Below are 139,085 nucleotides of genomic sequence, written 5' to 3'. Positions count from 1 at the left end.
GGGAGGGGTCAGAGGGCTCATGCAGAGCCCCCCACACAGCATGGGGCAGTGTGGGGCAGCAGGGATTGCCCCCTGCCCAGCAGCACCCAGTGAGTTGGGGCTTTTTTTTCCCATGTGCCGGGAGCTGGGGCAGGTGGAGCAGCCATTGCCAGGGCTGGGAGAGCAGGCAGGGGGATTCAGAGATTCGGCAGGAGCCGAATCTCCAAATCAGATTCAGCCAAATCGATTTGGGACAATGATTCGAATCACTGAATTGAATCACTCTCTGTTGAATCCGAAGCAAATACTAGCCACTTCGCACAGGCCTAGTGATCCATACCCACAGCTGTAGCTGGGCTACTACCACAGCCACCCCAGCCTATTCACTTTTCACTTAAGTGTTTATGATCTATCAAAATGGTAACTCCCCATTGCAGCAAGGATGGAGTTTGACTATAAGAGCTAGGCATTTTTTCTAACTGGATAAAACCCTACACATCAGGCAGTGGTGACTGGGAGATATGTCCTGTTGGGTTGTTCTCAGACACTCCCTCTGTTCTCACAATGAAATGTTACAATACAATGCTTAGTTTGCAACATGGAGTTCCAAGGACCTGAGCAGCTTTTGAAACTCCTGGAAATCTGTCTTTTCCCCACAAGAGTGGAAAGAGGTGTCTCCTTTTGCAAGAGTTGTTTCAGGCCTGTTCTCAGAGTTTGATTGCATTCTAAGGTCCTGGGGTCTTTTCAAATTGCCCTGATCATCTCTACCTGGAAAATGTGATGTGTTGACCTTCCAAACAGCAATCTATTGCAGTAGTGTAAGTCACTGTGAGTGCTTAAGGTGATATTTTTTTACAATCCTTCAATCCCATCTGCTGCTCCACATCTGACATAACCAACGTCTAAATGCTGATTCCAACCTTCGTTCTTATTCTGCATATGAACTGGCCATTAACACCTCTGAGGTTCCTTAATGGCTGGGTAAGTCCTGCAATGAGGATTTACTGGAGGACTGGTGTTTTGTTAGACACTAACCCAAATATTTCCTCCCAGTTCAGTTTAAGTTCTTGTAACAAGCCTGATCTTTGACAAAGTAACTACTTGGGTGGATAGGGAAATGGTGTGAATATAGTGTATCCAGACTTCAGTATGACTTTTGACAAAGTCCCATATGACAATCTCATAAATTGGAGAAATGTGGGCTAGATAAAACTACAAAAAGGTAGATAGATAACTGGTTTGACAGTTGCAAGCAAAGGGCCTTGTCAAAACAGCAAGAAATTTCAAGCAGAGTGCCACAGGGGTCTGTTCTGGGCCTGGTGCTGTTCAATGTGTTTCTTAACAATTTAGGTGCTGGCATAAAAAGCTTCTTGAGCAAGTTTGTTAACATGAAACTGGGAAGGAGTGTGAACATGGAGGATGTGAGCACAATTCAAAGGATCTTGGCAGACTGGAAAGCTGGGCTGGAGCTAACAGGATGAAGATCAATGTGGACAAATGCAAGGTGCTACACTTCAGGAGGAAAAATAAAAAACTAGAGGTGCACCGATACATCGGTCCAATATCAGATCAGTACTGGTATAAAGAAAACTGGCTGTATAGGTTATCTGCCTGATGCAGCCGATAATTTGGCTGATAAACACCCAAGCTGTGCAAAGCTACAGCGCAGCGCTCAGGCAGTAAGGAGCAGAGCCACCAGTGTGGACAGCTGCCTCCAGCTGGTAAGTCTGGTGTGGTGGAAGGGAAGGGGCATGGATGGGGGCAGACCAACACTCCCCATGGTGAGGAAGGGGGCAGCGGCAGGTGCTGCTCAGGTGGATGGGGGAGGGCATAGCCACAACTCATAGAGAGGAGGCAGCTCCCACCACTGCTTGCACCCCAGGAGGTTGGGGGGGGCGGGCGTGTGCCCCCCGGATCCACACGGGGTGGGGCAGGGCAGGGCAGGCTGCAACTGGGGCTGTGTGGGGCTCTTCTCAGTGGGGGCTGGGCTTGGAGCTCATCTCAGTGGGGGGGGCAGAGCTGTGGCTCATGGGGGAGGCAGCTCCCAGCACTGCTTGCACCCCAGGAGGGCACAAGGGGCGTGTACCCCCCATATCTGCATGGAGCGGGGCTCTTCTTGGAGAGGGCACCAGAGGCACTGGGAGGATGCTGCATCCATCCCAAATTTCATTGCTGCCACCAGCTGCCCAGCACAGCCCTGGCCCTTCCTGATGCGTGTGTGGAGGCGGGGCATTGAGCTGGGGATGCACCAGGCAGCTGGTGGCAGCAGCACTGGCAGCAGAGCAGCAGCAAAATTTGGGATGGATGCACCATCCTCCCAGTGCCTTTGGTGCCCTCTCCAGGAAGAGGCCTGCGCAGCCCCAGCTGCAGCCTGCCCCGCCCCATGCAGATCTGGGGGGCACATGCCCCCCTGTGCCCTCCTGGGGTGCAAGTAGTGTTGGGAGCTGCCTCCCTCACACACCCCCATGAGCCACAGCTCTGCCCCCCCACCCCGCCTGAGCAGCGCCTGCCCCTGCCCCCTCCCTCACCATGGGGGGCATTGATCTGCCCCACCATGTCCTTTCCCTCCCCCCTCCCCTTCCACCACACCTGACTTACCAGCTGGAGGCAGCTGTATTGGAAATCAGATTGGTATCGGCCAATATGCCTCCTTACATATCAACTATCGGTATCGGCCCCAAAAATCTCTATTGGTGCACCTTTATAAAAAACACAAATACAAAATGAGTGACACCTGGCTGGATGACAGCACCATGAAAAGTGACATGAGAGTCTTGGTAGACCACAGACACAATAGGAGTCTGCAGTATGATGCAGCTGTACAAGAGGCAAATGTAGTTTTGGGCTGTGTCAATAGAAGCATTAGGTACAAGACACAGGAGATGATGGCACTCCTCAACTCAGCAATGGTTAGGCCTCACTTGGAATACTGGTTGCACTGGTGGGTTCTACATTTTAAAAAGGATGTGGAGAAGTTAGAGAGGGTCCAGAGGTGGGCAACAAAGATGATAAAGGGCTTGGAAAGCAAGTCATACGAGGAGAGGCTGAAGGAGCTAGACATACTCAGCTTGAGGAAAAGGCACTTAAGAGGGGACATGGTAGCAGTCTTCAAATACTTGAAGGGCTGCCATAAAGTAGAGGGAAAGCAACTTGTCTCTCCTCCTGAAGAGAAGATGATGTGGAGCAATGACTCGAAGTTGTAGCAAAGTAATTTAGATGGGATCAGAAAAACATCTTGACTGAGAATAGTGGTGCAGTGTAATACAAGACTGCCTAGGGAAGCTGTGGACTGTCCATCACTGGAGGTGTTCAGAAAGGTGGACAGCCACTGGTTGGGGATGATCTAGACTAGCAGTTCCCAACCTGTGGTAGGCGTACCACCAGTGGTACACAGATGACCTGAAAGTGGTATGTGGAAGGCTGGGGGGAGGGACTGTACACACCCAGAGCCCAGCAGCAGCCTGCTACACACAGCCAGGAACACAGCACCATGTGTGCAGCAGCACCCAGCAGGTAAATGTGTTAGGGGAAAGAGGGGGCAGATCAAGGCCCTCATGGTGAGGGAGGTAGAGAAGCAGAGGCAGGGGCTGGAGTGAATGGGGCTCCAGGGTGGGTGGTGGGATGGTCAGAGCCCAGGTGGTTCATCCAAGGGTGTGGAGTGGGGCTCCCTGCCATTGCATGCATCCCAGGGAGGCACGTGAGGCATGTGCCCCTTGGATCTGTGCGTGGGGCAGAGGTGGGCTGCCACTCTGTGCTGGGCTCTGCACCATACTGCTTGTTGCTGCTGCAGCTGCCCCACTACCGCCACCTCACACAATGGGCTACTGGTGCCTCGAGTCTGGGGGGGCACTAGCAGCCAATTGCAGAGCAGGAAAGGGAGGGGTCCCCCAGCATCTGATCGGCAAAACCAGAAGTGCTGCCGGTACATCTCTTGGCATCTCCACTCCCCAGCCAGTGAGGGCCAATCTCAGGGGGGCATGTGCCCCCACTACACATCACCTGTGCCAGGATCCCATTCACCCCCACCCCTGCTCTTGCTCCACTTCTTCCCTCACTGTGAAGGCCTTGATCTGCCCCTCTCCTCACCCCTCCACAGGCTTACCTGCTGGGTGCTGTGCGCGCTTGCGTGCGTGCGTGTGTGTGACTCTCAACTCACAGCCCCCCCAGCCCTGCTGCTGTCTCTCACTCCTGACCCCCAATACCCTGCATCCTGCCAGAGCAAGCAGGGTTCCCCTGCTCCTGAGGCTCCAAACCCCACACACACACCTGCAGCCCCCATTCCTTCATAAATTACACACACAATCCCCACCCCCCAACCATACAAAGTACCTGTTTAATATTGAGTTTTTCTGTGCATCATTTTGCATTTTAGCTGTGATTAAAATTGTAATTAATTGCAACTAAGTTTTTTAATTGCACAATTAATCACAATCAATTTTTTAAATTCAGGTCAACTTTACACACCTGTAGGCAAATCTAGGGGGCACATGCCAAAGCCATGGGAGCCCCCCATGCCCCTGGACAAGCTGCCTGGGTTCCAACCATCCCACAACCAGCCCTGGGGGCCCCAGCTTCTGCCCTACCCCCTCCCTCACCATGGGGGCCTTGATCTGTCCCCCCACCCCTTCGCTTACCTGCTAGGCAGTGTCTGTGTAGTAGCACAGTAACAGTATCTTTTAAGCTTAAGTTTTACTCAGCCCCCCCCAAATAATATTTTCTTCCACCTATGAGGATACACATAAATATGCCAGCACTTGCACCCCTATGTGTAGAATCATCTGCAATGGAAAGGTGGCTGACTTCAACTTCTCTGAAGAGAAAGCACACTGAAACAAAGGGGACCTCTGAGGAATTAAGAGAGTTGGACCTTGAAGAAGCTGCTGAATTACCAGAAAGTAGTACAGCTCACATTGTTGGATTAAGTAAGAAGGCCACTGGCATTTTTAAAAGATGCCTGGCTGCTGCAACACTTGGTAAGCACAAGATTACCCAGGTATGATCCCAGCTATTTGTAATTTGGATTTACCTGGAGTGCTGAAGAAAGTGAACCAATACCTCAGTGCATGATTTGCTATGAACTCCTGTCAAACCATTGCATGAAACCTTCACTTATTCAGTGGCATCTTCATACAAAGCATAACTCTTTTAAAGACAAACCTCTTGATTTTTTTAAAAAGAAAACTCAGCCAGGTCCGAGACAGTAAAAAAAAACAATCACCACTCTACGTGGTGTTAATGTAAGGGCTTTGGAAGCATCATATAAAGTAAGTTTAAGGTGAGACTCTCATGCTTCCTGCTGCAAAAGACATCGTTTAATCTATTTTTGGAGAGACATTTGCAAAACAGCTGGATGATGTTCCTATGTCAAACAACACAGTATCAAGAAGAGTTGAAGATATGACTTATCAAGTGAAAGAAAAACTAATTGAAAGCCTCAAGAAAAGTAAGTACTGGTCATTGCAATCAGATGAAAGTACAGATATGGCTAATTTTGCTCAACTTCTTGCATATGTAAGGTTTGAAGCAGATATGGCAATTAAGGACGATTTTTTGTTTTGTGAAGCTCTGTCAAGTCGTACAACAGCAGAACAGATTTTCAAGAAACTGGATAACTTCATAACCGATAATGGATTACAGTGGCAAAATTGTATTGGTGTATGCACTGATGAGGCATGAGCCATGACTGGCAAGTCAGGAGGTGTTCTGTCAAAAGTAAGAGAAGTTGCACTGGCTGCCAAATTCATGCACTGCAGTATACAACGTGAGGCTCTAGCAGCCAAGACAATACCTGCCAATCTTAAGGTCATTTTAGATCAGGCAGTAAAGGTGGCCAACTTTGTCAAAGCAAGGCCACTCAATTCACAATTGTTTCCTCTTCTATGCAATGAAATGGGGAATGAGCATGAAAACCTTCTCCATACCAAAGTGAGATGGCTCTCTCATGGAAAGGTGTTGACCCATCTGTTTGAACTCCATTCTGAGTTGCAGATTTTTTTCAGTGACTTTAATTTTGAGTTTTCTGACCTTTTTATGGATGAGGTGTGGTTGGCAAGGCTTGCCTATTTGGCAGACATATTTACATGTCTTAATGAACTGAATGCTAGTCTACAAGGCCTGAAAACAAACCCCTTTAACGTTTATGTCAAAACAAGAGCATTTGTTAAAAAACTTCAGTTTATTATTCTAGAACTAGAGAATTGTAATTGTCAAGCAGTTCCAACATTAGATGGTTTTCTCACTAAAAATGAACTCAAACGTCACCCTGACCTGATCGCTGACATTAAAGAGCACTGCCTTGGTCCGATGTCAAATTTCAGCGACTATTCCTCTGAAGATGTAACAAAAGAAAACTGGATCAGAAACCCATTTTCACTTGAAGAAAACTGTTTGCCCAACTTCTCAGATGAGGAAAGGGAGCAGCTAATAGAAGTTTCATGTGACGGTGAGCTTCAGCTAGAGTTCAGAAGAATGCATCTTGATGACTTTTGGCTCAGGAGAAGAGAGGATTATTCCCCAAATTTCAAACAGGGCATTGACATTTTTTTTATTCCCTTCTGCACAACATATCTGTGTGAAATTGGATTTTCTGCTATGATTGCCATTAAAAGCAAATGCAGGACAAAGCTAAATGTAGAACCAGACCTCAGACAAATTAATCAAGATTTCACCAAACATCCAAATACTGTGCTCTGTCAAGCAAGCTCACCCCTCCCACTAAAGACACCCCCAAAAGCATCTCTGGACAGGTAAATTCAGTCTTTTTTCCAATTTCCAATTGTTTTATATGGCTACCATAACTGATAAAACAATGTTTTATCATTACTAAAGGTTTTGATGTTGTTTTAATACATAGTCTGTTACCTGAGTATATGAAAAAATTGCTGGTGGTACGTAAGGCTGTATCGTTTTAAATTGGTGGTACACTATCTGTCAGAGTTTGGGAACTGCTGATCTAGATTGATCAGATTGCTATGGACTGTGGGGGTTTTGCCTTCCTCTGTAGTGTGGGGTGCGGCTGTCTACCCAGAATCTCTTGAGCAGGTATTGATGACATTTTATAGAAGCTCAGAACCACTGAGCAGGACACTGGCTGCTGTGGTTCCCCTGCTTTACCTGTGGCAGGTTAGGATGTTAGGTCTATGCTGTAGCAGGGTTGATGGTAGTTTTATGTAGGTTTGGATTATGCTTATATGCGATGGTTTGGATAGGGATGATCCTGCCTCAGGCAGGGGGCTGGATTAGATTACCTCTGGAGGTCCCTTCCAGGCCTACTTCTCTATGACTAGAACTAACAAATGTTGCCTTTGTCCCCAGATCATTAGGCATGGCAGATTCTTTCTTTTGCCTTTCAGATTTTACAGGGAGAACCACAGAAACAGCCCCCCTGGACAGGTTCTCCAGAGCAGAGTAACTCTCATAGTCACTAGTAGACTCAATCCTGTTCTGAACTCTGGAGATTATAGTTATTGATCACAACAGCTAAATCCCCTTTATCTAGTCTCATCCTTACTGGTTTAAATCTACCATTACTGTATAACGTCATAGTTTTCCCCCACTTTAAAATCTAAGTAACATATAGATGTTCACTACATCTTCCTCTCCCAGCAGGTAAAATGCCATTTTGGGATCTACCATCCTGACCTTGAAGATGCCATTGGATGTACTTTCTAGCTGTATCCTACCTTGAGACATTTATGACACTGGCACAGTTTAAATTTACAAACTAGTGCAAATTACCCTCTTGCCAGGAGAAATACCACACTGATCCAAAGCCTGAGCCTACTGCTCCTATCAACTGTCTCTTGAGTCAGTGTATCCCTGTATTCAAGTGCATACCTCATACTTCTTTTTTTCACTGCTGCCTCCATAGTTGTTGCTAATACTACCACCCTGGACCAGGTTATGTTCCTTTCTTCCCACAACAATCTTTGAATTTTCTCATTAATGATACCACAAAACAATCATTTGTGAAGCTCATTCCCAAATAAACAGTATTTAACTAGTCTTTTTAGCTCAACCTCATACATAGCTACTATTTCACCATACTTCCAGATCCTACAATGAAACTTTAAGTATGAAGGAAAACTGATTTCTATTTGTTCTTATATTGCAAATGATATTATACATAATAATAGCCCAGTGCTTCTGCAGATCACTGTTTGCATCTAATTCTTCAATTTACTGTTGTTTAAATGCACTACAAAGTGTTGGGGGAGGGAAGCAGATATGACTCCATTCCAGGATACTCCTGGATAACACAGGTAATGCTTAGATGGTACATGTCACTTCACCATATTCTGCATTTTCTGGGTCCCTAAATTGCTAGGCTGTGTTTTGACCTTATAAAGTACAATGCAATGCTAAATCGCCCAGAAGTTATGGATGTTTTTAATCTTTGTGTACCTCTGTTCCCCTTCTGTAAAAATGAAGATAATGATACCTCCTCTCAGAAATTCTGGAAAAGTACTTTGTTGTGCTTCAACTGTTCCAATATCCACCCCACATTTGCTGCAGGCCTCAGTGCACTGTCAACACCAATGTCCTGGGCAACACTAGAAAACAGAGGACTCAAAAGTCAGGCTGTACTTACCAGTCAGCCATTCTAAGCCAATATCCCAATAGCAGTATGGCCATCTGGCAACCAGCAAGGCTGACTGGTAAGTTGTGTGTCAAAATGGCTTTGCTAAAGGAGAGGTAGTCTGAAGTCAAGTAGAAGGCAGGTGGATTTTCATCTTATAGACCAACTAAATCTAAGATGCATGAGCTTTTGTAAGCAACAGCTTGCTTCATCAGATGCTGTGAAGGGACTAAAGAACCCCAGGTAGGCACCTCCCAGCACTTATATCTCTGAGTGACTATAGCACTGCTAGAGTAAAAACAGAGGTTGCAAAATGAAGTGGATCCAACCTATTGGGTGAAACACAGGTCTACTATTGGCCTGTGTCAGGTATGGGCCCTGGGAGAAAATGGCATATTTGCCCCATATCTTGTTGCCAGGACCCAGGTACTAGCTGACTTGTGCCTTACACAGGGGTATATGTTGGTGTGAGGCCTGGCATGGGGTAGTGCAGGACCCAGGGAATCCCAGCATCCCATGTCTCCATATTGGGATCTGCAATGCCTTGTGCCTCTGCATATTGACCTAGGTCCTGGCATGGAGGGACAGGGTGGAAAGGGACCTGGGGAATTTCTAGTGCTCCGTGCCTCCTCACTGTGACCTACACCAGGTCCCACACTTTCCCATGCTTCATGTAAAAGCACAGGTCAGTGCAGGTCCTGGCATGGGGTGTCGGGAATTCCCTGCGTCCCATGCCACCCTGCGCCTCCTTGCTAGGACTGTGCCAACCCATTTCTCTGCGTGACGCATGAATAGGCATGGGATATGGTGCAGGTCCCAGCCCGGAGGTATTGGAGCCATGCCAGTCCCAGCCTGGAGGTATGAGGCCACACCAGTCCCAGTGTGGAGGTACAGGGCCACACATGTCCTGGTGTAGAAGCACAGGGCCGAGCAGGTCCTGGCACAGAGGTATGGGTAGCAGGGATTCCCTAGGTCCCATCCCTCCACACTGGGACACATGCAGGCTTTCCTTGCTTGTGAAGATGCAACCCTAGAAATCCCAGCCAGGGTGGGTCTCTATAAGTGGAAAAATCCAGGTAGGTGCTTCTGGTGCTTGAGAGGCCAGATCTTGTGCATAAATTCCTGGGGTGCACAGGATTGGGACCCTCAAGTTCCTAGAGCACCAGCCCATGGTGACTGGAGAATGTGGGCAGTTCTGGACTGCCTGCATTCTCCCATCATAGAGCTATATAATGCTGCAATAAAGCAGCATTATTGGTGTGACAAAGGGTAGGGACATCTACTTGCATACAATATCCGGCAACACCTGCTGCTGCCCTTAGACTTCAGTATTTCCCCTAGCCCCACTCTTCTGAACTGGGTGCTTAGTGCTCCTCCCAGATACCCATGTAGGCCAGACATGCCATTCTCTTAGAAGAAGGAGCTTGGGACTTGTGAAGCAAAGCAGAGCTATTTAAACCAATGTATAAATCCTCAGCTGCTTGCAAACATTAACAAAAAATGGTGCTTTACTTTAAACTCCTCACAGCCCTGTGCCAAGCCCAAGACATGCCCAGTGGAGGCAGTGCATTAGTTGGACCTGGCCTGCTTGATGTCTGTATAGCTTGGGCACTTTAGTGAGGCTTTTTTGGCGTTTTTAACTAATAGCCGATTGACTCAGCTTTAGATAAAAGCACCAAAAAGCCACACTGAAGTGTCCAATCTATACAGATGCTGCAAAGCTGGGTCAAAATAATGCGCTGTTCATTGGTGACACATAGGGGGTGCACATGGGTGCATGTGCACCCCCTGAGACTGGTTGCTGGTGCCGGTGCCTGTAGGCAGTTGCTGCTCGCCATCCCCACACCGCCGGCAGTGTCTGCAGGCGGTCGCTGATCACTGCTGGCTGCCACTGCCGGTGGTCACTGACTGCTGGTCAGCGCTTACCACCCACCCTCCCCCTGCCAACACCACTGCAGCCGCCTGCAGGCGGTCCCTGCTCACCACCCCGCACCCTGCCCTCGCTGCCGGCAGCATCTACGGACCGTCACTGATCACTGCTGGCAGCCACCGCCAGTGGCGTCTGTGGGTGGTTGCCGACTGCTGGTCGGCCGCTCATCACCCGCGCGCCCTGCCAACACCACTGCGGCCACCGCCTGCAGGCAGTCGTTGTGCCCCCCAGCCTCAGGAGGCACAAGGCATTCATGGTGCTGCTGCTTCCAGTAAAGTGCTTTTTTTGTTTGTTTTTTTTAACATCTGCAATTAACCAGGGTGGCTGACAGTTGGCCAGCACCATAGCATGATAACAAGTTTCGAAGAGTTTAAGGCCAGAAGGGACAAATAGGGCTTGTGTATATTGTAGGCCATTAAGTTTCACCCAAAATAAGAGGCACCATAAACTCCAAGATGTCTGCAAAGGCAGGAAGCTAGTTAGATGAAGTATAGGTGAAAATGCCTGAGTGCCCTGGAGATCTGACCTGGAGGAAACACTTCTGAGGCCCCAAATCTGTCAATCAAGATGATTTTGGCCCTGTGAACACAACACACCAACCAGGCACCTGACAGGTTCTCTTTACCATGTCAGAAGTATCGGCCCCAAAAATACAAACCTGTCCTGTACCCCATACCCAGCCATATCCAATCTCTAATACTCCAGAGAAAGGCATGCCTTCCTCCTGATCAGAGGCCAACTCATGTATTGCAAGGAAGGGAGCAGGTGGGCAGGCATTCCTGCTCATCTCTTCAAGCAACTGGTTGTAGTCTCAAAGCAAAACTAGAAAGACCCAGATCTCCCTACCTCCCCTCAGTTAAAGAATTTCTCCCAATTTTACCGTAATTTTATGTCATCCTCTAGACTACTGATAAAAATACTGGATGGTGTTGGACAAGAACTTATCCCATGTGGGGCTCCACTAAAAACTGCTCTTCTATTGATAGTGTCCATTCCAGATTTCAGGGAGCTAGTGTTTAATCCAATTAGTGATCGCTGTTGATTCAAATCAATGCACATTTTGAATGTATCAGAATGTCCTGCAATATTAGGAGAAAGCAAAAGTATAAAATAACAATATTTTTAATCCTGTCAAAAGCATTGTTTGATCAGACCTATCTTCAGTGTAATCAAGTTAAATGATATTCATTATATTTGTATGCTGTAGCTCTTTGTTCAGACTCCTGAATTAATCACAACATTTTTTTACCTGGGATTGATATCAAGCTGACTCAACTTCTTGCATCATCTCTTTTTAAAATACCAAAACATTTGTAGTCCTTTGGAATTTCCCCAGTTTTCTCCAGATATTTTAAACATTGGCACAAGTGGTTCAGGGAGTGCCTCAGTTTTGAGACTCCAGGGTATATGTTTATCCAGCCTTGTTGATCTAAAAATATTTTGATGTTGCAGATGTCTGTTTTGCTACAGATGATACATTTTCTGTCCAGAGATGACTTCATACGGTATTGCATGCGGCTTTTTGCTTCATTCCAAATACAGAACAGAAAAAGGTATTGAACACATCTGCTTCTACCTTAGTCTAATTTACAATTTTACTGTCTATCTAGATCAGAGCTGCTCAACCTCTGGCCCTTAGGCCAGATCCAGCCCACAGAGCCATGTGATCCAGTCCAGAAATTTAGCAGTGGAGAAGCAGGGGTAATTAATATTGCCACCACTCCCCCACTACCACATCAAGCCCCAAGCTCCTGGATTGTCCCTGGCCAGGCCAGCTCCACGTAAAATGATTGGGACCTGTTCCCTCATCACTGGATTAAGTCAGAACCTAAGCCTGCTATGCAGAAATGGCCAGCCCAGAGCCCAACACAGCTGTAGGGGGATCAGCCCTGGTTGGGTTGCTCCTATCTGACTGGCCTGGGTGAGCAGGATCTGCCCCATTTCCCTACTGTGTGCACAGACCTTGCCCCCCTGCCAAACTCACTGCCTGGCCCTGGTGCCCTCATTCTGGGCACAGAGATTCCTGCAGGGTTGGAGGGCAGTCTCCCTGTCCTGGGATTTCATCACTCAGGAGACCCTGCACTGGGTATCATGCAGGCACCTGCTATCACCCTCCTGGATTCCACAAATGCTCAGAGCTGGTGAGCAGGCAGTACCAAGCTCCACTAGACTCCTCGCACCTCTGGGAAGCATGCATACCAGGCATCAGTGTGCTCTGCACAGAGCAGCAAGTGAATCACTGTCACTGCTGTCACAACAGCCTAGCCAGGGCTGATCCCACATGACTGCATTGGGTCCTGCCAGGTGGTTGGAACAGGCTCCAACTTGGCCACCACTGCACACCCAATTGGACCCATGGGCTGGATCCAGCCCATGGATCTATCTGACCTGCAAGCTGAAAAGGTTGGGCATCACTGAGCTACATCAATGGAATGCTACCTGACCTTGGATTTTCCTTGATTGTAAATGGTTTTATGAAATGTCTTAGTTTTTAACTCTATTAACAACTAATATTCCATTGATTCCTTTGGCCTCCATTTGCCATTCTAATAGAAGAAAGGATTAGTCTGTCTGTCTGTCTGTAACACTTCTGGCCAATTATGTGTGCAGTGCCAAGAGGGTGGGTGGTGATTGGCTGGGCAGCTGGGGTTGTGCAGGTGCAAGTTTGTGCCACTGCCAGGGAAGTTTGGCAGCTGGGAACATGCCCCAGCACCCAAGCCACGGGGCTTCCCCCGCCTCCCCGCCTGAGAGCAAAGGGGGGGACCACAGTGTCAGTGGTACCCCCCTGCCACCTCCCAGAACAGCCAGCAGGGAGGGGGAGGCGGCAGACAGGGAGGGAAGGAGGGGATTGGGGAGGCAGGTGGACATGGGCCAGGCAGACCTGAAACAGCAGGGGGGAGTGGGGTTGGACCCTAAGCAGTAGGGGGAGGGGGCAAGCTGGGCTGGGGCCAGACCCAAAGTGGTGTTGGGGGAGTAAGCGGGGTCAGACCTAAAGTGGGGAGGGAGGCAGGGAGCAGGGTCAAACCCAAAGTGGGGGGTGGGGGGGAGGGAGCAGGGCCAGACCCGAAGCAGTGGAGGGGAGGAGGGTCAGATTTGAAGCAGTGGGGAGGGAGGGGGGTTGGATCTGAAGCAGCGTGGAGAGGGGATGGGGCTGGACCTGAAGCAGGGGCAGAAGGGGGGAGCAGGGTCAGATCCAGAGCAGTGGGAGGGGGTGGAGGTAGAGTGGGGCCGAACGAGGAGCGGCAGTGGGGTAGGGGTGGACCAGGGGAGTGGCAAGGGGAGTATGGAGCGGGGCCTGACAGAGGGCTCTGTCCCCTCCCCCTCCAAATCATTCTTGACAGACAACTTGCTAGTCATTTATATATTTTAACTTGAAACTTCTATTCATTGCCATGTACTGGTCCCATATTTCCTTTTAATTGGGATGGCTTCTTGCCCAGGATATTTATTGGGTTTCTGGCAGGAGATCTTTGCATGTTTACCAGTTTTTACTTATGCTCCCCATGGTAAACGTATGCTCCCAGTCAGTTTTGTGAAACATTATTTTGGCAAGTTGGCCCTTTAAGATTCCTGAAGTGCATATTACAGTTTTGTACCATGTTCTATTTACAAAAGATACATATAACCAAATCAAAAGTGAATATCATCCATGGTACCTAGGTAATCACTAATTTAATCAGAGTTATAATTTTAAAATTGTACTAATAGTTAGCATCAGGCAAAAGTACCAGTTCATAAACTGGGGCATCAGTCAGGGCACTCTGGTACAGTAGGAAGAAACCACATATTCACCATAGAACAAAACCTGACAGAAGGTGAAATCCATATCTTTACAGATTTCACACACAATATTGTCAAACAGCTCAACTGGGCCAGATGACAGCATTGACTCCAGCTGAAAAAACAAGCTGTTAAGGGAGCACCAGCATCAATGTGGTGGTGTGTGAAAAACCTTAAGTTCCCTATTGGGTCCTCCCAGTACAGTAGGGAACCCACCCAGTAGGGAACTGAAGGTTTATCACAGTGAGATTCTTTGTAGACAGGCTGAGACAGGTTGGCAGAAAACTGCTGAGGCTGAGAGCACATTGAGGAGAGGTGGGTTGGGCCAGATCCCAGAACAATGAGCATGGCTAGCACCACTCTCTGCCTTTGCCATAATAGATCAACAGGAACTGGACACCTTGAGGATCTGGCCAAACTGTATGTGATGTTGAAGAGGACTCTATAGCGCACAAACAGCACCTGGATTTTTTACTGCTTTGTATCTGTGTGTCCAAGATGTTCACACAAGTGTCATGTATGACACTTTCCATGAACATGACCCACTGTATATCTTCCCTTTGTTCACAGCTATGTCCTGAATCCTCTGTTCCAGATAGTCTCTAGATTGCTACATGCACTCTGATTGGGTCCTTTGATCATGCGCCATGGAAAGGAAGCACAAACATTCACTAATGTGTTGTTTTTAATCATGTAGCAACATGAATGGTTGCTGCTTATCCTTCATGCCTCCCCAAACACCGAGACCCTAACAGGCTGAAGCAAAGCAGGACCCAGAACTGAAAATATCTTCTGAAGAAGCCATCAGGTTATTGTGGCCTCTATCCTGTCCTCCTGATACAGGGGCTAACAAATAACAGGCTAGGAAAGTAACTGAATAGAGGGAATATTTACCTTCACCTGATGCATACCACCTAGAAAGCTGTTTGCAAGCACTTTCTCTCCTGGCTCTGCTCAACACAACTATTTTTTTTTACAGACTTTGAAAGATAAATTGTGCATCTGCATATTGTGCTACATGGTCTCATACATGCTAGGAGAGGTGACGCCTATGCAAACATTAGAAGGAATCTGAGCATATACCAGTGGCAGACGTAAGATTCCATACATACTGCAAGTACCACAGGGGCCCTATATACAGAAATCTGGGTCAGCTGCTGCATAAAGGGAATGGTCTTGTGGGCACGCCTGGTCTGACTATTGTGGTCAGTCACGGCCAATCGCTGTACCCGCAAGGCTTTGCCCTTTATGTGGCACTGCTGCACCTACCAGGAGTGCCCGTATTCCCACATCCTGCCTGACAGGGCCTCATCAATGTGGGTGTTTGAGCACCTGGCCTGCTTGAACTCTCTCTGGACCTCTGTGTTGCCCCAGAGTGCCATGAGGTCACCAATCTCTTCCAGGCTCCAGTTGGGGCCCCAGGTGGATGACACGGGCATGCACATGTGGGCAGGGCTGGGCCTGGACAGGGAGGATGTGGATGACATGGTGTGTCCAGGGCCAGTTCTCTGAGCCCCCATGCAACTGTCCCTGTGTTGCTGGACCAGGGCAGCTGCCAGCAGTGCCCAGGGCCAGCACAGGGGCATGGCAAGGGACTGGGACCTGCATAGCAGAGGCTATACCCCACAGCACCTGCAGGCACAGGGCAGGCTGCTGGAGGTGAGCAGCAGGGAGCTGGTACTGGCCCTGCTGCCACAAGCAGCCTGCAGGCAGCCCGGGGAAGCTAACAGGGTTGGCACAGGGTTGCAGCAGCCTGCAGCCCTATTCAGCATGCACCTGGCCTGACAGGTGTGCCCTGGCCAGCAGTGGCCAAGCAGCAGCTCAGACTTGCAGGCAAGAAAGGCAGAGGCAGCCTGTGGCCTGTCCAGGGGAGCGCACAGCCTGTGTGACATAGGGCCTGCTGTGCTCTTATGCAGTGTGCCCCAAGGCACAAAATGGCTGCAGGCTTTTACAGCCTGCAGCTAGGGGCTGCCACAGAGGTAGCCCAGCCCTGGCAGGGCAGACCCAGCACTAAACTTAGTGCTGGGTCGCATTTACGTGTGTGTTACTGCACATTAACTAATCACACCTAAATTTGATACCTGCAAATGCAGGTATCAAATTTAGTCACAATTAGCTATTTTTACTGTGCAGTAAGGGCACACACATGTAGATGCGTGTCCGTACTGTGCAATAAACTAAGCCAATGTGCAGTAACGTGTCTCGGGTAGATGCACTCAGTAGGTTTTAATTCCTGGTGCTGCAGCAGTGCCACTGATTCTTTTGCAGGCTTCCAGCTTCTGATAAATAATTTCTTCCTTGTTTCTTTTTCTTTATGTATTTCTCCTTTGGACTCCATTTTGGACCTTCTAATTCCCCATTTACTTAGTGCCTGCCATAATACACACACCCTGACTATCATCTTCAGTAGGATACCATACATTACTTTTGAAGGATTTCTGTTTGGCTTAGGTCATCTTTTAATCTTTGTCTGCCCATTTCCTTTTTTCAGTATGGTAGCATCCATGCCACCCACCGCTTTCAGGCTTTAAATCTGTTTATTTTCAGCTCTAGGAGCATTTTGACTGGTCATCTTATTTTATTGAAATCTCCTTTTGTCAAGATTACCCCAGGCCATCACTTTTTGGCACTCCACTTGCCCCTTGAATGTTGAACTTAATCATACAATACATTGTCTGATAGCTTTTTTTACGTGGTCAAGAAATAGTTGTTCAAAGTAGTGATCTCTTGAATTATCAAGAAAGTGCCTCTCCAAACTTTCTCCTTTAATGCAGTTTGTGTGTTGTCAAATGGACCATTATTTTGCAGCCTGCTTGCTCTCCCTCAGCACTGTGTACTCCAAGACTGCCCCTTCTTGATTTGGAGGGCAGCCAACATTCCTCAGGCTTGAGATTGTAACATATTTGGCTTGGAAGCTCTCTTCTGTTGAAAGGTTGACTATTCTAAGTCATTTAAAAACCAGATTTATTGGATTGCTTTATAATCTGATGTGCTGCTGCATGACAGCATAAAGCAGGATTACAGCCTTCAAAACTAGAGTCATTTAAACAACAGGTTCCTTGGGTACAGCTTTTGGAAGAAAACAAGACCAGTACTTCTTAAAGTTGACACATTCAAAGAGTCTTTTTATGTATATCTGCAACTCAAGCCATGGTACTGATTGCACCCCAGCTGACCAGTCACTAGATAATGTTTCTAGTTTGTGCATGACATCCACTGATCCCGTGCATGAAGCAATGCTGAAAAGGAGATGTGTCTAGAAAGGTGTCACAAATTCTGATCTGCCAAACACATTACAATAAAGTTACTGTAACAACCATGAAGCAACTGTCAAGGTTTTGGCATCATGCTCGCTTCTGCCTGAAAAAGAGCAGAGATGAACACAAAGAAGTCTTTCAAGATGGCCAAATACATTTCAGTGGTGGACCATGCAAGACAGAATTCATAATTTCATAGTTGTTAGGGTTGGAAGGGACCTAAGCAGATCATCAAGTCCAACCCCCTGCCATGGGCAGGAAAGGATGCTGGGGTCAAATGACCCCAGCTAGGTGATTGTCTAGCCTCCTTTCAAAGACCCCCAGGGTAGGAGCAAGCACCACTTCCCTTGGAAGTTTGTTCCAACTCCTAGCCACCCTGACTGTGAAGTAGTGCCTCCTGATATCTAGCCTGAATCTATTCTCAGTCAACTTATGGCCGTTGTTCCTCATTACTCCCGGTAGTGCTCGAGGGAACAGGGACTCTTCCATTGCTTGCTAGTCCCCCTTGGCAAGTTTATAGATGGCCACCAGATCCCCTCTCCACCTCCTTTTGTCCAGGCTGAATAGTTTCAGGTCCCATAGCCTCTCCTCATAGGGCCTGTCCTGCTGCCCCCTGATCATGCTAGTGGCCCTCCTCTGGACCCTCTCAATGCTGTCCACATCTCTCCTGAAGTGCGGCGCCCAGAACTGGACGCAGTACTCCAACTGAAGCCTGACCAATGTCACATAGAGGGGGAGGATCACCTCCTTGGACCTGCTTGAGATGCATCTGTGGATGCATGACAAGGTGCGGTTAGCCTTCCTGACCGCTTCCTCACATTGGCGGCCCACGTTCATCTTGGAATCAATAGTGACTCCAAGATCCTTCTTTGTCTCTGTGCTGACGAGAAGGGAGCTCCCCAGCCTGTAGGTATTTTGCTGGTTCTTCCTCCCCAGGTGCAACACCGTGCACTTGCCCATATTGAAACCCATCCTATTCTCATCCACCCACCCCTGTAACCTGTCCAGATCTAGTTGTAACCTGTCCTTCTCTTCTAGCATGCTCACTTCTCCCCACATCTTAGTGTCATCTGCAAACTTGAACAAGGTGCTTTTCACCCCATTGTCCAAGTCGCCAATGAAGATGTTGAACAGTGCGGGCCCGAGGACCGAGCCCTGGGGGACCCCACTGCACACATCCCTCTAGGTCGAAAATGACCTGTCCACCACCACTCTCTGGGTGTGGCCCTCCAGTCAATTTGCGACCCATCTGACTGTGTAGGCGTTGGCACCACAGTCACCTAATTTTTTAATGAGAATGGGGTGAGAGACAGTGTTGAAGGCCTTCCTAAAGTCCAGAAAGACTATGTCCACCGCAACACCTGCATCCAAGGCTTTTGTGACCTGGTTGTAGAAGGCCACCAGGTTGGTCTGACAGGACCTGCCTCTAATAAACCCATGTTAATTGCCCCTAAGCATAATCTCCCCTGCTGGTCCCTCACAGATGTACTCCTGGATAATTTTCTCAAAGACCTTCCCCAGGACTGAGGTAAGACTAACAGGCCTATAGTTTCCTGGGTCCTCCTTCCTCCCCTTTTTTGAAAATGGGGACCACATTGGCCCTTTTCCAATCCTCTGGCACCTCCCCAGAGCACCACGAGTGCTCATAAAGCTGTGCCAGGGGTCCCACAACGACCTCGCCAGTTCCCTCAGCACTCTGGGGTGGAGATTGTCAGGACCTGCTGATTTGAACACATCTAGTCCCTCCAGAAGTTCCCTGACTATGCCCTCACTGACCCTGGGCCTGGCTGCGCCTCCCCTGGGTCCATCCGGGATCCCAGTAGGGGGGAATGTCCCTGTCCCTGCTCAGAAAAATGGAAGCAAAGAATCTGTTAAAGATCTGCTACCACCAGATTACCAAGCATGTCTTATAGAGGCCCCACATTACTTGGTACCTTCTTTTTATCCCCTATGTATTTAAAAAAGGACTTCTTGTTATCTTTGATCCAGGTTGCTAGTTCCAGTTTCATCTCTGCCTTAGCCTTCCTAACAGTCCCCCTACAATATTGAGCAATGGAGGTATAATCCTCCCTAGTGATGGCCCCTCCCTTCCATTGGGTGAACGCCTCCTTTTTGGCTTTGAAACATTCCTGGATGCTTTTGGTGAGCCATGGGGGCTTTTGAGCACTCTTGCCCCCTTTGATCTGCATGAGGATTGTCACCCTTTGGGCTTGGAGGATCATCTTCTTAAGGAACGACCACTCTTCTTGGACTCCCAACTCTCCTCCCCAATTCTGCAGGGACCTGGCACCCAGACAGAGGCAGACTCTTCTGTAGCTCCTGCAATGTAACTGTGGATGCACCAAGGAAAATCAGCATAAATCAAAACTTAAGAGTCCAAGGTACACATGAAGAGAAAGGATGGTGGAAAGGTTGAAGGTCAGAGCAAGAAGCAAGCCACCATGCCATCCCTGTTTAAAGGGACCACAGAAAGCAGCTTGGCAAGGCAAGGGGGCATTTTCCTTCATGGAAGTATTTGCAGTGGCAAACATCCTGCTGGAGAAACTTGATCACCCGAAGTTAAGGCACTACCTGAACCAAAATGTCTCAATGCTGGCAGTTTTCTGTGTGCCAACAAGCTTCACCAGGACTATTTCCCTGCAGCGATTGCTTCACATGTAGTCTACGAAGGCTGTTTTGGCAGAATGTCATTCCTTTTCCATTGTGGCTGATGAAGCCACTGACCCTCAGGATAACTACATGCTGCACATCTTGCTTGTACCAAGTAACTGGACCAAGCAGGACCTGCCTGTTTTAAACTAGAGGCAATCCACCTCACCTCTGTTAATTTTTCCACTGTGCCCCAAGCAATTGTGAAGGTTGTCAGCTATGGTGTAGAATTTAACAAGATCTCAGTATTCCTGTCTGACAATGCCATGTACATAGATTTATAGATGTTAGTGTCGGAAGGGATCTCAGTAGGTCATCAAGTCCGACCTTCTGCCCTGGGCAGGAAAGAGCACTGGGGTCAGATGACCCCAGCTAGGTGCTTGTCCAGTCTCGTCTTGAAGACCCCAAGGTAGGGGAGAAAACTGCCTCCCTTGGAAGCCCATTCTTGACTCTGGCAACTCTTACTGTGAAGTTCTTTCAACCTAAATCTGCTCTGCATCAATTTGTGGCCATTGTTCCTAGTTACTCCAGGGGCTGCCCTAGTAAATAGAGTATCTCCTATTCCCTGCTGCCCTCCCCTGATGAAGCCACAAGATCACCTCCAGCCTTCTCTTGCGAAGGCAGAAGAGATCTAGGTCCCTCAGTCTCTTCTCGTAGGGCCTTGCCTGCAGGCCTCTGATCATATGACTGGCCCTCCTCTGAACCCTCTCAAAATTCTCCGCATCCCTCTTGAAGTGCGGCGCCCAAAACTGGACACACTACTCCAACTACAGCCTGACCAGCGCCACATAGAAAGGAAGTATTACCTCCCTGGACCTGTTCGTCATGCATCTAAGGCATGATAAAGTGATCGCTTCATCACATTGACGACTCATGTTCATCTTGGAGTCAACTACGGCTCTAAGATCCCTTTCTGCTGCTGTGCTGTGAGAAGGTCATCCCCCAGCCTGTAAGTGTGTTCGTGGTTCTTTTTGCCCACGTGCAGCACTTTGCACTTGTCTTTGTTGAACTACATCCTCGTTCATTCTGCCCATTTTTTCAACCTGTCCAGATCTGCCTGGATCCATTCCCTACCCTCTGGTGTGTTAACTTTGCCCCATAATTTGGTATCATCTGCAAACTTGGACAGGGTGCTCTCCACGTCCTTGTCCAAGTCACTGATGAAGACATTGAATAGCACCAGTCCGAGGACTAAGCCTTGTGGGACTCCACTGCCCTTATCTTTCCAGGTCAATATCGACCCGTCCACCATCACTCTCTGGGTGAGACCCCTAAGCCAATTTGCCACCCACCTGACCATGTAATTATCTATATCACAGCCTTTCAGTTTATTTAGAAGAACAGAATGAGATACTGTATTGAAGGCCTTCTTAAAGTCTAGGTATAGACTGGTCATAAAAAGAAACAAGGTTAGTCAGGCAGGATCTACCTGAAATGAATCTGTGCTGATTTCCTTTCAGCATTATTTCTCCTGCTGCGCTCCCACAAATGTGATCCTTAATGATTTTTTCCAGAGTTTTCCCAAGGATAGAGGTGACCCTAACTGGCCTATAGTTTCCCATGCAAGGCTTTGTCTGTTGTGCTCCAAGGAATGCTGCCCAACACTGTTCATGTCACCTGCAATGTGCACATTCTGTCCCTAGTAAGTGACATCTGGCACGTGCAGTTTCCTAAGGTGGATAACTTGATGTCTTCTTTCAAGAAAGCCCTCAAATACTGTCCAGGTGGTCAGGTTCAGTACAGGGAGTCCTTTGCCCAGTCAAAGAGGGAACTTGCATGGCACTGTGTCACTGCCATTAGTCTGTACTCACATGGTGGAATTCCTGGTTCAACATGGTCCGTTACAATGGCAAGGTGTGGAAATCACACCCAGCACACAGTGCATGCTTAAATTCGTGATCTCTTAGGGTGAAGTGACATTTAAGATCAAGTAACATTTATGGATGACAAATGCCAGCCAGTTCGTGAAGCTCCTGACCTGGTTTGAAGGCCAGCAGGCTGTGATCTACTATGCACACAAGGTAATGGATTTAATAAACTGGGTCAAAGACAGGGCATTGCAAGAACTGTCAAACCAGCGCAGAAGGTACCTATTCCAGGCAGTAGTGGTAAAGCTGAACCATTACTCCATATATGACCCATCACTGACACCACAGTTCAGAAAGCCAGCTTCCTTAGTGCTGTTCGCATTTTGGACCCCAACCAGGTGTCTTTGCTGAATTGTGACCCTCAGCTACTGAAAGAAATCCCAGGATGAGGGAAAGAGCGTGACAATGAACTTGCTGCTTACATGAACTTCATCAGAGTGCCAGATGCCTGTGTCCGTGCCTGTGTTCTGGGACTCTGTCTGTGACCGGTTTCCTCATCTTTAGCCCTGGAAAGACATTGCCTCACCATTCCAACAAACTCAGTGGATGCTGAGTGTCATGTTTCCATGTATAGACAAGTGTTCACCCCACAGAAGCAGGGAATGTCTCTAGCCGCTGTAGCTGGGTGCACCATACATGCATTTAATACATAGCATGAACTGCCTGCCTTAAGGTTAGCACTCAATTTCAGTAAACTCCTTTTTATAATGTTGTTTAATAAAGTGTATATAGTTGGTATTAATTACAAATTCATGTTGTGTACAATACAGCTTTATTTTCATAAGATATTTCAGTTTAGAGTTTGATTAAGTATATATAGTTGGTATTAATAAAATGTATAATTGTTATTGGTATTTATAAAGGCTGCTTGCAGATGTTAAAAAACCAAAACAAAACAAAATGGCGCTTTACTTTAAACTCCATGTGCCCCTGTGATAAGCCCAGCACATGCCCAAAAGAGGCAGCCTGGGACCTTGCAAAAAAGCTTGACCTTTCTTTTTTTTTTTTTGCATTACATTGCATTGCAAATGCCCAGACAGGTGCTGCCAGCCTGCCCACCCACTGGAGTACCCATGTGTTTTGGAGGCGCTGTACAAGGAGCTGCCTCCTCTCCTGGTTGTGTCGTCAAACCTGTGAAAGCCATTAACCACATCCTAGACTGCTTGCTAACACATCAGTTAAGGCTGGCAGTTGGGGCGGGTTACAAGCTGGTGCTGAGAGCGGGGCGGGGGGAAGTGGCACCTTGCCTGCCCTGTGGCTGGTGCCCTGTGCTGCAGCTGCTTGCAGCCCGCGTGGGGCTGCCTGTGCCTGCTCAGGACAGCCCCATGTGGGCTGCGAGTGGCTGCAGCAGGGAGCACAGGCCATGGGGTGGGTGAGAGGCCACCTTTCCCCCCTGCTCAGCACCAGCTCCTTCCTTACTGGTGAGAAGGGGGCATAGATTCATAGATGTTAGGGTCAGAAGGGACCTCAATAGATCATCAAGTTCGATCCCTTGCATAGGCAGGAAAGTGTGCTGGGTTCAGATGACCCCAGCCAGCTGCCTATCTAACCTCCTCTTGAAGAACCCCAGGGTAGGGGAGAGCACTACCTCCCTAGGGAGCTCATTCCAGATTTTGGCCACTCTAACTGTGAAGAAGTTCTTCCTAATGTCCAATCTAAATCTGCTCTCTGCTAGCTTGTGGCCATTGTTTCTGGTAACCCCCAGGGGTGCCTTGGTGAGTAGAGCCTCACCAATTCCCTCCTGTGCCCCCATGATGAATTTATAGGCAGTCACAAGGTCACCTCTCAACCTTCTCTTGTGGAGGCTGAAGAGGTCCAGGTGCCCTAGTCTCTCCTTGTAGCGCTTGGCCTGCAAGCCCTTAACCATATGAGTGGCCCTTCTCTGGACCCTCTCCAGGTTATCCGCATCCCTCTTGAAGTGTGGGGCCCAAAACTGGACGCAGCATCCCAACTGTGGTCTGACCAGTGCCCGATAGAGGGGAAGTATCACCTCCTTGGTTCTGCTTGTCATGCATCTGCTGATGCACGATAAAATGCAGTTAGCTTTGCTGATGACTTCATCACACTGACGACTCATGTTCATCTTGGAGTCCACTAGGGCTCCAAGATCCCTTTCCGCTTCTGTGCTGCCAAGCAGATCATTTCCTAGGCTGTAGGTGTGCTGGACATTTTTCCTCCCTAGGTGCAGCACTTTGCATTTCTCCTTGTTAAATTGCATTCTATTGTTTTCTGCCCATTTGTCCAACCTGTCCAGGTCTGCCTGTAGTTGTTCCCTGCCCTCCAGTGTGTCCACTTCTCCCCAGTTTTGTATCATCCGCAAACTTGGACTGAGTACACTTCACTCCCTTGTCCAAGTCACTGATGAAGACATTGAAGAGTATCGGTCCAAGGACCGAGCCCTGCGGGACCCCACTGCCCACGCCCTTCCGGGTCAATACTGACCCATCCATGATCACTCTGGGTTCTGCTGAGCTCTCACATATATGAGCCTTAATAATCTTTTCAAAGACTTTGCCAAGGATGGAGGTGAGACTGACTGTTGCTTGGATCCTCCTTCCTCCCCTTCTTGAAAATATGGACCACATTGGCCCTTTTCCAGTCCTCCTGGACCTGGCCCATGTGCCACGAGTGCTCAAATATTCTTGCCAGTGGCTGTGCAATGACATCAGCCAGTGCCTTCAGTACCCTCGGATGGAGCTCATCTGGGCCTGCCGACTTAGTGCAGAGTCACTTGGAAGGACTGAATGCATTTATCTCAGGGTCAACGCTTGGTAGTCTGGGGCCCTGCTGTTGTCTCTCTACGATCCCATTGTGAGACTTGTCTTGCCCCTCACTTAGGAACACTGAGGCAAAGAACTCATTGAGGAGTTTAGCCTTGTCCCCCGTCTGTCACCAATTGCTTTTGCCCATTCAGTAGTGGTCCTATACCGCCCTGGGCCTTCCTTTTACTCCCTATATATCTGAAAAACAATTTTTTGTTATCCTTAACTTGGGATGCCATCCTCAGCTCCATGGTAGCTTTGGCCTTTCTAACTGCCTCTCTATAACTGTGAGCTGAGGAGGCATACTCCTCTTTAGTAATTTCTCCCTGTTTCCACTCCTTATATGCCCCCCTTTTTTGCCCTTAGGCTGCTCTGGATTTCTCTGGTTAGCCAAGGAAGCCTCTTGGCCCCTTTCCCCCCGCATCCGGATCATCTCCCTCTGTGCCTGAAGGATCGCTTCCTTAAGGCACAGCCACCCTTCCTGGGCTCCCATCTTGTCAAATCTCTTACTCTGCAGTGCATCATTGACTAAACGCCTGAGCTCGCTGAAGTCAGCCTTCCTAAAATCTAGCACTTCCACCCTACTAGTTACCTTTCCTACTCTACGCCTTATGGTGAATTCTACTATTTGGTGAATAATAGAATTGGGTCGGGGCCGTGCGCTGCCCCTGCCTGTACCGTGGGGCTGGGGGGCACTGGGAGTGAGCAGGTGTGGGAGCAGGGCCTGCACGGGTGTCCCAGGGCCAGCGCCAGCAGAGCCCAGAGCAGGGCAGCAGGAGTACAGGATCCCAGCTGGCAGGGGCTCTATGGAGCTGGGCCAGCTCCCTGCTCTCCCTGCTGGTGCAGCCCAGCCCAGCTGCACAGACCCCTGCCAGCCTGTGCCCCGCTCTGGGCCCCACCGGTGCTGGCCCTGGGACATTGGTCCCAAGACATTGGGACATTGGTCCCAAGATGGTGACCAGGGGGCAGGGCACCTGTCAAGGGGTGGGGCTACCCATGCGACCCTCGACAGCTTGCCACAACTTGGTAAGCGGCCCTCCACCCGAAATAATTGCCCGCCGCTGCCTGGGCACTGAGCTCAGACCACGAAATTAGAAGGCAGCTGCCCCGAATATGGTAGGTCCTTATTTATCAGTACTTACACAGTCAGAACATTTCAAAATAGGTGCTTTATCTCCAGTCCATTGCAATAAAGGGTATGGGAGAGGGTGAGAACATTAACAAATTCTCATTGCAACAGTGTGGCCAAAATGAAAGAATTTAAATAGTTCTTGAGACCTAGGCTCTATTTTGGCTTTGATACCGGTGTGCCAAATAACTTTGGGAACATCACCCTGCTTCTCCATTTAAAACAGGGAAGATTTTTACCACTTTTGTGAAGTTGTAATTAAAAAAAAAGTGTCATTGCCTACACATAGAACTATATAGTGCTCACATGCAAAGCCATACAACTTCAGCTGCCTAAATAGCATTTAACTCTCACAAAAACCACTTCTCACTTGTTAAAATAACTAGGACATTACATGACAATAACCTCCATTAACACAATTCAGGTTGTCCTATGGTATTCTGTCCCCTTTGAAACATCAAAATTCAGTAGTACTCAAATGCTGGAAATCAAGAAATGAAGAGTTGAGGTAAAAGTACTTGCCAAAACAACATTAATCGTGCCCTTCTTGAGCAATGACTCCAATACAGCAATAACACACATACTTGCACTGCCTTTGTAGATGGTGCACATCACTTGGGAAATAAGGCATGTAACTGCATCATAGTGCTGCCTTCTCTTTTTCAGAGAAAACATATTCTTAGGTTATTAAATACAGTAACACCCAACAAAATAAATACAGCTGGAGTGCACACACATAATTCCAGTGTTTAGTATAAGCTTCAAGGACAAACATAAGATTGCATTGGTGCATACCTATCTGGATTGCCTCGTTTTCAAGGGTTTAAGTGTCACTGAATTCACCAGTCTATAGTAATGTTGTAGTAGATATAACTGTTGAGGGAATATGCAAGAAGCAAGGTATCTGAATCAGCTTACAGAGGGGAGAGATGTTGCATAAGATTTTGGGTGCAAAATGCCCTTCCCTCAGGTCTGGAAAAGACGTAGGTATGGCTTCAGCTAAATACCAACTAGAGCAATTGCTTGTGGTTAATCCTGTGGCAGAATACCATCTCTGTCTCTCGCCAAACTCTGCTACCTGACAATTTGGTTACCATGATCACTGCAGAGGGTAGACATCCCATGGGCTCCAGGTAACCCTGAGTTGTAACCTGAGCTGGATACATTCCTGAGGAAGAGGGGAAACCTGCTCTCTCTGCCTACGTGACTGGCCTCACACGCCTGGGTAGGGGCTTAAACTCCCTATTGTTCTAAGCAATGCCAACCTGACTGGGAGGGGGCTAAAGATCCTGCCAGTCTACCTGACAACCAGTGATGCATTTCAAATTGGTTGCTGGCAGCCAACAGTTGCTGGCCTTCATTGGATCAAGTAAATGAGGTCATAAGGTCTATATAAGTTAAGGACTGCCCAGGAGGACGAGCAGTAGCCATGATGAAAACTCAGAGAGAAGCTGGACCATCTGAAACTTGCTGTCTCTCTTGAAACTCATGATCAGTGAACTGCCTGCCTCCAGAGGGAATCTGCACCTGCCTCTGGATGATACTTGTAAGTAAGCTACCTGAGATCTAACTAGATATATAGCTTGCAGTAACTCAGATGGGTAATCAAAGGCTGCCATGCCACTTTGCTCTAAGGGATTTATCTTGATATTGCTCTACCCTGTACACTATTCCAAACCTACTTCTTGTAACCAATTAAGTTCTCCTTTGTATTTAGCATGGGAGACTTATTGGGAGAGGGGCTAGATTATGCCTTGGGGTCCCCTTGGTTCAGCCGACTAAAGGAGATCCTTCAGACTGAGGGAAGCACCCAAAGTTCTTGCAGTGGGTTAAGCACTCTCAAGGGCTAATAGGCCTGTGTTTCCCAGAGGGCACAGGTCTAGGATCAGTCCAGACTCTGGGTGGTGGCAGCATTACCCCCAGGCTAGCAGGTGTGCTCCAAGAAGGGGGTCAGCCGGACGTGAGGCACCCCCAGGGAGGCACTTGGAGCCTGGAAGGCAGTTGGGCACAGTGAGGTGGGTGGCTCAGCACAGGAGCACCCCCTACTGGCCCACCACAAATCCCATGCTGTCAATGACAGCGATTGCTTAAAAAGCACGTAGAAAACCTGTGGAACAGAAAGAAAATTAACAGAAGTAGTGACAGATCAATTAAAGGACAGTTTATTGTTCCAACTGTCCTACTAGAGTGGGACAGTTGGAACACACAAACCTTATGTAAATAAGCCCATTCAAAAGGAAAAAGGGCCATTATAACCTGTGTATCAGAGAGGTTGAGAGAGGGAGATTTAAGATTCATGGAGGCAGCCTTTGTGTTAGGTACACTTCAGTGAATCCGTATAGATTTAACTGCATTTTTTTTCCACACAGAATTATTGAATACTTCATATACAACACTACTCCCCCACCTCAACTTAGTGGAGGCATCCACACGTGTGCTTTACTGTGGAGTTGCCTAATTAGCTCTGCACTAAAGTGTCACCATCTATGTGTGCAGTGCTATTAGGCCAGATTAATTAACTCCATTGCAATGCATGTGTAGAGGGTGATTAGGGCTGGCTGGGGCATGAGTGTGCTACAGTGAGGGGCTGCTTGCCAGCTAGCCCCACACTGTAGCACCTTTGCACCCCAGCCAGCCCTTTCACAGCATGTTGAGCTGGGGCAGAGCGGCTCCGGGCTGGCAGGCTGTGCTGCCCCAGCTCAGCGTGCTGTGGTCCTGGGTGTAAACGCTGAATCCAAGAGCAATAAATGATGGCACAAGCTGTGCTGGTGTTTATTCAGGTGCATTGTATGTGTAGATGCACCCATTTTATCTCAACATAGCATTTATTGAGAAGTAGTGAACAGTATTAGTTTGAAGTCAGGCAAAAGGCAGAGCATGGCAGTACCTTAGAGTCTAGTTCAGAAAGACTTGAGCAACAACCTATGAAGAGTATCTGACAAAGTAAGCTGTCACCTATCAAAGTGTATGCATCTTCCCACTCATTAGTCTCTAATGAGTGGGAAGATGGCACCCATCCCTGTCTTCTGCATAGCATTTATTATTTCACCATACCTCCATAACGCCTATTATAGGGTGTTTACCTGGTAGTATATGGACCATCTGTAGCCCCCAAGGAGTCTCTAAAAGAAGTCTTAGAACAAATCAATGAATTAAATATTCATTAGCAGGGATCTGGGTTTTCCGTTTCCCGTGGAAAAACAGAGTAAACTGCAGATTTTACCTTTTACCAGAGGCAAACGTGGATTTCTCATTTTACAAGGGAAATGCATACAGATTTGGGGGGCATGGGTCCCCCCTACCCCCTGGGAGTGTGTGTGGTGGTGGGGAGCTGCCCCACCCAAGCCCACAGCAGGCAGGAGCGGGGGAAAGGGGCTGTGGACCTGGGTCAGTAGCCCTGGCAGCTGAGGGTCCACTCCAGCAGGTCTAGGAGAGCAGGGGCTGTGGGTGGGGAGGAGGGGCACCAGCAAGTCTGGGGGGGTGGGGGGGGGAGTGAGAGGCACAAGCAAGGCCAGGGGGCTGTGGGTGGGGAATAAGGGGCACCAGTAGGGCTGTAGGGGGGTATGGGGGGGGGGGCCTTTAATTTTAATGACAGATTTTGGAATTTTTATTAGAGAATTTGCTATTTTTTAGTGGAGAATTAGGTATTTTTTATCAGGGAAAACCAGGATCCCTGGTCATTAGTCACCAAGAGTGGATGGCATTGATAGAATCATAGAGAAATAGGGCTGGAAGGGACTTCTAGATGTCATGTAGTTTAGTGGTTCTCAACTGTTTGTTATTTTTACCAGGACCTATTTGTAAACACTGATGGCCAGCCCTGAGCCAGTAAATAGTTTAAGTAGAAAACAGCTCCCTGGCCCTGCTGGTGCCCCTTACTTCCAACCCACAGCTCCCCACCCCTGTTGATGCTCATTTCTGATCTGCTGCCCCGTGCCCCCAGCCCTCCAGTGTAGGGCATGGGGGAGGCAGGGACACGTGCCCCTGCAGATTTGTCCATTCACAGTGGGCACAGAGCTGCAGCCTGGTTGAACCAGCACAGGCAGGGGCCACCTCCATGGCCCAGCAGGCAGGACTCAACACAGGAGGGCAGCAAGGCTCATTGCTGCTGCCATCACTGGAACCCCCATGCCAGCCATGCTGCCAGCAGTGTGAGGAATAATGGTGGGGAGGGGGATGCTGCACTGCCCTCACCTTCTCCTGCCACCAGCCACTTGGATGCTGGGCTGCCACTCCCCTCAGGCCACAGCTCTACCCTAAAGAGGAGAGAGGAGGTGGGGTGGGCTGGAGGTCCTGTGCCCTCCTGCTCCCTGACACGTCATCTATGCCCCCCCCAAAGACTTACCTGTGCGGAGTTGCTCTCCACGCTGCCTGGCTGCCACATGCATATGTACGTGAGCACATGCATGTAGCACCCCCTCCCTGACTGACCTTTCACTCCCCACAGTCCCAAGCAGCCCCTTGCAGGGTAGAGCTCTGCAGCCTGCAAGGGTAGCCTCCAGTTTTTCACATTTTTCTGCCTTAAAGGAGAATCCATTTTTAAAGTTTGTTCATGACCCTTTCATATATTCTTGTGACCCACTTCTGGGTAACAATCCACAGGTTGAGAAATGCTGATCTAGTCCAACTCCCTGCCTGAAGCAGAATCATCTCTATCCAAAACATCCTATACAACCCATAATCTAAAGTCTACATAAGCCTATCATCAACCCTGACACAACACAGACCTAACAACCTAGCCTGCCACAGGTAAAGCAAAGGGGAACCACAGCAGCCAATGCTCTGCTTCTATGAAATGTCAATATCTGCTCAAGAGATTCTGGGTACAGAGAAAGGCAAAACCTCCCACAGCCCATACCAATCTAGCCATCGCATAATATTCCCTCAAGACCCCAAGTATGGTGATTGGCCTGATCCTGAGTGGAAGGACAAAACCCCCTAAGCCAGGAACCTCCAGCTTTGGTCTCAGCAGGAGTGTTCAACCCCCCCCAGTCGAAGTCCCCAGCCTTGGCTGTAGCTAACACCCAATGCCAAATGCAGCAGAATCATAGAGAAATAAGGCAGGAAGGGACCACAAGAGATCATCTACTCCAACTGGAAAGAAGGTGGGGGGGAAGGGGGAGGGGCACAGGGAGGAAGAAGGGCAGGGGCAACCAGCAAAGTGCAGAAGGGAAATATCCATAGTAGAACATAGGCATAGTTATACCTAGATCATCCCAAACCCGTGACTGGTCCAACCTCTTTTTGAACACCTCCAGTGATGGAAAATCCACAACTTCCCTAGCCAGTCTATTTCACTCCCTCCCTATTCTTCCAGTGATGATGTTTTTTTGATCTAATCTAAACTTACTTTGTTGCAACTTCTAGCCATTGCTTCACATCTTCTCTTCAGGAGGAGAGAAAAAGATGCTTCCCTCTACTTTACGGCAGTCCTTCAAGTATTTGAAGACTGCTATCACGTCCCCCCCTTAAGCACTTTTCCTCAAGCTGATTATGCCTAGTAGCGCTGTGTAAAACACCATTGTTTCATTTTGACATCCGTTTTGCTGTTTCAAAGGGACAGTGTTTCATTTCGTTGAGTTTTGAAGCACTGTTCCATTTCGTTTCATCAAAACTATTTCACTGTTTTGTCGCATTTCGACATTTCGCCCATAGGCTATAATGGAGAATCATGACAATGCCTAAAACTTTGTCATTCCTTGCCTGATTTGGATGAAAATTGCAGAGATGGTAGCCCCTTCTGTGGGCATGAAGCCTGCCATGTTTCAAGGAGATAGGTGCAAAGGTTTCTGGGAAACTGCACCTCAAACTGTTCAAAGCAAAACTCATACTTGCTGGCAGCGGCAGCCTCCTGTCATTCAATACGCAGATCCAGCGGCCTGCACCCCCGGGAGGGCTGCATGGCTCTGCTGGACTCCTCCCAGGGGTGCGAGGCCCTGGACCTGTACGCCGGATGACAGGAAGCTGCTGTTGCTGCCTGGGACCCAGCACCAGGGAAATCTGATGCTGTCGCTGGCCCCAGGCAGCAGCAGCAGCAGCCTCCTGTCATCTGGTGCACAGGTCCAAGGCCCCGCACCCCAGCAGGAGTCCGGCAGCACTGGGAGGGCAAGTTGAGCTCCATGGGGCTGGTGGAACCAGTCGGGGCACAGCCCTGGCTCTCCCTGTCTCCCGCCACCAGGTTGCACTCCGACCAGCTCCACTAGTCCCATTGAGCTCAGCTTGGCAGCCGGAGGCAGAGCGCAACCCTGGGTCGCCCCGCCTCCTGCTGTCGGGCTGTGCTCCAAGTGGCTCCACAGTCCCATGGAGCTGAGCTGGGAGGCAGAGCACAGCCCTGGCTCTCCCTGCCTCCTGCTGCCAGGCTGCACTCTGACCAGCTCTGCAGCCCCATGGAGTGTAGCTTGGCAGCAGGAGGCAGGGAGAGCCAGGGCTGCGCTCCATGGGGCTGCAGAGCCACTCAGAGTGCAGTCCTGGCTCTCTCCTGCCTCCTGCCACCAGGCTGCTTTGAAACTCGAAATGCTTAGAAACTTTCAAAACATTTTGATTGCCCACATTTTGTTTGGAAGCTGTTTCAAAGCTTTTTGTTTCATTTCCATTTTGCCGTTTCAAGCTCAAAACACATCAAAACAGCTTTGAAGCAAAACACTAGGTTAAATTTTGCACAGACCTAATGCCTAGCTCCTACAGCCTCTCCTAGTATGACCTGCTTTCCAAGCCCTTTATCATCTTTGCTGCCCTCCTCTGGACCCTCTCTAACTTCTCCACATCCTTTTTAAAATGTGTAGCTCAGAACTACACACAGTACTCCAGATGAGGCTTAACCAGTGCTGAGTAGAAAAGCACCATCACCTCCCATGTCTTGCACCTAATGCTTCTATTGATGCAGCCCAAAACCACATTTGCCTTTTGTGTGGCTGCGTCACACTACAGACTCCTATTGGGAGTCTTGGTAGACCACAGACAAGTCGCTTTCCATAGTGCTGTCATCCAGCCAGGTGTCACTCATTTTGTATGTGTTTTTGATTATTCCTCCTGAGGTGTAGCACCTTGCATTTGCCTACTGAACTTCATCCTGTTATCTCCAGCCCAGCTTTCCAATCTGTCAAGGTCCTTCTGAATCGTGATCACATTCTCCATGTTTACAATCCTTCCCAGTTTTACATTGTCTGCCAAGTTGTTCAAGAAGCTTTCTATGCCAGCATCCAAATAATTAATAAACACATTGAACAGCACTGGGCCCTGGGGGACTCCACTTGAAACCTGCCGTTCTGACATGGACCTCTGTTTTGCAGCTGTTGAGCCAGTTATCTATCCCCCCCTTGTAGTGGGTTTTATCTAGCTCACATTTCTCCAATTTATGAGAAAGTTGTGCAGCGCCTTGTCAAAAGCCTTGCTGAAGTCCAGCTACAAGGAACTCAAAGGTGAAACTGAGAACTACTGGCAATAGTATGTAACCTATGGTTAACAAACAGCCTGTACCAGAGGACTGGCAGGTTGTCAATGTAACTCCAATCTTCAAAAAGGACTCCAGAGGTGATTTGGGGAACTATAGACGAGTGAGTCTCTTCCATCCCTAGCCAGTTGGTAGAATCTATAATAAAGAATAAAATCAGTGGTCACATGGACAAATATGATCAACCTCTTTTTCTGAAGGGAAATCCTGCCTCACCAATCTGGAGTTCTTTGAGGGTGTCAACAAGCACATGGACAAGGGGGATTCAGTTGACATAATATATTTGGACTTCCAAAAAGCATTTGACAAGTTCACTCACCAAAAAAACAGTGTTCCCACAGGATTGGAGGGAAGGTTCTTTTGTGGACTGAGAGCTGGTAAAAAGATAGGGAATAAAAGGTAGGGCTAAATCTTCACTTTTCATGATGGAGGGAGATCAAAAGTGGGGTCCTCACAGGGATCTCTGTTGGTTTCATTCAACATTTTCATCAATGAGCTAGAAATGTGGGTATGTAATGAAATATCCAAGTTTATAGATGCAGTGGTGGCGATTAGGATGCCTCCTTGTACCCCTTTACAGTCCCTTAACAAACTGTAGGTTCCCTGACTTTCCCTCCTGCCACGTCTTGGATGTTATTATTATATGTTCTAATTTTTGATGTCACTAGTTGGGAGGGTTATTATATAAAGTTTTTTTCTTTTTTGTTTTTTTTCTAGTAGTTTGTTCTTAGTATGTCTCTATTAGGGGTCCCAAGAACTATGGATAAAATATCTCGCTCGCTTCCCGAATATCCACTCTCACTCGCAAATATATATATTCGCAGTCTGGTTCAGATGAAAACTTGTCTTTATTTTTGTGTTTTATCACTGTACAACTTTCCTTTAGTTTCAGGCAGAAGCTGTCTTTTTGTATCTTTCTTTCCTTTTTTTTTTTTAACCTCATCTATAATATCAACTTAGTAACTCTACTTATATAATGCTCTTACGTTATCACTATTAACTTGGATGAACAGAACTTAGTATTCTTGAACAAAGTCTCTTCCTTTCTTGTTCGCTTGTTCTTCTATTCTCATTATGGTCTTTTATCTTCAAATCTCTCTATATACGCTCTACTTACCTGAGTAACTTATGAATCTACCTTTTATACTGTACTTGGATGATGTCCCGAATCCTCTTGAAAGGTAATCAGACACCATCCAAGTCAAATTCACGCTCTTTTGTTTACTTTCCAGGCAGACGGCATATGATGCGTCCTGCGGGGTTTGTCTGCTCTGGAATCCGCCCCTCTCCTCATAGTTCCGTTCTCCCCCGGTGCGGTGAGAGGCTTTCAGGTAAGTTGTGGATCCCTCGAGGATCCTCTTTCTTCTTTCTTTTCTCCCTCAGTCTCTGCTTTTTTTTTTCCTTTTAAACCCCTTTGTTGCCACCTCGCTTCGATCTCTGAGCTTCCATCCTAATATGGTAATGGCTCCGGAAGCAGGATTCCGCGGGTCTTTTCACCGCGTCCATGCTTGCTCCTTCATAATAGATGATACTAAATTATTCAAAGTAGCCAAGTCCCAAGCTGATGGAGAGGAACTGCAGAAAGATCTCAGAATAAGTGAGTGGGCAAACAGTGGCAGATGAATTTCGGTGTTGACAAGTGCAAAGTAATGCACCTGTGGGAAAATAACCTCAACTATACGTACATAAGTCAGTTCTGAACTAATTATTATTACTCAGGAAAGAGAGCTTGGAGTCACTGTAAATAGTTCTCTAAAAACATCAGCTCAATGTGCAGTGGACAACAAAAAAGACAATATAACGTTAGGCATCCTTAAGGGAACTAAAAACAAAACGGAGAACATCATCATGCCATTATGCAAATACATGATATATCCACATCTTGAATACTGTGTGCAGTCCTGGTCTCTGCATCTTAAAAAAGTTGTAGTAGGATTGGAGAGAGTACAGAGAAAGGCAACCAAAATAATCAGGGGTACGGAGCAGTTGCCATACCAGGAGAAACTAAAAAAGGTAGGATTCTTCCATTTGGAAAGGAGAAGACTGGTGGGGAGAAACAGGAGTAGGGAGTTCTCCTGTGTGTGGGTAGCCTCTCACCCTCACCTGCCAGCCTTGATGGATTGATTGTTGGAAAGATATAGTGGGGAAGGCTGTCTTAGGTCTGTGGCCCTGATGTTGGGGTCTAAGTACACAGCTCCACCATCCCCTACACCGCATCTGTCTCCACCCTGAGATCTTAATAGCACTGGTCAGTCACTAGATATTTTAATTAGGGCTTGAGAGGATCTTGTTTGCCCTCTGGACCTACATGTTCAGTTAAGGATGATTATCAGTCTCCATATCTTGTTCCCTGTCTTTATTAAGCCACCAATGAAGGTAGTAATTTATATTAAAGAGTTGTCATCACTTGTTATATCAAACCAAATCAGCAATGCACAATGAGGAATTGGTATCTTCTCACCAAGCTTCTTCTTTCTGGGATTCCCTTTTGCAAGACAGCTTCTTAGGCCCTGCCTGCAATGTCCCAGGCCCCTTTCACTACAATCTAGGCAGTCATAAGATGCAGTACTGGCTGTGCTTGACCACCTGGCGATTCTCTCCACTTTGGTCTCTGTCTCATCAGGGGTGCCTTTTCACGGTTATTACTCAGTGTGGGTATAACACCATCTCTGCCCACAACTGGGTTCTCTCTCTACCTGAGGGCTACTGCTGATCGTCAGTTATAGTCCTCCCCCAGCTGGGTTTGGCTTTTTACTTACGGTTTCTGCCTCAAACCATTACTTTCAGTTTCTTTTCTGTCTTGCAGGTCCAGTGAGTCTGGTATCATCAGTGCCCTGTGAAGCTCTTATGAGCCATCCTTGCCTGGCATCCTCTGCTAAACCTGCTGCTCTAGTGTTCACCCCCCACCACCGTCTTCACATGAGCACCGGTAAGTATTGACCCTGTCCCCGTTTCGGTCTTAGGGTCTGTATACCACTCCTTGTGGTTGAGAGTCTTCCCTGCCTCTTCAGAATCCTGGCATCCCTTTTAAACTTTGCGCACACCTGACATTAACTTCCTCCGTCCAGTTAAAAGGGGCCATGCTTGTGTTTATTTTTTTCTCGCGCTTGTCTCCTGGTGTCGGCTCGTCTGCCAGGTAAGCGTAGCAGCCGCGGATTCTCCCTCTCTGCTTCAGGGGGATGCAAGAGAGGCCTATAAAATCATGATGGGTGTGGACAAAGTGAACAGGGAACTGTTATTCACCAAGTCCCAGAATGCTAGAACTAGAGGCACCTAGTAGGAGACAGTTTAAAACTAAACAGAGAAAATACTTTTTAACACAATGCATAGTTAACTTGTGGAATTCCTTGCCATAGGAGGTGGTAGAGGCAGATAGCATAGCCAGATTCAAAAGGGGACTACACAAATTCATACTCGATAAATCTATTAATAACTGTTGAAAAAAATAGTTAGAGATGTTTTCTCTATTCTCTCTAAACTATTAATTGGCAGATGCCAGGGAGGATAATGGATAAATCACTCTAGTATCTGGTTCAATGCTCTCCCTCTAAAGCACATACTTCTGTCACTGTAGCATACAGGATACTGGGTTAGATGAACCGTTGGTCAGACCTTGTATGGCACTTAGGGAGGAAGTGGGAAAAACTCCTTCTGGCTGTGCTCTCTGCCCCTGGTGGCAGGGCAGGGTGGCGTGGTACGCAGGGCTAAAGGCTCCAGTGCTGGGCAGCTGGAGAAGGTGCAAGTAATCCCACAAAACGTAGTGTAGCACAGTACAGCAGGGCGCAAGGATGCCAACTGGAAGTGGGGGTGGGGGGCAATCACATGGGATGGTTGGTGCAAGAGCACTGGCGCTGTAAGGAGGGAGACTACCATAGTGTGACATGGTCTTAGCCCACAGTTCGCAGCTGGGGTTCATGTGAACCCCAGCCACTCAGAAGTTGGCCAGACCTGGTTTTTTATAATCAAAGGTAATCATTATTGCAAGGCATACTAATGGGCCTGTTTTTGGATATTAAACTTCCATTTGTTTGTTCCAACAGCCTGCTAATTTTACATGCATTTTTGTCTTGTACTTTGTTGGTGAATACTGGAGTCTATGTCTTTAACAGAGGCTTCTATTCTGGGTTTTGTACTCCTGGTAGGGTCATCCATGCTGGCAAGGTCAAGAGTGAAGTTTCAAGTTTATAGCAATCCAAAAATTAAAAAAAAAAAATCTTCAACAGCAGAGCAGGCAGATGAAGAAAGAATACTTCATAATGGCTGCAAAAGCAAATGAAGGCTGCAGAATAGAAACCTCTCATCCATCCAGGTTTTCCTTGCCATTGGATTGTTTCCCTCCTGCAAAGTATCATGTGCTTACTGAAGAACAAATGCACCTCTAAGTTACAATATATGAAAACATCTTCTCTTTCAATAACTTTTTTATTTGCTGTGAAACTATTCTCCTTGTATCAAGGGACTGCCAGGGACTGCCACTGCCACCATTGCCTATTTTACTTATGTATTCCTCAGCTCTTATCAACTTCTTACATCTGAAATGTTGTTATGTAGCAATAATCTGGCTCCATTTTGGTTAAAGTGGAGGATGTCCCCTTTGTATAGGATTCCCAAAAAATATTCCCAGTGATTAACACAAGTAAACTGTTCTTTGCACCACCTTCTCAGTCACACAAAGATCTTAAAGTTCTCGGTTAATGTGGATCTGTATGAGGACCATTTCTGAAAATGCAATGAAGTCTTCTATTTACCAGCCGAAATTTTGCTTCCAGGTCCTCTGTCCTTTTGTCACTGATACCTGTGTTCTATAGTAGGCTCCTCCCCAGCACTCATCAGAAGTCAGATTAGATATTCTCTAAAGCAGGAAGTCAATAACCTTTTAGAATAGCGAGCTATCCTGGCTGCTTATCCCCTCCACAGTGCCCAGACCCCCCTGCTCTGTGCCAAGGGCTGGTCTCCTGTGCCATCCTAATGCAACCTCCACTTACCTACTGCTGCTGAAAAGTACGGCTAATGTAAACTGAAAATAGCTAATTTGGTGGTGAGGGGGAGAGAAATGTCAGGGGAGCACAAGAAACCAATCCTCAGAACTGAACAGTCACCTTTAAGGGACTGATGCACATGCTGCTGCATGTCATAAATACCCACCCTTAGGGGCCAGATCCTGTCTGCAGGCCATAGTTTGACAATCCTTGTTCTAGAGAATAGATAGATTACTGTCTGTGGCTAAGGGGAACAGGACAGGACTGACGATCTCCAATTGCACCAGGGGAAATTTAGGTTGGATATTAGGAAGAACTTTCTGACTGTAGGGGTAGTTGAACATTGGAACAAACTAACAAGAGAGTGTAGGATCTCCATCCTTCAAAATTTGCAAGAGAAGGTTGGACAAACACTTGGCTAGGATGGTTTAGTCAGGGATAATTCTGCCTTGAGTAGGGGACTGGACTAGAGGACCTCCTGAGGCTCCATCCAGCTCTATTTTTTTTATGATTTGTCTGGCACCTCTTGCTCTAAAGTGGCTTCATCTCTCCCAGCTATACAGTTAGTCCAATAAAAGACATCAATAAAAAATTACTTGCTTTTCATATAATTCTGGAAGCAAAGCTACCCTGTAGGGATGTCTTGATTCTTTCCACATCCTCAACTAGAGATGATCAGATCAGTCTCCTGACAATTCACTGATTGTAAGGCTGGAAGGGACCTCTGCCAGAATAGAAGCCTCTGTTAAAGACAACTGGGGTGACCCCAGCAAGGTGACTGTCCAGTGATGTATTCAAAAGTCCCTAGCTCCTCAAATCCTTACAGTTATTTTACAAAGAAGCTACATCCAGTTTGACTAGTTGTTTAAGTGCTGTTAACTATGGTAGGACCAGCCCTTGTTAACTGATTATAGTTACTGCTTCTCATCCATAGGCTAGCTTTTACCCTCCAACAGGCAATAATTTATTTGCAGTGGGTTTGGATGTACATTTCTTCCAACTAATTTAGATACATAAGGAGTGTGGCAGCTTGTATTTCAATGCCTGTGCCAGTTCTTGCTAAGACTTGGCTTTTGCCAGCCAACCATCCAGACATTGGCCTACTGCTGACAGAGAGCAGCTACCACCCTAGGTATGTGGTGAATATTCCAAAGGGCTACAAGACAGGCTGGACAGGACAATTTTAGATTGATAAGAACTAGCTCAGACAAATCTCATTTATTTGATGTGAAGACAACATGAAATCAAGCCTCTGAGTTGCATGCTTTCCAGGGAAGGCACATCACAATCTCTCACAGCAAACAAATCAAATGTGAACATCTTTATGCATCTGTTCAAATTCCTCAAGTCTAGGATGCACCTCTCTGCAAAAAGAAAAGTAGAATGAAAAGGAAATACAATCCCCTCCATGAAATGGGATTTAAATCAGATAATTGCTATGTTTTAAGGAGAAGTGGATTCAATTTGTTCTCCTAAAAACTAGGGAGGAGGAAGAATATCCAGTACCCAGAGATCTAAATTAATTCTACATCAGTAGAAGTAGAGAGGAAGAAGAAAGGAGACCCAAAAGACAGGAACAGAAAGACTGCTGACAATAGTTAACAGCTCTGGCTTATAATATCAAATCTGTTCTCTGGGAGGAGGTGGAAGACAGAGGAGGTTGTAAGGAGGCACTTCAAGCATTTGTTTAGGTCTTTTTGTTGCTGGGAACTTCTTCCAAAATAAGTCTCCAGAGCAGCCTGGTTCTCTCTGTAGTTAAAAAAGCTGGAATGCTGGAATGGAGGAGTATTTGCATTAAAGTGGAAGGTTTAGAATGACCTAAAAAACTGGCACTAGCCCATACATTTTCTCTAGGATCCCAATCCCTTCCATCCTTTCATTAAAAAGGCAAAGCCCCATAAAAGGAAGATCCTGGGGTTCACTCTTTGCTTCAGAGGATAGATGGAAGGACTGGAGTTGTTGCCCTTAAGGTCAAATAACTCTTCTCAATAGAATTAGCATCCCTGTTACTTTGTATTCTGGAGTGTATGATCAAGATTGGCATGTGTCCAATTCATTTGGATTATAAACTGACCTCTGTCCAGATGTTCATGGGTCTGTGCCATTTTCCAGTTTGTGAAATATTTTAAACAAATCTAGCTTTCCACTTTATACTTACCCAAATCCCGGATGATCCTAAATTTAAGATGACCTTCCAAATTAGATTCTATACATGAAAAATGTATACATTTGTTATAATTTTCCAAGTAGAAAATCTAATTATTGGAGAATCATCTTTAAATTCATCCCCCCACTGCTGCAGTGGGGAAAGCAATGGAAGGGAGGCAGGTGGTGGGGAGGCAGACTATGGGGTGGGGATGGGCAGGTGGTGGCGGGGATCAAGTAAACTGCCCCCACTTCTTGCCCCCACCCCAATCTCCCTCTTTTGCTGTTTACCCTTGTTCCTGGGCCAAGCTAGGGCTGAAGCACACACATGCTTTGTGCCCCAGGCTGGAGCAGGGACAGAGCCTACCAGCACCAGGGCAAGTGTAGGTAGCAGAGGATGGGGTGGTGGGGGGCAGGAAGGGAGGAAGAGCAGGGTGGTGGTTAGGAGTCACAACTGCTGCCTGCCCACTCCATTTGCTCTCCCCCACCTCATATTTGATTCCAAGATGAGGGGCTTCCCCTCATTGTAAAATGGCGGGGGGGAAACTTATCTTCGAATTGAGTAAATATGATACAATGTTTTCCAACCAACACTTCACTATTCTGCCCCAAAACTTATAAATATTTTACCCTGAGGCTCCAGAGCTTGACAGAAGCTCAATACAAACAGCTCAACCTTTCTTTCCATCTGTTCAGAGGACAGGTCTTTCCATATCATTTCTGAAGCAGCTTAGAGATCATGGATATCATATGCATGCTTCTATGGTGCTTCTAGATGGGTCCCAGAGTATCAAAGCTGGGTCATTTGGCTATCCTTGTCCACTGTTAAATTATCATCTTTTTTGTTTTGTTTTTAACGGGTGTCAGGAAAGAAAAGTAAACTCTGTCTCTCTCATGGGTGGTGAAAGAATCCATGTTTCTTTGAGTTCAGATATATGGTACTCAAATAAGATGGCTTTTTTCCTATTATGATAGCTTCCAAAGACAGTGTTATGAAAAAGCCAACAGTGAAGAGTGAAGAACAAGTTTCTAGCCTAGATAGATCATCTGCTTGATTAGTGTCTGCCCTCCTTCACTCCACCAGGCACGTTAGTTGGCTCCTGTTCTTAGTCAGGATTTCAAGGCCTAAATTCAGACTAACAGAGGGGAGGAGCACAGGAAGTGCTTACAACAGTATTTTAGCTCTACACAGGTCTTTGGGTGGTCTGCACCAGGTTTAAGGGTCATATTTATTCCAGAAAATACAAAACAAATCACCAATATGTTCCAAAGGCAGTAAGTAGCTTCAACAGCTATATCAGGGGTGGGCAATTATTTCAGGCAAAGGGCCGCTTACTGAGTTTTGGTAAGCCAACGAGGCCCGTATGACAGGCAGCTGGGGCAGATAAATATTAATTTTCTAAATTTTTTAGGGGCTCCGTGGGCTGAATGGAATGGCCTAGCGAGCCGCATTTTGCCCACCCCTGAGATATATGCTAATGAAAAACGGATGTCCTCTATACATGGTAGCTAGAGTGGTCCTTACTTTCCCTCCTTTCATGTACTTGAGAGGATGGTAAGAAGTCTTTCTGTCCTACTACCAAAACTGGCAGTGGTGGTAAGGAGGACCCTCAACACCAACTGCTAGTGTGCTGATAGTACCCTGTGCTGGTCCCAAGAGGACAAACCTTGGTATGGTTCAAACTGAGACTGCCAATTCTTATCTTATTACTTGGATTAGCTTTTATAACCCCTGTCCCTCAATGGGTTAGCTGCTTTGTTTTGATCTCATTTACCAACTTTGCTCTGCCAGTAGTGCCCCCTCCTTCTTCCTCCTTCCCTGCCCTTTGTAGTCTAATCACTGTTTTCTATCTAGAAGCTCTGCTTTCTGCAACTCTTTCACATCTGATGAAGCAAGCTGCTGCAATAGGTTTTGTAAGCATCTCTGATTTTGTTAGTTTATACAGTGAAAATCTACCCTGCCTTCTGTCTCAGTGCAAGAAAGAAGTAGGATAGCTAAAGGTCAGATGTGGCCCTAGAACTGCTGTTCTAAGAACCCCCTGAAATTCTGAGCATGACAAATCCAGTGCTAGAAAGTACGCTTCGTACCCCAGTATTGTTGGTGCTGATAGCACAGCAACATTGGTAAGCTCCTTGTCACAAGGAATGTTTTTCAAATTCTCTAATCATTCTCTCATTTTCATTTGAACCCCCTCAATTTTTCAACATCTTTGTTGAACCAATAACATGAAAACTGGACACTGGTGATAAACACAGAGATTACATAACCACCCTACTTCTACTCAAGATTTCCCCAATTAAAACACCTTAAGGCCACATTAGCCCTTTTGGCCAGGGAATCTCACTAGAAGCTCTGGTTCAAGTGACCTGGGGCCCTAAGTTCCAGATCTACTGCTTTCTGGACTAGAGATACCTGATTCTGTAAGCATAGCCTGAATTCTTTTACCTAAGTTACTAGCCTTGCATTTTGTTCTATTGATACATATATATTTTGCTTGCACCCTATTTACTAAGTGATCCAGGTGGCTCTCTGAGCAAACTATTGTCTTCAATATCTATCACTCCCCCTCAACCATTGTATCAGCTGAAAACCTGAATCAACAGACATTTTGTTTTCTTCCAGGTCATTAAGAAAAATGTCAAATACTACAAGAACAATAATTGATCCTTACAAGAACTCACTGGAAACACACACTTGATGATACCCCCTCACAATTAGATTGAGACCTATCAGGTAGCCAGATTTTAATCCATTTAATGTGTACCATATAGATTTGGTTTTGTTCTGATTTTCAGTCAAAATATGATGTGGTACCAGTCAAGTCCCTTAGAGAAGTATAAGTAAAACAACAACACTATTACCTGCATTAACTAAATCAAACATTCCAAGCAAAGATATAAAGTTTAAAGTCTTATACTCAACTGCTCTGGTTTAACATATTCACTGGCAAAAGTAACAAATGCTGGCCAGGCTTTTTACACAGAAAGGCACACCATTCAGTTTAAATGGAGTTTGTTTTAATTCACTCATTTAGAGGCAACTGTCATTATATCCTAGAGGGTGAGAATGCCAATGCACCACATTTTTCACTAGCGTGGGAAAAGAAACACTAATATATATATATACATATATACACACACATGCCTCTGTGTGTGTGTGTGTGTGTGTGTGTGTGTATATATGTATGTATATATACATTTTTGTATATATACACAGAATATACATATATGAATATACAGATTATATACACACACACTTTGGTTAGATTTGTTTACAAAATATGTAGCATTTTTATACCATCCAATAAAAGGTACATGATTTTAAACAAATCTTATAGAAATGACATGTTGTTGGAAATTTACACGTAAAAAAATCCAGCACAAAAAATCCAAGAGCTAAAACAAGATTTTACTACTAAATCAGTGCTTCTATCACTCTTCAATAAAGATAAACACAGTTAGTTGTATGTGATGTAAAGGCAACATTGAGGGTTTTCCTGTTGTTTTTAAATTAACTTCCAAATTTAAACCCTAAAATTTCAAAGAACTGAAGTCCATTTACAGGTCAAGTGCAGTAAACTAAATGTTCCTTCAGCACAAAGCAGCACTAGAGAAAGTAACGTGGAGGGCAGAGGCCAGCAGAGTTAGCTAGGGAGATAGTCAATGGCTGCTGCAATGGCCACACAGGTCAGAATCTCCATCCTGAAGTACAAACACAAAATGAAGATTATATTTAAGTAATGTCCACACAGAACTGATGTTTAGGCTGTGACCTAGCTTCTTGCAGTGGTACATCATGTGATTTTTTTTGAATGGGTATCCTGTGGGTTGTTTTTGCAGTGGCTTGTCAGTGAATGAAGTCACGAGGAAGATCTTACAGACAGTTCTGTCAATAGAATCTACCACAGATGCATGATACTGCAGCAATGGCAACTTTTGAAATGTTTATATTGGGGTAAATAGGTGTGCCAAAGATCCCAAATGTCTTGAAAGAATGTATTCCAATGCAGGAAAGAGCAGATAGCTTGGAAAATCCACTGAATTCACAGAAATAGAATAACGACCTTCAGTGATGTGGCATCTCCCATGTTACATGAAGATTATACTGATGTCATCTTAACTTTAGTGAGAAGTGATTGGCTTTTGCCTTCAGATGCCTGTAATCCAAGGAGGCTGCAGAGCTAAGAACATGCTGCTAGTAAAGGCGCAGTCTACAGCTGCACAGGACAACTGTCATGCATTTAGCAATCCTTAGAGATATAGCTTGTGGGAACCACTTGATCCCAGATGACTTAGCTCGGAACATGTGAGTAGTGAGGTAAAAATGGAAGGGCAGGAATAGGAGAATGCAGGGAAGAATATTCATATTATTTTTAAATGTAGTGTCATTATACTGGTTAAACAAAAGGTTGATCAGCAGGATTCTTTTTTGGGGCTGAACTGGAGGGGAAGCTCTATTGCATGAGGATGAAAACAGTCATGAGAGCTAACTTTACAGTGCCCTCCTTCCAGTGACAGTTTAGCACATTAAGCTATTACATCAAAAGGTATATTACAGAAGAGAAACCTGTTCCAGTCAAGCTGTATAAAAAAGTGAATTATCAGCTTCACAATGCTAAGGATGACCAGATAATTAATTTCCCTATGAAAACAGGGAAGGTACAACTAATAAAGAGACCATTTTGAATCATACAGTATTAGGGATGGGGAGTGGGAGGGCTTAATTTTCTCCATTCAGTTAGGAAAGTTGTTCTGGGGAAGTGATAAGACTGACCTACTCATACATTCTTTATGCATGGAGGGGAAATGAGAAACTATCCATACCTCCAAAGTGGTCTGCAGTCCACTTGGGAACTCAAATTTTGTAAAGGGGGAGCGCCAGTTGTGTTCAGTGTTTCTAATAACTAGATAGCACGTCCATTGGTGCCTGTAATTGCAGGGAATATAGAAGTTGTTCCAATATCTGTGACACATTCTATATGCCTAAAGCCAGGCTGGCACATACAGCGAAGTAATCAGATATGCTGAATGTCAGGATTGAATGCATCTCACAAAGCCATCCAAAGAGGCACCCAAGGAAGAGCATGGAAAAAACTCACCTAGAGAGGGATAGCAAATCTAAGTAACTCCCTGAAATACAGGCACACAACTGCAAATACAAGAGAAAAGGCAGCCTATCTTGGATACCAGGAGTGTAGGGGCTAGTGGAGAAGGGATTGTTCTCCTTGAGTAGGAAAGGGTAGTATCCAAACATACATATAGCTGTCCCAACTCCACAAAGATGGAAGTGGAGAGGTCCAGAGCCTAGAGGCAAACCATTCTGGTCAGCCCTTGCCAAAGGGGCATCTTGCCACAGAGCGCCAAAGGTTTTCCAGATGTGTGTAACAGCATGTGCACAAGGCAAGCAAATGAGCACAGACAGGGTTATGGAAAACATTGAGAGAATCACTCCATGGGTGGGTGGCTTGAGGCTCAAAAAGTAGGACTGACTGGATAGCGGAGCGCACAGCATGGGGGCACCTCAAAGCTGAAAGCCTTCCATGGGAGCCTCGCATTGCTGGAAGATGTACTGCTGCTGGCTGAGATCAACTTGCGGAGCAATGCTGCTATCCTCGTCCTCTGTCCCAAAGTAGTGCTCAATCAGATCAAAAGCCTTCTGATAGATTTCTTGGTTCTCATGGCTCTGCAGGAATTCAATCTTATCAAGACCTACAGAAGGAAGCAGATCACAAGTAATACAGTTTTAGTGAGGCAAACATCTCTCTCCCCCTCTCTTGGCCCACTAGAAATATCTAGTCTATTACAACCTGCCTTCACCTCCAAAAAAACCAGGCTCCATGGCAGAGGTTCCACCCCCACCTGCCCTGGCCAACCCCTGCCCCACCAAACAAAGAAGCAAAAATAGGTCTTATTTTTGGCCAGAGGCTCACAGAAATAAATAGTAGACTACTGTTCGGATTTCTCTGTCAACCTCTTGTTTCCCACTACAAAAGCAAATCAAAAGGAGAAACTATGAGGGTCTGGAGAACAAGGCCTTAAAATCTTTTCATGATTACACTGTGTCAAGGGCATGTTTCTGTTTGACAGACGAGTTAGTATATGTATATAATACAGCTGACCTACTACAAACAGGCTTTTCGCATGCGTAAACAGACATAACAACATAAGACTTGGTAGCCAGGAAGAGATTTTTTTAAAATACTAAGCTGCTGCATTTCAGTGTAAGTAGGTATACTGAAGTAATGAAATCTAGGTTTTGGTGATGGAACTAAGTCATAAGCACTGAATTCTGACAGCCTCCTTGTCTGTAGCCTTTCATTACTGCATGAACCCAAAAGAGATAACTTGGTGACCTTCAGTTTTCTAGTATTATCATCTTAAGAATTATCATTTGGGATAACAATGTGCAGGAGGAAGTTCTGGACTGTCAAATGCCCCGTCTAATCTCCAAATCGTTTTTACTCTCATTTTTAAGTCTGAGCCAGCAGCACTCCTGAAAGTAGTCAGGCTAACCCAAAGCAGGCATTCACTGTGAATCTGGAAAAAGGAATTTCTCATTATTTACCTACCTTGGTGTTTTTACCATGCCCACCACCAAATACTTACATATTATAATAAGAAGAAACCTAACCAAGGAGCTTAGAAAAGACTGCCTCCAATTTCACCTACAAATTGACGAATACCCCGCACTTTTCCCAGTCAGGCTTCAGACCAGGATATGGGGAAAAAAACAGACTGAGGAGGGCATAGATAGAAGGATGACCTCTTGGCTAAGGACAAGGGCCAGATATCCAAATCCATGCTGCTGCATCTTTCTGCAGCATCTGATAGAGCTCGCTGTGGAATCCTATTTATAGCCTTAGAGATACAGCAGGGGCTTAGAGGATTGCACTACCACTACAAACATGGTAGTGCTTCACACTTCTTTCACTTAGAGAAGTAGTATGTTCACCACCTCCTTTACTTTCAAAACTCCTCTCTTGTAGGATTCAGCATTTACTAAGCAGAGGCAGTGAAAGAGCATGAGCTAAAATGCCAGCTGGCAACCAGCATTTGAGATGGGGATGGGTTGCAGCTGAAACCACTCAGAACAGTACTAATATACAAAGAAAGAAAAATGTAAGATACCCTTCAGGTTGGTTTAGTGGGATTAACAGACATATTTGACCTGTATGCAGCAATGCAACTTGGGAGGCAAAATGAGAGAAGTGGGGTACCAGCAATATGAGCACTGGTGGATCCAGGGGGAAGAGTTGTGGTGCAGTTGTATCCCCTTTGGATTTCTGCTCCACCCACATTTTAAAACCAACTACCCAGGAGATGCAGCATTTCTATTCAGGCAGCAGTATGGGAATCAATTCATTTCATGGCTCATAAATGTGCCTGATTCCTGCTACTCTCTCTTCATTCCACAGGTGTTAATGACCCTCTCCTTTTTAATGGTCTTAATGTTCCACTAAATCAAGTTAATCTTTCTTCTGCAATTTTGCTGTCTGTTTGCTATTTCTGGTAATCTCTCTCTTCTACTTCTCAGCCCCAAAGACTGTTTTCAGTTCTAGCTCAAAACCTTATTCAGGTGTAGTAATATTAACTCAAGGAAACATTAATTTAGCTGTGTGAATGATTGACAGGGAAGTATTGGATGCACTGTCAAGATGCTCAAGAAGGCTAGATTTTGTTTTAAAATTATGAATGAGATGTAGATTTAAATATAAATGACTGCAGGACTACCAAAACAACACCTTTGGACTAACACCCCAGTTTTTCTGGAACTGGAGAAAAATATGTACCATGTTATGCGTGATGATGCCCCATACCACCTGCACCAGCTTCTCAAAATCCTAGAGGATGCCAAAATGACAGTGCCAGGGAGCTTGTGTTAACAGCTCCCACCCATGTCTGGGGAGCTTCTACTTAGGCAGCAGCAACCTCTGCATGAGAAGGTAAGTGGCTTGCTTCCCACCCATCTCCAACCCATACCTCCTAATTGTTCAAACCAATCCTATTAGAAATTATTGCCACTGTGAGCAATACCATATTTTACAGACTGTTAAAGAAGACATTAAAGGAGGGTCATCTGCTGGAAGTGGGTTCCAGGTAGAATGACAGTGATCCTTTCAGGTAATGTGACAGAGCTTCTTTTACCTTCTAAGCTATCTAAGGTGTTCATCACCTCGTCCATGAGCTTCACAACAGGATCAAACCCCTAGAAAGACCAGGGTGAGATCTATCCCGTAAGGAAAATCCTCTCTCTGTTTAGATGTTTGACTGAACCAAGTTATAACACCAAACTAGAAGAGGGGATGTCTTCCCAAAACAGATGGAGGAAGCATACCAGGACCTCACTTAAATGTGTCAGTTTCTCAAGTATGACAGGGAGGTAAGCAGACACTGCAGTGCCCAATTGTTCACCCTAAGCAATTCAGCAATTAAGAAAAAGATATCTTGTCCTGCCCAAGCAAAGGCTCATGGTACGTGAGGCCCACAGAATCTTCTACATCTTTCATTATAACCCAGTTGGGCCAAAATTCTCCAGTTACAACAGTGAAACTGGTATGTGGCACAACCTAGCAAATCCACAATGAGCAATCATTTTTCTGAGTTGAGGAAAGCTATTAGAATGGAAAACTAGATATACTGCACAACAGAACCCAAGATGGTTGGATCTGAGCACCAGGTTCCCGCAGTGGAAAGACTGCAGAACCAGAGAACCTAAAGATACACTGAATCTACGTAGTTGTTACTGAAGCATCATGATGTGGTACCAAAGCCTACTAGGATCCCCAAGGGAGAATGACAGAGCTGAACTATGAAATAAGTAAGGCAGGGAGTTCCTGTCTGCGGTATTCAGGCAAATAAGGAAAGAGGGAGATTAAAGTAAATGAGTCCTCTATCTTGTGCTGTACCTATTGAGGAGGAAGAGTACTGAAGTTGAGGGACATTGCCAAAGCTCTTCATAAGCATTAAGTGCTTAAAAAAAAAGTATATGATCAACCTCTACATCAAACATGAGCAGCGCTAACTCAGCAGATGGTGCATGTTGGTGGATGGGCATGGGCATCCTTCAGGGAACAAAAGGGCAGAAAGATGACAAAGAAGTCTAAAGCACCAATCCTGAGCTGCTGTATATTAAAGGGTTCCCAATTACTGCACATCTAACCTGACCTCCACAGATACTTTGTCCTTACCGTATGCTTCTTCAATAAGAGCACAATAAGGATTAATGCCAGCACCACTGCGTCTAGATTCCTGCTCTCCAAGTCTGAGGATGTTCTCTAGACCATTCAGTGCCACCTGAACAATCTTTGAATCCATTACTGTAAGAAGGTCACAGAGTGGTTTGATACATCCCAGTTCTACTAAATACCTGCAAAACACCACATACAACATGGTCAGTAATTTAGATGAGTCATCTGCATACTATATGAAGTTGCATGGCCTAACAGTTTGTGAAGGCCATGCATGTTATGAATCAAAACAACGAGCAGTGAAAGACCATTCCCTTCCTGGTCATCTAGGTGTCCAGATCTGGTGGCTTATATGTTTTTCATCATCTATGTGCCAAAAATGCCACTTATGTAAGGCTAGTATGCTATTCCTGGTGGCATAGCATGTACACAGTTGGCTGTGTAACTATGCAGTCACACAGAGTGGGCATGCATAGTAACAGCCATACCACATATGCACGCCCTTTGTGGGCACATACAGAATTCTCAGATGCCCAGAAAGAGAGTTGGTCAAATCCATGAATGCCAGACCTAGAGTGAGGACCAGAAAGGTAGTAGGTGCATAGATCCATCTCTCTCTCTCTTGTCCCATCGCTCAGTGACTAAGGCACTCCTGGATTCTAGGGCCTCCCACCCAAAGGGGAAATTTAAGAAACTGGGCCTGATTGGACTGTACCTATACTCAAGGTAAAGGCTTTCCAGCTCTTCAGCAACTAGTGTGGTACTTTACACATAAGCATTAAGTTCATTCAAATATTCAGAACAACTTCCATTTCCACCTACTTGATCTGTTCAGCAGAGCCTCCAGATGTTGCATTTGTGATTGCCCATGCTGCTTCTTTTCTTGTCCGAAATTCAGCTGTTTGCAAAATATTTATAAGGGCTGGGAAAATATTGGCATCTATGACTGTCTGCAAAAAGGAATGACACATAAGGTTAAAGCATCAGTTATTAGACGTACAGTTTCTTTGTCCTGAGCTGTCTACTCCAATCTCAGTGCTATGTAAGAAACAATAAAAGATTCCTTCTAAAATTAAATGAAATGAAAGATTCCTTCTATAGGACCACTCGGCAATCTTTAGGCTTACATTCATAACTGCATTTACCATTCAATTCTATGCTGTATGGGGCTCCTGAACATAAAGAAAATCTCCAGAAAAATGAAAACAACAGATTATCTTCTGCAGAACAGGCAAAGCAAGAGATTTTCTATTTAGATACTTAACTATCTGGCACATCAAACTAATGCTAGTCAAAAGACCAGTTTGTAAAAGGTGGTTTTCCCTGGGAAAATGGTCTTTTGCATTAATGGACAAATATTCATAGCTAGAAACCAATTTATTTTCAATATCATGACAGAATATCTGAGATACATACACACAGCTTTTGCAAATGACAGCAGCATCTTATATTTAGTGCAGTGTAATTAAATGCAAGTCCGAACAGAAGTGTTAAAAGCAAACAAAGGCAATTCCTTTTCAACAGTTTTGTAGAGGAGAACAAATGCATGTACTTGGCATAAATAAAAGCTATATTCAGTGCACTGGACAGATGGATGGATGAAGTTCAGTAAATGAGGCAAAAGGTTCAATAGGGCCCCAGCACAATTTATGGCACAATTAGTACCATGACATGTTGGTATACTGCGAGCAATTTTGGGCGCCACACTTCAAGAGGGATGTGGATAACCTGGAGAGGGTCCAGAGAAGGGCCACACGTATGGTTAACGGCTTGCAGGCTAAGCCCTATGAGGAGAGACTAGGGCACCTGGACCTCTTCAGCCTCTGCAAGAGAAGGTTGAGAGGTGACCTTGTGGCTGCCTATAAGTTCATCATGGGGGCACAGAAGGGAATTGGTGAGTATTTATTCACCAAGGCGCCCCCGCGGGTTACGAGAAATAATGGCCATAAGCTAGCAGACAGCAGATTTAGACTAGACATTAGGAAGAACTTCACAGTTCGAGTGGCCAAGGTCTGGAATGGGCTCCCAAGGGAGGTGGTGCTCTCCCCTACCCTGGGGGTCTTCAAGAGGAGGTTAGATAGGCATCTAGCTGGGGTCATCTAGACCCAGCACTCTTTCCTGCCTATGCAGGGGGTCGGACTCGATAATCTATTGAGATCCCCTCCGACCCTAACATCTATGAATCTATGAATGTTCAGCCAATTTATGGCACCATAAAATGGCCAACCAGCCACAAAGATAATATAGAACATCTTTGTGGCTGGTTTGTATGACTTAACTGAATGTGTGGCACATCCTGATAATCAGATGATTGTCAGAATGGGTACTAGGCAGCCCCAGGTCCTGAACCCAACAGTCAGCTGATTGTTGGCATCAGGACAGGGACAGCCCATGTCAGCCTCCTGATGTCAACAGTGGGCTGGTGGACAAGTGGCACAAGGTTCCTGGCCCCTTGATTTCCCCCAGGAATCTTGCAACCCTTGGCCTAGCACTTTAAAGCCAGCACATTTGCTGCCTTGCCTAGTGCTACAAACATCAACTTCTTATATTCTCAAATGTATTATCCTGATTATCCCAATTGTATATAGCACAATATTATAGCTACTTTCACTCCCCTCCTTGATGAGAGTGGCTTAACTGAAGTAGACTTTTATGACTGAATAATTATGTTCCTTGGAAGTCTAGTAAAATATTCTTGAATGTCAAAAAAATTCTTCTCTCAAAGGAGAAAAGTAGAGTCTTTAGAAAAATCTACCTGGTACACCAAAAATGGTGCATGCTACATATTTAACATTCTTCCTGAAGCTATGGTATCTTCAGTCACACACCCCAATTACAAGTCTCTGAAAGATACAAAACCTTGAGATAATGCTGTGATGATAGATTTCTGTTTCAATGGAAAATATTCATCTCCTTAGGACAGGAGAAACTAAGGGTAGAATTCTTTTTCCCTTTGTTATATCTAAATAGAAGTTTTTTAGCTGTATAATTACCAATAATATCACTTACATGCAGGTGGTAAGTCTCTCACCCGTACAGTGTGGAAGCATAAATGGGTGTGCACAGATTAAGGATACAGGAGGTTGCACATATAGCTACATATGTGAGACCACCGTGGACACGTACATGCATCTAAGTCTGGAAAATGGAGGCAGCCCAGACCTAGCAAGAGATAGACTTCAGAGCAGGAGTCTCCCATATCCCTGAAGAGGATAATAGTCTTCAAGTACCTGAAGGGTGGTTATAAAGAGGATGGTGATGAGTTATTCTCTGTGGCTGCAGTAGATAGGACAAGGATCAATGATCTTAAATTGCAGCAAGAGAAATTTAGGTTGGATATTAGGAACAGTTTTCTTGCCATAAGATCAAATAAACATTGGAATTGGCTATCCAGAGAGGTTGTGGAATATCCATCTTTAAAAGTTCTTAAGAGCAGGTTAGATAAACATGGATGGCTTTAGTCAGGGGTAATCTTGACTTGAGCAGGTTGGACTAGATGACTTCATGAAGTCTCTTTTAGCCCAGTTTTTTATGATTCTATCTGTATAGATATGGAGGCAGATAATTATGGAGAATTCCTTCCAGAGTAGAGATTCTAACTCTGGATCAAAGATAGCATCTGAAAGGAACTGCAAAGGAGATGAGGGAAGTCCTATTCTGAAACCAAGCAGAAACCAAGCTGACCAAGAGTCACTTTTGCATGGATATTTCAATTTAAATTTGCATACAAATCTATGCAGTGCCAGTAGACCTCTGGCATATTGATAAATGGAGTACACACATGATATACTTAAAACAACCCCCCACCCCACCCCAAAAAAACAAGTCCTCATAAATATTTCAAATAATTACTTATTTTCATCAGTCCCCTCAAGGCACACCCTGTGATGTAGGAACAATGATCCTGCTAAAACCACAGGGCGCCTATAAATGTGAAGTGAGGCTGCTCTGACATGCTATAATTACAGCACATCGGAGGGGACTCCAGCATTTCATGCATCAGTGTTCCCATGCTGAAAAATGGTGGCAGAGGTACTTTAACTAAAGTTCATTCGACAAGTTTTAGTTAAAAGCACCCTTTGCCACCATTTTTCAGCACAGGGATTGAGACGCTCCAGGAGCTCTTGGAGCCACTCTAATAAACGCATTCCCACCTCCCTCCAGAGCATGTGTGTAAATGCCCAAAGTTTTATCTCATTCTAGAAGCGTAAAAGATGTTCAAAACTAGTGTTTTTAGATTGCAAGAATCTTTCCAAATATGTTGGTCTTTAAAAATGCTAAACTATTTTGTTCAAGCTTTTGAAAACAAAATCACTTTAAAGTTATAAACAAGCATGGAAGATTTGAGCCCACGACACAGAAATTAAACAAAATTCTGTGCACTGTATCATTATCTTGTAAAAACTCTTGTACAACAAGGACCACGTGCAAATGTAGTATGCCCCCTTGTGCTCTATATTACTAGTGTGGCAGACTGATGATTCTGTAGCAGCTTAAAAGACTATAAACAAACACATTTTGAACCAAGTTAAACATAAATCAAGTTAATAAAAAAAACTGCATTTTTTTCCTGATAGTACTATTATTTTCTACTGCATCTACATTTTCCTGTATCATTTCCTGTATCATATTTAGAGGAAAATATTAAAATGTTTGTTTCATTTTTCACGTTTTATATAAATGGGTAGGAACAGCTAGGGTTTTTGGCATGTGGGAACAAAGTGAATTTGTAGGATAAGCATGTAAGCAGGATCACAACAAAATAGTTCACGCTGACATTAAATATGCATCATTAGATTTTGAAGGTCCAATTAAGCTCCAATTGACAGCAACAATGGAGTGTTAACATAGAGATGGCGCTAGCAGTTCCTTCTGTTTTTTAAACACTCTGTTGTCCAAACCTACTCATGACAAGGCTATCTAACAGTGTGCCTTTGACACAGACAAGCAAGTTAAACCCTGCACTAGTGTTCCCATTACTGGACTTTTTCAGTGGGAACAAAAGCAAGCACAGACACAACCTTGTAGAATTTTCTTCATTCAGAAGAGCTAGAAGAAAAAAATTAAAGAATGGTAAAAGCATAGTCCTACACCCACAGAACAGACTGTATCCTAAAAAAAGATAGTATTATGTAGACTACCATTAACAATACTCAAAAAACCTTTAACAGTTTCATAAGATAACAGTATGGACTCCCTATATGTGGATATAATAGCTAAAAGTAGGCTGTTGCCTACAAAAGGTCATGACTCTCTGAACCACTTAAGTCTCTAGAAGTGCCAAGTTGCCCTATCTTCTGCCTGACTTCAGACTAACCTGACTAATGATCTCTCTATATGGATGAAATTATTAAAGTTAATAAAATGGAGAAGTGCATTAAAAAGCCAAGGGTCAAGATAAATGTACTATTCATGTAAATTTGTGAACTGGAAGAGTAGAATCCTACAGCAGTATACTAGGACAGGTATCCTAGGATTTGCACTATTTACAAAATACAAACACAGAGCAACTTCCATTTTTGACACCCTCAGGAATATGATTGACATGTTTAAGCATAAAGTTACACACTGGATAGAAATAATATCCAAGAGAAGCATGGTTTTACATGGAACTGAATGATGGGCTTATGATTAAGGGTGCATTCTCTTTGTCCATATGTTTGCTGCTTACTCTGTGCACATGCACATATCCAAGAACATTTTTTTGAACTTCAGACAAGGTGGCAAATCAACTTGGTTATGCAAGAAAATTAAAAAACCTGAGATAAATTTATGGAGGGGATAGGATGATATAAAAAAGGAGTTCTGACTGTACAATAAGGATATGTGATATAGACTCATACAGAAGTAGGGCTGGAAAGGACCTGTGGAAGTCATCTAGTCCAATTCCCTGCATGGGGCAGGATCAACCCCACAGCTGCATCCAATACAAATCCTTGTGTAACCTATCACTAAACCTACAGTCAATCCCATCACACAATGATAAGCCCTTAACCTGCCATGTGTAAAGCACAGGAACAAAGGTGGTCAGTGTTCTGCTGTTGTGGAACAATCTCCAGGTTGCACTGCAGAGTGAAGATTGCCTGGTTATCCCAAGTTTCTAGGTTTGACGGTTGCCATATGGAACCAGGAAAGAAGGGTTTTTCTTCCTCTTGCCCCTGTCAGCATTCTTTCTGCCTTCCTAGGAAGCATTATGTGTTGGCTACAGAAAAACTGGGGACTGACATACACGAATGCTCCTGATGAGAGTTAAAAAAAATTAAAATAAAATCCTGAACAAACAAAAACCAAAAACAAGAGGTTCCTCCAACTCAGGATCAGACTCAGGGTCATCCCTGGGGGGGGAGGGGCGAATCGGAGCGACCGTGTCTACTCCGTGCTGCCATCGGCTTTACATCCGGCCACTTGGCACCCCTCTCCCCCGCCAAATCCGGCACTTCCATCTGCTCAGTGCACACCGTCCTTCCCCCCTTGCCACCAAATCCACCGCTGGCTTCCTCCCATCTGAGGGCACGGCCCTGCACAGGCTGATTTGCCCCAGGCCCCACACTCTGCTCGGGTTGTTTCTGATCAGACTGATTACCATATCTGGTATCAGGAAGGAATTTTACCCCATGATCAGATCAGCATAGACTATGGGAGTTTTTCCCTTCTTCTGTAGCAGGGATTACAGCTCTTTTCTTTGAATCTGTTGAGCGTAGTTTCATAGTAGCTGGGGTTAGGAGGGACCTGAACAGATCATCTAGCCTGACCCCCTGCCACAGGCAGGAATAAATGCTGGGTTCACAAGACCCCAGACACGTAATCATCCAACCTCCTCCTGAATTTGCCCAAGGTAGGGGCGAGGACCACTTCCCTGAGAAGTTGGTTCCAGATTTTGGCCACCCTAACTGTACAATATTGCTTTCTGATCTCTAACCTAAACCTATTCTCCATCAGCTTATTACCATTGTTCCTTGTCACCCCAGGTGGTGCTGGGGAGAAAAGTGCTCTGCCTATTTGCTGTTGATCTCCCCTGATGAGCTTGTAGGCAGCCACCAGGTCCCCCCTCAGCCTCCTCTTGCTGAGGCTGAACAGGTTCAGGTCCTTCAGTCTCTCCTTGTAGGGTCTGTTCTGCTGCCCTCTCACCAAGCAGGTAGCCCTCCTCTGAACCCTCTCCAGGCTGGCCACATCCCTTTTGAATCTTTGTTCATAGATTTCATAGACATTAGGGCTGGAAGGGACCTCGGAAGATCACTGAATCCAGCCCCCTGCCCCAGGGGCAGGAAGTCAGCTGGAGTCATAGGATCCCAGCAAGATAAGCATCCAAATTTCTCTTGAAGGCATTCAATGTAGGTGCTTGAACCTGCAGGCTATTCCAGACTTTGGGGGCTCAAACAGTGAAGAAATTCTTCCTTAGGTCCAGCCTGAAACGGTCTTGCAGGAGTTTATAACCATTAGACCCTGTCATCCCTTGGGACACTCTGGTGAACAATTGTTCCCCCCAGATCCTGGTGAACACCCCTGCTAAACTTATAGGTGGCCACCGGATCACCCAAGCCTGCGCTTTTCCAAGCTAAAGAGTCCCATAGCTCTCAGCCTGTTATAGTAAGGTATGTTTTCCTGACCTCTGATCATGTGCGTGGCTCTCTTCTGGACTCTCTTAAGCTTCTCCACATCCTTTTTGAATTGTGGAGCCCAAAACTGGATGCAGTACTCCAGCTGCGGCCTCACCAGGGCTGAGTACAACAGGAGAATGATGTCCTGGGATTTGCTTGAGAAGCATCTATGGATGCAAGCCAGTGTTTTGCTCGCTTTACTAGCCACAGCATCACATTGAAGGCTCATATTCATCTTGTGGTCAATCATGACCCCCAAGTCCCTTTCATCTGTAGTGGTAGCCAGCATAGCACTGCTGAGCCTATAAGGATGCTGCAGGTTTTTCCTCCTAAAGTGGAGAACCTTGCATTTTTCAGTGTTAAACACCATCAGGCTGTCATCTGCCCATTTCCTGAGCCTGTCAAGGTCAGCCTGGATTGCCCTCCTGTCCTCAGTGTGGATGCTTTACCCCAGAGTTTGGTATCATTGACCAACTTAGCCAGTCCGCTTCTGACTCCAATGTCCACATCATTAATGAAGATGTTGAACAATATTGGTCCAAAGACAGAGCCTTGGGGGGCCCCACTGGTCACAGGGCACCATGACGATTGACTTCCGTCAACCACCACCCTCTGGCTCCAACCACGGAGCCAGTTCCCCAGCCAGTGGATCATGGTGGACCTGAGGCTGCAGTTGGCCAGTTTTGCCAAGATGTGAGCATGGGATAGCAGAATGAAGGCTTTTCTGAAGTCAAGATATATGACATCAGTCTCCTCTCCCTTGTCCAGGTGATGTCACCTGGTCGTAAAAGGAAATCAAATTGGTCAAGCAAGACCTACCCACAACAAACCCATGCTGGCTATCCCTCAGGATGTTGCCATCAGCCAGTCCGTTAAGAATGGCCTCTTTAATAATCTTTTCTAAGACCTTCCCCAGGATAGAGGTCAGGCTGATGGGCCTGTAGTTTACTGGATCCACTTTCTTCCCTTTCTTGAAGATGGGCACCACATTGGCCTTCTTCCAATCTTCAGGCACTTCACCAGAGCACCAGGAGTTCTCAAAGATCCATGCCAGGGGCTGAGCTATGATGCTACCCAGCTCCTCAAGTACCCTGGGATGTAAATTGTCAGAGCCAGCTGACTTGAAGGTGTCCAGCCTCCCAAGGTGTTCCTTCACAAGGTCAGCATTGACGGAGGGCAGGGAATCTCCCTCACCCAGGCCTCCCTGTCCTGGGAGTTGCTCTAACGAAACTCTAACTTTGACTGCTATATTGACTGCTTCAGGGAAAGAATGAACAATTAAATAATCAACAACACATGCCACTATAACCAACTCTCCCTATCAGAAAGAAAGCCATAGAATCCTTAAGATCTAACCACCAAATAGTAATAAAACCAGCAGATAAAGGAGGAGTCAGTCATCTTAACCATGACGACTACATAAACGAAGCCAACAAACAACTTTCTGACACCACCTACTACAAAGAAGTACAGGAAGATACTTTTCACCACAAAACTACCATCAAATCATTTCCGTTAGAACTACAAAAAACCTACAGACCCTGAATCCCCCCCCCACCTAACCCAGGGACTTTTTACATATTCCCTAAAATCCACAAACAAGGGAACCCTGGCAGACCTATCATATCCAACCATGGGACCCTAACTGAGGAAATACTAGGTTTCATCTAATAAATCCTAAAACCGCTGATCTCCCAAAGAGCGAGTTTTGTCCAAGATGCTACAGACTTTCTACAAAAACTTAAAAACAAAGACCACCTTCCCAGCAACACCCTCCAAGCCACCATGGATGTTACTAGCTTATATACCAACTTCCCACACCAGGATGGCATCCAAGCCTGCCTTACATACCTACAAGAGCAAGATGATAACTCAGTGTACAGACCCAAAGATATTACTGACCATATACATTTCATCCTCACACACAACTCCAGTTTCAACAACCAACACTTCCTCCAGACCATGGGCACAGCTATGGGCACTAAAATGGGCCCACAGTATTCCAAACTTTTTATGAGCCACCTAGGAGAAGAATTCCTCAAGGACTGCACCATCAAACCCTTGCTGTATTTAAGATACATCAATTACATCTTCATCATTTGGACTGAAAACCTGTAATTTCTGATCAATTTCCATTAGAAATTCAGCAATCATCATCCCCCCACCTGACTATCTCTTGAATACTCCAGCACCAACGTCTCCTTTTTAGGCACAATGATCACTATCCAGAATGGTAAAATACAGACCACAATATGCAAGAAACCCACAGACCAACATACACATCTGCACAGAACCAGCAATCAACCTAAACACACTAAGAAAGCTGTAATATACAGCCAAGCCCTCCAATACTACTGAATCTGCACTGAGAACATCTGTGATTGTCACTTCACAAATAGCAAAAAGGCTTTGACTCAACAAAGACACTCCTCCAGAGACAGATCACGCTAGTGAAAGAGCCACCTGGATACCACGTGAAGAATTGCTACGGTACAGAAGGAAAACCCGCATGAATCACACACCACTGGTTATGACATATCACCCCTCCCTGGAACCTATACAGAAAATCCTCAAACAACTGCAACCCATACTAAAAGAAAACGCAATTCTTAAAGAGATCTTCCCCGAACCACCCATCCCAGCATTCAAACAAGCACCGAACCTTGCTAACCTCATCACCAGAGGCAAGCTTCCTACAGCCCCAACACACTCAACAGATCCAGACCATGCCATGACAAGAAATGTAAAATCTGCCAACATATCTCCACGACCCCCACAGTTACTACACCCCACAACAGAACCATCAGCATTCCTGGATCATATAGCTGCACCTCCAGAAATGTTATGCATCTCATCCAATGCACCGAATGCCCTGATGGAAAATACATAGGAGAGACCAAACAACAACCATGCACCAGAATGAATGCACACTGGAAATGTATCAAAGACAAAAATATCCAATTACCTGTGGGGGCACATTTCTCACAAGAAAACCTCTCTTGCTCTCCAATCTCTCAGTTCCAATCCTCAAAGGGAATTTACAAAACACCTTTCACAGACGAGTCATCAAACTTCACTTCATCAACCTCCTGGATACTAAAACTTATGGACTAAATACAGACATTGGATTTATGACACATTATAACCTGCCTAACATCTGACTCCCCAGGTATTTCTCCACTACTTACCAGCTACATTCATTTCCCTTCCCCCCTCCCCACCCCCACTCCCAGCCTCTCTCTCATCCATTGACTCCTCAATTTACATCTTCACTGACTGGCTTTGTTGCATGCATACCAGCCTCTGGCTTCTTGACTATTCATTTCACCCAGGAAGAGCACACCAACTGCAAATGCTTCCTCAGCCTGAAAAAGGGTATTTATACCCTACAGCTTGCTAAGAAGAATGTTTCCAACTATCTGAGTTGGTCTAATACAAAGTATCAAACTTACCCAAAGAACACTGTCTGCCTATGTCTTTAGACCAACACGGCTACAACCTATACCCATGAACTGTAACACATTTTGAAGCAAGCTACGCAATAACTCTTGCAAGATTACTACAGACTGTCAGAAATAATGTTCAAGTCTCAAAACATAAGAAATCCCAGTTTCATTCACTGCACTGAAATGTCCTTCAGAATTACTGAAAAGGTTTTAGTCAACCTATTATATCCTCTAAATACAATAAACTGCACTCTTCTAGAGTCTGGGATTAAATCCAGAATTCCTGAACACCTATATTTAATAATTTACTAGAAAATAATTTTATGGCCCAGTAAACATAAATTTGTACTTAGTTCAGATTTATCACACTTAAGTAGTGAATCACCAAAGTACATGTTTCACAGTTGAGTGTGTACTCCACTGATCAATGTATGTTGTACCCCATGCTTTTTATATGCAGTTCACAGAGACTGAGAGCTTGTGACATCTCTTGACTTAACAGTTTTTTCTTTAGCACAATCATTAATGATCTTTTTGTTCTGGAGGTTTTAGTGTTGGCCAAGATGGTATCTACTATATCTATAGTTGTTGCATACTAGCAGATTTGAAGGGAAAGATAGAACACCCAGAAGAAGGGGGAGTGGAGAAGACAGAGCTGCTAGTGGAACGCAAGCATGCAACCTACTGCTACTACTGCACCTGGATGTATCTAATTTCTAGGAGTAGAGAGTCCGTGAGTACTTAAGATGCATTTGTGGAAGTGGATGATGACAGATTCCTTCCTGGCAGCTCCCTGAAGCTGACAGGTTGGTTATATCATCACTGCCAAGACAGAATGAGTGTTCTTGGTATATCTGCTTTCAGTAACTTTTAAAAGAGTTAAAGTATAAGACAAAAGAAATTCACTGAGGCATGTCAGTCTTTCATACCCTCCAGAAGGGTTGACAGTCAGGATTAGCTTCAGCAGTGCAGTTTCTCCTCCTGAGTCCCAGGTAGGTCCAGCTCCCCTTCTCCCTGACTCTGGAAAAGCTATCCACTGAAGTACAGCAAAGCTGCATACAAACTAGAAAATTAACAAACAAAAACTATGCTTAGTGACAATTAAGGTTGCATCAGGACATACCCGTCCACCCAAAACCTCAAAAGCATGGAAATAAAACATGGGAGACTCCTGCATTCCAATCCACCTTTCCATTCTATTGCTTACATCACTGTTGATAACGCACTTAGAAAGCTTTCACTTCCACCTTCAACAAAAAATTAACAGCAACTTCACAAGACCTTATATCAATTATAGAGAACAATCAGCACAACTGGCTGTCACATTTCATGCATTTGGGAAGTTATTGATTTCATTAACATTTTGTGTTAAAGGGTGAATATGACAAAGACCAAGTACATTCTGCTTCTTGGTATCTTTTGGAAGTGAAAAATCTTTGGAGTGCGTTACCAGCAAGCATAGGCAAAAAGGAAGTGGAAATTGATACAGAGGTCTTTCCCTTTGACTTCATATTTCCATACTTTACAGAGTATGGATGGAGGGATGTGTGACCCAAGGCAATCTTAACTGACACTAAATGTAGCTGTTTGTTTGTTAATGAATATGGGTGAGGCAACCAGCCAGAGATTAAATTTACAGATCTGTTTCATTTTTCACTCAGCAAGAATTTGGCTAAAAGGAATGTGGCTTGCCTCAAGAGGCTCATTACTGCAAGAGTGATAGCAAAGTTTGGTGACAGGGTACCTATGCGATTCTAAAGGCTTACCTACACTGGATGTATTAGCCTCCAGATAAATCGTGTAAAATTGAACAAGTGCAGTTACAAAGTTTACCTCGTAAGAGAGACACCTCCACTGTAAATAAATACTAAACCCCTGCATTCAAACATACAACTTTCTGAAAAGTTATTTTTTTAGGTTCAAAAGTTATAGTCTGGTTTCTATCCAAAACAAATAATTTTCCTTGCAAAACTTGATCAACAATGCAGTTTACATTATTTGACAGCAAGGAAAATGAAGAACAGGAATTTGTTTTTTTACAAGTTTTTCTTTAAAAAACAAACAAACAAATAAACAACACCCCCAGCCCCCAACAATCCCTCCCTTCTCCCCAAACCTTGTGTTCCCGAAACAAACAAACAAAACCAAAGAAACCCTAGAGGCTGACAGTGTTTGCCTTAATGCCTCATTCTTCTAAGAATCTGATTTGTCTGGAAATGTTATACAAGTTTAACCAAGTACATTAAAAAACTGCTACATCTGACCTGCCAATACACTTGGACATTAAGGAGACTGGAGGAACTCTAGATGAAGCCAAGGTATGAACAGATCAGTCTTCTGGAAGAAAGCATTTCAGCAAACAAGCTTAAGGGTGAGGAAAAGATTTGGCCTGGGTTTGGCATTTCAGCCGGAGAGGATCCAGGAGGGGTGCAGGGGCATGATCGCACTCCCCCTTGCACTGCATGCCAGAGCCAGCTCTATGGAAAGCATGCTGGCTGGCTTCAGCTCTCCACAGCCCCAGTCACCTGAAGGCCTTGGACAGGAACTGAGGTTCAGATGAAGCGAGGCTGGAGGCCCAGGCTGGCAGGGAATGGGCAACGAGCAGGTGTAGGAAAGGTGAACCCATACAGTAACTCAGCAAGGGGAGGGGAGGGGCAAGTGAGGTACCAGCACTAGGCACTAACTTAGTAGGGGTACCAGAATACTTCCCTCACCTCCAAAGGGTCCGTGCCCCTGGCAGAAGCAGCCCCGTGGTGTTGCTGTTGCAGCAGCAGTCGGGTATACACACATCCTGAGGCTGCTGTCAGAGCAACAACTGCTGCATACAGACCAAGCTGCAGCAGTAACTGGGGGTTATTTTTGAGGTCCCAGAGTAGGTAAGGCTCCTCCCTCTCTGGCAATTAGTATCATCTCTGTTGAAAATGTTCCTTGACATAGCAAAACCTAAAAACTCTCTAGGTGACTAAAGGCAATTTCCACAAGCTTTATTTTATATTCTCAAGCTTCAGAAAAAATGCCGCATTGATAAAATGTTTGCGTTTCCCTCTGGAATACTAATCCACATATAGACTTCTTGAGAGACCAGAGAACTGAAATAGACTGTGCACCATCATTTCCCTTTGAACTACAAAACAAAAGACTTGTACACTCTCCAAAGTATGTCTTCTTCCATGGACCAGGTTCTATCATTTCAATGAGGAGAGAAGCTACTTCAATTCTTGATACTAAGAAATCAACTGCCCTCCCATATATAGATGGCACGTGTAAAGTGGGTTTTCCCCACAGTACTACTGCTGGCTGGGGGGTACAGTAAATGGAATAGGGAGGGAAGGTCTGCCAGGTCTTTTCTTGTAAGCCACAATCTATACAACACAGGAGTTGCCATTTTATATTAGTGGATGGAACAGAGGCCACACTCAACTTGACAGATCTCTTGGAAACTTAACTGAGTTTCTAGTACTTATGAAACTAATCCAATTTATACACATGAGCCACTTGCATTTAAGAGAATATTGGTGGTACCTCTAAAGTAGGGCTACTGTAGCTTTCCTCTCTGAAGGATCTTGTTGCCAGTGTTGGTTTACTTTAGTGTTCTTTGGAAAAGGATGAGCTCATCCCTAGGACAGTATGGATATTTAATCCTAATATTGAATCCTCCTGATTTTCTCAAGCAAGCATTTTCTGAGGTTGTTTCACACTCAGATGAGGATCCATTCTGAAGTACCTATCAGAGGGTACTTCAGAATCTGACCAGACTCAGGAAACCTCAAAAGAAGAAAACCTTTTAAGGCCAGACTGTTTTGCAGGGAATCCCATCTTTGGTCTTCCAATTCTCCTAATGTATAATCTCTACAGCAGAATCTGGGGGAGCAGCAGCTTCCCATTAAAAGACCTGCCAAGATAAAAGTCGCTTAAAGATTACCTTATTGGAAGGAGAGGCTGTTTCACTTGCCAAAAGGCTAGTGACTGCTTTGTCTCTACACTTCCCCTAAGACCTTACCAACAAAATACTTGGAAAGATATCATTTAACCTGTAATGCCAATTCCATCAAGTAGTTGCCCACAGAACAAGTATTTAGAAGGTCTGAATGAACAGCAAGTCAGAGTCTGAGAAGTATCAGTCTTGTAAAACTGCCAGGGAAATAGTTTAAAAAGCAAATGTTGTCAAGGGCTTCACCCTGCCTCCTCCTCCCTCCCACCTTTTTTTTTTCTTTTTTGATATGCTCACAACTGCCTACCTAGTGAATATATCCACTATCAGAGACAGCACCCAATTAGAGCTGAGACTGCTATATCTGAAGTCTAGTTTGAGTGATATGACTTTGCCTGGGCACGAGTACACCTCCAGCAGAATGACTATGCCCTTCACTAAGGATGCCTTGGCAGCAAAATCTAAGGGAGAATAATAAAAAACCCATAGGTCCTGTGATACACTGCCTCTTACTCACACTCCCACAAACCAGAACCAAGCAGTTAATTTTCCAAGCTTTTCTTTCTTTAGTGTTCTTTTGGGCATCCCGATCAACTGGTTGATCAGGGAGCCCTTGACAGTCTATGTCAGTGTGGGGGGACTGAGATTGACTGTTACAGGCTTCATGATCAGGAATGGTGGGGTGCACATGGGGAGCAGCAGGGACAGAGTCCAGGAGTGGCAGGACATATGAGAGGCAGGACGCATGCGGCTGAGCTGAGCCATGCCCTCTGCTGCTCGAGCTGAGTGAGTGGGATGATACCCCTCTGCACTTCCTGCCACTGATTCATAGATGTTAGGGTAGGAAGGGACCTCAATAGATCATCGAGTCCGACCCCCTGCATGGCAGGAAAGAGTGCTGGGTTTAGATGACCCCAGCTAGATGCCTATCTAACCTCTTGAAAACCCCCAGGGTAGGGGAGAGAACCACCTCCCTTGGGAGCCCACTCCAGACTTTGGCCACTCTAACTGTGAAGTTCTTCCTAATGTCTAGTCTAAATCTGCTCTCTGCTAGCTTATGGTCATTATTTCTTGTAACCCCCAGGGGCGCCTTGGTGAGTAAAGCCTCACCAATTCCCTTCTGTGCCCCCATGATGAACTTATAGGCAGCCACAAGGTCACCTCTCAACCTTCTCTTGTGGGTGAGTGGGGCCCTGGTCAGGCCAGGTCGAAGCCCTGACAGCTTGGGGCACAAAGCCCAGCGCACAGCAGCAGCTGCCTCGCCCCGCACACAGATCAGGGGGGCACATGCCCTCCAGCCCTCTGCCGGAAGCCCACCTGCACAAGCCACCCAGGCTCCAACTCTCCCCCAGCCCACCCCACCTGCCTGGTCAAGGCCCCACTCACCCCTGCCCCTGCCCCACTCCCTCCTTCACTGTGGGGGCCTCGATCTGCCCCCCCAGGCTCCCCCAGACTGACCTGCTGAGCAGGGTGGTGGGGTGCAATAGATCCTGGATTGCCTTTACTTCAAAAAGTTATCTCCAACTTCTTCACCTTAAAGAAGCTGGAGACCACTGGGATAAATTAACCAGAGCCACTGAACACAAATGCTTCATCTGTATTAGAAGGGCTGCAGGATGTGTCATCTTTTATGGCAGAGAAAGACTTGAGGACTGCTTTCCAGTTCTCATTCATTTCTGCATGGATCTTGCCTTCATATTGACTAGGAGCTGGTGTTTCTTCTTTCAGTTCCAGGGATGACCTCACCTTCCCGAGTGATTTAGTTAAACTTTCCTGAGTTTTCTAGAAGCTGTGGAAATATGGGTCCTATGTATAAGCGTTTGCTGGGAGGAAGGAGAGTGAGAATGGGAAAGGAGAGGGCTTTAGAGCCATATAACTTATTCTAACTCAGTGAAGGGAACTTCTGTCAGTCTGTTCAGTCTTAGTGTTGGTCAGGCAGGAGTTATTTTCAATTCAGCCTGCTGTCTGCCTGCTGTTTCTGAGGGGGAACACAAGGAAGCGAAATGGTGTCCTTCCAAATCTCCCACAAAGTCAAATAAAAACAAAGACATGGAGCCCTATCAGTTTTGAAGGGAAAACCACACAGCCAATGAAGAAAAAAATATTTAGTTAAAGATCTCCTGAAAGTCTGTGAAACTGCTACAAAGGTTGGTCTGCAGTCTGCCATATGGAGTCAAAGAATTCTAGGAGTTCTACCACCTAAGAAAGTGATGGCACGCTGGGGTGCTGTGAAATTCTTGTAAGGCTGTTGTGCAATATTAGCAGTGTAAGGTGTGCAAACACTTACACATGAATCACAAGATAAACCCAGAGATTAAGTCCTATTTCAAATAGGAATCCATGGTGTCAAAAACATTTTGACCTGCTGTGGTCTTTCTGAGTCCTTTGCAAAAAAAGAATTGCTCTATTATTTTTCTGTAGTAGAAAGCCAAGATGTGACATTGTCCAAAGGGTCCTTGGAGTCTAAAAAGGTTGAAGACCACTGGTCTAAGAGAGGGCCAAAAATCCAAGCTATGAGGATCTGGTCTGTCTGGTCTGCCATGGCAAGGGAATTCCAGTGCAAAGACTGATGTACAGGGGACTGAAATTGCTGTCTACTCCTATATTCTCTAGCACGGAAGACAAAGAGACTAGAAAAGCTGATGGTTATGGAGGTGGTCTCCTCAAAGAGACTATCCTGGTAACAACTGTTTTGAATATGGACAACCTAAACTAGGTAAAATGGTTCACTGGTGTGAAATCTAAGAAAATTTATTAAGTGTTTTACAGAATCAACTACCAGGTTTAGTACTGAAAACATAGGATTGTGTGTGTTTAAACAAAATCTGGTTATCATTATGTTCAGTAAATTAGAAGGGTGAAAGCATTCCTTTCTTGTTTGGGAGGACCTAACTATACTGGGTGTTGAGGAGATGAAAGAATTTTATTTTTGGTGATTAGATTTTATTCCCCAGATTGTGTATAAAAGTTGCCAGAGGCAAGGATTTTTGTGGGAGACAGACCCTTCCTCAGGACTCTGGCAGAGAAGCAAAAACAGCAGAAATAAACAGCAGATGGAACACGTGTAAAACTCCATATGTAATTAAAAACAGGATACAAGAGAAATCATGGCAAACTGTGGCAAAGCTGTTTTCTTGGGGTTAGCCAGTCAGCCCTCACCCCTGGCATAACTCTTCACCCTTTATTTCTGAAACCTGATAAAGTTTCTAAGCTTTAAGAATTTGAATTCTATTACAGAGATGGCTGGGTTATCTAAACATTCACCTGTGTAAGGCTCACAGCCTCCTTCTACCTCTATTTTAAAGTATATAAATGGAATGCCATTTGATAGGCATTTCTCCAAGATCAGACGACAAAACCCATAGTTGTGTGGGTTACCTGGATCTGGGCTCTGTTTCCAGCTGTTATGTTAGATATTGTCCAACATGCCTCCTTTTTAATAGATTCCTTTGGGCTGCTTAGCAAATGCAGTAAACTCTGGAGGGCTGAACAATTCAAAATTACCTAGGGGAAAGGGTAGAGAAAACATGTTAGATTATGCCCAGAATAATCAGCAGGGGAAAGGAGAGAGAAAGCAGCGGAAGCATTCACCTATGCTGATGTGCCGTGACAAGCCATTCGCTCCAGCTTTGTGGGCTGCACCATAGGCTGGAGGTTGAGCATCCCTGAAGTAGACCATAAGCTAAATATGAGCCAACAGTGTGCTCTTGTTGCAAAAAAGCCAACAAGCATTCTAGATTGTACTAATGGAAGCAGCACTTGCAAATCAAGGGCAGTGATTCTTCCACTCTATTTAGCAGTGGTGAAGCCTCACCTGTAGTACTGTATCTAGTTTTTCACCCCACACATCAAAGAGGATGTGAACAGCTTAGAAAGAGCCCAGCACATAGCAAGATGACTAGGGGGCTGGGAGGCAAGACTTATAAGGAAAGACTGAAAGAACTAGGATTATTTAGTTCGGAGGAGAGAAGGCTTAAGGGGTATTTGATCACCCTGAAGTATGATTACATAAAGGGACAGAGGTGGGCTTTTCTCTGTAGCTGTAGGGGCCTCAAACTACAGCAAAGGAAATTTAAGTTGGAGATTAGGAGGAACTTTTTGAGAATGAGAGTGGAACAGGTTGGAACACTGGAACAGGCTACTTAGAGAAATTGTGGAATCTCCATTATTGGAAGTTTTTAACAGCAGGTTAGAGAGACACTTGGCTGGGATAGTTTAGTCAGGGATGATCTTGCCAGGTCCCTTCCAGCACTACTTTCATATGATGCTATAACTGACATTTCTGGGAAATTTGCATGATATTTAGTGACCTGGAATATAAAAGGAGTTCAAATGAGATGGACTACTTCTCTCTTTTGACCTTAATTTCTATGAAACTAAGGAATCATGTATATTAAACCTGATCTCAAAATAATTTTATGGCAAATTTACATGCCATCGAAACAAGTGATAAAGCACATGGTGCTAATGTAGCTCTCAGCAACAGAACATAAAAAGCAAGATTAGAAAATGTATACAAACAAATCTCTCTCATAATGAAGAATATAAGCAGAGAACATCTAATTGTTACTCACCAATCTTCTTACCCAATATGAATCTAACTGCGTTAAAGGTTACAAAAGAAAGTCCCATGCATAACAACATATGCTAAGTGTTAAACTAAACTGTGGGCTAGGAACCTGAGTTTCAACTCTGGCAAAGATTAGAAAGTAAATATTAATACTTTCAACTAGGCCAGGACTATAAAAATTTCTAAGCAGCTGGGGGCTGCACACCAGATGGGTCACACCAGTAAGGTCTGCACAATGCACATGCAATTCCTGCTGCACTGTTCCACCAAGACACCCTGGCCTCCATCTTCAGCCCCCCAGCTGAACCACATTGCCATGGGCTCCTGGGGCAGGGACAGGAAGTGGAAATCCGTAGAAGGTGCCTTGAGCCCCTGGTTGCTGCTGCAATGTGGGGAGGAACAGCCAGGTGGGAACTTCCCCCACCCCCTGCAAATTAACCCCTTGCCGCGTGCATGCAGCTGGACAACCTGAACTAGACTATAGAGGTAAGAAGGCCACAGCATAAAGCCAGTACAAGATTCAGCATAACAGCTAGCCTTTGCTTGGGACAGAATCAGAAAAGGAATACTCGCAAGTGTTGAATGTCAAGATTGAATAGTATATCAGCATGACTGTGTAGAAAATCATCCTGGGAGCTGTAGGTCAGGACTGAAGTGCAGCATGAGAGTGACATGTTTGGCTACAACCAATGACACCACTCTCATATTGGTGAGAAATAGAAAATACGATGGTGTAATAAGCAAAACAAAAAAGCAATTTAGAGGCTTATGAATTATCCCATTAACCAAAAAGGCAAACAGAATTACAACCCAAAACAATGGAGTCTATACCTGGGTCTGGATGTCATCCCCAGTCACAATGTTCCCAACTGCTCGTAAGGCAGGAGATACCACTTTGTAATCACTGTGCCTAAAAAATACAAGGAAAGAGGTAACAGCCCAAGATAATTTTGCAGCCCCATCCTTTCAATCAGGACCTACCAAGACTCCTTACTGGCCAAAGGAGAGTTTCCTCAACAAGACAGACTGACACGACTGAAGTCATAAAAGGCATCTCTAAGTTTGGATTTGAAACTATGGGTACTTCTTTTTAGGGTCCTCTAGGGGCTTTTTAATGTTTTAGATTTGATAAACAGTTTCTGTGACTTTTTGCTTTAATTTTGTGCACTGTTTTTCTCCCTTGCAGTGCTGAGAAATCCATTGCATGGTAAAGTAACTTACTGCCTATATAATGGAATCAATAAAACTGATTACACACTAACTTCTGCCAAATAAAGAAAACAAACTAAGAAGAAATGAAAGAAAAATCCTTCATAATTTTCTGTTATAAAAAATAAGACTCTTACAAGTCTCTTCTATTACAGAAAAAATTGGGCATCAGATTTAATTTAACCACATCCCCTTAAAATGAAGTTGTGGTTTTGAAAATGAAAAAACTACATTCTTTTCCATAGGAAAAGTATTCCTCCAACTTTGACTCCTGACAAATTCCTTCAAGCAAACAAAAAACACCTCTCATGGCTGTTATTTTGTTGCTAGCTGCTGACAAGCCAAGTGTTCTTCCTTTAACAAAATTTACCTTAAAATAAAAGGGATTCAACAGGGATTGACTGAAACAGTCAATTTCTCATAGCAATTTGACAACTGGCCATATATTCTTTTATAAACATTTTAAAGCGAGTCCATCACTAGAAAATGGCAACGTGGCCCTTAACATGAAAGGGAAAATTCTAGTAAATATAAAAATCATCACTTAATGATTACATAGCAAGATTCACTGATGCTGAGAAATCAATACAATCTCTAAGATAAAATTTAACTAGCAAGAGATCACATTTCCTATATTTGTAACTGATCGATAACAGCATTTTATTAAAGATCAAAATGGGACAGTGTTTCCTCTAGTGATGAGAAAACAGATAACTTAAGAAAAGAAATAGAGTATTTTTCAATAATTTTCTGTGTTTTTCATTTTTTTTTTTAAGTAAGTGATCATTAATTCTGTTTAATACTGCTTGAGTCTGTTTAATACACACAAGCTGGTAAATGAAGGTAATTGTATATTTTAGGTTTTTTTCCTTCCTTCTTTTTAAACATATTGTAGGATTTTGCATTAATGTAGCTATGTACTGTTTATTTAGCAATAACAGCTTCCTAAGATATGCATAGACCATATCCATAAACCAAAATGACAAAGCCCACTTTTGTAGCTTCAGCAGAGATGATCCTAGCAGGGCCCGGGGCAAAGCAGCTTGCACGAGGCACCCCTCCCCATCCCATGGCATTTATGCTGAGGAGTGAAAGCCCTGGCACACCAGATGCAGTGGGATGGGTGGCAGTTGGAACTTCTGGCTGGAACAAGCAAAGAGCCGTTCAACCCACCAGGCGGGTGGGTAGGCTAAACTACAGCCACGGCCTTTCTGCTCTGATCTGCTCTGCAGGGTCCCCAGCGGTTGCCCCAATTCGCCCCCACCAGGGATGGCCCTGAGCTCCAGTATAAAATGTCATATATTTAATATAATATAAAAACTCAACTGTGTCTCAGTGGGCGCATCTACACATGCCCTTTACTGCACAGTTAACTAATTAGCTCCGCAGTAAAGCATCACAGTCTAGACGAGTGTTTGTATTAGGACACAGTAAATTAATTAACTCCACTGTAGGACAGTACTATCAGGGATAGGACTGTCTTGAGTATTTTACTGTGCTGAAACGCACATGTAGACAGTGACCGGGGGCATAAATGGAGACCCATCAGCCCAGCCAGCTGGGGGCTCGTTCCACCTCAGCTCAAATTGCTGCTGTCCCAGGCACATGTATAGATGCTGCACCTGGGAGCAATTTGGCTCCAGCACAAGCCAGAGTTTATTGTGTCACCTTAATTTCATGTGTAGATGTATTCACTGTTGTTTTTACAGAGTTTTAAAAGATACATATCAAAATTATTGATACTGCTGGCATTAAGGCCAACGAACCATGTTTGTTTTCTACTATTGCAGAATCTCTACTTTACTTTACTTTTGCAGGAAGCTGGACTGTAGAGAAAGGGTAAAGGGGTAACAGTAAGAAATCAAGTCAATTCTTTTAAGTTAATTTCTTACATCAGCAGCTCCACGAGTCTTCTACACACTCCTGCATCAATCACTGCCTGTATTTTATCATTAGGTCCATCAGACAAATATGACAAGGCCCAGCAGGCATCAGCTAGTACATCTGTGTCATTGACAAAAAGCAGCCAGGAAAGCACACTTAGACAAGGTGAAACCTGCAAAACATTAAAAAGATGTGTGGTCTATGAAATGCAGAAGTCCAAAATCAGCTAGCATCCTGCACTTGACTCTGTAGGGCACTGGACTGGTATGCAGTCTGAAAAACCTGAGGAATCATTAAGGACCTACATCAGTGCTCTTATGAAAAGCTCCAGCTCCACAGAAGCAGAAATAAGTCTTCCTTCAACATTAGAAATGAAGACATGTTCACATATGCAGCAGCACATAACTGGAGGGACTGGGAGCATCAGATGACACATGACAAGGCAGCCAATTCCCTCAGCATTAGATACAGAATATGCTAGTCAATTTTTTCAGAAAAGGACCTGGGGTTACAGTGGACTATAATCTGGATATGATCCAACTCATGTTGCAACACTGTGCGCTTGCTGCAAAGAATGCTAATGCATCCTGGGCTCCGCTAGTAGGAATGTTACCAGCGTATCAAGAGAAGTGATTATTCCCCTCTATTTAGTGCTGGTGAGGCCACATCTGGAGTACTGTGTCTAGTTTTGGGCCTCTCACTACAGAAAGCATATGGACAAATTGGACACTCCAGTGGAGGAAAACAAAAATGTTTAGGGGCTTGGGAACATGACTTCTGAGGAGAGGCTGAGGGCACTGGGCTTATTTAGTCTGGAGAAAAGTCTGGGGGTTTAATAGCAAACTTTAACTACCTGAAGGATGGAGGCTAGACTGTTCTCAGTGGTGGCAGATGACAGAATAAAGAGCAATGGGCTCAAATTTCAGCAAGGGAAGTTTAGGTTGGATGTTGAAAAAAAAGACACTCTCACTAGGTGGGTACTAAAGCACTGGAACAGGTTACTCAGAGAGGCTGTGGAATCTCCATCCTTGGGAGGTTTTTAAGACCAGGGCAGGCAAAGCCTTGGCTGGGATGATCTAGTTGGGGATGGTCCCACTTTGAGTAGGGGGTTGGATTAAATGACTTCCTGAGGTCCCTTCCAACCCCAGTTTTCTATGATTCTGTTATTCATAAACAGCACTGCAGACTGGATGATAGGTCTCTGCAGACCATGTTTTTGATACCCCTGCTCTAGTGCAATGATACTTGAGTCCATGCTGTTATTTTTGTTTCACTCAGACTGGCTTAGTACTAATTGTGGTCAAGTGCCTTAGCTGCTGGATAGGTCAGTAAAACATCATTGGTAGGGATCTCCATAAATTGCAGAGGAAGTGCTCTCTGCAGCAGCTCCTTTATTTATTTTTTTTTTTCATTTCACTGCTTTCCCCAGGCCCTGATTAGCAAAAAGGCCCCACCAGCTGAGCTGTTTGCTGCAGATCTCCCGGAAATGAAAACAAAAGTTCTAAATATGCCATTGTTTTTGCCTCCCTGCCAGTCAACAGCAAGTGGTGGGACCACCGGGGCCCCTCTCCCAATCAGCAGTGGGGAGAAAAAACCACAGCACATTTAAAACAGTGGTTTTCACCTTCCCAGTAATCAGCAGCAAGTGGCCTGCCAGGCAGGGCCCCTCCACCAATCAGGGTCAGGGCAGGGTAAGCAGCAAAATGAAAAAAAATTAAAGGAGCAGCTGCTGGAAGCACTTCCCCTGCAATTTACAGAGATCCCCAATTGTTGGGTCTAGTTTGCATAGGGACCTGGCAGCCCTCCCCCCACTCCACAGCTAGTTCCCTGTCCCCTCAGTAAGGTGGGGTTATTTTGAAGTATAACATCTCTGCTGCACTCCTTTCCCTCACACTAGCCTCCCAAGGGATCCTGCCTATCAGCTCCCTGAGTGAGTTGAGTCTGCTTTTCTGAAGTCCAGGGTCCTTACTCTGCTGCTCTTCTTCCTTCCTTTCCTCAGGATCCTGAACTCATACATCTCATAGTTGCTGCTGCCCAAGTTGACACCCACTTCTACATTCCCCACCAGTTCTTCCCTGTCTGTGAACAGCAGGTCAAGGAGAGCACAGCCCCTAGCTGGCCTCTCCAACATTTGCACCAGGAAGTTGTCCCCAACATTCTCCAAAAAATTCCTGGATTGCCTGTGCACCGCTGTATGACCCTCCTAGCAGATGTCAGGGTGACTGAAGTCCCCCATGAGAACCAGGTCCTATAAATGGGGAAACTTCCACTGGCTGTCTGAAGAAAGCCTTATCCACCTCATCCTCCAGGTCTGGTGGTCGATGGCAGACCCTCAACACAATGTCACCTTACTGCTCTCCCCTCTGCTAACCCAAAGACTTTCAACCGGCCTATCTCTAGTTTCATACTGGAGCTCTGAGCAATCATACAGCTGCTTTACATAAAGAGCAAGTCCTCTTCTCCCCTGCCTGTTGTTCCTGAACACTTTATACTGGAGAACTGTCACAGCTGGGTCATGCAAGCGAGCCCACCAAGTCTCTGTTATTCCAATGATGTCATAGCTCAATGATTGTATGAGGACTTCCAATTCTTCTTGCTTGTTTCCCAGGCTCCATACATTCATGAAAAGACATCTGAGGTAACTAACTAACTGCCCTACTTTCTCAGGATGAATGAGAAGGCCTCCCCAGTTGCCCCCTCCTGCTTGTGCTACCTCAAGGTCACCTGCTTCCCCACATATCTCAGAGCTTTGGTCTCCTTCCCCTGGCGAGCCTAGTTTAATGCCCTCCTCACCAAGTTAGTGAGCCAGTCTGCAAAGATGCTCTTCCCTCACTTCATCAGATGGATCCCATCTCTTCCTAGCAATCCACTGTCTTGGAACACCAACCCTTGTCTCAGACATGCCACACAGGGCACAATCACTGGATCAGCCCTACGTGGTACGCAGGTTGGGATGGATGCACAGCTAGTTCAATGCACATACTGCACATAGGGCCAGTCTGGGGTGCACACTGAATGCAGTGCTCATGGTACTGTAGCCCTGTGCATTGGATCCTGCATGCAGGGCCAGTCTGTGGGCCTGATCGGCCCCATGGACTCGCCCTGCTCCATTTATCTGGGCTGTTCACCAGCCCCATGCCATTCATCCAGCCCATAAAACCTCATGAGTTGGACATCCCTGCACTAGAATGAGGTCTTGCATATATACATCTGGAGCCCCACACCCTCCTCCACTGAACATATGTTATTGCTCATGGAAATGGCAATAATCCCCAAAAACATTAGACCGAGCAACTCTGCAGCCTGCCAATACACATTACTTGGAACAGTGTCCTAGGCAGGCCAATGGGCTGTTGACTGCCATGTAGAGCACTATCAATTGCTCCTTGGTTGTCAAACTAGTTGCATGCTGTACGTGTGGTGTCTGTTCCCAGGAGTTATCGCCTGGACAGACAAGATGAGACTTCATCAAGTGCAAAAGATTCTGCAGATCAAAAAAAAAAATTCCCCAAAAATTGCACACATCTTCAAAGCTACCAATCTGAGCTGAGATACTTCTCAGCTACAATATACTATATTCAGCTATATACTTCTCAGCTACAATAACCACATTCAGGAAGACTTCTGAATTCCTATTTCTGTGGATTTTTTTGTTTAATTTAAACATCTCAGTTCCTTCCTCCTCCCTTATTTGGGCACCATGCCTCAACCTCTCATTCTCTTGTTTTCTTTCATGTTTTGTTTCTTACCTTGGCAAAGTCAGGAGGAGGATTCTTCCCTCTGCAGAGGTTGGATAGAGCCCATACAGCATTTCGTGTCATGGTGAGACGATTCTGTTTTGAAAGTAATCTGAACAAAAAAACAGCCATCAGTCTGTTTCTTTTAAGATCTTTCAAAGGAAGGGCAAAACATACTATAGTGTTAATTAACAGATGAATGAAGCATTCACAGGGTCTAAAGTTCTTCCAACTTAAGTCTATGGAAAATAGGTTAGAAAGATTACACCAAAATAAATCACTAAATAGTAATCGATGGTTGACAACTTCTGCCTTCAATCTATTACTGGATTTTACTAGTCCAGAAGCACTTGCAATGAGTTTGACCAAGTAACTTATTTTGATAGATATCAGGATTTCTATGGAACTGTTCAGTCAGTTCAGGAGCTTTGCTCACAACCTGGCTGAACTGTTTTAGAGAACAGGACCTTTAAATGAGGCCCAGAAGTTATATCAAAGATGCTTTCTTTATGAAAGAAAGTTCTCCAGGCTCCATGGCTGAATCAGCTGGAGACTCAAATAGTGAGCCCAGTCTCTGTGAAAGTAACATACTACGAAGCTCCTTTCCTGGCTGCACAATTTCATTAAAATTAGATCTCTGATAGAGCTTGAGCAAGCATTAGGTTCACAAAAGGCAACAAGATCTATAAAATGATTACTGACAAATAACAGAACTTCCTGAATGTCCCCAGCCTAGTCAAAAGCAGTACGTCTTTTCACTGAGCAAGCCCCTGCTGTTTATCAGCATTATTCATTGCAACAAAAAATCCTTTTGTGCAATGGCAGCTGATGGGGAAGAATGAAGTATTTCCATTGCAGAACCCAAAGCATGTGTACCTAATTCTAGGTTTCTTCTAATATTAAAAAAACATTTACTTATTTTACGTAACTGTGGTGGTTAGATGAGCTGTCTACACAGATACCAGTCTGGGTGTTACGAAGGTATTCCAATCCTTTTAAATTCAGATCCTTTTAAAAAACAATCGACACTTCCCTGACACCCCAATGCCATCCTTCTCCCCATCATCAAGAGCATAAAGCACTACCTGTGCTCTATTCCTTTGCCAATAAGAATCCCATATAGGAACAAAACTCTGATGAACAGGATTGGAGGGCGTTGCTGTGGAATCTCTGTGGACAACAGATCTTGGAAAAACACGGTTACAGTATAATTCAACAAGAGTTGCTCTACATCAAGTGAATCCCCAGATTTTATTCCTGTGGTTTGGATTCCAAAAAGGATTTGGATGGGCTAGTTACTTTTAGTTGGAGTTTATGACCTTTTCTCTAATGTGCAGTTCGAAGTGCCACCTAAATGTTTAGCCACAGCTGTAATCCTAAGCATTCACAGAACTTTGCATTCTAGCACTTATAAAAGAATGAACCTAGATGTCTGAAAACACTTACTGTACATGGCTCTTGATGGTAGCAAGGCAAACAAGGTCTGATACAGCCCCAGTTGCCCTACAGGAGCTTGGCCTGTAGGCACCGTCACCACAAGTCCCACCATGGGTGCTAGGGCCAGAGCTGCAGCTGCCACATGCCCCAGGCTGGAGCTGCCATTGCTGTATACAACATGCCAGTCATATCATGGCCTACATTGAATCTAGCTCAGAGCAAGAGGCAAATGATGCTTATGTCCTACCTGATAAAGCGTGAAGGTTTGTATCAGTGAAAGTAAGATAAAGACTGTGCTGCTGTTCCATATGCATCTAATAAAAGAATACTACCCAAGCTGATCACACATGAGTCCTTGTGGAAGAAGTGCTAATCTTGCCAAGATAATATTTCTTAGATCAAAGCGTTAGTCCTGACAGAGTCCAAGACCCACTTGGGCAGTTCCTAAGATAGCACAGGTGTAAATCTGAATGGCTTAGTAGTCTGAACAGGCAACACATTTATACCAGTGAAAAAAAATGAAAATGTAAACAAATCCCTAACAGACTCATGGGGTTTAACTACACCAACACATTAGTATAGGTGTTCTCTGTCTGTAGCTTAGTCACTGTAATAATAGACTCAAAGAGAATTAGGGTTGGAAGGGACCTCAGGAAGTCACATCTAGTCCAACCCCCTGTTCAAAGCAGGACAATCCTCAATTATGTCATCCCAGCCAAGGATTTGTCTAGCCAGGTCTCAAAAACCTCCAAGGATGGAGATTCCAAAACTTGCCTGGGTAGCCTGCTCCAGTGCTTTACTACCCTCCTCATGAGAGTTTTTCCCAATATCTAACCCAAACTTCCCTTGCTGCAACTTGAGACCATTGCTCCTTGTTCTCTCATCTGTCACCACTCAGAACAGTCCTTTTTGCAACCACCCTTCAGGCAGTTGAAGGCTGCAATTAAATCAGTCTTCTCTTCTCCAGACTAAATAAGCCCAGTTCCGTTCAGTCTCTCTTCAGAAGCCATGTGTCCCAGTCCCCTATTTTCATTTCCCCCTGGATTCTCTTCAATTTGTCCATATCCTTTCTATAGTGGGGGGCCCAAAACTGGGCACAGTACTCCAGGTGCACCCTCACCAGTGCCAAACACAAGGGAATAATCACTTCCTTTGATCCGCTGGCAGTGCTCCTGCTAATGCAGCCCAGTGTGCCATTAGCCTTTTGCAACAAGGTCACACTGTTGTGCTCATATTCAGCTTATTGTCCACTGTAATGCCCAGGTCCTTTTCTGCAGAGCTGCTGCTTAGCCATTCAGACCCCAGCCTGTACCGGTGCATAAGGTTATGCTGTCCTACAAGCAGGACTTCGCATTTGTCCTTACTGAGCCTCATGAGATTTCTTTTGATCCAGTTGTCCAATTTGTCGAGGTCTCTCTGAATCCTAACCCTACCCTCCAGCATATCTACTACTCCCCCCAGCTTGGTGTCATCTGCAAACACGCTGAGGAGGCACTGCAACCCATCTTCCAGATCACTGATGAAGGTATTGAACAAAACCAGAGCCAGACTGACCCTTGAGGCACTCAATTTGATACCAGCTGTCAATTAGACATCGAGTCAGTGATTACTACCCTTTGAGACCAACAATCCAGCCACTTTTTTATCCATTTCACAGTCCATTCATAAAACCTATATTTCTTTAGCTTGCCTGCAAGTGTTGTGGGAGACTGTATCAAAAGCCTTGCTAAAGTCAATGTGCAACACATCCACTGCTTTCCCTGCATCCATGGACCCAGTTTCTCATCATGGAAGGCAATCAGGTCAGTCAGGCATGAGTTGCCCTTGGTGAATCAATGCTGACCATTCCTAATGACCCTGTTCTCCTCCAAGTGCTTAGAAATGGATACCTTGAGAACCTGCTCCATGATTTTTCCAGGGACTGAGGTGAGGCTGACCAGTCTGTAGCTCCCCAAATCCTCTTCCTTCCAAAATGGGCACTAGGATTTGCCCTTTTCTAATTCTCCAGGACCTTTCCTGATCACTGTGAGTTTTCAAAGATAATGGCCAGCAGCTCTGCAATCCTATCTCCAACTGGCTCAGCACCCTTGGGTGCATTGTGTCGGGCCCCGTGGTCTTGTACATGTCCAGCTTTCTAAACCGTCCCTAACAAGTTCTTTTACCACTGTCAGCTGCTCACCTCCTCCCCAAACTGTGCTGCCAGGTGCAGCAGTCTGGGATCTAACTTTGCCTGTGAAGATTGAGGTAAAAAAAAAAAAAACATTGAGTACTTCAGCCTTTTCCATATCATCTGTCACTAGGGGCTCCTATACACATGCAGGGTGACTGCTCTGATGCATTGTAATTAACTGAGTCTGCTGGCACATGGAAATTACTACACTCCAGCAGACTCCAGCATCACGAGTATCGTAGAATCATAGAAATAGGGTCGGAAGGGACCTTGTAGATCTTCAAGTCCGACCCCCTGCCTGGGCAGGAGGAAAACTGGGCTCAAATGACCCCACCCAGGTAGGCATCAAGCCTCCTCTTAAAAACCCCCAGGGTAGGAGCCAGCACCACTTCCCTTGGAAGTTGGTTCCAGATCCTAGCTGCCCTAACTGTGAAGTATTTCTTACAGATGTCTAATCTAAACCTACTCTCCAACAACTTGTGGCCGTTATTCCTTGTTATCTCGGGGGCGCTAGGGGAAACAAGGTCTCCCCCAACCCCTTCTGGTCCCCCCTAGTGAGTTTATAGACTGTCACCAGGTCCCCTGGTGTCCCTGCACTGAAAAATGGCAGCAGGGTGTTTTGAACTAAAGCTCGTTTGGCAAACTTTAATTCAAAGTGCCCCACCGCCATTTTTCAGCACAGGAACGCTGATACATGTGACGCTCCAGGGACTTTTAATTAGCACTGCTCTCAGAACTGCATTTAATTAAAGTGCCAGCCGTGCCTCAGGGGGCATGTCTCTGGATGCCCTAGGTTGTCTCCCCCATTCAGTAAGGACTCACACGTTCCTTGATCTTCCTTTTGTTGCTGACATACTTGTAGAAACCCTTCTTGTTATTCTTCACGTCCCTTTCTAACTACAACTCTAATTGCGTTTTGACCTTCCTGATATTTCATCCCTGCATGCCCGAGAAATAAGCTTGTACTCCTCCCTGGTAGTTTGTCTAAGTTTCTACTACTTGTAAACTTCCTTTTTGTGTTTTAGCTCACTAAAGAGTTCCTTGCCATACTTGCTAATTGTCCTGCACATCAGGATGATTGGTTCCTGCCCCCTCAGTAAGATTTCTTTAAAGTACAACCAGTTCTACTACACTCCTCCTCTCCCCCTCAAACTGGCCTTCCAGGGGATCATGCCAATCAGTTCCTTGAGTAATTACTGTCCTGGTATAAGATGCTTGAGTACAAAATCAATTATGTTACAGAAGTTTAACTGTGTAATCTATCTAGGCCAAGGCTGGGCAAAGTATGGCCAGCGGGCTGAATCTGGCCCACCAAGTGACTGGATCTGGCCTGCAGCTGCCCCCGTGGCACTTGGCATAGGGCTAAGCCCTGCCTGGCTTCTGTTGGCGTTCATGGCCTAGTCCCAACCCCAGCCCTAGCCAGCATACGCAGCTTTCAGTTTGGCTGCAGCCAGGTGCTGTTCTGCTTCCCCTGCCTCCAGCAGCGCCTACTGCTCCTTATCTCCCCTCCATCCATGGCAGACTCCCAGGACCTAGCATCCAGGCAACACCCTCTCCCACACCCCTTCCCAGAGGGTAGGGTCACATAGGGAGTAGGTCCCAGGGCCCGGCCTGGTGTGGTCACCACCCAGGGATCTGGCCTCATGATTCCAACCTCGCTTGCCCCTCCTGTTCCTGAACACTGTTCCCTACCCCCACCACAGCCCCCCACAAGGAGTTTTGGTGAGCTGCTGCGGGTGGGGAGGTGCTGACCCAGCCCACAACAGCTCAAAGCTCCCCATTGTGGCCCTCAGGCCCAAATAACTGCCCACCCCTAGTCTAGGCCCTTAGCTCTACTCATGTTAAATACCAATACTCTCATGAAAGCCAATGTAGGAACTCTCATTTTGCTCATGACAAAATACAGTTTAGCCAAGAGAAGCAGAGTCTAAAGAGACAGGGAAGCAAGAGCACGCTAAGGAATAGTCACACTTTAGGGTAAAAGTGACTTTGCTATCAGACACAGAAGGGCTCCCCCACCCCTAAATATTCAACGCTATGTAAAAATTAAGAACAAAGTAAGAATGAAGCAACAAACTCTGGAAATTTCCAGCTGATACACAGTACACCTCCCTGTATTGAGCAAAAAACCACATTTCCTCAATGTGCCATTCTGTGTGCTAGCTGTCCACTGAATTGAGAATTTAGTTTCAGCTCTCACTCCTGATAGTCAAAGTCCTTCATCAGCTACACACCCTCTGAACCCATGCTCTCAGAACAGTTACATTCCAAAATAATGACCAGTACAGAAAACTCCACAAGCACAGAACATTCACAGGAGCTGGATCTACTGCCCAGAACTCACTTTCACAGAGAAAACTGGCCACAGACTTCACTACTTTCAGAACCAAATACAGACTCACCTCTGACATATCTTTCCTTCAGTAGTTTCTCCTCATATACAAGCCCCGCTAACAACAAATCGGGAAACCAGCATTGTGAATACAGGATGAGAAGAACCTGATCTGTGCTGTTTGTGCTGCTGGGGAAGTGTTTACATAAAACTTTCCTACACAGCAGTAAGAGACAATTAAAAGTGAATTTACCCATTCCACTGTCAGTGATAAATAAGTTCTGCTTATTAGGCTGTCATATAAGGTATAAGCAGTAGCTCTCATCTGTGCTGAATTTGTGACTCAGTTTCACAGTTGCACATAACACACACTGTTTTGACATGTCTGGCTATCCTGGAGTTCAGTTTCAGTCTCATCAGACTTCAGCAAAACAGACTACACTTCTCAAAACATACTTACTGCAGTAAAGGGGGTAGGATGTTGCAGTCCAACACATAATCTCTACACATGGTGCTGTCTCCAGCAATATTGCCAAGAGCCCATACTGCCTGTAAAGAAATAAAAAAAAATACCTGCTTTTATTCTCATGATCCAATAAAGTTTTCCTGCATGTGCATACTGTAGTAAGAGCTAGATGCTCCATGATAATTCTTAGATTCTTAGTTGATTTATATGGGAGGGAAAGATTCCTCCTTCTGAGGTACATATACACAGCCAGGCTCACTGGATGGCTCGACTAGGAACACCCACAAAGGGATATTGTCACATGGTGGGGAGCAGGCCAAATGGGGTCAACAACAGAATTTATTAACAGCCACATAAACAAGAATCCTCTTCATACCAAATTAAGAAATGTGGTAAAAGAAGTCAAGAAACAGGAGCATGTGATGAACACAAATGGAAGGGGAAATCAATATTCAAACTCCCAACCCCACAAAGTTTACAGTTCTGCCATGCCTGCTCTTACTACGCAGTAAGTAAAAGAACCTGTGGATAAGGTACTCCAGTTTACCTTTCACTCTTAAAACACTGGGGACTGGACAGCTGCCATAACTTGATTAGGGCACAAAAAGGGAAGAAATGGGCACCAAAAGGGAAGGAATGGATAACTGTAACAATTACAGAATAACATCCTGACCTTAATTCCCATAGAAAATTAAGGAAAGACTGACATCAGACGTAATCAGTAAACTATATTAGTCAGAATATGTTAAGCTTGACATTATCTCCCTGCAAAGGTCAATAAAAGTAATATATATATATATATCATTTATATAAAGGGAGGAAGACTAGCAAATAGGGCAGGAGACCAGCTTAGCTTAGCAGGGAACTCCTCAATCTGGTAACACATGAAAAAAAAAAAGCTTGCAAGAAGTGGAAATTTGGACAAACGACTAGGGAGAAGTATAAGAGTATTATTTGGGCATGCAGGGATGAAATATCAAAGGCCAAAGTGTAACTGCAGGTGTAGCTAGCAAGGGAAGAACAACAAGAAGGGTTTCTACAAGTAAGTCAGCAACAAGAGGAAGATTTAGTGACAGATGATGTGGAAAAGGCTGACATACTCAGTGCCTTAGCTCAGTCTTCACAGGCAAAGTCAGCTCCTAGACACTGTGCCTGGCAGCACACTTTAGGGAAAAGATGACCAGCTGATGGTGGCAAAATAACATGTTAGGGACTGTTTAGAAAGCTGGACATGTACAAGCCCATGAGCTGGATGTGATGTCCCCAAGGGGGCTGAGAGAATTGAGAAATGTGGTTGCAGAGTCACTGGCCATTTTCTTTGAAAACTCATGGTGGCCAGGAAATGTCCTGGAAGATAGGAAAAGGACAAATCTAGTGCCCATCTTGAAGAAAGGGAAGGAGGAGGATCTGGAGAACTACAGACTGGTGAGCCTCACCTCAGTCCCTAGAAGAGTCATGGAGCAGATCCTCAAGGAATCCATTTCTAAGCACTTGGAGAAAAGGGTGATTAGGAATAGCCAGCATGGATTCACCAAGGGCAAGTCTTGCCTCGCCAACCTGATTGCCTTCCACGATGACAGACTGGGTTCATGGATGCAGGAAAAGCAGTTGATGTGCTGCATCTTGACTTTAGCAAGGCTTTTGATATGGTCTCCCACAACACTCTTGCAAGCAAACTAAGGAAATACAGGTTTCACGAATGGTGTAAGGTGGTTAGAAAAAAGTGGCTGGATCGTCACCCTCAAAGGGTAGTAATCGCTGGCTTGATGTCTCGTTGGCAGTCAATATTAAATTGAGTGCCTCAAGGGTCGGTTCTGGGGCTGTTTTTATTCAATACCTTCATCAGTGATCTGGAAGATGGGTTGGAGTACATCCTCAGCATGTGTGCAGATGACACCAAGCTGGGGGGAGTAGTAGATACGCTGGAGGGTAGAAATCTCATGGGGCTCTATAAGGACAAGTGCGAAGTCCTGCACGTAGGACGGAACAACCTTATGCAGGGTACAGGCTGGGGACTGAATAGCTAAGTAGCAGCTCTGCAGAAAAGGACCCGGGGGTTACAGTGACAATAAACTGAGTATAAAAAAGCTAATGGCACACTGGGCTGCATTAGCAGGAGCACTGAGGCCAGTTTTGGTCACCTACAAAAAGGTTGTGGTCAAACTGGAGTGTGTCCAGGGGGCCAATGAAAATGGTGAGGGGGCTGGGACACATGACTTCTTAGAAGAGACTGAAGGAACTGAAGTGATGGGAGCCCAAGAAGGGTGGCTGTGCCTTAAGGAAACAATCCTTCGAGCACAAAGCGAGACGATCCCGATGCAAGGAAAAAGAGGGAAAGGGGCCAGGAGGATTCCTTGGCTGACCAGAGAAATCCAGGGCAGCCTAAGGGCCAAAAGGGGAGCACATAAAAAGTGGAAACAGGGAGAGATCACCAAAGATGAATATAACTCCTCTGCTCGCGATTGTAGGGAGGCAGTTAGACGGGCCAAAGCTACCATGGAGCTGAGGATGGCATACCAAGTAAAGGACAACAAGAAATTGTTTTTTAGATATATAGGGAGTAAAAGGAAGGCCCAGGGAAGAATAGGACCCCTACTAAATGGGCAGAAGCAATTGGTGACAGACAGGGGGGACAAGGCTGAACTCCTCAACGAGTTCTTTGCCTCAGTGTTCCTAAGTGAGGGGCACGACAAGTCTCTCACTGGGACTGTAGAGAGGCAGCAGCAAGGCGCCAGACTACCATGCGTAGACCCTGAAATGGTGCAGTGTCACTTGGAAGAACTAGATGCCTTTAAGTCGGCAGGCCCGGATGAGCTCCATCCGAGGGTGCTGAAGGCACTGGCTGACGTCATTGCACAGCCACTGGCGGGAATATTTGAACGCTCGTGGCGTACGGGCCAAGTCCCAGAGGACTGGAAAAGGGCCAATGTGGTTCCCATCTTCAAGAAGGGGAGGAAGGAGGACCTGGGCAACTATAGGCCAGTCAGTCTCACCTCCATCCTTGGCAAAATCTTTGAAAAAATTATCAAGGCTCACATTTGTGAGAGCCCGGCAGGATAAATTATGCTGAGGGGAAACCAGCACGGGTTCGTAGCAGCAGATCGTGCCTGACTAATCTAGTCTCTTTTTATGACCAGGTTACAAAACGCCTGGACACAGGAGGAGGGGTGGATGTCATATACTTAGACTTCAGGAAGGCCTTCGATACGGTATCCCACCCCATACTGGTGAACAAGTTAAGAGGCTGTGACTTGGATGACTACACAGTCCGGTGGGTGGCGAACTGGCTGGAGGGTCGCACCCAGAGAGTCGTGATGGACGGGTCACTTTCGACCTGGAAGGGTGTGGGCAGTGGGGTCCCGCAGGGCTCGGTCCTTGGACCGATACTCTTTAATGTCTTCATCAGCAACTTGGACGAGGGAGTCAAATGTACTCTGTCCAAGTTTGCAGATGACACAAAGCTATGGGGAGAAGTGGACACGCCGGAGGGCAGGGAACAGCTGCAGGCAGACCTGGATAGGTTGGACAAGTGGGCAGAAAACAACAGAATGAAATTCAACAAGGAGAAATGCAAAGTGCTGCACCTAGGGAGGAAAAATGTCCAGCACACCTACAGCCTAGGGAATGACCTGCTGGGTGGCACAGAAGTGGAAAGGGATCTTGGAGTCCTAGTGGACTCCAAGATGAACATGAGTCGGCAGTGTGATGAAGGCATCAGAAAAGCTAATGGCACTTTATCGCGCATCAGCAGATGCATGAAGAATAGATCCAAGGAGGTGATACTTCCCCTCTATCGGGCGCTGGTCAGACCGCAGTTGGAGTACTGCGTGCAATTCTGGGCGCCACACTTCAAGAGGGATGCAGATAACCTGGAGAGGGTCCAGGGAAGGGCCACTCGTATGGTTAAGGACCTGCAGACCAAGCCCTACAAGGAGAGACTAGAGAAACTGGACCTTTTCAGCCTCTTGAAGAGAAGGTTGAGAGGCGACCTTGTGGCTGCCTATAAGTTCATCATGGGGGCACAGAAGGGAATTGGTGAGGTTTTATTTACCAAGGCGCCCCCGGGGGTTACAAGAAATAATGGCCACAAGCTAGCAGAGAGCAGATTTAGATTGGACATTAGGAGGAACTTCTTCACAGTTCGAGTGGCCAAGGTCTGGAATGGGCTCCCAAGGGAGGTGGTGCTCTCCCCTACCCTGGGGGTCTTCAAGAGGAGGTTAGATAAGCATCTAGCTGGGGTCATCTAGACCCAGCACTCTTTCCTGCCTATGCAGGGGGTCGGACTCAATGATCTATTGAGGTCCCTTCTGACCCTAACATCTATGAATCTATGAACTGGGCTTAATTAGTCTGGAGAAGAGAAGACTGATTTAATTGCAGCCTTCAACTGCCTGAAGGGTGGTTACAAAAGGGACTGTTCTGAGGGGTGGCAGATGAGAGAACAAGGAACAGTGGTCTCACATTGTAACAAGGGAAGTTTAGGTTGGATATTAGGCACAACTCTCTCATGAGGAGGGTAGTAAAGCACAGGAACAGGTTATCCAGAGAGGCTGTGGAATCTCCATCCTTGGAGGATTTTGAGACCTGGCTAGACAAAGTCTTGGCTGAGATGACATAGTTGAGGATTGTCCTGCTTTGAGCAGGGGATTGGACTAGATGTGACTTCAGTCCTAAGGAGGGGCAGTGCAGCAGCATAGGAAGCCAAGGGTGAGCCAGGGATGCACAGTGCAGCAGGGAGTGGAGGAAGGCTCATGAGGCATGCAGCCTTACGGGGGCCTGCAACTTCCTAAGGCAGCTGCTATCGCAGCCCATGGGGAACATGGTCCCCCCCAGCCTGGAATTTGGAGAGCCCTGTCAAGTACAGAATTTTGTTAGCAATTTTTCTCCAGGGGACTCCCTCCTGCAGCAGTCAGCATCCAGAAAGGATGAATTGTTGAGGTATTTCTATTTTAAGCCTCAAAGTGCAGCCGTAGGCCTAACTCACTGTATGCCATCTAAAACCTGCATTGAATATGAAATTAGCTGTTTCCTCATGAGTTCTGCTATTGTGCTATCATCTTACTACAAATAGCTCATAAAAAATAATATATTTAGCGCCACAATATCTCTGTAAGATAGGATAAGGTCATGACCAAAATGGACAAATCTCATTTTGAAAGCTCAGCATGAGTTGTCAATGATCAGATTTTTATGAGTACCTGACATGTTAGCAGCATTTTCTTTGTTCAAAGCATCAATACAATGCGTTTAATTGCCACTGCAGGTATGCAGCAGTTCTGCAACTAAATGTCTCACATGGGAACCCAAAAATTATGAAATTGTGGCCACATAATTCATAGATTGTTAGGGGCTGGAAGGGACCTTGAAGATCACCGGGTCCAGTCACTCTGAATTAGGCAGGAAAAGACAACTGGGGTCAAGTGACCTCAGCGAGGTGACCGTCCAGTCTAGTTTTAAGATTTCCAGGGTAGGTGACTGTACCACCACTGGAGGGAGTTTATTCCACAGTCTGGACACCCTGACTGTGAAGGAGTTTTTTCCTGGAATTGAGCCTGAAACAGCCTTCCAGGAGTTTGTATCCATTGCTCCTGGTTTCTCCAGGGGTGCTCTGGTGAACAGCTGTTCACCAAGTTCTTGATCTACTCCCCTGATTCATAGATTCATAGATGCTAGGGTCGGAAGGGACCTCAATAGATCATCGAGTCCGACCCCCTGCATAAGCAGGAAAGAGTGCTGGGTCTAGATGACCCCAGCTAGATACTCATCTAACCTCCTCTTGAAGACCCCCAGGGTGGGGGAGAGCACCACCTCCCTTGGGAGCCCGTTCCAGACCTTGGCCACTCGAACTGTGAAGAAGTTCTTCCTAATGTCCAATCTAAATCTGCTCTCTGCTAGCTTGTGGCCATTGTTTCTTGTAACCCCCGGGGGCGCCTTGGTGAATAAATACTCACCAATTCCCTTCTGTGCCCCCGTGATGAACTTAAAGGCAGCCACAAGGTCGCCTCTCAACCTTCTCTTGCGGAGGTTGAAAAGGTCCAGTTTCTCTAGTCTCTCCTCGTAGGGCTTGGTCTGCAGGCCCTTAACTATACGAGTTGCCCTTCTCTGGACCCTCTCCAGGTTATCCGCATCCTTCTTGAAGTGTGGCGCCCAGAATTGCACGCAGTACTCCAACTGCGGTCTGACCAGCGCCCGATAGAGGGGAAGTATCACCTCCCTGGACCTATTCATCATGCATCTGCTGATGCACGATAAAGTGCCATTGGCTTTTCTGATGGCTTTGTCACACTGCCGGCTCATGTTCATCTTGGAGTCCACTAGGACTCCAAGATCCCTTTCCACCTCTGTGCCACCCAGCAGGTCATTCCCTAGGCTGTAGGTGTGCTGGACATTTTTCCTCCCTAGGTGCAGCACTTTGCATTTCTCCTCGTTGAACTGCATCCTGTTGTTATCTGCCCACTTGTCCAACCTATCCAGGTCTGCCTGCAGCTGTTCCCTGCCCTCCGGCGTGTCCACTTCTCCCCATAGCTTTGCGTCATCTGCAAACTTGGACAGAGTACATTTGACTCCCTCGTCCAAGTTGCTGATGAAGACATTAAAGAGTATCGGTCCAAGGACCGAGCCCTGCGGGACCCCACTGCCCACACCCTTCCAGGTCGAGACCGACCCATCCACCACGACTCTTTGGGTGCAACCCTCTAGCCAATTCGCCACCCACCGGACTGTGCAGTCATCCACATCACAGCCTCTTAGCTTGTTCACCAGTATGGGGTGGGATATCGTATCGAAGGCCTTCCTGAAGTCTAAGTATACGACATCCACCCCTCCTCCTGTGTCCAGGCGTTTCGTAACCTGGTCATAGAAAGAGACTAGATTGGTCAGGCACGATCTGCCCGCCACAAACCCGTGCTGGTTTCCCCTCAGCATAATTTGCCCTGCCAGGCTCTCACAAATGTGAGCCTTGATAATTTTTTCAAAGACTTTACCAAGGATGTAGGTGAGACTGACTGGCCTATAGTTGCCCGGGTCCTCCTTCCTCCCCTTCTTGAAAATGGGGACCACGTTAGCCCTTTTCCAGTCCTCTGGGACTTGGCCCGTGCACCACGAGCGTTCGAATATTCCTGCCAGTGGCTCTGCAATGATGTCGGCCAGTGCCTTCAGCACGCTCGGATGGAGCCCATCCAGGCCTGCCGATTTAAAGGCATCCAGTTCTTCCAAAACCACTACCAAATCCCCTCTCAGCCTTCTCTTCTCTAGGCTGAAGAGGCCCAACTCCCTCAGCCTCTCCTCGTATGTCTCCTTGTTTTGCAAGTCCCTGATCATACAGGTGGCTCTTCTTCGGACCCTCTCAAGTTTTTCCACATACTTGAAGTGCAGCACCCAGAATTGGACGTAGTACTCCAGCTGCAGTCTCACCAGTGCAGAGTATGGTGGGAGTAGCACTTCCTTAGTTTTGCATGAGATGTAACAGTTAACGCATGCCAGCTTGTTGTTTGCCCTGCTTGCCACAGCATCGCACTGCCGGCTCACGTTCACGCAATGGTTGATTACTTCCCCTAGGTCCCTTTTGGCTGTGGTGCAAGTCAAATTGTCACCACGGAGGCTGCAGGTATGGTGGGGATTGTCTGCCCCCAGATGGAGCACTTTACACTTCTGAATACTGAACTTCCTCTGGTTCTGGTCGTCCCAACTCTCTAGCCTTTCCAGGTCCGTCTGTATCTGCAACCTATCTTCTGGCATGACCACGCTCCTGCTAATTAGTGGTCATCTGCAAACACTTTACTTACAAAGACCTGCACTACACCACACAAACTTTGGGTAGAGGCAGGGAGATAATCTAATTCTCCAGGGAGGCTTTCCTTTCTTTTTTGGATATCTCCTTCCTCATTCGTAACACACATTTAATCTCTTTAACAAACAAGACAAGAGTCATACAGACAAAAGCCTCTTTCATTGTATACCAGTTCATTCTTTTAATAGTGTGCTTTTTAAAAATGCAACTTCCTTAGAGCATTTTTTCTTTAAAAAGAAACCAAAAAACTCCCAGAGGTTCCACCATGTTGACCCACCCAGATCCATACGGATTGTCAGCGGGACTGAAATATTTAGATCCAAACATGTGCCATTTGTAGAGGTAATGGGATAACTGGAAGAGTTCTGTTTCCCTATAGGCAGTAGTCAGTAAAGAAGGACAAGGAATACAACTTGCTCCTGTAAGTCAAATACCTCCTAACAGAACAGCAACAAACTTATATGTTCAATTAAGAATTTTGGAGGAGAGTCTGCTCCTGTGGTTCTAGATCATTGTTACTCTTGCTTGTAATCCAATATAAGCGCTCCAGCCATTTGTTTCCCTGAACCTTCCCAAACCTTTCTTAACTCTTGCCTGAACTCCTATGTTCTTATTCCTCACCTACTTAACTCATCTCTCTGGATATGAATCAGGCTCATTCCTCTGCCAACATGTTGCCTGAAAGCCAGCAGGAACAGCATTGAAAGAATCACTTCTGAGGGCTAATTTCTCCTACTACAGCTCCAATGCAGAACATAGGCAGGGATGGCACATGCCAGCAAACAGGATTTTGGAGAATATTTCTGCCAACCCCTAATAAACCTCTGAACATGTGTCAACTGCTTTTAAAGATTTAAAACTTCAGCAAAACATAAGTGGATTTTCACAGGGACAGTTGAAGGCACAGGACTACCAACCTAGCAACCTGTGATAAAGTTTCAGTCTCTGCTTCAAAAAAAAAAGGGAGGGAAGGAGAGCGAGCCTGAAATTTTTCAACAGAGCTATAAGCAATGGAAAAACAATTTTCTAATGAGAAATGTTAGGCAACCTTACTCATACTAACTTAACACTACCTATGTCATGTATAATAAAGGCAGGTTATTTATAGAAAATTACTTACAAACTGGACTCACCCGAACAATCTGCATATTAATATAACTAAATACAAGTTTATATATCTAGAAATAAAGAATGTAGGTGATAGCTGGAAACAGTACCCTGGAAAAGACTAACTGAAAAGAACAATTCTTCTTGGTAGATAAGTGGTTCAGAATATACTCCCAGTGAGCTTCTGCAACTAAGAGACTATCTAGTAGAAGACATATGACATAACCTCTCTGTAGAGCAGTGATAAAACTATTAATGTCCAGATCATGAGACCTCACATCATGAAATATGTTGAAAAAAACTAACAAGGATTCAGAAAAGGACTGTAAAAATATGTGAGAACTGGAAAATGCGTTACAGTGAAAAGCTGGGGAAGCCATATTTAGTTTACCCAAGAAAAGTTTAAAGAGGTTAGTGCTCTCTTCTCTTCTTTCTTTCGTATGACATCAGATATCAACTTCCAAATCTATGAGCCACTGTCTGGTAAGAGGTTGGCTGATCACAACCTATATGTTGTTACATGGTAAGAAAATAAAGAACTTTTTAATCAACAAAATCCCTCCTTAGAAACTGAAGCTAGGTAAGTTCATACATAGGAGAGGTACATTTTTTTAAGCTAGGATGATTAACTACTGAAACAACCTACAAAGATTCCTCACCACTTGAAATCTTCAAAGCATGAGTGTCTTCATTTTAACACATGTGGCTCTTGCTCAAATGTTGTTTAGACTTCATGCACAAATTACTGTGTGAAAATTGTGTTATGCAGGAGGTCAGGCTAAATGATCACTATGGCCCCTTCTGTCCTTGAAATATATTAATCTAGTTTGCAGAAGAGACACTTCACTGTTGTTGACAGAACAAAATAATGCTGTATTCTTTCATGTTAATCACTCCCCCTCAAAGTGCACCATCAGCTCCATACAGCTGTATTGTTTCAGAACACTTTTGCTTACATCAGTCAAGAGGCATGTAACAAGTACTGTTACATATCAGCATTTTTTCTGTTTTAGAGAAAGAGCCATCATTTTCATTCATGTTTTACCAACCAGAAAAATAGAAGCTTTAATATTTTATATTTCTAAATATTTTTTCAAACATCAGGTAGGCTTCACAACCTCGTCAGAAGGTAGGGAAATGTTATCCCTATTTCACTGACAAGATGTATTAAGCCACTTAAAATTACCTTGACAGTCTAGCAAAAGGCAAAATAGGGCATATTACAGTTGCTTTCACTAACAGGTCAATCTGCATCACAAGAATTAGTAACTGTCCATCAGGTCATTTGCCTCTCCAGAAGCATTTGATTATTTTATGAAGCAGCCCTTGATCCCATTTCAAATTAGAAAGAAAGAGAACCACAACTCTTAATCTTTACCTGCTCTTGTACATCTTCAAACTCTGAGCTGAGCAGCTCTATGAAGATGGGGACAGCTCCTGCTTGAATCACAATTCGAGTCTGAAGGGAATTTCCAGAGGCAATGTTTGTCAGCACCCAAGCAGCTTCAAACTGAAACACAAAATACAGGGAAATGCACACCATCAGCAGAAAGTTTAAATGCATTCTATAAGAAAGCAAGCATAAGACAAAAAACACAGAGTAACTAAACAGCTAACTGTGCTAAATTTGCAAACAATTTCAAGTATCAGAATCATATGGAATTGAAGTAAAAATTGCAGGAATGATTTATAAACATAACATCACATTTTCCATGCAATCTCAGTTATAATTTATTTTTGCTCAGAAGTTCCACAGCTTTTGCTTTATCCCATTTCTTTTTTTCATTGCCAAAGGGAACTACATGCAAGAAGGAATTCTTCCATATGATTTTTCACAAGGCTTGAGTTTTCAGGGCCTCTCAACTTTCCAGCATATTGCACAAAGTAGGGACTGATGTACCTGAACAAATACATATTGAGAACCAGTGAAGCATAACTGAAGTTTGCTCAACACAATTTTGTCACTCTCAAAATTTGGGGTGCCATTTTCAAATCCAGTAAGAATGAAGATTAAAGAACTTGCTAACATCTTTACAAGTTCTTTTGCCCTCGGTTACAGCCTGGCATCACCCTTCAGTTGGAGTATAATTCTTTGAGTAAAAAATTAGTAATATATGATGTCTGTGAATTAAACTGAGACCCCGATTTAAATCGTCTTGTGGATTTTAAGAATGACAAATATATTTTGTGCTATAATGTGATACAGGTAATAACCCTCTTTTTTGACAGGTTCAAGCTACTAAAGCTACTAGGTTCTCCCAGTATTCAAGCCTCTTTTCTTGTGATAGTGTAAATTATGGTTTTAGCTGCGATAGTCCAGACACTATACAGGAGGCTAATTTCTTCTGCTAACTGTTGGTCTGTTACCCCTGAGAATTTCTCCCTTCTTCAATATCACAGCTCTGCCTATTGTTCTTAATTAGTACTGTGCATGTTTCCCTCCTCAGACCTGATGAAGAATGCTTTGCATTCAAAAAGCCTGTCTAACTTTTCCCCAACAATGCAGTAGGGTCCAATAAAATGTATCAACCTAAAAAAAAAAATCTGTCTCTCTCGCATAATTTCTGGACCATCATAGCTACAACCCTCACTCCAACATTACCAAATATATTGATGTATTTTTGTTCAATATATGTCAATCCCTTGGTCTTGTCATGGGGTGAGCCCATGACAAGAGGTGAGCTCAGAGACCCAGAGTCTCTCTCTACTGCTCTACAACATATCCTTGGGACTTTGACTGAATCTTGCTTCAGGGCCAACTCTTCTCCTAGTAAATCTCTGTCTAACCAGTAGTCCGTCTGGACCTTACAGCTTTGTGGACAACTATCTCCCAGGCTCCTAAGACTCCCTGGGATTACAAAATAAAATGGGCCGGCTGCCCCTGAAGGAACAAAAAGCCAACTGCTGCCAGCCACCCTGAAATCACTCATCACCAAACAAAATAGAAGGTAAAAAGCCAAAACAGATTTATTATGCAAGACAGAAAAATATAAAGCAAGAAAGTTTGGAGACAAATACAAAACAAAACCAGAAATATCTCTGCTGCTTCCCCAAACGAAGCAGGCTCCTGGTGATCTCTGTGCTTCCACAAGCTAGCAATCCTGCTAGCTTATTAAGGTAATGCTCCAGCCTACTTTGCTCTTTTCTCTAAACTCAACATCCTTCCCCTCTTCCACCAAGAGACTTTTCCTTAAATACCTAATTGTGTCTCCTTCATCTAATTCTTTATTTTGTTCAAGGAGGACAGACCTATTCCCTCAAACAGACATCTGCCTAACAAGTTAATGCATCTTCTTTGGTATGCGTTTGATGCATTTTCCTTCTGAAGTACATTTGGACAATTTCTGACTGGAAAGCTTCTTAACACAATAACTGCCTGACAGTCAAAGAGGGTTAGATCAGTGATTTTTAAAGGGCATGCAGTGGCACACTAGTGTGCCGTAACAGTGGCAGAAGTATGTCATTAAAAGGGGGCTAGGATGGGGCTCAAGCCACACCAACCCAGCATGGAGAGAATGAGCCAACAGACCAGATCTGGCCTATGGACTAGTGAGCGCAGTGTGCCTCGAACTGAGCATGTTCCTCATTCCCCGCATTTCATTTGTCCCAAGAGGCTCAGCATCCCCCAAAACACCTCTCAAGAAATTAGACAGTGAAATCAAGCAGCTCCTGAAGAAGTGGATGTACTTCTAGCTAAGTGGATGTACCTGCAGCAATGAGATCTTGCACATCCCCTACTGGCAGGGGGATGCCAACATCTCCTGAATGGGAGACCTCTATATTATCACCTGCGCCTTCTGCCTCCTAACTTTGTCCCAATAACCTGGCAAGCAGCATCACTGCCAATGCTCTGAAGGAAACAACCAAGAAAAGGATCACCACACAAGGACCTGGACACATTCTTGAGTGGGTCACTGGAGGGTGAGTTCAGGCCCAACTATCAACTGAATCACTGTTACCCACTGAATCAGGATCTGCCTGGAGAGGTTTCTGAAGGGTGCTGTGCAGGTCAAGTACTTCAGTGACCTGAAGGCAAAACCTGACCAGGGCAAAAACCTTTGAGGTCACCTTGAAGTGGGATGCCAGCAACTACTTTATGCCTTGAGGGAACTTCACACATGTTGCAGACAGGCACTTCATCCACTGGGCCTGTCCCAAATGCTTCCCACTCAACGATGCCATCGCTACAGCCACAGGAGACCAGAAGTGCCAGAGGTGCAGCTATGAAAGCAAGACCCTGTGCCACATCCTGTTCAGCTGTGAGTCTCATGCAAGAGCCTGGCAACTCCACCACAAAGCCATGCAGGACCAGCTGATGAATACCATCTCACAACAGTAGCTGTGGACCACACCACTGCAGCCCCCCCCCCACTTGCAGCAGCAGCTCATACAGGAGCAAGACAAATTTGTGCTGGAGATTTTTGCCTCATCAAACATGCCTGAACGTGTACTTTGGTGCGGGGCAAATTGTGCCACTTGGGGCAAACTGACCCTGCCCAGCTCCTCCCAGATCTTCAGCCGGTATGAAGACACGCATCCAGCTTTTTTGCCACAGCTATACCAGGGGCACACCCGGCAGAGGGAGGCGGTGCAGGAGCACCGCCAGCAGGAACTGCTAGAACTGGAGAGGCACCTGGCCACTGACCCAAGCAACCCATCCCTCTGCGGAGAGTGTCGGGAGAGGTGGGAAGAGCTTCGTGCTCTGGACAACCGCCATGCCCATGGTGCGTTTGTCTGCTCACACGTCCAGCTCCTTCAGGAAATGGACCATGGCTCCCGCTTCTTCTATGCCCTGGAGAGGAGGCAGGGGACCAGGTGAGATGCGCCAGCACGCATGGGCCTTCTATGAAGAGCTCTTTTCCCTGGATCCAACCAATGCCAAAGCCTGTCAGACCCTGTGGGAGGGACTCCCACAGGTCAGCATGGATGACCGGGACCGACTGGAAGCTCCTCTCACTCTGGCCGAGTTTTCGGTCACCCTCCACCTGATGCCTGGCAACAAAGCACTGGGCATCACTGGGCTGACTGTGGAGTTCTACCAGGCCTTCTGGATATCCTCAGCCCAGACCTCGCCACAGTCTGAGCCGAATCTGCCTGTGGTGGGGAACTCCGCCTGTCCTGCCGAAGGGCCATGCTAACCCTCCTGCCAAAGAAAGAGGATCCCTATGACCTGAGGAACTGGTGTCCTGTGTCCCTCCTCTGCATGGACTACAATGTGGCAGTGAAGGCTATCTCACTGTGCCTGCGGTCCATGCTGATGGACATGATCCATCCCAACCAGACATACATGGAGCCTGGATGTTCCATCTTTGACAACCTGTACTTGGTTTGGGACCTCCTGGAGCTAGCGCGCTGGGAGGGCCCGTGTTTCACCCTCCTATCCCTGGACCGGAAGACATTTGAAAGAGTGGATCGTGGGTACCTCACAGGCATGCTGCAGGCCTTTGGCTTTGGGCCCCACTTCGTGCCGGCTCTCTAGGTGCTGTACACCTCTGCCAAGTGTTTGGTCAAGCTCAACTGGACCCTGGCAGAGCACATCCCATTCAGGAGAGGGGTGAATCAAGGCTGCCCACTGTCAGGCCAGCTGTACACCTTGGCCCTGGAGCCCTTCCTCGTTCTCCTGCGGAAGCGGGTGGCAGTGCTGATGCTCTGGGAACTGGCAGTGCGGCTGGTCCTGTCAGCGTATGCTGACGACATACTCCTCATGGTCCAGGACTCAGGTGACCTGGTGCAGATGGAAGCCTGCCAGGCATTGTACTCGGCAGCCTCCTCTGCCCAGGTCAACTGGGTCAAGAGCTTTGGCCTGGTGGTGGGTGATGGATGGCAGGTAGGCTCACTCACACCCATGTTCTGTGGGATCCACTAGAGCATGGGCTCGCTGCTCTACTTGGGGGTCTACCTGTTCCCCACAGACCCCTCCACAGCAGAGAACTGGCACCAGCTGGAGGTAAAGGTGGTGGAGTGGCTCCGGGCATGGGCAGGGCTCCTGAGATGTCTCTCCCTGCATGGGAGAGTGCTGGTGCTAAACCAGCTGGTCCTGTCCATGCCCTGGCACCTCTTACACACCCTGCCTGTGCCCCCTGAGGTCCTGGAGGGACTCCAGATACGGGCACTCGAGTTTTGCTCACTGGGATGGCACTGGGTGGCTGCAGAGGTCCTGAGCCTCCCCTTGCAGGAGGACAGCCAGGGCCTGGTTTGCCTGCGCAGCCAGGTCCTAGCATTCCACCTTCAGGCCCTACAGCAACTGCTATACGGTGTTGGCAGCCACGCAGCATGGAGCCACCTAGGGTGTGCTTTCCAATATGACTGGCAGCACCTCAGCTTGAGGGGCTTCTCCCTGCAGGACTTGCAAGGGCTGCCAGATTTCTACCAGGACCTCCTCTGGGCCTGAAGGCTGGTCTCCACATCCAGGTCCCCCACAATAGTTGCCTAGGGCGCTGACCTGCTTGTTAAGCCCCTCCTCTGGAACTCCCAGCTGGAGGTGCCAACAGTAGAGGCACCCCAGTTGTGACAGAGGTTGATCCTGGCTGGTGTCACCTGTATTGGAGACCTCCTGGACTACTATAGGTGGGAGTGGGTGGACCACGCTGCACTGGCCCATCACATGGGTCTACTCATGACACATGCAACCTGCCGTCTGGTCCAGGAGGTGAAATCTGCCCCACCTCCCGATGCCCTTGCCTTTGTTGACCAGGTCCTGTGCAGCGGCAGCAGAGGAAGACCCTGGTGCACATGACCCTCGAGTGTGCCAGGCTGCAGCCCCTCCATCTCCACATCTAGAACCTCCTCTTGAGGTTCTGGTTGAATTTCACCCCCCACCTTTTTGTTTTTGGTCACTCCACCATGTCCCGGGACCTCCTGGTCAACCTCCTCCTGGCCATGGCCAAGCGGGCCCTGTACTTGACCAGGAAGGAGGCTCTAACCGGGAAGGTGCCCAGAGACTGTGGGGCCGCTTTCCTCTCACTTGTGTGTGCACATTTTCAGGCAGAGCACCAGTGGGCAGCGTCCACTGGCTTCTTGGACGCCTCTGAGGACCTGTGGGTGCAGCCTGGGGGGGGCTCTGCTTGGTGTCCCCCTCAGACACACTTATTTTCACGTTTTGACCCTTTGACCCACACGACACTTGTATCCTATTTTTTTCATTAGTTGCATCAAGCATTTTGTTGTAACTTTCACCCATTAGCCCCCATACAATAGGGGCTACGCGTTAGCTGGGTGGGCCTTAGGGCCCATGGTATTTTGAATGTTACAAATAGATAGGAGCTTCTGAGGCCCAGCCATCTGGTATCTGGGGACACTACCCCTTGTGCCAGCTGGACTGCTGAAGCAGCCCTAACCTGGAGTGGCCCCTGCACCCTCTATGCACTGTAGCAGTCTGGCAGCGGAGGCTGCTGCCTGGCTGTAACCTGCTGTCACCTGCGACAGCATCCCCACTCTTGGTCCTATGGCCCCATGGCTGTGCACATGCCAGACCTAGATGGGGACTGCATGGCCACAACTGGTATGCGCACTGCAGCAGAGCCTCCTGCACCTCTGGGCCACCTGCCAGTGGGCCATGGCTGCACCACTGGCTGTCGGGCAGCACTACTGTCATGCCTCCTGGTGCCCCTGCTCTGCCATCTGGGCAGCTATCGCCCAGAAGATGTGCTCCTTGCAGTGGCCCACTTTGAACTGTCAAAGCATGTCCTCTCGGTCCCAAATGGCCAACAGGTCAGCCACTCCGTCTGCCCTCCAGCTGGGTCCCCAGTGCTGGCTCTGAACAGACTCCTCGGCCCGGGTCTTGCCAATTTTCTCACCAGCAGAGATCCTGGTGTTCCCTGTTTAAAAATTGCAAATTCTTTGATAAGAAACCCAAATTCTTGCATTAAAATAACCAAAATCCATAGTCTTTCATTTGGAAGCCTACCAGTACACCTCTGTCATCATAAAATGAATTCTAAATATATACCCTTTAGCATTTTCTTTTGGGTTTTTTGTCATAGAAAAGTCAGAGCTGCCCCTACCATCTTCACTCATCTGCAGTGCTGAGCAGCACTGATATGCCAGTGCTCTGCCCCTGCCCCTCACTCTCCACCCAAAGTGCCCCCCCACCCAGACCCCTCACTCCTGACTTGCAGCCCCTGCCTGCCCCCACTAGCTCCCTCCCAGCCTCAACTCTGTCCCAGCACCAGGACATGAGTCCAGCTGCAGCTGTCCCACACACTACTTTGGGGCTCTGAGCAGTGCAAGCCCTTGCTGTTCTGCTCTCTGCCCCATGCTGTCCCTGAGAAGCCCTCGACTGGGGACTGAGCTGGGTCCTTTCCTCCCAGGCCAGCTTCCCCCTGCACAGGCTACTCTAGGAGGACAGAGGGGCTCTAAGCCTGGGTCTGGCAGCCTCTCCTACCTGGAGCACTTCCCCACCCCCAATCCCCATCTCTCTCTCTCACACAACCCTGCTGCCACCTCCACCCCTCCCAGTATACCACATCCCCAAAGTAATTCCTAGGACCAGAAGCCCCCACAGGGTGGGTCTGAAGGTCCCAGCACTGGAGCGGGCATGAGGCAGGGCTGCAGGGTGGCAAGTGCTCCTGCAAACCGCAGCTCCTGCCAGCAGGTGTGGCGGGCCAGTAGGGGGAGCTCCTGCGTTGAGCCTCCCATCTCACCACGCCCGCCCACCTTCTGGACTCCACGTGTCTCTCCAGGGGCGCCTAAGCCCTAGCAGACCCCTTTTCGAGCCCCACCGCAGAGTCCAGGGTAACGTGTGCTGCCACCACCCCGAGAAGGGACTGTCTGGGTCCTGTGTCCTCAGGGAAACACAGGCCTAATAGCCCTATGGGTACTCGACCCAATACAAGAACTTGGGGCACTTCCCCAAGTCGGGGGCCAAAAAGGATAGTCTCCCTTTGTCTGCTGACCCAAGTGGCCTCCTACGCATAATTAAACCCAACCCTCAATAAGTCTCCTACACCAGTCACAAAGGAGAACTTTATTGCTCCCAACAGGATGAGGTAAAATAGGGTAAGAGGCAGAGTACTATCAAGGGATTACCATTGAGCAAAACAGTCTGGCTGAGGTAGCCGTTTGATACGCAAATGCATCACTGTGAGCTGACTAGCTCTCTAGAAACACTTACAAGTATCATTCAGAAGATGGTACAGATCTGGCTTGGAGATTTCCAGAGAGAGAGCATTTCAGATGGATCAGACTCTCTCCCCGTGTCCTGATGCTTGTGCCATGCTGGAAAAATGGCTTCTCCTTCTTCTTGGACCAGGCCCTTATATAGCCTTTCTGACCTCAGCAGTCCAGTCCAATACAAGCCAGCAATTAGCCAACCAATTTAAAAAGCATCACTGGTTACCTGGGCAGATGAGCAGGGGCTTTTCCCTCTCCTCACTCATGTGACCAGAAGGACCACACCCTAGGTACCAGGCTTTTGTCACATAGGCAGGGAAGAAAATCCCCCCTCCCTTAGGAATATGACCCCAGTGTTCCAAGCTGACAGGGACAGATTTCTGGAGAGGGACATAGACAATGGCATTTCTGTTACGCTCGCTCCCCCACCCCCATCTCTCTCTCTCTCTCACACAACCCTGCTGTCACCTCCACCCCTCCCAACCCATCACATCTCCAAAGTGATTCCTAGGACCAGAAGCCCCCACAGGGTGGGTCTACAGGTCCCAGCACTGGGGTGGGCATGAGGCAGGGCTGCAGGGTGGCAGGTGCTCCTGCAAGCCGCAGCTCCTGCCAGCAGGTCCCATCTAATCCCATGTGGCTGGCTGGGCACACACGGTATGAGATTTGTAGGAGGATGTGGGGAGAAGGGGAGTGCGGGAGTTTGGGGTTTGTGGCTGGGTATGTGAGTAAGGGGCTTGTGAGGGTAATTTGGGGGTGTGGGGTTTGTGGCTGAATTGTGGGGGAGACTGTGGATGTGGGGGGGCTGCCCAGGAGAGATGGGTCCCTCCATCCCCCGCAGGGTGCAGCCCCCCTGCACACCTCACTGACTGCCCTGTATTGCATGTTGCGGGCCCGGCCCAGACTGGGGCTGTGAGCCTTCAGGCAGCACCAAGCTGCTCTGGCTGTCACCAGAGGTCCTGGCACTACTCGTAGGGGCCATTCATTGCGCCAAACCGAGTCCTGCCTCCACATGCTCCACGTGCCATCAGGTTGGGCTGGTTCCAGAGGCAGGACCCAGCCCAGTGCAACATGCAGCCCCTGCGAGTGGTGCTGGGACCCCAAATGGCAGCCCAAGTGGCCCAGGGCTGCCCAAAGGCGCATGACCACAGGCCAGGCCTGCAAAATGCGCTGGATGCCAGGCAGCCAGAGCTGCACTACACCGTGCTGTGGGGGGGGGGGGGCTGTGCCAGGAAGGCCCTGAGCACCCCACGGCTACAGCTGCTGGGGGAGCCAGGGGGCAGTCGGCCATACAGGGGACAGGCATGGCACCCACTCCTCCCAAGCAACCCACCACCCACCCATCGTCTCCTGCACCGTCACAGGCTCACTCTCCCCTCCAGTTCCATCCCCAGCCCCAGTCTCTATAACTAGGCTGGAGCCTGGTCCGGATCACACTGCAGCCTGCACCGCTGGTTTTACCCCACATGCTGAGGCAGCATGGTGAAGCACCGGGGCAAGGGGCAACCATAGAAATGCTCTGGCCACCTGCCAAAGCATCTCTTTGGAAGGTGCAGAAGCATTCCTTGCCCTGCTTTTTTCCGTGGGGTTTTTTTGATACCTGAATTTCCAGGTATCAAATTTAGAGACCGTGCTGCAAGTATTCAGCGCAGGGAACATTTTTGGTTGCCATGTGCTTTTTCTTCCCACATGCCTCAACGGCTTTGAGACACTACAAGAGGCACGTGTGTGCTTGTCTGGATGCTCCTACAAACACTTTTTAATGCCTCTGAACATCTGCCACCTCACCTATTATATATCACATGCTAAAACCATTGTGAGAATCTTTTATAACCTGTGTATGAATGCAATTACCAAGTGTGGGGTCTTTATATTCCATCTGTCTCATCCTTACCATGGCATTTTGTATTTTATACTTTATACTTTTAAACCCCTAAGGAATGTACTCCCTGTAGAATGAAGTTACATCCTGGACCATTGTTAAAACTGCATTGAAACTGCATTGTTAAAATCTGCTATATTGGGCGGTCCCTTAAGTGAATCCAAGTATGTATGGTAATCAGTATGTAATGAAATGACAATAGCCTAGCAAAAGGAACTTACCATTACAAAACTCTACTCTACAAGCCATTTTAGGCTAATCAAGCCAAGGAACTGATTTCTGGGACTGAGCACCCACCCTATTCCTGCAACCCTTAACAATATCATTGTTAATTAATCAAAATCACAAACTGACTCCCAAAACTACACCACTGAACAAAACCCCCAGTGACTGTGACTAACAGCTGTCAGGTACTACTCAAGACACATGTGGGACAGCAACCTCCAGACTGGGCAGTCAAGATGATGCTGTGGGATCACAGAAGTCTGCCAGAAAGGGATAAAAGGCAGTGAAGCGTGACCCTCAGGGGTGTCCTCTCATCCAGCACCTGACCTACCGAGAAAGAAGGACAAGCAGGCGACCCCCTTCTGGAAAAGACATTGCCTTGAAGGAAGCTGACCATCGACAGCAGGCTCCCGGGCCTCAGATAGGTAGATATACTGACACCAGTGCTCTCACAATCACTACAGCAGCTACTATACACTATACTATATGGGTTTGAATGAGTGAGTGTGTGTGTGCTAATGTGACCAGGACAACTCATAACTCAAAGTTTGCATTTATGATTTTATTGGTAACTTCACATCCCATCCAATAAACTAGAATTTATGATAATCCTGAGAGTTGGTCCTTTGTAGCCAACATTATCTGGTGGAGAATGTGGCAAAATTCTAAGATTATTGATAGTTGCGACAGTTGATAATTGCGTGGAGGCTGTGCCACCTCATAGAACCCACGTCCGCAGAGAAGTGGAGTTGTTTGGAATTCGGGAGCTAAGGCCTTAAGAACGGACAGGCTCAGGGTCAGGAACAGATAAAACCCACGCCCGTGAAGAAGTGGGATACACACCTGGTCTGCAGGACAGGGAAGGGCAGGCTTCAGAGACAGACAGAACCCACGTGCGACTTGCGGGACAGGGGAGGGCCACGTCCACGAGGGCGTGGGAATTGGTTAGGGAATTCCTGAGGCATTGGGAGCATGAGGGCTCAAGGAAACCAACAGGTTTGAAGTATGTTGAGGGAGATGTCTTCTTTCTAAACAAAGACCCCCAAGGGTGGGGTGGGAGGCCAAGTGGGTAAGGAGGGAGGAAATTTCCCCTCTCCATAAGGAGATCCTAAGGGGTGGACCCAGTCCATGGAGGGAGGATGTATGCACCCCAGGCTTCTCCACAGGAGACAATGAAGCCCAATTTGAGACATTCTGCCTTTGTGAAAAACCCTCGACTCAAAGGCAACACAGTGCCCTGGTCTGGCTACTGTGGCATGTTATAAGAACAGCAATCGAGGGAAAAGCTCAGCAAGCCTCAGAAGTTGAGGAGAAAGAAGAGCAAATCCAAATTCTAAAAGATAAATGTACCCAGTTGAAAACCAGCAATCAGGCTCTAAAAGGACTGTCTCGAAATTTGGAAAATGAAAAAATGAGAAAGGTAAATCAAGATAATGCCCAATAATTGGAATCCTTGGGCCAGGAAAAGGCTAGCTGAGAAGGCTTACAAAAATTAGGGAAGACCATGGCTAAAGATCAAGGCAAGAAGGGAGCTAAAGTAAACCACGGCCCCTGCATAAATATCATCAATTGTTTAAAGAAAGAACTCCAGGAGCACAGTCTGCAGGTAGTAGCTGTCATTTGGGGAGACCAAGACCGGGACCCAGACATCCCCTTCAACCTGGGAGACATTTGGGGTGGGGAAATGTGGGGAGACCCAGAGGACACAGTAGATCCCTCCCCTAAGGACCCTAAGTCTGAGAAGGAGAGTGATCTGGTGCCTGAGGTGAGTAACATCACTCGAACCTCAGTCACCTGGGACGCACAGGGAAGCCACATACGTAATGGTTCCCCCCTTAGTGGAGTTGATCTAGTTGCCCAGGGCAAGACCTTGGGACCTGCTAACATTAGGAATTTGAGGCAATGGTTACAAAAATCCCTAACTAGTGGAATGTGAAACCCTGAGTACCCAGGAGTGGCATCACTTATTGAGAGCCTGTGCCAGTCCGGAGATTCAGGCAGCCATGAGTCATGAGGACAGCCTTGGGGGAGGCACTATTCCCCAGAGCATAGTGGATTTGGTAATCAACCTAGGAAGAAAGACATTTAAAGGGCAGTTTGAGATGAGTCACCAAACACCTGGGGAACCAGATAGGGACTATGTGACTCAGTGCATCATGTTGCAAGCAGCTTTGTGGTTAGGGAGGGGAAGAATTCCCCTCAGCTCCCTGGGGCTGCTCAGGGATGGGGATCCCTGGGTTGGGGTGGGGGGAAGCCCCCCAAGATAGGGGTTCCCAGGTGCCCCCATGCTGGGCTGCATAGGCAGGCACCCAACCAGGATTGCTTCTTCCTCCCTCCTGTTCAGGGGCAGGGGCACAGCTCCCCAGGGCTGCCTGGGCTGGGGAACTGAGGCTGGGGGAAACCCCCGAAGGAGGAGGCTCCCCCAAAGTGGGCCAGCACCCCGACAGGAGGCTCCTTAAATCCCTGTGTGGGGCAGCAGGGGGTTGGGGACATTTGGCTGGGCTGGCAATGGTCTGGGAGATGTACTCAAGCACCCCTTGCCTACTGGCCTGAGTCAGTGCAGGCCTCCCCCTGCCTTTCCTAATTGAAAACTGAATGTTAGTTCAGTTGGTTATTGGTTCAACCTATGCAGCTGCCCAGATTGAACTGATTCTGCCTCAGGATTTTTGACTATCTGTACTTAGCCCAAGAGATGTGGGGCGAGGTGGACACACTTGAAGGGAGAGAGAGGCTGCAACTAGATTTAGACAGGCTACAGAAGTGGGCAGACGAGAATAGGATGGGGTTCAACGTAGACAAATGCAGAGTGCTGCACCTTGGGAGAAGGAATCCACAGCATACATACAGGCTGGGGAGTTCCCTTCTTGAAAGTACAGAGGCAGAAAGGGATCTCGGAGTCATTATTGACTCCAAGATGGACATGAGCCGCCAATGCCAGACCGCAGCCAGCAAGGCCAGCCATACCTTGTCATGCATCCAAAGGTGCATCTCAAGCCGGTCCAGAGAGGTGATACTCCCCCTCTACGCGACTTTGGTCAGGCCGCAGTTGGAGTACTGCATCCGGTCGCACTTCAAAAGGGATGTGGACAGCCTGGAGAGGGTTCAGAGGAGGGCCACCCACTTGGTGAGAGGGCAGCAGGACAGGTCCTACAAGGAGAGACTGAAGGACCTGAACCTGTTCAGCCTCAGCAAGAGGAGGCTGAGGGGGGACCTGGTGGCTGCCTACATGCTCATCAGGGGGGAAATCAACAGCAAATAGGCAGAGCTCTTTTCTCCCCAGCACCACCTGGGGTGACAAGGAACAATGGTCATAAGCTGATGGAGAGTAGGTTTAGGTTAGAGATCAGAAGGCAATATTGTACAGTTAGGGTGGCCAAAATCTGGAACCAACTTCCCAAGGAGGTGGTCCTCACCCCTACCTTGGGCAAATTCAAGAGGAGGTTGGACGATCACCTGTCTGGTGTCTTGTGAACCCAGCATTCATTCCTGCCTGTGGCAGGGGTTCAGGCTAGATGATCTGTTCAGGTCCCTCCTGACTCTAGCTACTATGAAACTATGAAAAATGGAGAATACTCCACTTCCAGCATTGGTCTGCTCCAATGGTTCATCAACCTCACCAACAAAAACATATGGTTATTTCCAAACTGAATTTTTCTGGCATCAGCTTCCAGCCATTAGTCCTTTTTATAGCTTTCACCACTAAATAAAGAGCCATTTGGTATCCAGCATTTTCTTCCCTGGGAAGGTATTTTTACATTATTCAAATTCAAGTCACCTCTCAATCTTTATTTTGACAACAGCTACAGAGACTGAGCTCTTTAGTTTTTCATTAAGGCATTTTTCAAAGGCTACAAATTATTTTTGCCTCTCTTCTGAACATTGATTTTTTTAAAATATAAACATTAGAACTAGGCACAGTATTTCAGTATCAGTCATACCAATTCTGTGAATGTCACTGACTTTTCCCTGATACATCCCAAAATTGCATATTAGCCCTTTTGGGAATACTACGGCACTAGAAGTTTATGTCCAGATTGCTTGTCCACTCTGACCCCTACACCCTTTTCAAACTCACTGCCTCCCAGGGGAGAGTCCTCCATTCAGCAGCTATGCCTTATGTTTCTTCTTCCTAAATTTATCATTTTGCAACTGGTGATTTTAAAATGTATTTTGTTTTAATTGGCCCAAGGAGAGAGACAACTTCTATAATGCAGATCTCCTTAAGCAAGCTAGTTACATGCTCCTCTTAATGTGAATCACTGTCATAACAATAGAGAGGAAAAATAGTGTACCTGCAATGTACAGTTTTCTTTTCGTTTAAGGAACTCCACAAACCTTGCCACCACTCCTGGCGTGCTGATAACTTCATCTATTGGTGGATTAGGCTCTGTTTAAATAAAATGCAAAGTAATCCATAAGAATTGTCTAGCAAGGAAAGTCTCACACACCCCACCCACATACACACACACCTGTGTTGATTTGTTCTTTTATAAAGATCAGGAATTTAAATTTGCCTTTGAAAACAGATTCTACTTCAAAAAGAAAACACATGAAGGAAAGAAGTTGATTCATAAAAATCAAAAGGCTCCTTTACAGATAAGGTTAGTTCTCATTAACAGCACTTTTGTGATACTACTTCTGCAGCATCACATGCTAGTATTTTGTGTTTTGGGCACAGCTGGATTACAACTTTGTGGGAAGAAGCATGTTTAGGTAACTAAGATATTTGTTAGAGAGCCCAAAGGTTTGTTAGGGAGGATGTAGGAGCCCAGTATACCACCGCTACATGAAACAGATTCATAGATACTAAAGTGACCTATGACCATTAAGTTTGACATCCTGCAAAGCACAGGGCATAGAACCGCACCTAGTAATTTCTGTATACACATACAATTTCTGCTTGCGCTATATATTTCTTACAAAAAGATTCCGTCTCAATCTAATGATGTGATGAATCGACCAATACCCCTTAGATCAGCACCTGGCAACCCTTTCAAGCCACCACCTGGTACAACTTGGCTCCAGTTCAACAAAGGCTGGGTGGCTTACATGGTGCGTCAGTAGTAGGCGGGTTCCATTGCACTGGCTCTAGGGTCAGCCAGCTGGGAGCTGCACCTGTGCTGCAACTGCTTCTTCCAGCTCTTCACTCCCCAGCTGGGGCATGAGCACAGCTTCCAGCTGGTGAGGAGTTACATTGGGGTGAGGTATCTGGAAGCTGCATTCATACTACTGATGCTACTGTGCCACAGCTTGGAGATGGAGGCAAGGGGGCCCTAGGGAGAATCTGGGTCATGGAAGGAAAGAGAGAAGCAGCAGCAGTGTAGACATAGCTTCCAGCTGCCTGGCCCTGCTGTAGTTCCTTACTGACTTCCAGCTGTACCCACACTGAAGCTTGGGGGAGTGGTGGGGGGGTGAGAGGAGCATCAGCAACAGCTAGAGCAGCTGCAGCAGCCTAGTCCAAGCTCCTTGCTGCTTAGCCTCAGTGCAGATTTGGGCATAGGCAAAGCCCTGGGGCTCTGAGGGCGAGATTCAGTGGCTTCACAGGCCAGACTATGCTGAACAGCAAGGGGAAGCTGGTGGCAATCAAGCTGGGGAGACATCCCCCAAGCTCTGGCTCCCAGCCACTGGCTTTTAAATTCCCATCCCACTTGGGGAAGGGGGGTGGGGGGGGGTAGGGGGGGGAGCAAAAGGAAGCCAGCAGAAGATGGCAAAGTCCCCTGCCTCTTCCCTGAAACTGGGGACTACCCAGTTGGGGAAAGAGGCAGGGAATGGTGGTTAATATCCCCCTCACCTCCCAGTCTATGGAGGAAGGGCAGGGAAACAGCTACTCCCCATGCCTTCCCAAGACCAGGGTGACCCAGGTCTTGGGAAGGTAGGGAGTCTTTCCTCTGGCTCCACTCCTACTTGTTCACAAGAGGAGTTAAGCCAGGGAAAAGTCTAAAGACATTCAGTCTCGAGAGAAACTCTCCTGGTAGTGATTTAACCCTGGTTGGTCCAAAGTTATTTTTCTCCCAGGGGGGCCATTTTTGCTTTGGGAAAAAAATTCTGAACATCTATAACACTTTTGGTTTCTACCAAGAGAACAATGATTCTCCTGACAGAAACTAAATATCTATACTTAGCCAGACAAGGCCAGCAGAGTGCTTCATATGTTTGCACCCTCCAGCAGTGTGATAGGGAGCTGGTTGGTCCTCCTCTATCCCACCATGCTCTGTTTCTCCTCATCTTGCCTGTCACCCAACTCTGAGGACTCGGCCTCCATTTTAAATTGACAGTGTCCTGGACCCTTTCAGATAGGGTGACCATATGTTCTGGTTTTGCCAAGACACTCATGGATTCCATATTCTGGTCCTGGCCAGATGCTTAAAAGTCCCAGGCCAGAGTCTGGTGTGGAGACAGAGTAGCACAGTGCACCAGCCAGGTTGCCAAACAGGCACTGCTGTTCCTGTGTGGGAGCAAGGACATGCCACATGCAGGTTGGGTGGTGCCTGTTCAATCTGCCCGCCTTCCTCCCACACAGAACCAGTGGTGCCTGCCCAGCCATCTGCCTGGCACACTATGCTGCTCTGCAAAACTTTTGACCAACCAGCTGGGATCAGGCTATGGAATCCATGAGTGTCCCGGCCAAAGCAAGACGTGTGGTCACCCTCATTTTAGAGCATGTTGCACCCTATCTATACCACCTTCTTGGCTACTGTATCATGGCAGGAGCCAAAACTTCAATTGTTTATCTACCATTATCCTTCACACTTTCACTAGTAATGTTTTCCTGGATAACATCTCCCATTTTGTGTGATCTATCTTTCTTGTTCCTAGTTGTATGATATTTCTCTGGCTGTTTTAAACTCATGGCGTTAAAATGAGTCCACCTTAACAAGCAACTTGATTCTGTCTCTACATCTAACCTGATCCCATTATTATTTGTCCTTCCACCAACCCGAGTCATTTTCAATTTTTAAATCAACAAGTCTTTTATATTTTCTTTCACATTACTAACAAAGCTACTGAATAGTACTGGACAAAGAACAGATCCCAGGAGTGCCCTACTAGACCCCCTCCATGAGAAGTATTCCCCTTTTAAAATTAGCAGCTGATCTACTGACCACAATCTGTTTAATATGGGTCACACTAATTTTATATAATGCTTTTTAATTTAAGTCAAAATATTGTGTAGGACAAAGACTCCAAAAATGCTTTATGGAAAGCAAAGCACGTTAGATCAGTTACCACTATTAACCAGATTGATAGACTAAAGAAAAAAAAATCCAAGTTTGTTTCTTGTTTCACAAGACCCATTTCCAGATACAAGCCAATACACATTTATAATTATATTACCAACCTTTACATCTTTACTGATTGCTTCCCATATTATTCTAAGATTTTGCCCAGTTTGATATTAAGTCAATATATCACCCAAAGTCACCTTTTTACCCTTTTTCAATTTTGGTACGACATTCTATTTCTTTAGTCCTTTGGAACTTCCCCAGTGTGCTAAGATTTGTTAAAAATCAATATTAATGTTCCTCAGCCAATCCTTTTAATATTTTTTGGTTGCAAGTTATCCAGTCCTATCTATTTATTAATGTTTAATTTTAATAATTGTTATTCATTAATCACCTAATTACTGATACCATATGAAGTACTTCCTTATTGTGAGGATATCCCTTAGCTTCTTTTTAAATATAGAACATTGTCTGTTGAAAGTATCTGCCTTTTCTGCATTGTTCACAGTTTACAACTATTCAAAGCTCCAGGTAAAAGCCAAAAGAGATGAGGAAAGTAACTGGACTGTGTGAACCTCCAATGGCAATAACAAGGTTCAAGTAAACATCTCTGTCCTTTGAGCGATAGCTTTGCAGATTCCTTCTCCGGGAGATTAACTAGAAGGAGAGAACTCAGGAGGAAATATTTGCATTAAAATTCTGGTTCTATGTTGGGGCATTCAGATAGCTTTTTACAATCATTGCTTTCAGAAGATTCCAAAGCCAGTGTAGTATAAATAGCAAAATTACACACAAGCATTCAGAGACAGCTGTCTAAAAAATAGGTCTCTTCAATAAAAAAGCAGCACACAGGAAAATTCTTATCACAAAGGAGTTTATCCTTCAATGCTAGAATTTATACTGAGGTTTGGGGAGTATGATGTTAAAACATCTTTCATGTCAGACAGTTTACAACCACTTTACTAAGCTGGAACATAAAACATTCTCCCCTTCTAACATTATTATTCTAAGTAGCTTCAACACTCACCTTTGGAGAGTAGTTTTCTGAATTTCTGGGTGGCTGAAAGTTGCTGCTCTGGACTATTGGAGAAAATCATCTCAATCATATCAGAGGTGATGACAGCACTCTGGGATTACAAAGGCAAAAATAAACAAATACATCTTGGATTTGAATTCAGAGAGAAAAAAAATTCTAACACCATTTGTCAGATTCTAGTACTGAGTTTAACAGAGAGGGAGGATACTAAAATGCGAAACTTCTCTTTGGAAACCAGCGTTCAAACTCTGTTTATGCTATACAAGCCCAATGTAATAGATAGTTTTCTGAAGCTCTAGAGGGTATAACTGGCAGTCTTAATTGGAAAAGAAAGTCTTAAGACTGGAATAGTAGAACTATTAATATGTTGGAGACTGAGGATGTCAGAAACAGCTTACGTTGGTTAGGCTACTGTCTAGCCTTCCCAGTACTGTGGAGCTGAAGCCCCTTTATTACGTATAGAATAATTTTTAAATGTAAAAAACACTAACAATTTTAGTGTTGGTGAAAGATGAAAGACCAAAAGCCCTGGCAGCAGTATAAACTACTTGCACTAGTTGTTGGAGAGTAGCTTTAGATTAGACATCTGTAAGAACTACTTCACAGTTAGGGCAGCTAGGATCTGGAACCAACTTCCAAGGGAAGTGGTGCTGGCTCCTACCCTGGGGGTCTTTAAGAGGAGGCTTGATGCCTACCTGGGTGGGGTCATTTGAGCCCAGTTTTCCTCCTGCCCAGGCAGGGGGTCGGACTTGAAGATCTGCAAGGTCCCTTCCGACCCTACTTCTATGATTTTACTTTGACTAGCACCATTCTACTCTGATCTGGACACCTTCTTTACATTATGAAAAATGGAAGCATAGTTCCCCACACATGCAAGTCTCCATGTAGAAGCAGTAGAATAAAAATAACTTGATTTTTTTTTTTTTTTTTTACCATCAACTCATCTAATCCAACTTTAAAACAGAGATCATTAGCAATGGTAAAACTATCCAAGCTTTGTCTGTCTTGGTGAAAAATTACAGGTTTAGATTTCATCAGAGTAAACAAGGCAGAAAGGGAAAAGAAGCTAAATCTCTGGTCCTTTTGGACTACCGTAGACACCAATTTGAGATATCTGTAATGGCAAATTAATAATAGTCTCAATGGAACAAGTAGTAATGAGGCGGCCCTCCTTTACACTTTATACACAACTCATTACACATAAGCTTCCAAACAAAAGATTTACATTGTCTATTGTAACTGACCTGGAGTAAATTTGAAGAAAAGCTACAGGTAGAAAACTTTATATCCCTTTATAGATCCACTGAGCAATCCAGTTTCAACATTAATGAGATTATGTCCGAGTGAAACATCCTACATTCAACTCAGTGGCATCTTGCTGTGTCTCTCTGTAAGGCAGTAACCTGAAGACTACATTAGCTCAGTTCCAAAATATCAAGGAATGGTTGAGAGATCCATAAGGAAAACTTGAGACAGCCCTATTTCTATTAAAATCATCATTTCATCATTCTGGGTAGAGGTATGAGATAGTGATTTTAGGGTGAAGTCAGAGTTCATAGGGCCATTGTTTCACTCTGGTTGAGCCCCTCTCATCCTTCCCACCCTGACCAGGTTTCTAATTTTTGATGAAAAAATTGGAAAAAAATTAAATAGGTCTGATTTCCAGGGATCAGGTCAGAGTGGAGTGCATGGGCACTAATGGGTGTATAACAAGGTCTACAAACACAACAGTTTGCAACACTACTTTAAAATGATGCCAGTTAAAACTTGCCCAAGGCACAATTTCACAATAGCTCCCTTTTCTCCTAAAAAAATGCAGCCACCTGTTGCAGCACCAGTATCTGCAAGCTTTAAACAACAAAGACTTCAATGCCTCAACCTAAAAACTTCACAAACTTAACAAAACATTGTTTTTTAAGAAAGTACTGGTGTTTCTTTGCATTGCTCAATATCAAAAACCAAAAAACTTTGAAGGTTGTTTGAAAAACTACGATTTTTTTTTTAAACATATACCAAACAATCCGTCTTTTCACTATGTTCCTTTCTGAGGCAATCTGTTCCAATCTGATCCAAATGGATGCACTGTGTCTGTCAATTTTAATATATAAGCTATTTAGACAGGGACCTATCCATGAATTTTCAAGATGTCACTTATATGATATTCAATAAATATACAAGCACAGATAATAAAATCTTTGTGCTCCCTCCACTCCATTACTTACAGAAGTCATCTCCATGTTATTCATTTGGGCCTCATGGAATCCACCATCTGACATGACTTCCTCCTCTGTTTCTTCCTCAGCTGTTGCAACATTTCGGCGCTTAAATAGCTAAAGAGTAAAGGATATAAGTTAGTATAAGCAGTGCAGAATTATAGCTAGTAAAAGTTCAAAACAGCAGGTTAATTTGCAATACCAGTAACACCTAAAATCAGAATTCAGCATATTTACTAAAATTTTCAAAGTTTATTGGATCCACAATCAAGTCAAAGTCAATGGGTAGGTTAAATGCAATTTAAACCCCATGTTTAGTAGAGTGTACCCCTCTCCGCCCCCGCCCCCCCCCAAAAAAACCAGCTTAACTACACCTACTCAGGAAATGTAAGCATATTATGATTAAGATTAAATAAATCCCTGTTGGTACTGGAACATTTAACAGCATCATGGTGATAACAGAGAAACTGGAATGTGAAACTGACCAGAAAAATTCAAATGCTAGAAGAAAAATTAAAGAGCAATTTAGGTTTTGTTTTATCTTAATTATCTAAGGCATTAACTCAAGAAATTGTAATTTATCTAAAAAATATCACACTAAAATTAAGCAAAAAAAGGAACATTCTCAAAAAGCAAAATGATTCAGAGATAAGAAATTTATTTTTTTGCTTATTTACACATCCCTATGTCAAAAAAATGGGAAAAAGCCTCGACATTTAAAAAAGATGTGTACTTGGGTTTTAAAAAGAACACCACACAGTTTTATTTTTCATTAGAATGTTCTTAGTTGAAGACTAAGAGTTTTACTGTCCAATTAAAAACTCCATTTTCCAAAAGATTCATAACAGAACTGAGAAATTATCAATTACAGCAATATGTGCTAACATAACTACACATTTGTAGTACCCAATATTCCATAATGCTAGAACAAGAGGCCATGAACTAAATTCAGTGGTCAGCCTAGTCAGGAAAAAAAAAGGGGGGGAAATACCACACACTGTATTTAGTGAGTCTGTGGAGTAAGTCCCTAAGAAGGTCACAATCAAAGACTGGGGTTATGTTTTTAAAAGGAATGCATTAATTCTCTGATTTAACATCATCTTTAGTAATGTTTAAAACAGAGTTGATCACTGTTCATGCTGCAGCCCAGGTATGTTATGATCAGGGATCTGGGTTATCCATTTGTCAAGGAAAAACCCAGATGTTCCCTTTTAAAGGAAAAAAAATGTGGGAAACCACAGGTTTCCCGTTGCATGTTGGCAGTGTTCCAGCCTGCAAGGAGCTGCTTAGGGCTGGAGGGAGTGGGGGGAGGGTGGCTGGAAGCAGGGGGTGACATGTGTGTGTATGTGCACACGCACAGCTGGCATATAGCCAGGCAGGGTGGTGGGAGCAGCCCTGGCAAGTGCTGTCCTGGTGGATGTGTGCATGTGTTGCAGTGCTGGTGCTCCCTGCTGTACCGCAGCCCCAACCCCAGCCAACAGTGCGGGGCAGCGTAGTGCCCTAGCTGCTGCCTGTGCTTCTGCATGAGGTGCACTGCATGCTCCTCATGCTGGAGGCCATCCCTGCCATGTCCCCATAGACCATCCTGTGAGTCCATGAGGGGCTGGATAGGGCAGGGAGCAGCTGGGGGCCCCCCTGGGGTGGGGGGAAGCTGTGAGTCATGAATATGGGGCACTGTCAGGTCTGGGGAGGCTGCAGGTTGAAAGTTAGGGGCACCGGCATGGCTGCAGGGGCCATGGCTGGGAGTGAGGGGCAATGGTATGAGAAGGGGATGGGCATATCTCAGGGTTGCTCAGCACCACAAAGCAGCTGGGGGGACAGCAGCAGCTGGACCTGTGTCCTGGTGAGAGAAGGAGGCAGGGGGAGCTCTGATTTTCCATGATAAAAAAACAAAATCAAATGCCAACATATATAGATGTTTAGAATGTATTTTATTATAATGGTTGAGGCACTGGTAAGTTTCCAAACTACTTTAAAATTGCACGTATGTCAATAAAACATTGTGGTTAACTAATACCTATACACATATACAGTGATATTTCATTTTAATCATGGAAAAATGAGGATTTGGGGGGTTTAATTCAAGAATTTTGGATTTTTAAAACAATAATAACCAGGAACCCTGGTTTTGATTCCCATCCCCCAAATACTCCTTTGCATAAACAGTTCTCTGAAGCCTCTGGCATTGAAACCACCAAAGGAAGAACTGACAGGTCAGTGACTTAATCCAAACTTACAATTCCAGCATGCTCCCCTCAGTCCTCAATTTAGGTTTGAAAGACTTAAAACCTAGTGTGAAAAAGATTCCCCCCACCCCCGACAGTTTCATCTGGAATCAAACATAAATCCTGCATATTCCAATATATACAAGTAAGCTCCCAAATACAGAGACCTCTAGTGCTACTTAGCTCCCTGTTAGTAAATAGTTCTGTGTCTCCCTACTTTTCAGCTACTCTCTCCCTTTCAGCTCCAGGAGAACAACAGACCAACCTTTCACAATAAAAAAGAGTGAGTGAGCGAGAGACATAACAATAGGAAATTAACAGTCCACTTGGTTTGTTCTCAAGCATCTCTCTTGATACTTATTCATTTGAAGAACATAACACATTGAACTTGCCATTCAACATAGGTTGAATCCTCAGAGATAGGACTGAAGAATGACCCAGGCATGAGGACAATCTGTTTTCTCTTAAGGAAATGTGTTTTGCAACCACTGACAGGCTTGAATTGCACAGGACAGGGATAAAACATAATGGAAAGATGAAAAGGACGCTGGGGGGGGAAGAGATCTTTGCATGAAAAACTTCTTTTGAGGCCTGACTACAGTTCCTGAGAAGCATTCTAACGTACCTGTTCCTCTCGTTTCTGCTTCCGTAGCTGAAGTCCCTCTTCTTCCCGCCTGCGACGCATCTCATCAGGATTTAATGATTTGTTTTTGTAGCTCTTCAGTCGGAAGTTTTCCTTTCCTGAGGTTGTCATGGTTCCTTTGTATTGCAATTAAAATGAAGAGAAAGTGGGTCAAATGAAAAGATCCTTCTTCAGAACCTGCTGAATCCAATTCTACCCTATTTCTGCTGTAAATAGTTCTAGGCCAGGAGTGTCCATCCTTTTTGAATGTGGGGCCGGATCATGAACTTTTTATCACCCAGTGGGCCGGTGAGCCATATTCAAACACCCTCTTGTCCTGCAGCCCTACTGCACCTGCCTGTTACTGCAAGGTTCATGGTAGCTGCTGGTAGGCAGGGGCAGGAGGGACCCATTCTGCATCCAGCCAGCTACTGTCTCAGAGACTGAAAGGGATAAATAAATAGCTCCACATCTCCATCCCCGAACAGCGCAGCCCCACAAGCTGGTGCTGCCTGAGGGGGGCTGGAGCGAGGCAGCCACTGCACTGCAGCCCCTCACTCGCCCGCCCACACAGCCCTGCTCACTGTGGCGCCCAGCCGCCCGCGCACGCAGCCCCGGCAGCCTCAGAGCTGCGAGCTCAAAGTGCGGGATCCGGCAGACACCAGCTCCCGCCGCCTCGCGCCACAGAGGTCACACCAGGACTCTGCCTACCAAGGCTACCCCATGATGGCTTCCCACATGCTGCTGGGGATGGCAGGAGGCCAGCCAGGTCGGCACCAGCCAGCAGAAGCGGCAGCAGAGCCATATGCCGCTTGGGACTCACCGGTGCAGGCAGGGGAAAATGCAGCTGAGCCCCGCTGCTCTGGCCAGGCTCGTCCCGTCCCGAGTGGCGCACAGCTCCGCCGCTGCTTCTGCTGGCCAGTGTAGACCCGGCTGGGCTCGTCCCGTCCCCAGCAGCACGTGGGAAGCCGGGTTCAGCTGCATGCTGCTCCGGATGGGACAGACCCGCCCGGGTCGGCACCAGCCAGCAGAGGCGGCGGGGGAGCCGTGTGCTGCTCAGGACTGACCAGCACAGGTAGGGGAAAGTGCAGCTGAGCCCCTGCTGCTCCGGCTGGGCTCATCCTGTCCCGAGAGGCACACGGCTACTCCTCTCCCCACACGCACCGTGTCAGCAATGTCAAGCTGACGTGGTGCGTGTGGGAACTATGTCCCTTCCTCAGCCCTTCAGCAGGCATTAGGAAGCTGCTAAGGGGCTGGGGGAGGGACAAGGGGTGGGAACAAAAGTAAGCAGTGCTTACTTTTGTTTCCCGTTGCAGCACCGCAGACCTCAGAAAATGCCTTGGCAGGCCATATGTTGGACAAGCCTGTTCTCGGCATTTTCCACAGTGCCCTTTTGATATCTAAGCTTCTGATGACTAAGAACTACAAAATAAACACAACAGTGGCTCCCAAACTTTTGGAACCAACAGACCACTGTCAACCATGAACGTTTCTTGCAGGTCCCCACAAACCCATATCAATTTTTAACTGAAAACACTATAAAGACATATATGACCTGATACAATTCACAGCCCACTTAGCATGGCCTCATGGGCCACGCACTGGAAACCACTTCTCTAGTGTATACATGTTAATCCCACTTGACACTAACTCCGATACTCCCAATAACACTAACTCTTGATTAGATTGTCACCCCGAGCACACAAAAACTCATCAAGCGATAAAAAATGTATTAACGAAAAATTCCAAAGACATTAAAAGGGAAGAAAAAACTGCCCTGATAAATCTAAGTGCCAGTCTACGTGAGAAATGCAGCCAAATTAATCAAGTCCCTATGTGGGTACTCATTCAGAAGTTCACTTCAATTTACTTTGGAAATCCACACAGGGATTTAATATATTTTGAGCACTCTGAATCACACCTTTTGTTAATCAGCTTGCTTTTTTTGAATATTGCTATTTACACAAGAGTTCAAGAAAAACAGAAGACATGGAGACAATGATTATGAACAATTTCACAGACCACACCACAGTATAGCATATTGAGAAACTCAACTTATATATCAAAATTAGATTCCACTGGGAAATATTCTACCAGTAAGGCTCCATAAAAATTAACAGGTAAGATGTAATTAAAACTTGTGGAGGGAAGGGAACATAGTATAAGAGTATGAATCTATATCAATAAAACCATTTTTGCCACAACATTCTTTGAGTTTTCAGGAAGATGGAAACAAATTTGAGATGAAGAATTTTAAGATGTTCTGCAACAGGTTAAATAGCAAAGAAACACTTAAAGTAGCCAAGCAGGGAACACCCCAAATGGTACAAGGGAAGAGTATAAGCCTGAGAGAGAAACATGTTTAAGTTGGTCAAAGTCCTAATTATAAGGGCTTTTTGTTTAAAGGAAGCATGATTCTGTTTTTTTCCTACCTTGGAAAACATCTAGCTGCAAAAAGGAATCTGAATAACATCTTATCTTATTCTGCTAAGCTGAGAAGGCCTCTATGGAGAAATTGTGAGCAGCAGCCCCCCCATCCCACTTCCCCTTCCCCTTTTGAAGCTACTGCAAGTATATGTACGTCCATACCTACCAAAGCAAAAACAGAAATTGCTTCACAGGACTTAAATAGACCCCTAAAAATCACCAAGCCACTCACAATCTTGTAATAATGCATACATACTGTAGGCTGTTTCTCAGACCTAGGATCTGCCTCCTTTGAGATGAAGTTAAACTGAACATATAAATCTGATGCGTTTTTAGTAACAACTTATTTTAAAAATAGCATTCTAAAACAGATGACTTGGAACTCAGTTATACGGTAGATAATGGATTAAAAAGATAATTATGAACTTTTATTTTTTTATCTTAATGTATAGTTTTAAAAAGAAAGGGAGGGAAGATAAATAATTGGCTTGCTCCATCTAACATTATAGAATTTATGCTAACCCCAGTCACATCTATTACATCATGCAACCTTCCCATTCATGGTGCAAGAGCCTTCTCTTCTGCAATCCTTACTTCTTAGGACGGAAAATTCCCATTTCCCCCTACTTCAGCAATTCTCAGTCTTTCTGAATGTCAGCTGCATATCATCTTTCTCCTTTATCTATATCAGCTATTGTTCTCTTAATTTTGGAGCTATAATTTATAGAAAGAAAATACATTTTTTAAAAGCTCCATTAAATATATATCACCAAACGAGTGGCTGAAAACTTCAGTTTATGATTTCAAGGCCCATTCACATATTTTCCCTTCCTGGGTAATCAAAGAACTGTTTTGAAGCATTTCAATTCTCGATGTACAATCTTACAATTCTCGATCCTACAATTCTTAGCGGGGCATGTGTGGCCCATCGGTTCTGCAGAAAAACCTAGACCTCTATTCTCTCCTCTACAGGAGGGTAGGGAGAGAAAGCGGGGATGGGTTATTTGCAGGCTGAAGACCTGAAAAACTGTAACAGTCTGGTCCGACTCCTTCATCCTGACCACTCCTAAACTTGGAGGAGTGACACCACTGCTGCTGGGCTCTTTGTCCCCAACTCCCTCTATTTGGGTAGACGAGAAAGGAAAGGAAGAAAGGATTTGGAATGGACAGTCAAACTCCCCCTCTGCTTCCCCTCTCACCCATCCAAAGACATCTTCCACCCCTTGTAGGACCTCCTAGCTGGAGAGCCATATGCTGCATACAGCTGCAGTAATTTGAAATGTTCCAGCTGGGCAGTGCCACAGAAGCTGGACATATGCCCCCCAGCTGAAAGTATTCCTTTCTGAATTGTTTCCAAGCCAGCATCACTTGAAAACTTGAAAAGTTCCTTCTGTCCACACACTGAAGTGCAGTGGATGGCATCTTCTACTTACAAATCAGGTCCTCCATTTCCAATATTCCTGTCCTCCAATGTTTTATGCTAATAGAAACTTGAGAAACTTTAGAATTGTGCTTCATTTCTCAAAGTTTCTATGCATAACGTGCAGCTGCAAAATTTCAAATACATTGCAAATTTCAGCAGCCTCATACTGCAACCAAGAAAGGCAACAGAAGCACCTAATGTTCACTTCTGGAGAGATAATACTAGAACTAATGTCCAAAAAAAACTAGTTATTTTATCAAAGAGATATCCAATACGTCTAGCAAATTTAACTTTGGTACACTCATGCTGCATTTTACCCCATTTATTGCCATATGTTTTACTTATTCTTTCCTTTAAAATCTGTTCAAACATCTTGTATATTGTAAACTCAAACTAACGAGACTCTAGCTGCTCAGATCACCTCTTCCCTTTAAGTATAGGTAGTACACTGCTTATCTCCAGTCACATGCTACCACTCCTGCCTATGATATCTTCATTACAAACCTTTCCTACTTATTTCATGTGTCACTTATTTTAGAACTGTGATGTACAGATTTTCCCAGTCTGTCTACACCCTCCAAGTCAAATGTACTGGAGCTCTTTTATTTTTGTTTCTACTTCAGATGAAGTATTTTTCATTTCCATTAGCTATCCTGCCTTTGCACGTGTTCCACATCATCATGCTTATTTAAATTTGAGGCACAGCATCAATTTAGGTTTTTGGTCCTATCGCAATTTTCTTTAATCTCTAAACCAGAATTATGTCATAGCAGCCCAATTCATTCTCTCTTTATTTATAAGGCTGAAGAGATTTTTGCTATTTAATTTATTTTGCAAGTTCTAGCTGTTTTACTTTTGGCAATTCTTACTTTGCATTTTCCCTTGCTGCCCTCCAAGACATGGCTTTCTTTGATCACCAACCTATTTTTCTATTTCTTATATACGGTCTACTTATCCCAAAAACCCTTTTTGAGGTGGATACTTATCTAGTTAGTTGTGAAAACCTTCTCTAAAAATGTTTTACCTTGCTTGCGCACGGGGGGGGGGGCAGCGCGGCACACACCAGCACTCCCACCTGCCCATCACCTAAGCAGCGAGCACAGCCATCAAGGGGTGCACCAGCGCAGTCAGTGGGTGCATGTACCTCCTATGCGCTCCAATGGCCTGGATTGAAGAGTTCAGGACCTTTATTTCACAATGTTTATCCTTTAGAAATTAAAAACCTCAGCTGGTAACTTTTGCTTATTGTTCCATTTAATTTAAATGGAATCAGTTCAGGAACACTTGATCCAAGTTTGTTTTCTACAAACATCTCTTCTGTAATCTCCTCTCGACATACGAAAGTCATGTCTAAAATATCTTCACCTCTTATTATTTTATTGACTATCTGCCGAAAGGTAACTGTTGGCTCTCATTTTCAGGAATAGGGCCTGCCGTGCTTAGTAGTATTTGCCCTCCAACCCGCATCTGAGCTCATTTCCCATGTTCATACAATTCATGGCATTATTTTGTAGAATGACCTCTGTCCCTATGCAAACCCAGCTGGTGACAAGCCCTAACGCTATCTTTCCCTGAAGTGAATTTGGCCGTAAAAGATTCTGTTTTAGTCACTCTATCACTTACATTAACAGTAGATTGTTAAAAAAAGTATGATGCCATCCCATCACCTTTACCTGTTTCCATCTTTCCCAAACAGAACATACATTTAATACCTGCATTCCACTTATAATTATTCCACTCTCTCTGTTATCCATTCAATCACCAATTTCACATCTTGCACCAGTAATTCCAGTTCCTCCATTTTATTCACTAGACTTTTTGCATTAGTTTATAAATATCTCAGTTGTTACTTTGACTTTACCCAAATTCCTACCGAGATTAGATGCAGTCCTTCCTTTGACTATATCACCTACCTGGCTACTGCTTTGCTCAATATTAATATTCTCTTTCTCCTTTTATCCCACTAATTTTGATGCTCATTTATCCATTGCTCTATCTTGATATTTTACCCACTTTTCTTTCTTTGTGTTGCAGATTTCCCTGGTATTGCAGACTCTATTTAAAGAAAAAAAGGAAAGAAAGTTAACATCTGTGGGCTAGAGAGCTCCTTAACCAAGTCTTGGGTTTAAGTTTTGAGGACCTAATTTAAACATGTTTCTTAGGTTGTTTAACTATCTATGTTACTAATGGATTAGAAGGTATTTTCCCATAATAGTACCATGTTTTCCCTATGTCCAAATGCTCTCAAATAAGACATAGGCAGACAAGGTTCCTTGGGTGAATTTGATATCTTTTATTAGACCAACCCAAATGGTTGGAGAATAGTTATTAAGCAAGCTTTCGGGTTCAAAAACCCTTCGTCAGGCTAAGGAATTTTCAGCAGTCGGTGTGTGCTCTTCCTGGATGGAATGAAAAGTAAACAAGCCAGGGGCTGGGCTGGGCTGGGCTGGGCTGGGCTGGGCTGGGCTGGGAAGTCAGTTGCCAGGCAGATTATAATGTATCAAAAATCCAATGTCTATGGTTAGTCCCTGATCTCTAGTATCCAGCAGGTTGATGAAATGGAGCTCATAGGCTCATCTCTGGGAAGTGTCGTGTAAGTTTCCCTTGAGGATCAGGACTGAGAGATTGGAGAGAGAGTGGCCCTCCTGTGAGAAATGTGCCCCCACCGGTAATTGAGGGTTTCTGTCTTTGATAGATTTCCGGTGTGCATTCATTCTGGTGTGCAGTGTTGTCTGGTCTCTCCTACATATCTTCCATCAGGGCATTTGGTGCATTGGATGAGGTATGTTACATTTTTGGAGGTGCAGCTGTAAGATCCAGGGATGCTGATGGCTCTGTTGTGGGGTGTAGTAATAGTGGGGGTGGTGGAGATGTGTTGGCAGGTTTTGCATTTCTTGTCCTGGCACGGTCTGGATCCTTTTGGTGTGTTCTGGGCTTGAGGAAGTTTGCTTCTGGTGATGAGGTTAGCAAGGTTCAGTGCTTGTTTGAAGGCTAGGATGGGTGGCTCTGGGAAGATCTCTTTAAGAATAGGGTCTCTTTCTAGCATGGGTTGCAATTTGGATCAATGCCAAAAAGCCCAAAAACATCAGATTGAACACCTCGCAGTGGATGAAACTCAAACCTTGACCGCTACATTGACTGCTTCAGGGAGAGAATGAACAACGAAACAATCAGCAACACGCGCCACCACAACAACCTCTCTCTACCAGAGAAAAAGGCCATAGAATCTCCAAGATCCAACCACCAAATAGTAATAAAACCAGCAGATAAAGGAGGAGCCATAGTCATCCTAAACCGTGAGGATTACATAAAAGAAGCCAAGAGACAGCTCTCTGACACCACCTACTACAAAGAACTACAAGAAGATCCTACTCCCCTTTTCACCAAAAAACTCAACAATACCATCAAATCATTTCCATCAAGACTACAAGAAAAACTACAGACCTTGATCCCCCCGCTACCTAGCCCGGGGACTTTTTACATACTCCCTAAAATCCACAAACAAGGGAACCCTGGCAGACCTATCATATCTAATCATGGGACCCTAACTGAGGAAATATCAGGTTTCGTTGAATCAATCCTAAAACCGCTCGTCACCCACAGAGCAAGTTTTGTACAAGACACTACAGACTTTCTATGGAAACATAAAAACATAGACCACCTTCCCAGCAACACACTCCTAGCCACCATGGACGTTACCAGCCTATATACCAACATTCCACACCAGGATGGCATCCAAGCCTGCCTTACATATCTACAGGAACAAGATTACAACCCAGAATACAGGCCCAAAGATATTACTGAGCTTATACACTTCATCCTCACACACAACAATTTCACTTTTAATAATCAACACTTCCTCCAAATGATGGGAACAGCTATGGGCACTAAAATGGCCCCACAGTATGCCAACCTTTTTATGAGCCACCTGGAAGACTTCCTCAAGAACTGCACCATCAAACCCTTGCTATACTTAAGATACATCGATGACATCTTCATCATTTGGACTGAAAACCTACAATCTCTGATTGAGTTCCATCAGAAATTCAACAATCACCATCCCTCCATCCGACTTTCTTTAGAATACTCCAGCACCAACATCTCCTTTTTAGACAATGATCAGTATCCAGAAGGGTAAAATACAGACCACAGTATACAAGAAACCCACAGACCAACATACATATCTGTACAGAACCAGCAATCACCCTAAACACACCAAAAAAGCTGTGATATACAGCCAAGCCCTCAGATACCACCGCATTTGCACCCGGGATTGCCACCTCACCAATCTTAAAAAGGCTTTCAACCAGCAAGGACACTCCTCCAGAGAAGTAGATCGCATGTTTGAAAGAGCCACCTGGATACCACGTGAAGAACTGCTGCAGTACAGAAGAAAAACACCCACAAATCGCACACCGCTGGTTATGACGTATCACCCCTCCCTTGAACCTGTACGGAAAATCCTCAAAAAATTGCAACCCATATTAGAAAGAGACCCTATTCTTAAAGAGATCTTCCCAGAGCCACCCATCCTAGCCTTCAAACAAGCACCGAACCTCGCCAACCTCATCACCAGAAGCAAACTTCCTCAAGCCCAGAACACACCAAAAGGATCCAGACCGTGCCAGGACAAGAAATGCAAAACCTGCCAACACATCTCCACCACCCCCACTATTACTACACCCCACAACAGAGCCATCAGCATCCCTGGATCTTACAGCTGCACCTCCAAAAATGTAACATACCTCATCCAATGCACCAAATGCCCTGATGGAAGATATGTAGGAGAGACCAGACAACAACTGCACACCAGAATGAATGCACACCGGAAATCTATCAAAGACAGAAACCCTCAATTACCGGTGGGGGCACATTTCTCACAGGAGGGCCACTCTCTCTCCAATCTCTCAGTCCTGATCCTCAAGGGAAACTTACATGACACTTCCCAGAGACGAGCCTATGAGCTCCATTTCATCAACCTGCTGGATACTAGAGATCAGGGACTAACCATAGACATTGGATTTTTGATACATTATAATCTGCCTGGCAACTGACTTCCCTTCCCAGCCCAGCCCAGCCCAGCCCCTGGCTTGTTTACTTTTCATTCCATCCAGGAAGAGCACACACCGACTGCTGAAACTTCCTTAGCCTGACGAAGGGTTTTTGAACCCGAAAGCTTGCTTAATAACTATTCTCCAACCATTTGGGTTGGTCTAATAAAAGATATCAAATTCACCCAAGGAACCTTGTCTGCCTATGTCCTTAGACCAACACGGCTACAACCCAAACCCCTCAAATAAGACAAGCACCTTGTTTTTTGGAAAGCAAAATGTACAATCCCCTCCCTGCCAGAGTTGTGGCTGACAAAGAGCAAGTGCTCCTGGAAATATAGTGTTCAGGAAGAGTGACATCCAAGAAGAGTCTAGGTGAAGCAGCAGGAATTTCCCAGTGTGGCAGGACAGCAGCAACAAGCCTAGGCTCCAGATCCCCACAAGGGCAAGACTGTTACTTCTTACTGTAAATATTCTTTATATAAAGCCTTGTAAATAATGTGCTGTTTCCACACCACAAGGGTCATTAAGATACTACAGACTGCAGCTCACTTGCTTTAAGCCAGTGCAAATGCTCAACTACCAGCTGTAAGAGATAAAATGGGACTCCACCTATACTGCTTGCTGGGCCACAGAGAAGCTCTATACATACTGGGAGCCACCAAAGGGATACAGACTGTACTTTATTCCTCCCTGCTTCTATTCCAGCGAAGTCAGATTCCCACTTAAGAAAAGTACTCCAGTTGTCAAGGGTTGATTTGTTTTGGGGAGGGCTGAAGGGGCATATGCAAGCTAATACAGATAAAAATACATCATCCAGCTTTTTCCAAATACCAAACAATAATATGTAGCAAAGACAATATCTATTTAAATATTTAATGGAGCATACAGAAAAAAGAGCCATAACATTTATCTGAAGGTTAGAGAAAGTGCCATGCAACAATGAGAAACTTGTGTACTGGCTTGGGTACTGCCACTCAGCATTGCATTAACCTAAACTAGCTGTGAATGCACTAGCTAGTGTACCACAGCCAACCACTTCTTCCCTTGCACAACACTGAGGCAACAGAACAGATCACCTAAGAAAGATGTGGAAACTCCATTATTGGAGGTGTTCAAAAATTGGACAAGCATTGCTTAGGCATGTTAAAGAAGTATCTAGGCTTGTACTCTACAATGGGTATTTCCCATGGTTCTGGGCTTTGCTGTTTGCCACAGGGGGCTGGGAAGGAATTTGTTCACCTCCACTTGCTACATGTGTCAAGGAGTTTTCTTTCACCTTCCCCAGAAGCACTGGGTGTTAATTGCAGGCAAAACTGGAGATTTTGACTAGGGTGTGTGCCAATGTTCCTGCTGAGACTTAAACCCTGAGGAGTCTAGGTAGAGTCTTGCCCTTCCACTCAGAGTCAGACCAATTGGCATATCAGGAGTCAGGAAGAAATGGGGAGGTTAAACTGTACCACAATAACAAACCATTTAGATTTTCTAAGTGTAGAGATGTGTTTAGGAGTTATCCGAGTAGGAAAGAATGTTTCTTTCTAATAACTGTCTTAAAGTGAATTATTTTATTTTAAAAGAAAAGTGACAAAAGAGAGAAACCTAAGTTATCCAACTATAATTATGGTGCATTATTGCACCACTGAATAAATATTATATTCACACTAATGTATATTAATCTATACCAAGTTATGGATGTACCGACTGTGACTCCAGAGTTAAGTCTGAGTTTTGTTTTGTATGTAAAACAGATTCAACCTTTTTATTGTAAATGAAAACTACTGCATATCCTCTCCACACTTATAGCATAATGTAACACAGTAGAATAAGTAGGGGTGGGCAAGAGGGGCACCAGCTACAGACACTGACTTAGGAGCAGCACCAAAATAGTCCCCCACCCCTGAGGGGTCTGCACCTCAGCAGCAAAGGCAGCTCCAGACCATCACTCTTGCAGCAGCAGCCACTGCACAGACACTACACTGCTGCTTTACCAGCAAGAGCTAGCACAGACAGAACAGCAAGCAGTGGTGGCAGCAACAGCAGCTGGGGACCATTTTTGCTAAGACTCCTATTCTCCCCTCCTTCCCCTCACCCCAACTCTCAGAACCCATCTATGCCCCTCTACCCTCAGAGCCCTGCAATGCAGCCACCCCACCATCCTCTTCCACAGGATCTGCCCAGAGCATAAACTCTGTTTGTTACACCACTAATATATTTTGTTGTTCTTTGTCCCAAAAAATCTTAGCAAAAGAACAGACACTGCAAATCTTTCATACTTAGTTAAATTTAACTGAAAATGTTAAATGTATAATGTGCTTAATATAGCATGTTAGTTAAATGTGCTCAAAAGCTATACCTTAAGAAATTAAGTTGTAATTAACTTAAGGTATTAATGAACAGTGTGGGCTATAGGCAGGCAACGTTCTTTGGTTAGATGTGATATCTTTTATTAGACCAAGTGAGTAGTTGGAAAAAAGTTCTTAGCATGCTTTCAGGTGCAGTCACCCTTAGTCAGGCATAGGGAGTTTCTGCTGGTCTGAGACTCCAAGGAATGAGAGAAGCTAACAGTGTGTGGGTTATAGACACTTAAGTGTCTAGTGAGGGTGCCACTGAGACTTGAGTAATGCAATCACTTTCCTTCCCCTACAACTAGACACATTTGGATGTTTCTTGCTGGGATCCTATGATCCCTGCTGACTTCCTGCCACTCAATGATCCTCCAGGGTCCCTTCCAGCCCAAATGTCTATGAAATCTATGAAACTAATTTTCATGTAAGAAGTGTATTTGTCACGATTCAGCATTATGAAGGACAAGCTATGTGAGGAGTTTTAGCTGGTAGATTCAATTGTAGTATATGATGGACCAACTTGTATCATCAGTGCTTGAAAAATTTACCAAACGCTGCTGCATCAGTTCTGATAAGCTCTGAAGCATGACCACAAAGAGAGCTCTTAAAGCTTAATGATGCTGGGACTCAAACTGGGCTGACCCTGCTTCCCTCATCCTCAATTTTACATAGTGCTAGTCGCACTAACACCCTAAACCTTGTGTGATAAATATATGGCTCCCAGAGTCCTATCATTCTGTCCACAAGGCTCCTGAAGAAGCCAGGAATTCAGAGCCAGGGTCCACTATATACAGTTGATCCAAAAGATACCATCGCAAAAAATCCTTGCTTCTCACATATTTCCTGAACCATAACAGCTATAACATCCCTAATAACACTACTATAACATCAGGATTTTTTTTCTGTTTGTCTTCCATTTGTTGACCTGCTTACCTGGTTAAGTACACAGGTTTTTTCCAGTTGCATTGCACCATCAGGAGAATTCAAACACTAAACTATACAGATGCATCTCTTAACTTGAAGTTAAGTACAGTTGGCCCAATAAAAGATATCATTTCCCCCCCCCCGACTTCTGTCTAACCCACAAATCAAACCACTAAAATGACTTAAATATAACCACAGGGTTACTGTAGGGCATAATACTAAGGTTGGCTGGTGCCTTAACACTCCATTTCCACACTTTAACATGTGTGGCTCTCTTTAAGAGTAACCCCAATTCCTGACCTTCTAATGCTTCATTTCAGGATTATAAATGTATATATATACACACACACACATACACCTGCAATGCTTTTCTGTGAAGTCACAGAAAAACACTATTGTAAACAATAACTGCCTCTTAGCATCGTTTATTTTTAGCGACCAAGATAATTCATGATATCACAGAAACCACAAAATTCACAACTGTCCATAAAATCAACTTTAAAAAAAAACAATAAAAATAAATCACTGGCTCCCCAGTGGGATTCAGCAGATCTTGCTGCCTTGCAGCCCACCCAGGAGGGGAGAGTGCCAGCTGGCAAGGCAGCAGAAGGGCAGTCAGCAGCCAAGATGGTTGGCTCCCCAGGACCTCTCTGCCAATCAGCTACTAGGGGCAGGGCTGTAGGGAAATGCCTGCAAAATCAGGTCTTTGAGCCACAACCAAGCCATGAAAATTCCTTTGCCCGGGCACAAGTTAAGTAGGTCTCTATTTATGTTCTCTAGCACTCTAACCAGTATTTGACAATAAATAGATTCCCATGCTAAAACAATCCAGCACTTTATTTGGTTAATATCTTGTCCATTAGTTACCAAAGTATCAGATGATTCTGTGGAAGGGGAAAAAATGTAGAAAAACCTGTCTACAGAGAAACACTTAAAAGTTAGTAGTCAGCACAATTTTTATGCCTTAGGGCACACTAGATACACCAGTGGTAGGCAATCTTTTCCAGCTCTGGGCTGGAATAACCCACCTTGAATCACAGTCAGGCAGGTCTGCAGCTGGCTTCTCCCCACAGCAGTACACAGAGAAACACCCATGGTCCCCACTGCCAAAGCCCCACATCTGCTGACCACATCCAGACTGCAGGCCACACATTGCTGACCCCTGATATGCAGCATTTTTATTTCCCTCTCTGTACAGAAATGTTTAATGCTTTTTTGACTCCTACAAGGCCCTCGGCCTCTGCAATATCTTGTGACACTGAGTTCTACAGATTAATTATGTATTGTTTAAAGTAGTATTTATCTTTAGCACTTTAATTTATTTCCTCTTCCATTTGATTAACCCAACCGCTTGTTCTTGTATCATATGGAACGCAAGCACAAGTGCCCTATTCAACTAACACAAAGAAAGTCTCATGGACCCAGAGGAACAGACATACACCTTCAGCTTCCTCCATACAAAATTAAGTTTACTGTCTACCTATAAGGACTTTAACCATTTTTTATTTTCCTTCAGCCTGACGAAGGGCGTGTGTGCCTGAAAGCTTACAAAGAAAGATGATTTTTTTGTGATTTCTTAGTTGGTCTAATAAAAGGTATCATCTCTGAACCAAGAGTTCTAGAGTTTTGTGTTCCATTCACCTCCTTGGTATTTCTCTTTTTTTCTATATTTTCCCTCTATTGCAGGGCTGACAAGCCACGTGGGGTCCTCAAGACCCCAGTTGCACAAGTAGGGCAGCCCAGGCAGAGCAGAGCAGCACAAGCACCCTTCCCCATCACCACATGAGTAGCACACATGCCACATGAGTATCATAAGGCTTCCCCCACCCACACTGCCAGCAAGGTTGGGCAATGCAAACTCCCCTTTGCCCCGAGTTGCTGTCATGTTAGCAGCACCAACCCCCACCGCACCACTGTCCTGTGGGCAACACAGTAGCTTCCCTCCACCTCCCCTGCCACCTAAGCCCTTCCACTGCACCAGATGCAAGCTAATCAGGGCTCCTCCCAACGTGCTGCCCTGACCTAGTAAAGGCTGCCTACACTGAACCTCCGCAAAGTGCTCCCCACCAAAACTACAGGCTAGAATCCACATCATCTAGCCCCTTTGTCACACTGACTTGAAAGGCTACATTTGACCAGATAGATAACTTTCCTTTACAAAAGCTATTCTGATTTGCTTTCATATTAAGGACTTAAGTAGCTGTTACAGTCGATTACTATTTTGACTTATCTACTCAGAAGTTATACCAATGACTCATCTACAGTTCCCAGGATGATCCCCAGGATTCTCTTAAAATAAGTACACGTATTTCTTTCCAATTCTCCCAATGCTAGTAATAACTTTTAATGGAAGACTGCACACTTCTATTAGCAGAGCAATCCACAAGTTCCCTCAGAACTTCTGGATCTATACTATCTGCTCCTGCTGACTTGCTGCTCCATGATGCATTCTAACACCTCTTGTTAGCGCATCTCAATATCTGACTTATTTATCTGTTTATTAATAAACAGATGAAGTATGAAACTAGTATTTCCCCAGTATCTGCTGCTGTAAAGAAGAAAGCAGCCATCTAGCTTTTCTCTAGATAGATTTTACTCTCAATTGCTCCCTCAACTCCCAGAACACCTAAAAAGATTCTCCTGAACCTTCAATTTTGTATCTGATACACTTGAAAGCATATATACTCTTTGCTTTTTCCATCCCTTTTTAGTTCTTCTAATCCCTATATTTCACTGACCTATTATACACTCCTTTCTTCACTTATTTTCCATTTTGAAAGAGACAGTGGTTTATTTGGAATGACTTCATGCACCTTGCTATATGGCCATACTTCCCTGAATTAAAAAGGGAAATGTTTTCCTTCTGCACACGTAAGCATACTTCAAGTCAATCTGTCATTTGTCCCTCCAGAACAACAACTGTTGAAAAACATTCCACACTCTCATGGAAAAAAGCCACAAACAGTTAAAAGGAAATCAACACAAGCCCTACAACTACAGAACAGCAGCCTCAAATAAAGCATATTATTCTACTAGGTTCAGCTGACTGAGCAGAAAAAGCGGGTTGCACAGCAGCGCTGAACTTATGACACTATTCCCTTTGAAAAAATCAGACAAGGCAACTAAATACATGTTTTAAGCTTAAAGATCCCTCGTTAAGAATGTTTCAGCAACTGTTGAAGAACCTGTAACAAGAAAACCCAAACCTACTTTATTGGGAGTAAATCAAGCTCTTTTCCTGTAATGTAGCATTAATTATATATTTTTTTCCTTTCTAAGTGAATTGGTTATCCAAGAGAAATACAACACTGAGCTCAGTATATAAGACCCAGGGTTCCCATCAGCATATTTACGAGATTTGTAGCAAATGCACCAGTATATAGCACTCTGATTGTTAAAAAGGAAAAAGCCATGTCACATGCAGCAGCAGCCAAGATGTGATACAACAGAATGTTTTTAAACAAATGGAGGGAGACCTCAATAAACCAAAAGCAGATAGTCTCTAATTCCCAGGGGTGGCTGCATTCTACCAGAAAGCAAAGTTGTAACTGCACCTACATGAAAATTTATGGCAACAGAAATCAGCTGTTGATAAGAACCCTATTCTCAAGGTTTCCTCGGTGATGCAACCCATCCAGCCACCCTCCCAATTTTTATGCCACAATTTTAAGGATCTGCCTACACCAGTGGTGCTCAACCTCTGAACCACAGGCCAAATGTGGCCTTGCAGAGCCATCACATTTGGCCCACAGAGCTCCCCATGGATACAGAAATTTAGTGGTGAAACAGAAATGGCCACCCCCCCCCCCCCGCTGCCAAATTTCCATGGCCCCTTCCCTCAACACAGCCAAATCTGGGGTGCGCCATGCCTCCTTCTCCCCACCTCAGGGTTGGGTCTGGGCCACACTCCCTACCTCGCCCACCCACCTGAGTCAGGGTTGGGTCATGCCCCACCCCGGCTGAATTGGGGTTGGGACACACCTACTGCTCCTATCTTTTGCAGCTGGGTTGGGGGCAGGTCGTAACCCCTTCCTCACTGTCCTTACATGCCCCCACAGGACTGGATTGGGCAGGGCTGTTTCCTGGCCCCCTCTGTGCAGCTGGATGGAGCCACACCACACCTGCCCATGAACAGACCAAGTAAGGCCCATCTGGCCCACCAAGGGAAAAAGCTGAGCACCACTAGTCAAAGATATGACTGCAGCTCATGTAGCTGTATCTGTACTGGCTTTAAGCTAGCCACCTCACATGCCAAAAAACAGTGCAACCCTGACAGCGCAGAGTTCAATGCAGATGCAAAATCTACCCACAAAGTTAGGTAAATAGGAGATGGATCCCTGCTGGCAGCTTAAAGCCTGCATTGGTATGTTTACATGAGCAGTAGTCACACCCGGGGCTGCTGCAGACACACCCTTACTGCCACAGCTGTCACCAAGAGCAAGAGGTGAGGCTGGACAGCATGAGGACAGGAGAGCCCCAATCCTTCTGCCCCCTCTGCCTGCAGAAACAGTAGCCCCAAGTCACAGCAGCACTCCCGAGCCGGGGGGCAGCCGGGCCACCAGCAACTCACTGAACGTAGCGACCTCCAACCCGGGGCAGGAGCCCGCTTACCAAGGGTGTGTGCCTACGCCGGCCCCCTCCCGCCCGGGGCCGCCCCGGCCTGGCCGCCTCCAACCCCGGGCGGCCCCGGCGTCCGCCCCGCCCGGCCGAGCTCTGCCAACACGGGCAGCCCCGTCCCGCCCCCCGCTACCTGCGGCCCGTCAGCCCGGCCCGGCCCCGCCGCGTGTCGTGTCGGGCCCGAGCGCGCGGGCACGGCTCCTGCCTGCCCGGAGCTGGCTGGGACCTCTACGCGCATGCGCCGACCTTCGGCGCGTAGCTTCCGGCGCCGGCGCGCAGCCCGCTGGGACACGGGGCCCACTTCCGGCCGGGGAGGGTGGGGCGGAATAGGCGAGACCCTAGTAGCCACAGACTCCATACCTACTACGGCCGGGCGAGCCCACGGGACTACATCTCCCAGAGTGCAGCGCAACACGCCGTTCTCCTCTCCAACCCGTTTTCCAGCGCCAGGCCTTGGCGACTCAGGGCTCCCGCGCATGCGCGGCGGCGTCATTGACCGCCCGGCCCTGACCCGGGGTCTAGCGGCGGGGGCGGGGCCGCTGAGCCAGAACTGCTACCTGCGCCCCTCGTCACCGGGGGGGGGGGGGTGCGAGAATTACCGTATTTACACGAAAAGTTCTGGGGCTGAACGATAATTTTTGAGGCATCTCATTTATGCAAGAGATGCGAAACCCAAATTGTTCTTGGGGACTTGTAGCTGACTTTGCGGCTTGCCGTCAGCACTTTCTTATGATGTCTTGCCTCAAAGGAATGCATCAACTTTGATGATCCAGTTCCCACTCCTTCACAAGTATTTGTATACTTATTTGCATATTTGTTCAGTGTACGATAGTTTTGCAGCAAATGTGATCATTGTGAACTTCCAATGCGATAATTTCATATTTAAGACCTGACAACACTGCCCTCACGCCTGTCTTTGGCAGGGGCAACTGACATCATAGCGTATGGCGTCCTCTCTCAACAGCCTGGACTGCGTCGCATCCACTGGCTGCACGGCGGGTCACAGTGCCTGCCTGAAGCTGTGCGGCTCCTCTGGAGGAGGGGAGAGGGGCTGCAGTCCTTCCAAGGGGGAGGATGTTTTGCAAAGGACCTTCACAAAATCCTTGGCAAAAACGTGCACCTTGCATTTGCCTTTGCCTCAGGGGCACCAGTTGCCTGCAGCACGAGGGCTTCTGTCCTCTGCCATGAAGTGTTTCTGAGAGCGCTGCACAAGGAAGCAACACCAACATGGTTTAACTCAGTCTGGAACCATAGCGCTACAGGACTGCACCATGAAAGGGAGGTGCCCATGTGTACAAAAGAGGTGTGGGGTAAGTGTGACATAGTTAAGTTAGGCCCAACATGACACTTTTTTTAATTTCTCAAGTATTGTAAACTCTATCCTACAAATACCTTTTTAAAAAGTCCACCCAGATGAATCAGTGTTTTTTGACACTGTTCTTTGTGAAATCCCCCTCCCCTGACATCCTAGAACAGCAGGGGGAAAAGCTAAGGAAAAGGCAGAGGCAAGGAAAGGAGAAAAAGTACAACCCAGAGGACTCAGCAGTCTACAGAGCAGGAACTACAGGGCCCCAGGGACAGGGGGCTCTACAGCCGTTGCTCCAAGAAGGAAGAGAAGAGTGGCGTTTGTCAACTCCCTGCTGCAGCAGACAGAGGCACCAGCTTGACTACATTTGGGGTCCTGAGAAATGTGTGTCTGCCTCTGAATTCAGGATGTCACAGAGAGACTACCAAAGCTCATCTATCCTTTAGACCACAACCCTTTCCTGCCTGTCCTTGTAGATACCAACAACACTGCCAGGAGCAACAGTGAGCAGTGTCCTTTAAAGATTCCTGAGGCTCCTGGCATGAGACTGAGCACAAGTGATGTTTTCATTGATACTCCCTGGAAAGGCCCAGGAAGGGACCACCATGGAAATAAATGTGTGGTGAGATGGTGGTGTTGGCATGAAGGCTTCAGATTTTTTAACAATGGATGGATGTTCTGGGGAGGAGAACTGCTATCAAGTGATGGGGTCTGACTGACCAGAACGGGAAAGAGCATCTTGGGCATTGTCTGGCCAACCTAGTAAGGATGGCTTCAAATTAATTATGGGGGTGGTGATCAAAATCTTCCAGTAATAGAGCAAACGATCCAGAGGGGAAAAGACTGGAATAAGCAATTCAACTCTGGGAAAGGTGCCAGAGAGCCAAGGGACAGCAACAAGTGGTGCAAAAAAGAAGCAAGTACATCAAAATGCAAAATACATGTACACACATGCAGGAAGTGTGGGAAATAAAGAAGATGATCTGGAAGCTGTAGCCTGTGAAAGAAATATAACCTGATCGGTATCATAGAGACCCGATAGGACAGCTCTTATGACTGGAATATCACATTGAGGTTTGCAATTGCCACCAAAGTAAAATTGTAGCCTCTTGTTGGACTGGATAGTCTCCTTTAAACTCACCTGCCACAACTTAGATGGAAAAGGAAGGAACCAAAGATGGACACAGTCCTGTGAGACAAAGTTGGTGTTAAATCTACAATTTAGAAGACTGGCTCCTCTTCACAGGGCTCCCCTATTCCCATCCCCTGTCCTTACCACACCAAATGTTTCAGCAGTAATCTCATTAGGTCCCCTCTGTGGGAGCCTCAGTCTCTGGGTTGCCTTGACTGATTTCTAGGCAGCCGGTTTCTTGTTCTTGGTTGCTTGCCCCATTATTTCCCACACGGGTCCCAAGCAGACCATCATACAGCTTGTCCCTACCCTTATCCTTCAGGACACGATTATATTGGGCCAATGCCCCAAACTCATGTTCACGCTCGGTCTCTTCTTTCCCCTCCTTCATGTCTCTGGATTGCAGTCCCACACCCACCGGACTCAGACTCACTGGTTTGGATGCTCCAACGACCTCATCCTTCCTGCTCCGTGGGCAAGTACTTCTTCAAAATACTCTCCTGAGTCCCTTAGGTTGGTTGCATGCCACCATTGTCACTTTGTGGTCCCACGGGTCTCCCTCCATGCCATTCCCTTCACCCGAGGAGAGCTGACTGCTCAGTCGGCTCTCTTTTAAATTCCCGCACTGATCAGCTGTGTATTCAGCTTCAGTGTCCCATTCACTGCTTTGCTGGCTGTCACAGCTGATTGCTTTAATTACCATCTGGGAATTCCAGCATGACTTTTCTCCCATTCGGGCTCACCACTGCAGTAAGTTTAGCTTTTTCCTTTGTTCTTTTGGTGCTTTGTGACCGGGTAGGCTTACTACCCTGTGCCCTGGTTAGGGGGAACAAGACAGAAAAGTAGCATGCGTTTGGATGAACATGAAAGGTGAAAGATGCAGCACTGATATAATGATGGGGATTTATTACAAGCTCCCAAATCAGGAAGAGAAGATGAATGAGGCACTCTTCAAGGGGGTGATAAATCTATCCAAAAGCTATGGTATGGTACTGATGGGAGGCTTCAGTTTTCCAGACATCTGCTGGAGGCTGCAGTTTTCCAGACATCTTATTCGACCTGGAGGGATGTGGGCAGTGGCGTTCTGCAGGGCTCAGTCCTCAGGCCCGCACTATTCAACATCTTCATCAGCGACTTGGACAAAGGGGTAAAAAGCACCCTGTTCAAATTTGCAGATGACACTAAGATGTGGAGAGAAGTGGGCACGCTAGAAGGAATAGGCTGCAATTGGATCTGGACAGGCTACAGGGGTGGGCAGATGAGAACAGGATGGGTTTCAACACTGACAAGTGCAAGGTGCTGCACCTGGGGAGGAAGAACTAGCAGCAGACCTATATGCTGGGGAACTCCCTTCTCATCAGTGCAGAGGCAGAGAAGGATTTTGGCGTCATTATTGAGGCCAATATGAACATGGGCCGACAGTGTGGGGATGCGGTCAGGAAGGCCAACCATACCTTGTCATGCATCCACAAATTCATCTCAAGCAGGTCCAAGGAGGTGATCCTCCCCCTCTATGCGACACTGGTCAGGCTGCAGTTGGAGTGCTGCATCCAGTTCTGGGAACCGCACTTCAGGAGGGATGCAGACAACATGGAGAGGGACTGTCACGGCGGGGTCCTCGCGGAGGGCCGTGATCTCCTCAAGGTCCCTTGCTCCGTGTCAGGCCGGCCCAAGACACCCTCTAATTCTCGCCCGCCACGTCTTGTTGGTCAATATAATGTTGGGAGGCTGCCTTGTGTCTTCCCTGGGCACGGCTACTCGAGACCTCTGTCCCCGCGGTTCTTCCGGACCCCCTGGGGGTCTCCCGATACGGTGGGTGTTCCTTGGACACCCTAGCCTTATGGGCTATGTGTGGCTCCTACCAGCCCCTAATACCACGCCCCAAGCCTCGCAGATGTAATAGACGTTGTCCGGTCTGTACACCCGCTTCCCGGGCCTCCTCTCTAGTGTGGCCCACTCTGGGCTCCCTCTCTCATGCCCAGCCTCTTGCTGGAACTCTCATCTGGCCCACTCTGGGCCTCCCCTGCTGGTGTGGTTCCGCCCAGGGACTCTCTAGCGGGCCTCCGGTCCTATGGGCCAACCGCACGGGCACCCTCTCTGACCCTGGCTCACCGCGCTGCTACTCCCTGTCTTCTCGGGGCAACCGCAGCGCCCTGCCTCGGTCTGAGGGGTGTTACCGCACTAGCCTGCGGCCGGGCTCGCTATGCCCGTCTCGGGCTCCTCGATATGGCCCCGCTCTCTAGGGCTGCTCAGTATGGCGCTCCCCCTCTCTGGGGCTCGCCGTGCCCACACTGGGCTACTCAATAACGTACAATGGCGCTCCCCCTCTTTGGGGCTCGCCGTGCCCACTCTGGGCTACTCAATAATACCGCCCCTTTCCTGGGGCCGGGGTCTATGTTCCCCCACACGCAATCCGGGGTCTAGGTCCCTGTCCGCAACCTACGGGTTGCGCCCGCGACCCACTGGCCGCGCTCCTCGCCGCCAGCTGCTCACGCACTGGCATGCGAGCTGCGCCTTCCCTGGCGCTATGAAAATAATGCGCCCTCTTGGCGCTAGGGCACCCCACACTCTCTGGGGTCCCTGTGATTGAGGTTAACTGCTCCTCTCTGAGCTCCACTGAGCCCACAACTCTGCCCTGTAAATCTCAGGGCCTAGCGCGCCCTCACTGGCGCCGGGGTCTCACACTCCCCTGTGAGTCCCCGCTGAGGCCTCCTCCAACCCCTACAGCCTCACCCAAACCTCCGGGTGTAATATACAGAGCCAAACGTAAACTAGAGCCTCCTGGCTATAACACAAACATAAAGCCCCCTGGCTAACCATTGTGCCCAATCCTCTCAGGGCTATCATGAGCTGTACTTGCCCGTCGGGCTTCTCCCCATATCTCGGCCGAGGGAGCTCCTGCCTCTCCGGCTGCTGGCAGAGAACTGCCAGCCTGGCCTCAGCCCTGAGCTTTATAAGGGCCAGGCCCTGCCTCCTACAGGCAGCTGGTTCCCCTTGGTTGCTCCGGCAACCCGCAGCTGCGCTCATTACCTGAGCCAGCCTCAGCTGGGCTCGTTATGTCAGGCCAGGGCGCACTCACTCGCTCCCTGGCAGTTTCTCCTTTCCAGGAGCAGGGGCACCGAGGTGCCCTGTGACAGGGACCAAAGGAGGGCCACCTGCATGATCAGGGGTCAGCAGGGCAGGCCCTATGAGGAGAGGCTAAGGGGCCCGAACCTGTTCAGCCTCCACAGGAGAAGGCTATGGGGGGATCTAGTGGCCATTTACAAACTAGTCAGGTGGGACCAGCAGGCACTGGGGGAGTCCCTGTTCCCCAAGCACTACCAGGAGTGACTAGAAATAATGGTCACAAGCTTGGCAGAGGGTAGATTCAGGCTAGATATCAGGAGGCGCTACTTCACAGTCAGGGCAGCTAGGATCTGGAACCAACTTCCAAGAGAAGTGGTGCTGACTCCTATCCTGGGGGTCTTTAAGAGGAGGCTAGATGAACACCTGTCCAGGGTCATTTGACCCCAGTACTCTTTCCTGCCATGGCAGGGGGTTGGACTTGATGTTCTGCTCGGGTCCCTTCCAACCCTACCAACTATGAAACTATGCAACTATGAAACAACACAGTTAAACAATGTCCAGCTGGTTCCTAACTTGTGTGGAGGACAACTGTCTGTTCCAGAAGGCTGAGGATACAATTAGGGGCTCATCTACCTTGGATCTTGTCCTAAACAAAAGGGAAGAACTCATGGAAGATTCCAGATTCCTTTGGTGGGCATCTTGGAAGGAAGTGATCAGAATTCCAGATCCTGAGATGAGGGAAGCAAAGAGTGGCAAAACTAGGATGCTAGATTTCAAAAAGGCAAATTTCACCCAACTCAAGGAATTAATAGGTATGGTGCCATGGGAAAACAGCCCAAAATAGAAAGGCGGCTGGGAGCGTCTAAAGACCACATTATTGAAAGCCC

General features: G+C 46.0%; 1 protein-coding gene across 2 annotated transcripts; it reads right to left on the bottom strand.

The window, feature by feature from the left end:
* Positions 1-43,245: 43,245 nt before the first annotated feature.
* Positions 43,246-132,937, bottom strand: KPNA1 (karyopherin subunit alpha 1). 2 transcript variants are annotated; one of them, XM_059720321.1, is made up of 15 exons: positions 132,828-132,937; positions 121,671-121,812; positions 115,911-116,044; positions 113,070-113,177; positions 110,839-110,938; positions 106,881-106,975; positions 92,749-92,880; positions 82,469-82,557; positions 76,082-76,181; positions 72,341-72,504; positions 70,071-70,149; positions 68,048-68,173; positions 50,517-50,644; positions 49,695-49,873; positions 43,246-46,215 (listed from the first exon to the last, which is right to left on the bottom strand). In XM_059720321.1, exons 3-15 carry the CDS (start codon positions 116,037-116,039, stop codon positions 46,028-46,030), a joined length of 1,617 nt encoding a protein of 538 aa, XP_059576304.1. In that variant the 5' UTR covers positions 116,040-116,044; positions 121,671-121,812; positions 132,828-132,937; the 3' UTR covers positions 43,246-46,027. The 2 variants fall into 2 exon arrangements, with proteins under 2 accessions (XP_059576304.1, XP_014453703.1); XM_014598217.3 differs by lacking the exon at positions 121,671-121,812.
* Positions 132,938-139,085: the final 6,148 nt, after the last annotated feature.

Source organism: Alligator mississippiensis, chromosome 1 (genome assembly GCF_030867095.1).
Source record: "Alligator mississippiensis isolate rAllMis1 chromosome 1, rAllMis1, whole genome shotgun sequence".
Lineage (NCBI taxonomy): Eukaryota > Metazoa > Chordata > Crocodylia > Alligatoridae > Alligator > Alligator mississippiensis.
This window is presented reverse-complemented; position numbering and strand designations above follow the sequence as displayed.

Bases quoted from the DNA above. Each gene is read 5' to 3' on its own strand.
- KPNA1 (XM_059720321.1), bottom strand. From the start codon at position 116,039: ATGACAACCTCAGGAAAGGAAAACTTCCGACTGAAGAGCTACAAAAAC. The intron at 72,505-76,081 runs GTAAGAAACAAA...AATGTTTTGCAG, and splicing joins CTCCTCCTGACTTTGCCAAG to GTTTCACCTTGTCTAAGTGT. The intron at 68,174-70,070 runs GTATAGACTCCA...CCTTTCCCCTAG, and splicing joins GGGATGACATCCAGACCCAG to GTAATTTTGAATTGTTCAGC.